We start from the raw sequence: 114,101 nt of genomic DNA on the forward strand, positions 1-114,101 counted from the left end.
GCTATGGACACCACGATCTCCTCACTGGAGTGTGTCAGGGTCTGCCCTGCCCTTCCCCAAAAATGCCAGCCTGGATCACACCAGGGCCACCACAGCCCTGCCACCCTCAACCCAGAGACTTGGGGGGCCCCAGGACAGGGGTGCCCCAAGAGCATCCCCACTGCTGGAGCCAGGCTGGGGCTGAACCACCATCCCGCAGGCAGCCTCAGCACAGCGGCAGCATCGCTTTTCCCACCGGAATAAACACTACTCATTCAGAAGAAACAATTTTATTATTTTTTTTCCCAAAGAAAAAAAGCAATATAAATATTAGAGTATAAAACTTGCGTGTAACACATCGACATTGGTCTATATGGGTATAAGAAGGATATAAGCATATATATAATATATAAGTATAATTCAATTAGACACATTGAAAGGGCAAACGTGTTTCATTTCACGGACACTCGGAGCACAGATCACATGGAAAGAAGATACAGAGAAAAGTGAAAATACTGGTGTCCACAAATTAGTTACCGAGATTAAAAATAACACATCACTAAATACACGACACTCGCTACGCTACCTCAGTTTGTAGATTAAAAAGAAATATAAAGACTACGATTCAGCTACAGCATTTCAGGGTTGGGGGGGGGGTCAGGTGGCAGCTGCAGGGGACAGGGTGGGACCCGCTCCCAGCGCAGCCAGCGCCGGAGGTGGCCAGGTCCGGATGAAACACGGCAGACGCTCCTGCTGCCCTGGGTTTGGGGAGGGGGCAGCAATGGGGTGACCACGCTGCAGCCTGATGGAGGGGGTTGTATCTGCTCGGGTGAGTTATGTGCTAGTGATTAAAAAGGGGAAAAAAAACAACACAACTCCCCGCCCGGGAAACCCGGCGCGGCCCCTTCCTGGCCCCTCTCCTCCCTCTGGTTACGCAAAACTCCCCTCTGCCTCCCTGGGGGACTCAGACCTGTTTGGACATGGGAAGCCGACCCAGTGCAAGGGTGATGGGCACATGGAGAAACTCTATTTCTCATCCTTCCATTCCTTTCCAGGGGGGTGGAAAGCCCAAAGCCAGTGACAGCATCACCTCCTCCACGATGGCCTGGCGTGGTCCCATGCGAGCCAAAAGCTCACTGGCTTTGCAGCATCGCCCAGCTCTCACCCCCAGCTCTCAGGTCCCTCCTCCGGTTCCGGTCCCCAGGCGCCACCAAACCAACTGTCACTTACTCGGTCACCAACTCTGAACCAAAGCCATGCACTGGCAGCTCTGCGGATCTCACCCCTTTGGGTGACACTCCAAATAACCCCCTTCTTTGGGGTCCACACCCCAAACAAGAAGCAGTGAGTCTCCCCATCCCACTTGACAGATCCCACCCCCCACCCCCCCAAACCCCAAGGCAGCCCCAGCACAGAGGCTGGGGCGTCTGCCGGCGTGTTCACACCACGTGGCGTGGGCATGCGAGGACTTCTCTGGGTCCATGGAGCTAACTGCGCTAGTGCAGGTGTGAGGTGAGGGACGTGCATGCAGACGCGGTGTGCAGAAACGTGAAGCATCGTCCCCCCATCCCCTTGGCGGGGACTGGGCCAGACAGCTGGCTGGCCGCAGGGGAGTGAGACTCTCTTAGCTTTAATTCCAGAAGAACATAGACTGTACATATAAATATTTACCGCAAGGAAAGGATGAGATGTGTCTGCTATTCGGAGACCCCTAGAACCGCTGGGGCAGCTGCTGCACACCTCGGCACGCTCCTCATTGAATTCCCTACCTCTCAGACATCAGGAGGGGTTTTTGTCTCATATTTCAGGCCATCAGTGGTTGCACTTAAAAAAAAAATGTTTAGGATGCAGCTTTGCCATATTCCCTTTGACTCATGCAATATAAACACTTACTTATTTTTTTTTTCTGGGTTACAGGTAAGCAGGAACTGAAGCACTCCCTACCAACTTCTCAGCAACAAACCCATCGCTATAATTAACTGGGGGTGAATTTTACTAATGGAAAGTTTAAGAACAAAGAACTGAAGCATGAACTCTAAGCTAGGAACTTCCTTTTCCCTTCCAAAAAATGATCAAAGGTCTGTAAATTAAAAGATCCGCATTAAAATTATTTACACTGGGCAAAGCCGAGCACAAGCCTCGTGCCTTCCTCAGACTATCTGGGAGCAAATCGGATTCAAAGACGTGGCAGAAGACCTTCCGCCCTTGCATATTCAAAGACCCGAGGGATCGTATAAAACATTAGCAAGTATTCACAGGGCACTTGTTTGCGTTCGGTTTCGCTTCCGGATTGGTTTTCATCATGAGATCTAACAGCAGCGAGACCCTGCTCCTAGCTCTGATGATGACGAGATACATTCGCAGTGTTTCCTACTTTTTGCGCCATTAAAAAAAAAAAAAATTCACATTCGTCCTCCGGCCCGGGATGTGGTTTGAGGGAATGCTGGAGCCGGCTGCCCTGTAGCTCTAAGGTCTCCTTCTTCTTCTCTACTTCTTCTCCTTCTTCCCGGATTTCTTCTTGTTGCCTCCCGAGGAGCTAGCACTTTTGGCATCGCGCTTGCCAGCGGCGTTGGTGAGGGTGGCGGTGCTGCCTGGGATGTAGACATTCTGCCGGTAATCGGGGACGTGCTGCAGGGTGAACTGGGGCCCATAGCGAGCGCTCAGCCCCATGGTGCCCGTCCCACCGCCCAGGGTCGAGTTGCCGTCAGTAGCTTCTGCGGGGGAGACCGGAGGGTGGGGGGGAAGAGAAGGGCGAGTTGTTAACGCTGGCCAGAGCCCATGCAAAGCCCCAGTCATCCCAAAAGGCTCCCACTGGGTGTCAAACCCAGACCTCAGTGTCAAACCCAGACCTCGGTGCCACCAACCTTCAATCCCACCCCTCATTACCCTTCAGCGCTATGGCTCTGCAGAGCTTCTATCTCACATCATCGCTAAAGGTTTGGGATTTGGGACTGCCCAGGGTAGGCCTGTCCCTCCCTGTCTGCCCGCCGCTGTCTGCTCTGCCCCCCTCCCCGGCTGCCTCCTTCACAGAAAAAAACATCCCCCCCTCCGAAAGCAGCCCGTTACAAACATATTGTACAGCCATGACCATTAGTAATGCATTAAGAGAAATCCGATTTTTTTTTTCCATTGCATTTAAAACCCTGCCCCCAGCATCTCTCCAGCCAAGTTTACTCAGGGAGCAGAGCACACGAGATGAGAAAGAAAATCCCTCCCCTGCAGTACCACAAAATGGCTCTAGGAAGCCGAGCACGAAGCAAATCAATGCTGAAGCGCATCCGATGGTCCAGATCTGGGAAGAGGGGGAGGGGAAAGCAAATTCATTCCTGCCATGCCGCAAAGCCCCAGCATGGAGACAGCAAGCGTGGAGGCGGGGAAGGGCGCCGGGCCCCCCTGGGATGCTGGGAACAGCTGGAAACAGGGGGGATGCAGAGGCAGAAGGAGAAATGAGTTCGGGGGGGCCGCAGCGCTGGGAATAAAGAAAAACAACGAGCAGAGATGGTGGGCTGGTCCCCTTGTGTTTCTCCTCTCTCCAGACCAGATCTGTGCACGCCTCCACGTTGCCTTTGCTTTCCCCTGCGCAGATGGAGGTGGCTAAGCCGGCCAGAAAACCAGACAAAAAGCCCGGCCACATCCCACCAGCCCCCTGAAATACCGCTGTGTACACATCCCCTGGCAGGGGTCGGAAGTATGAAGCAACTGCAGTTTGAGGAGTTACAGCTGCTCTGCCGGAGCAGGCAGAGGAAAAGGCATAGGGAGTCGGAAAACAGGCAGGATATTGTGCGCTGAGGACGGGGGACGTGCAGAGCGGTGCGCAAACACAGCGAAACACTGTAGGAAATGCCATTTTGCTTTCCGCTGTGGAAGCATTCACCGGGAGAACTTCTCTGCAGCCTCCATTAAATGGGTCCCAGAGCTGGCTCTGGGGACCTTGGTCTGCAGGAGATGTGCACATACAGTGACATTTATCGCTCATCCTCACTCGCCTCAGCCACAACTCATTCCATTAACAACCAACTCAACCCCACATCCCTTGGGGTGCTATGAATGGGGACTGGAGATGTGCTGCCAGGTCAGGCTGCGGCCAGGCACCGGCTGGCAGGTGGACCACGGCCTCTGGCAGCGGGGAAGATGTTTTTTTCTGAGCTCCTCCAGCTGGATACAGCCCGGTTGGGGGCTTGGGCACCTTCCTGCTGGGTGCTGCTTGCCCTGCTCCCCCCAGCCCGGACGACCCCAGCTGCACCAGGGCAGTGAGGAGGCTGCGGGCTCCCAGCAGCATCCAGGACAACCGGTTTCCCGTGAACTTGTTTGCAGTCACAACACAGCATAGCTTTCACAGGGGAGAAAAAAAGCCTCCCATGAAGTTCCCAGGCTGCCAGTTGGTCCAGGTTAAGAGCAAAGGGCTGTTTCTAGGTAACACTGACATTAAGGCTGAAAAGAAGAGAGAACAGGGACAACAGAGGTTTATAAATGGGCACCGAGCCGCTCCTGCCAAGCAGGGCCCTTCAGCTCTCGTTGCTGGAAAGGTTACGCTCAGCCTTTACCGGCTGCCAGCCATTATCCCAAAGGGGCTTGAGGAGGAAAACAAGAATTCGGGCTTGGGCAAAAATAACAGCTAGTGCCTCCATCGCCCCCATCAGAAGAAGGGAGGAGAGGCCGGCTGGAGGCAGCCCCGGAGCATGTGCTGCCGCAGCTGCCGGCGGGGCTTTCGGGAGAACCCAATATAGCGCATCGGCCCCCGCCCCTAGGCAGCAGGGTTGGGGAGAAGGGTCTCCTCGGGCTGCCTTTCTGTCTGCTCCCCCACCATCTCATGGCACCCGTAGAAATTCTCACCAGCAGCCAGAGTATTTTAAGGACAGGATGTCTGCCCTTTAGTGTCTGCTGTCCTGGAGCATCTGTGCTCCTTTGTCTGTCTTAGCAGCCGGCACTGCCTCTTCAGATAGCTCAAAGCACTGGATTTCGTGTTGTTCCCAGCTCCAAGGGAGGAAGATCCAGAGGAAGGAAGCCAGAGAAGGGAGACAGAAGTACTACAGTAGGGTCGCAGCCCTGAGCTGGGGGGGGAGGGAAACAGCTCCCCAGGTGCTCCAGTGGGTGAACCATTGGGCAAGCAATTGGATCGACAGAGTGACCGGATCAGCAGAGAGGCTTGGCGTGGCAGGACCAGCTCTGCCTCTTGCTGAAAGGAAGGTTATTAACCCCCAGGATGGGCCAGGGATGCAGGCAGGGCATTGCCAGCCCCTTCCAGATGCTTGCGGAGCAGAGCAGCATCAAAGGAGCTTCTGCCTCCTGGGCGATCTCTGCTCGGTGTGGAGTCGAGCACGGGCTTGATGAGGTACAAGTCAGCATCGACTGCTCTGTGTGGGAGCGGCTCGCAGCCGGAGGAGGGGGTGAGCAAAAGGCACAGTGCCATCACCTGTGTCACTGTGTCCCACCTTGCCACCCCCGGAGCTGAGGAAACATTACCCAAGGACGCCCAGCAGGAAGCTTAATGGGCAATTAGCACGGTCCCTAATCAAAGGGTGCTCCAACCTGCACTATCAGCTTAATGAATTAGAGCAGAAAAGGAGGAGAGGACAGAGAGCCAGGGAGGCATGAAAACACAGTGCTGGTGCAAAAAGCTTGTGCCCCATCCATCGGACCAGCATGGTCAAGAAAACGATGGAGTGCACGGAGTTGTGGCTGCAGCAGGGAAAGCCCTTACCTAGTGGGTGGATCTGATTTAAATTTACCCCCCTGGGCACCCAGTGAAGCCAAGAGAGAGGTTAGGACTGCTTGAGACTTGTGGATTGGGGAGATTTGCTGCAACAGGGCCTGGGGCTATGTGGAAGTCGGTGTTTAACCTGGAAGGGAACCTCTCAGATCCTGGGGGCTGCTGGAGAGGCAGTCAGAAAAACAGCTTTATCTGTGAGCAAGGAAACTGGATCTGGAGGCACCGGGTGATGATAACCACGTGCAAGCCTGGAGGCTATTTTTCCATGGTCGTTTTTCAGAGCAGAGACACATTTTTGCATTGTCTCTTTCCTTTGAGTGTAAACAACTCCCTTGCCCAAGACCTTCGTCCCCTTCCCTGGCCACGGCAGCTGCATCTCCAGGCTGCCTGGCGTCTGCAGAGCAGCAAAGTTCGGCTGTAGCAGCTTTCCAAGAAAGCAACACCAAAGCCATCCCTCCTCCCCCAGATTCCTTCTCTCCCAGCAGCTCAAAGGAAACATCCAAAGCATTTTGCATGGGATTTTATGGCTGTGCTGTGGCTTCTACTTTTAAATCAAGGGGGGAAAAGACTTGGAGGTGTTTATAAATAAAGGCTGTATGAAAACCAGCCTCTTCATCCAGAGCACCGCACAGAGTGATAATTGCACTGCTTTTATATAAAGCCATGGAGACCGTGGGTGCACGGGAACACCCTGCCCTGCCCACCTCTTCCACACTGCACAGCCATAACCAGAACAAACCAACCTAAAATGACCCCAAACCAAACCCCAGCAGCTACAACTGCGAAGAACCAGCAGCGGACGGTGGGACAAACCCACCCACATCTTGGCGAAGGGACCCGGGGCGAGCAGGAAGCTAGCATCTCAGGACACAAGGCTTTTTGGGGATACTGAGTCAGGCATTTACTGTGTTCCTGGCCCAGCCTATGGCCACGAGCAAATCTTCCAGGCTTCCTACCTCCTCGCCTTACAGCGAGTTGCAACACAGCAGACATTTCATTTCCTGTGACATTCTGGAACCAAGTAGCGTACAACAACACATCTCAAGACTGGCTCTTTCACACAACACAACCCCGTCCCAAGCCAGATAACACTCTGCCCAGTACATAGGTAACACAGTTTGGGTGGAAGAGGTGCTGCTGTCTACAGCATGCCTGATGCTGGTGGCTATCTGGTATCTCCTCTGTGTGAATCCTTCCCAACCCCTCTCCTCTCCCGGGTAACACATAGCAGTGCTTTTTCACCAGCATCTGTTGAGGAAGGACTTTTGAAGCCACCCCAGTTAATCCAGAGAGATCAACCCCACCAGTGTCTTGTCTAACAGCCCACATCTGAGATCTCCGCGCGAAAGCAAGTGCCGTGGTTTTCCCACATGCGATGGAGACCAACCGTTTGCTGAAGCCAGGATCATGGCTTGGAGCATCTCTGTGTCAAACTGGTTGTTCGGCCAGGCTCCACCTTCCTCTCCATTCTGGGAGCTATGGGAAAAGAAAAGAAACAGCAAGTTACTGCAGCTCAGTAAGGAATAGGCACATCAGCGAGAATCAGAAGCCAAGGCTGCGGGCTTGTCTGCTGGCAGAGAGGAGTTTGCAGGCTTTAAATCCTTCTATTAAATAACACCTGAGTCAAAATGCTGTCAGAGGTCTCCATCACTCTCCAGGCTTTTTGAAGAATGACCACCACTACCAAAAGCACTTGGGGGCTCAGTGGTGCTTCCAGCAACCCCTACCTAACTCCTGCTGACTTCAGAGACAGCCAGCACCTCCTCACCTCAAAATTCCTGTAGGTGCCTTCCCACCAGTATAATACCACAAAAAAAATGCTGGTCCTGAAGTTCCAGAGCTGCATGCACCCTTGTGTGACCAGGTCCTCTGTTCCTTTTGCAGGTCATGTGAGTGGATGTTCCTTTCAGGCTGTTTCAGGCTACAACTCTGGTCTGCAGCTTCATTCATGAGACCAAGGGGGAGAAAACCCTGCGGTGTGATGAGATTTGGGATCAGCATGAAGCCAGCTGCCTAGCGCCATGAAACTTGCTCTGAAGGGAGTCCAAGAGGAGCCACCTGCTCTGCAAAGCCGGCAGCAAACAGTCCTGGGGAGGCTGGAGCACCGGGAGAGGAGAGAAGGGAGGTGGGTGCCCACCTTGGCTCCCTGGGACTGGCTGACACACCAGAGATCCGCCTGGGAATCCTCTGGGGATGCTACCAGGCTTTGATTAAGGAGGGTTTTGTGACCAAGGTTACAATCAGCAGTCTGTGCACAGTCTAACAAGCCCTGCATTCACATTTGCCAGGTGCCAGCTGTGCTCAGCCACTGCTCACTGGTGGTGGCGTTTCCCCTCCGGAAAGGTCAGGGATCCTCTCCCAGAGCCTCCCTGGAGCCTCACTGCTTCCAGCAGACAGACCTAAACGTAAGAAAGATGCAGAGAAACTCTTCAGCAGGGCCTTTTGTAACAGGACAAGGGGTAATGGTTTTAAACTAGAAGCAGGTAGATTTAGGCTGGATATAAGGAATAAATTGTTTATACTGAGGGTGGAGCACTGGCCCAGGTTGCCCAGAGAGGTTTCCCCATCCCTGGAAACATTCCAGGCCAGGTTGAACAGGGCTCTGAGCAACCTGATCTGGTTGGAGATGTCCCTGTTCCTTGCAGGGGAGTTGGACTGGATGGACTTTAAAGGTCCCTTCCAACCCAAACCCTTCTGTGATTCTGATTCCTAGGTCCTCCTCTGCTCTGACCCTAAGTGACCACATCACTCAGATCACTGGTCTCCCCTCTCTCAGCCCAGCGCTCTGACCACCCCAGCTCTTGCTGCCCACTGGGATGCCAGGCTCTGGGGTCTCCTGCTGGCAGCTCCGTGCTTGAGCACTTGGCACCCCATGTGCTGCAAATGCCAGCGCAGGCACTGCCGGTGCCAACTCATTGCCACATGCTGGGTGGCAGATGGGCTCTTCACCACCATACCAAGCATCCCATTGCCCAAGTCTCCCTGTTGGTTGCGCCTCCTGCAGCCCTCACACACAGGACAGGCTCAATATGGCCATTTTGGAAATGGGATGGGCCCACAGGCACATCCTTGAAGGCTGTATTTGCCACAGTGACCTTGTAGTGTGGGTGGCTCCTGTGTCTAGGTCACCACCCCAGCTCCATCAAAGCTCTGCAAGGAGTGAAGCCCTGAATGCAAAGAGCTTTCTCCATCCTCCCTGTGCATATCCTGCACACAGGAAGAAAAACTGCAGGTACACAGGATGGATAAGAGCGCCCGTGAGCTCAGATCAGGCCCCACATGGCCCTGCTTGGCCACACAGCTTGGTATGGACCCAGCAAGGGGGTCTATGTGGGCAAACTCCCTCTGAAACACAAGCATGTGTGTACGGACACTCCCAGGTACTCTGCTGAAAATCTGGTCTTAAGCACCTTGCCCAAAGACAAGCAGAACCTGTGCCAGGACCACACAACCACCCTTCCCCTGGTGTGGTGGCACCATTTCAAGAAGGTTTGCCCACCTCGCAAACTGATTTCAGCGCTTGCATGACGGTAGTGCCGAGACCCCGCAGATGCGTGTACTGCTGCCCTGCGCTCACTGTTGGGCCAGCAAGCAGCACACAGGCAGTCCAGGCAGCGAGGACAAGGAGGGGACAGCCCTGGGGCTGCAGCGGCTTGTTAATGTCACAAGGCAAGCTGGGAATAGAGCCCCGGGCTAGATCCAATAAAGGACTTAGGAACCTAAACCCCATTGCAAACCACAACACATTCAGCCACTGCTGGCAGCTGAGGTTCCCAGGTTTTTCAGCGTTGCAGGAAAGCTACCCCGAAACACCCCTGTGCCTCCCATCTGCTGGCCCTGGCTGTAGGGGCTGTCCTGGCACACTGATGGGATCTGGGGATGGGAAAAGGGAAAGCACAAGGAAGTGCCAAATCCAGTTGTTTTGTTGGTTTTTTTTTTTAATTGTAATATTCCAGTGGTTTGAACTCTGTTTTGAAATCAGAGATCCAAGCTCAACTCCCTCTTTGGCGCGGCAGTGCTGGCATCACATTTTCCACCTCCTGAAAGACTCCTTCCTCCCCTTCCGCCTCTCCTTCGGGCAACGGGCTGCACTGGACAGAAGCTCCTTCTGCCTTTTGTCAAAGCCGTGCCTGCGTGCCCTAGGACAGCAGGAATGCATGGAAGGAAAGGCTCACCCTGTGGTCTGGGCATTCACCTGGGAGGTACCACCAAGGCCACCAACCTCGCTGAGCTGCCTAACCAGGTGGTTCTCACTCTCTACCCCAAAGACCCTTGGCCCCACGACCACCACTGGGCACCAGACTTGCTGGGTTGGAAAGGTGGGGAAGAAGGGTCATGGTTAGTCCCTGCAGCTTGGGAGAGGTTTGAGTGATACAGTCCAACTCCTCTGGCACACGGCACAAGAGAAGCGTACCAAGAGGCATGTGGATCTTGTTCAGGTTGTTTTGACCTCATGTTTTAGAGGTGTGTGCCCCCAGGGAAGGGTGACCCTGCATCACCAATGAGCAGAGACAGGTTCATCCCCAGAAGACAGGGAGATGGGCAGCATTTCAGAGCTTTTTCTTTTCTTCTGGTCTTAGAGAGGGAGTGAGTACATTTGTACTCACATGGCGGACTTTACTGGTCCCAGTTATACCCCAGTGTCGGGGTGCAGCCAAAGCCCTACATCCCCTTAATGCCCTGTGGATCACAAAAACACAGACTGATTCAGATGGAGAGGGACATGAAGCACCCAGCCCATTAAGGGTAGCAAGGTCTTTGGTTCGACACCTCACTCAAAACAGGGCCAAGCTTTCAACTGGATCCAATTTTATATCAGATGCTCAAGCAGCCACACTTTCAGTATGAGATTTTTTTTTTCCATCTCTGCTCTCCTCTTCCAGTGTTTGACCACCTTTGGGTGAAAAACATTTCCTAATATCTAATCCAAATTTATCTTGTTGCAACATGTGCCCACTGACGCTAATCCTTTCACTGTGCACCTCTGAAGATAATAATGAAACCCTTCTCCTAGCTCTCACGCCTCCAAGCTGAAGCAGCTCTCTCAGACTCTCCTCCTCTGCCATAGGCTCCAGACCCCTGATCATTTTGGTGGCTCCTACATGACCATGTCTTTGTTGCCCAAAAAATGGGCATAGTGCTCCAAGTGTGGTCCCATAAGTGCCGAATTGAGGGCAACCATCTCTTCAACGGTTTTAAACTAGAAGGAGGTAGATTCAGACTGGATGTAAGGAAAAAATTTTTTACACTGAGGGTGGTGGAGCACTGGCCCAGGTTGCCCAGAGAGGTGGTGGATGCCCCATCCCTGAAAACATTCCAGGCCAGGTTGGCCAGGGCTCTGAGCAACCTGATCTGGTTGGAGATGTCCCTGCTCCTTGCAGGGGGGTTGGACTGGGTGGGCTTTACAGGTACCTTCCCACCCAAACCATTCTATGATTCTATGATTGTCTTGACCTGCTGACTATGATCTTACCAGTAAAATTACTGGGTTGCCATCACAGCAAGAGTACACAGGTGACTCATGTTCAACCTGATGGCCCTCAGGTCCTTCTCTGCAAATCTACTGCACCAGTGTTCCAAATTTTGCACAAACAGCCCCAAAGCTGTGTGCCTGCTCCTCATGATGACACGCAGAAAAGCTATTTTAGAAATGCCTTAGACTTGCAAAAAACTGCTATTGAACTCACTTCTCTACGCAGGAAATTCAGCTGCCTCAATTATTTGCAGTACAATCAGCCAGAATTCAGAGGCACAGAAAAAAAACAAGTGCTGTAATCTAAAAATGCCCCAAAAATAACTTCACGCTTTGGAAAAAGCGCACAGCTGATGACCAGATCTGGCCGTCTTCCATGGCCATAGGATGGAGTTGTGAATCAGAGCGGTGAATCACTGACACAACTACGAGCAGCCTGCCCTGCCCTGCTCCCCCCTGCCCGGGGCGGGCAGACCGCAGAGGCCCCCCTTGCAGCACTGCTCCTCACTCAGCCACAGCCTTGGGTGCCTGGAACGGGAGGGCTGGTTCCTATGGAAATGACTCCGTGGACTCACTGGTTTTAATACAAATGCCGTTGACTCAATAGGTTTTCTTCCAAAAACCCATCCCCCATAGGATAGATTTTTTTTTTCTCTGTTCAATTCTACTCCACACTTCAAAGCTCAGAAAAGAGCTGGCTTTCATTTTCGGGAACGTTTCCAGCACAGCTAAGACTGGAGGGAAGGAAGCAAACCCACGTTGGAGACAAACCCAGGGATGCAGCATCTTGGGAGGTTCAGAGCACAACGGACACGGAGCATGGGATGGGGGGCCGTGCCAGCAGCAGCAGGTACAGCCAGTGCACAACCTGAAAACGCCTTCTTTAAACCTGGTTACACGAAAATCAGGGAATGCCAAAATGAAAGGCATCACGAGGCTGCCCCATCACCCAGGACTTCAACAAGCATCCACCCCAACAGCGCGGACTGGACCCGTGTGCTTTGCCGACCAGAGATTTTGTGGCAGCCCTGGCTGCCACGTCCCTTTTTAACTTCCTTTTCAAGCGCAGAATTATTCATTTCCTTGCCGGGTTGCTATGGAGCTCATCACTATGGCAGCCAAAGCCCTTGCAAACATTTATTTGCACAACTGCCGAGTGGATTCCTGAAAAATTGTTTTCCTCGCTCTGCAGCTGGAAACACGAGCTGTAGCACCGCCACGATAAACTGAAGAAGTTTATTCGTGCCAGAGTGGTGCTGTCAGTGCCCCAGGGGCTGGAGAGGACAGCCCAGCACCCCACGGATGAGACCCCAGGGGTGCCTGGCAGGGCTTTGGGCAATGCTTGGCCTGGGAATTTTCCCAGGACACCCTCAGCATCTTCCCTCCTCTCTCATTTGGGGCTTTCTGGTTCTCACCGCAGCGGCCCCCCAGCCAGCACCACTCCCACCCCACAGCCCTGGCTGCTTCCAGGCTTCCAGGCTGCATGGAGGAGGATGTGACTGGTGTTTGTTTCTCCTCCCAGCCTCTTCCCTGTTTGGTCCCCACCTCTGGCTGCTGCTCCCACTCTCCCATCACCTCCCCCAGCATCCTGTCTGGGGCAGCACTCTGCCCCCTCTGCCCCAACCAGCTCCCAGGGCCAGGGGGGTATCTTCAAGCCCACTTCCTCCAGCCCCATTCCCAGGCAGTCCCTGGTCCCCTCGGGCTGCTCCCCCCTGCCTAAACCACCCTGCACTGCTGTTTCTTCTCTCCCAGCTTCCTTCAAGCCCTCCTCACCTCCCCCCCTCCATCACCTCCCACACACAGCTCCAGCCTGAGGCAGCAGCAGAAGTAATATCTCAGCCTGCATGTTTCCAGGCTGGCAAAGTGACAAGGCAAGAGGGAACGGATTCGTCCCTGCTGGTGCTGAGCCTCCGCCGTGCTCAAGGCGTGCTGGGGACACGGCCCCACAGCTGGGGACGCAGCCCCAGGGAAAGCATCCCTCTGCCCCACTGCCCACGCCAGCCACGCACAGCCCACTACCCTCCCGCCTCCCCCAGCCTCCGAAACAAACGGAACCAGCTCCAAAATTGCCACAATTTCCTGCCTTCTCCCTTCCTTCACAGAGGATGCTGCTGTCCCTTCCCCCACGCTCCGCACATTCCCTGCCGCTTCTGTAAGGCAATTACGAGGGCTGGAGAGGGGCTGGGTGAGGCCCAGCATTACGATCATGACTTTGCAAAGATGGGATTGAAAATGTTAGCGGGCAAGCAGAGCGGAGAAGATTTGCAGCCTCCCAAAGCACCAGCGTGTCGTTACTTCCAGCCAGCGGAGCTGCCGGGATGCTGCTCTACCAGGTGGAGGCAAAACGAAAGGCCACGATGTCTCTAAAAGGGGGAGCAAGGGCAGTATCCCCCTTCCCAGGGACTCTTCCAGCTCTCCTGACTAAGATGGAGCTGAGACATTATTTTACCCGGCCCACGCTGCCGCCACCCGTGTCCCAAACATGCCGGGAAGGATATTTTGAGAAATTCTTTGGAAAGGTTATTGTGCCTATTTGTCGGATCCCCGCGCCTCTGAGCAGGCCATGGCATGCGCTCAGCTGCGCAGGAAGCAGATGGAGAGAGAAAAATTAAACCAATACGCATAGCACCTGCTAAATTACCTAAAATAGCATTTCTATACATAATGCTGTGATGACGAAACTCCTGATATTCTGGGGGGTTACCAGAATGAGAAACATGTCCCATCGCTAGGATATTTCCCTTTCTCCATAAAATACTCCCCAGCTTTTGTCCCTGCCGGATCCGGATGGCTGTGACAAATGTAGACAAAGGGATTATTGGCCCAGGATGGTCAATAAGGGAAGGAAACATTCAGCTGAAGAGGGCTATGTGATCTAGTAAGAAGCCCAAATACTGAATCTGCTGAGATTTGGGTTGTTGATAGACGAAAGGGTGAACCCTGCAAGCAGCAGTGCTCAGAGGTGTTGTGCACAGCATGAAGGACCAGGTCAGTGGTCTCCTATCTGTGGAATGGGAGGTAGGGTGGGACCAGGACACATCACTAAAAAACCTTCAGCTTCCAGTCCCAGGATCAGCTCAGCTCCACAGGAAGAGGGGGAAGGAGAGCAGTCACCCAGGGACAAACCCTGCACCCAGCATCAAAACAGCTCCTGTCTGTCCCAGCATCCCAAATCCATTCCAAAAATCACATCATGGGGCTGTAGCTCACGCAAAGCCAGACTCCGAGCAGCTTCATGATGCCTTAAAGCAGCATTTTCTCTGCAGTGTTTGGCAGGAAATTACAGTCATAAAATCATGGAATCATTTAGGTTGGAAAAGACCTTTAAGATTATCAAGTCCAACCATAAACCTTACACTTCCAGATCCACCACTGAACTGTGTCCCTAAGTGCCACATCTACACGTTCTTTGAGCACCTCCAAGGATGGTGACTCCACCACTTCCCTGGGCAGCCTCTTCCAATGCCTGACCACTCCTTCACTAAATAAATTTTTCCTCATATCCAATCTAAACCTCCCCTGACACAATTTGAGGCCATTTCCCCTAATCCTATTGCTAGTTACTTGGGAGAAGAGACCAACACACACCTCGCTACAACCTCCTTGCAGGTATTTGGAGAGAGTGGTGAGGTGTCCCCTCAGCCTCCTCTTCTCCAGACTGAACAATCCCAGGTCCCTCAGTCACTCCTCATCAGACTTGTTCTCCAGACCCTTCACCAGCTTCGTCGTTGTTCTTCGGACACGCTCCAGCACCTCAAAGCCATGAGCCTCTTCAACCTTCCCTGTTTCAAGACCCACCAGGGCAACACCACACCTGGCAGATGCAACCCTCTGGCCCTTGCTACACTTCTGTAGTTCCCTCTGAGGTGTGTGCTGAGCAAAAGACACACAAACGGGCTGGGGGCTGGCATGGGCTGCATCATCGGGCATGAACAACCACCTCAAATACCCCCCAAAAAGGCAACTTCTCTCCCAGGCTCCCCAGGACCTAGTACAACCTGATGATCTGAGCTCTACAGCCCCAGAGGCTTTGGCAGGGGGAAAACTCTCCCTCCAGAGCAGAGCCCCTTTACTAGCACAACCCCTCCTTTCACTCAGGGGCCCACATCCCACGTTAAAGCACAGTGGCTCTCAATCTTAGGAGAGCGCTGTGTCACTTAAATTACGGCTGTTCCTGCAAAGTGATGACCTGAAAGGGATTTCCAGAGGGTGCTGTGATTTTTCAGGCTGCTGGGCTCCCCTCTCACCTTCCTGAGGCCCCAGGGTGGCAGCTGAGAGCAGCTCCACACTCCGCATCCTGCAGGAACCATGGAAGAATCACGCAATACTCCAGCATCTGAACAGGTAGATGAATGCAAACCAGCCAGAAGAAGCAGTAATTTTAGCCCAAAGACTGTTGCATCTCTTTTGATTCACCTGCAAAACACGTGGAACCTCACCTGGCAAAGCGAATACCACTGCGGCTTAAACCTTTCAGTGCATTTGGGATGGAAACCTGAGGACTGAAATTATTTCCTAAACTTCCCAGGGTAGCAGTTATTTCTCCTTCTCCTCTTGCCCCTCTCAATGAGAAGCTGAGGGTGGGAAACCTGTGCAGCCCAGAAGCGCCAGCAGTCACTCCCAAGGCTCCTGGCCTCCCCTGAGCCATGGTGACACCAGCTGTGGCGCACATCCCATTAGCTGCACACTCTCCAGGTGACACTGTGCTGATGACTGTCTCCTTTTCCCTTTTTCAGCCTGTTTCCCCCACATTGCCCATCTACTTGTTCAATGACTCCCAGCTTCTGGAAGATGTTGAGTGGTTTCAACAAGATCCAGTAGTCAGGTGGAAGTTTCTGATATGCTACTCTTCTACTACTTGGATGAAAATCAACAGAAAAAGACACTGGTTGGTGTCTCCTGCTAGGGAAAGGCTCAGTTACCAGCCATGCTTTGCCCAGTAGTTGGCCTGTCACAGCCCATCATCACACAAGTGGTTGGAAATCACAGAAGCTGCTTGTTCTGCTGCTGGTACGGAGCTGGGCACAGCCTGGGATGCTGTGTGGGATGACAGTGGTGCTGGGAAGGGGCTCAGAGAAAGCAGGAGGCCGGAGATGCAGCAGGGAACAGAGAAGAGGGGCATAGGGAGACGCTCACTGTGTGGTGCACAGGAGGGCTGCAAGAGCAGATATTGTGGTGGGAAACACAAGGGACCTGGACAGGCTGGAGGAGTGGGCCCACGTGGACCTCATGAAGTTCAACAAGGCCAAGTGCAAGGTCCTGCACGTGGGTCAATGCAATCCTCAGTTTAAATACAGGCTGGGCAGAGAATGGATTGAGAGCAGCCCTGTGGAGAAGGACTTGGGGATAGCGGTGGGTGAAAAATGGAACATGAGCTGAAAATGTGCACTTGCTGCCCAGAAAGCCAATCGTGACCTGGGCTGTGTCACATTCAGTGTGGCCACTACATCAAGGGAGGGGATTCTCCCCCTCAGCTCTACTCTTATGAGACCAGACCCCTGTGTCCAGCTCTGGGGTCCCCAGCACAAGACAGACATGGACCTGTTGGAGCGAGTCCAGAGGAGGCCATGAAAATGCTCCAAGAGCTGAACAGCTCTGCTATGGAGAGAGGCTGAGAGAATTGAGGTCATTCAGTCTGGAGAAGAGAAGGCTCAGGGGAGATCTTATTGTAGCCTTTCAATATATACAGAGGGCTTATAAGAAAGATGGAGATGAACTTTCTACCAGGGCCTGTTGTGACAGGACAAGGGGCAAGGGTTTTTGACTGAAAGAGGGTAGATTTAGTCTGGTTCTTAGAAATGTTTTAGGATGAGGGTGGTGGGACATTGGGAAAGGTTGCCCAGGGAAGTTGTGGGTGCCCCATCCCTGGAAGTGTTAAAGGTCAGGTTGGATGGGGCTTTGAGCAACCTCATCTGGTGAAGGATGTCCCTGCCCATGGGAGGAGTGTGAGACTGCATGGTCTTTGAAGGTGCCTCAAAACCAAACTGTCCTGTAAATCTGCAGTTCTATGAGAAGATGCCAGAAGAGCCATGGTGGGGCACAAGAGGGATGGAAGAGTCACAGACACAGGGACCCAGCTCTGCAACCCAGTGGTAGCACTGGAGGGGAGGGAGAGGGCTGCTGCAGGTTGCAGCTTGGCCAGCGCTTCTGCCCATCATGTGCCTGTTTTCACACATTTTTCAATTAAAGAGTAAACGGAAGGTAAATCTTTCAGCATTTACCAGTACATCCCCAACTCATGCACCTATGCTAAAGCCTGCATCTGTGTCCAGTTGTCTTTCTGCTGTGTATCCACACCCGTACTGCCTAAGCCCACAAATGCCCACATCTCCCTCTGTCTCTGTCCTCCAGCCCCAGCAGCTGCAGGTGCTGGGATGTCCCACCCAGACACGCACATAAGGAGTTCCCTTGGCCAGACCATGTCCTGGTATCCTGGGGTGCTTCTGTCATGCAGGACCTCCTGACCACTTCAGACACACACCAGAAGCCCCTCGAGCTGCAGCCGCCCTTCAGCAGTACCAGCATGCTCTGAGCCCCAAGAACACTCCTAAGAGCTTTATGGATTACTCTTGGGACATCTTTTTTCCTCTCCTTATCCCTCACCACATACAGGCAGGCTGCCATTAGTCCTGCAAGCCCAGCTCTTGGAGCTCTTGCATGAAATCAAATCAGAGAATGAAAAACCCTCCTTTCCTTCATGGCTCTTCTGTGGGCACTGCTGCTCTATCTCCACTGTCAGCCCCAAACCCCATCTGCTGCACTCTCCTTTCTCCCTCTGCACAGGTTGGGGAGGAAGATGGCCGGGATTCCTCCACCGCTCCCCACCTCCTTGTGAGTCCCCCATCACGGTCTCTGGGGTGCTTCCCACCCGGGTTCTCCTCTCAGGCTGCCCACACAGCCTGAGATTGTCCCCACTCCTCCCACGAGCACCCCATGACATACTGGCATCTCCCAGCCCAGGATGGTCTCACCCTCCCGTGCCCACATGTGAGCAACACAGAGCCCTCCCCACTCCTCCAGGACGGCAATTCTGATGTGAGCCCAGGGTTTTCCTGAATAAACCATCACACAGAAATCAAATCAAAGAGCTGCTGGGGTCAGACAAATACCACAAACATGAAGGGCACAAGCCCGGTCTCTGTTCCTTCAGCAACTAGTGAAAAAACAACAAGATGGGTCCCTCATACCAGTCCCAGTCTCTGCGTTCTCTCCCCAGATACCACCCCCCCAGGGAAACCCCACGCTGACGATCCCACAGGTCTGTCCTGCAATGCTGCCGGACTGTATGTCTGCTTCACTTTGGACAATTCATCACTGTAATCTCCACTACAGCCACTGATCTGATTTGTCTGGGAACAGCATCTGCTGCTCCATATCGTTCTGTATTCATTTACATTTGCCCAGAGACAGCACGGGTGATTTTTTTTTTTTTTAAGAAAGCAAAATACAAACATCATTACATGAATTAATCTCTCCTCCTGTTTCTCCCAAACAAGATTAATGGAGAATTGCTCTACTCAGCTCTGACTCCCTGACACATTTTCAGAGGATATTGTCTGAGCTCTTATTTCCCGAGCATGTGCAGCAGAGCTCTCCTGTGTTTCAGAACAAAGAACAAATTCTCTTTGTCCCGTAACAGTGCTCTGAACACAGCGATGCATGAGATGGAGAGATGGTCCCTGCCTTATTGAGCTTACCCTGAGTTTCCAGGTGCTCGGAGATATGTGGGATTTGTTTCAGGGGGGCAGGGCGATGCTGAGAAAAGACAGGATCCTTCCTTCTCCACCTCCCATGAAGACAGCAAGGGAGAAATCCCAGCATGGGTTTAAGCCTGCTTTCTGGCTTAGGGTCAATGCCAGACTCCCTCTGGGATCCATTCAAACCGCTAGCCCAAGCTGCCCTGTCTTTATTGCTATTTAATTTGGGCTAGACAAAAGCAGTTAGGAGCACACATCTTTTTTTTTTTTCCTTTCAGCTAAGAGATGATGTGTGCTCTCCAAGTGCCAAGCAGAGCCCTGCAGTTCAGACAGTTCACGGTGCCAGAGAGGTTTGCATGTCAGCAGGAGACACGGTTGTAGGCGAGCTAAATCGGAGAGCGAGCACGGCTCAGGCAGCCGCCCTTGTGCCCTCCTTAATACCTGCACTACCAACCAGTGCCTGGGGAATTCACACACCAGACATTGCAACGCTGGGAAGAGCATGACGGGGAGCGGACTGCTCTCCGCTCTCACACCAGAGCTGGGCACTGAGCATATGACAGCGCTTTCTATTTCCATCCTTCCGGATTGGAACACAGGTTTAGAATAAAAACATCTCCCTTCATTTAATTTAAACCAGGATTTTTAAAAAACAGAAGAAAAAAAAATCAGCAATGCAAATGTGGAATATGCACACAGGCAGGTTGGGAAAACCAGCAGGAATTAAAAAACACGGAGTTATTTCAGTACCAGCCTGTGTTTGGGCTGGTACTCTCCAGATGCAGGGGCCAGCCTGGGCACCCAATGCTATGGGCACCTATGCCCCAACCAGTTCTGACACAAGCCACCAGTGGCTGTTTCGGGGACTACTGTGGGCACCCGGGTCACAGACCATCAGGGACAACGTCACAGCTCCAGAACCAGCATGTTGTTCAAGCTCCCTGTGAACAGAGTTTGAGGCTGCCCTTCTTCCTGCCCTCTCTCTCCCCACCCCATGTGCCGCTGCTCCAGCTTCGGCATGGGGAAGGGACTGGAGCTTGTGAAGAGCCCAAGGGCTGGGGTGAGGGCCGCTAGCCATGACCTGAGAAAAAGGTCCCTGTCACTGAGTTTAAGTAGATCTGCACTGCATCAGGGCTGCGCCTTGAAGAGCTCCAGTGTGATGCTGGAAGCGGGAGAAGTAGAGCTTGCCCTGATGTGGCTCATTTACTCACTTCTCACAGCAAAACTATTACTGCTGCTGCGGCACACTTCTGTATTAACAGGGCTTCCCAGTTAATTGTCATTTGAACTAGAGCGTAAATGGCGAGAAAGATTTTTCTTGATTAAAATGTTGTCAGTGATGGGGAATTCAACAGAGCCGTGAGAAAACTGCTCCAGCGATAGCCTTGTTTTAAAGTCCATAGTCGGTTTCTAGTGCTCTGTACACTTTACATCAAACCCTCACTCTGTTTTGCCATTGTCAGCTTGAAGAGCCTAGTAACAAAGTTTAACTGCTGCAACAAGTTAGCTATAGCAGTCTCCTAATTTTCTGCCAAGCTAAATTATCCAGCCAGACCCAGGGAAAGACTCAGACACAACCAGCTGCTGCAGATGTTTAACTACAAGATCCAGCACCAAAATCTAGGACCCGATGCTCCCTCCGGCACCATTTAAACCTTCACGGGAGCTGCCTGAGCAGCCACCAGGAATGACAACGCACAGAGGCATGAGCTCCTCTCTCTTCCGCGGAGATACGGTGCCTGACCCAGCCAGCCAAGGAAACGCAGCATCCGAATTCACTCCTCGTTGCTCCAAGGGTGTAATTTGTGAGTACGCCCCAAGAGATATAATCTTTTCACACATAATTTATCCTGGAGCCTGTCTCCTCATACAGAATAATGTCTGGTTGGGGTATTCACAGAGGAAGGTGGACTCACAGTTTAACTCCTTCCTTACCCTGATGGTACTGAAGGAAGTTCACCCTCTGAAGAAGATCCCTGCCTATGAACCAGGAAGAAAGACAGTAGAGGCGAAGGGCACCTGCTCAACATTTTCTTGTCAACACCTTCTCACCATGTACCAAGGAAAGCAAACTTTGCTGGGCCAGAGGCAAGAGGGCACCCAGTCAAGAGAGGGGTACTCATTTGGGAGGCAGGTCTCTGCTCTGCTGCCAGGACTTGTCTTTTCGGCATCACACATAAACTGGGAAAAATTCAGCCATGGTTTTGAAACAAAGACCAGGCTTTAGGAGATCTCCTTCCTCTGAGTCCCCTGATCCATTAGGTTTAATTTCTTCTTCCTTAGCCTTCCCCTGGCCAGTGGTCCAGCTCCAGTGAGGAGCGTGCAGAGGGCTCCTCACCTGGATGAACCAATGAACCACCCTGTGTTGGTGATGGCATCTCCCAAGGAAGGCAAGAAAGACTCCAAACTCCCCAACAAATAGAGCTGGACCTCGTGCTCCCAACCCTGATTCAGCCTGACTGGCCCACAGGAGAAAGCACATACAGTGGGATTGCACGAGCAACCTGCTCCTGCTGATGCTAAGTGTGACGGGGACACACTTCTCAGGCCTTTGGCGGCCTGAGGCTCATCTACTCCTGGCTTCCAAGGGGGCTTACACAGTGGTTTGACATGAGGTGCTCAAGCCAGAGGAGTCAATACGCTTCAGCAGCAGAGAGCTCGAGGCTCCATGGCTGGTAAAGGGACTCACGTAATGATTTCCAGGGGCCTTCACGAAGGGAGGAATCCTGATTTTGGACTTAGAATCTGCCTAAATCCAGTCTAAATGCTCAAAATCTGCTCTGGATAACAACGCCTCACAACTTCACCTGAAATCCCCTCTGGTTCCTGACTACCCTCCTGGAGCTGTAGACACCAAAACCAGACACACCATTGCAAACAACAGCTGTCACATCACCATCAAACAGAGCTGACACAGAAACGGCCCGATTTCTGACTCTCTGGCTGGACAATTCCACCAATAACAGGGAACACCCGCCCACAGAGCTGCCGGTCGAGGACTTCCCAGCACTGACACAGCACACAAAGGACAGAAACCTTCACCAGACACATACATGGAGAAAGATGCACTTACCCACTCGTTCCAGGTCTCTGGGTCTGAGAGAAGCGCCAGTCTGTGTTAGGCTGAACTTGCTGCAGAGAAAATAGAAGAGTTTTAATACCTCCATTCTCGCATTTGAAAATGAAAGCGAATTGATCCTGGATTATTTCAGTCTGGAATATCAACGTGCTCTTTCCAAGTAAAGCAAATCAATTAGGACAAAAAGAAAGCTCCCCCTCCCCTTTTCTTGAGCATTTCTGAACCAGCATGAATGGTAAAAAGCATGGCAAAAACTATTCAGTGAATAATCTTCTGAAGCAGCTCAGGAAACCAGGCTGTGAAAGAAATTAAGCATGAAATAAACTGATAAGGGCATCAATTCAGCAGGAGCAATGGTAGCAAAGTAATGGGCTTGGAGGAGTGGGGAGGGGGAGTGGCAGAGTTAATTGATACTGAGAAAGATCCTTTTAATGCCAAAGGGTAAAATGATAACAGACTTTCCTAATCTGTCCTTCTTCTGCCCTTAAAAAGGCCTACCTGAGATCTTGACTTCACACATTGTATTTGAATGAGTTTGCCTAAATCCTGTGGCCCTGGGGCATTACAATATTTTTCTGTCCACCGAGAAAAGAATGAACTTCCGACAGCAGAAGAAAAAGAGCATTATTTGTTTAGGAGACACAACAAACGTGGGACACAGCAGCACACTTCGTAAACTTCATTAGTAAGCCCCCATATTGCTTTCTGCCCGTGTTATTTTACCCTCAGACAATAGACATTTTGTAAATAAGGAAGGACACGAAGCAGGCTCGCATATTCCTGTCTGAATCATGCCTTTGTGAAGAGCACTAAATAGCTGAACTGTTTTCTGTCTGGAAGACACATACTTCTGAAAACTGTAATCGTCTTAATTAACTCCAGAATGAGAACACACTACCTGGAAAGGACAACACTTCTCTCCGTTACCTTAGAAATCAACAGTTCGCAGTCCACACAGTGGAACAGCAATTTTATGGGATTATTCTGCTTGTACATGCAATTACTAAGGAAAAGTGAAGATGGCTACAGCTGACCTACATTTTTCTTTAGTAGATGTGATTTCACTAATTTCTCCACAGCTTTGATGATTCTCATGAAAGAATACATTAGAATAAATTACTTCCCTAAAATAGAGACCCCGCTGCTACCCATGCTGCATGCAAATTAAGCCATTTAAATACTTGCCCTCCAGATTTCAGACACACACTTTTGCACACACTGACACACAATCCTGCACTAGATAAGCCCTTCCCAATCTATTTTTTAAATTCCTGCTGTAATTACCACTTTCAAATTTAGGGTAGGTATTTACGACACAAAATTACTTTACTTTTTATATCCTAAAGTTATAAAAGCTATGGCTAAACACAGTCACCTACATCTATATTTAGACATCTGAACACAAGTGGCTGAAGTTTTCAAAGCATGCCGCTGCCTAGGTCTCTGCAAGCCCAAGGGCACGTAAGGTCACCAAGATCTTTGCGAAAAATGTCACCACATTCAGTGCTGAATAATGAACTCAGCCCCTTGCTCAAAATGACCAAGCTGGAAAATGATCCCTTGCCGGGACACGATAACACTTAACAACACTTGAGAGTTAAGAAATAAGACATTTCTACAATGCACCTCTAAAACACACCGACAAACTTTGCTTTCCGATAACCTCCGCCCACATCATGGTTCGTATGCCATGCTGAATAAAGGGGTTAAGCAGGATCAAGAAGTTAAACACCCAAAACCATGTTCCTGACCGTGCTAAGAATCACTTTAAAAAGAGTACAAACGGGGCCAAGGGAAAACTCTCCACTTCTATGAACAGTGTCTTTGATTTTACAGTGACTCCCAGCCCCTTCCCCCACCCCCATCAAGCTGAGCCAAAGCTTTCACCTGCCACCTCCCAGGAGGTGACAGTGGCACACGTTGCCTGAAGCCACCTTCTTAGGTGGAAGGACAGCCAGAGAACAGCCACCTAGCCTAGATATTACGGACCGTCGCGCTTAGTAGACAGGACAGTAAGAAACACCCATCTCTTACCCCATCGCAGGGACTCGCTAAGGTGCTGGCCGCCTGCTCATAGGCAGCCACGGTCTCCGCAGTGCTAGAATGGCTGAAAGGTTTTACAAAGAGGAAATCGCTCTGGTCAGACATGGGCGAGAAACAAGAGGTGTAGTTCTGTGCCTGGGAGGTCAAGCCCGCTCCTCCCACGTCCAGGTACTTGATGAAGCCATCTGGCTTCATCTGCCCGTGGAAATGGGAGGCAGGCTTGCGGCCAGTCCCTCGGCAGCAACCCGTGAGGGTCCATCTGGCAGCGCCAGCTTTGAGACACCGGGCAGCCACCACAGCAAACATCACGCAGGACACGAGGGAAATGGACACTAGGGAGATGATGAGGTAAAGAGTTAGGTTGGTATCGTTGGGAGAAGCTTTAGGGAGGTCCAAGGACTTGGCAAAGTCCTGCACACTGTTTTCCTCTGGAGAAATGACTATTACCACCGAGGCCGAGAGGGACGGTGTCCCATTGTCCCTCACTTCAACCACCAGCCTGTGGGGATCGCCCGACTCCCTGAGAGCCTGTGCAACCCTTATCTCTCCAGAGCGGCGTTCCACTTGGAAAGGCAAAGCCTCAGTGGTCTCCTGCAGCTGGTAGGACAGCCAGGCATTATGGCCACTATCAGCATCAACGGCTACAATTTTGGTGACCAGATAGCCAGGTTCTACCAAGGTTGGGATAGTTTGGTGGAAGGCAGAGCCCTTGGGGACGGATGGGTAGACAATAGTGGGGGCATTGTCATTCTCATCCAGGACAAACACATGGACCACAGCAGTACTACTCAGTGCAGGAGACCCAGCATCCTTCACCTCCACAGGCACCTGGAACACCTTATCCTGCTCGTAGTCCAGAGCCCTCACAGTGTAGATGGTGCCATTGTCCTGGTCTATTCGGAAGTAGGTTGAGATGGGTACATCCTGCAGCCCGTTGTCCAGGATGGAGTAAGACAGCTTGGCGTTGTTACCCTCATCGGGATCAGATGCTGACACTGAAAAAACAGAAGTTCCAGGAAGGGAGTTTTCCTGAACATGAGCTGTATCGAAAGGGCTGGAGAAATTTGGTGCATTATCATTCACATCAGCAATTTGGAGGTAAAAGGTTTTTTGCGTGGCCCTCTGCGGAGACCCCAAATCCACAGCCCTCACTGTGATGTTGTATCCACTGACCTTTTCCCGATCAAGTGGACCATTTGTGACCAGCGAGAAATGCTCTTTAAAAGACGACACCAGTTTAAACGGGAGCTCTTTCGCTATCTGCAGACGGACGTGCCCATTGTCACCAGAATCACTGTCCTTCACGCCAATGAGGGCAATCACAGTGCCCGGGGTTGCGTCCTCCTGTACTGGGCTGGAGAGAGAGGTCAGTACGATCTCTGGGCTGTTATCATTGATATCAATTAATTCCACTCGCAGGTGACAGTGTCCTTCCATGGCTGGGGATCCTTTGTCCCTGGCTCGAACCGCAATCTCATAAGCGCTGGATTCCTCATAATCCAGTGGGCCTTTGGTTTTGATCTCCCCTGTCCGGGGATCCAAGGAGAACAGCTTGGTGAATTTACCAGGTGCGTTGTTGCTAGTTTTGAAAGAATATTCCACGTCCCCGTTGGGACCTTCATCCAGGTCGGTGACATTCAGCTTGGTGACCAGAGTGCCCACTGGCACGTTCTCCTCCAGATGGACCTTGGATACAGGTGGGTCACAGACAGGAGGGTTGTCATTTGCATCCAAGACATGGATGGTAACCTTGGCAGTGCCAGATTTCACTGGATTCCCTCCATCCAGGGCTGTCAGCGTCAGGTGATGAACAGCCACTTTCTCTCTATCCAGTGCTTTTTCAAGTACAATCTCAGGCATTTTAAGGCCATCTCCTCTCGTGTTGATATTCAGGGCAAAATGCTCACTGGGGCTGAGCTCGTAGGTGGAGATGGAGTTGGAGCCCATATCCGGGTCTTCTGCTACCTCCAAGGGTAGTCGAGTCCCAGGGTTGGCTACCTCCGTGATCTCCAAGACCACCTCCGGCTTGGGGAACTGGGGCGCGTTGTCATTCACGTCGAGGACCTCCACCTCGACACGGTGAAGCTGGAGGGGGTTCTCCATGACGAGCTGGAGGTGCAGGGAGCACGTGGGGCTCTGCCCGCACAGTGCCTCGCGGTCCAGCCTGCTATCCAGGAGCAGCACACCCGCTGCCAGGTCCACCTGGAAGTGCCGCTGCCCGCCCTCGCTCACCAAGCGCAGGCTGCGGGAGGCCAAGTTCCGCACCTCCACCCCGAGGTCCTTGGCCAGGTCGCCCACGGAGGAGCCCGGCTCCCGGTCCTCGGGCACGGAGTAGCGGAGCTGGGCGCTGCTGGGAGCCGGCAGGCAGGAGAGGGCCGCGAGCAGCAGCGGGAGCGGCCATGCCAAACTCCGTCCCCCGAGCATCCCGTGCCGGGTTCAGCCAGCGGAGCGGCGGCGGCTCCGCGCAGCCTCCCCCTCGCCTCCCCGTCGCCGCCGCACCGGAACCCCCGCGCCCCGGGGTTGCGGGGTGGGGGGCCGAGAGGGCTGCGCAGGGAGGAAGCGGCCGCCGAAGCCGCCGGAGCTGGACAGGGAGGGATGAAGGGGGAGGGTGCGGGGGAGGGGGGAACGGTCACAAACCGGCCGGCTGAGCCGCTCCTCGGCACGCAAAGGCACACAAAGTCGGCGAGCGGAGGGGATGGAGCGAGTGACAGTTTTACGTCTCTCCACAGCCCCCTCCTCCTCCTCCTCCTCCTTTTTCTCTCCCTCCTCCTCCTCCTCCACCGCCTTCCCCAAAATACGCACGGCGTAGCCCCCCCCCACTCCCCCCGCCGCCGCTCCGCCTCCGCAGCGCCGGGAGGGCGCCGGGGAATCCCGGCAACGGGAACCCCCCGCTCCGCCTTGTCCGGCTGCTGGCAGCGGAGACCGGCGGGCACCCCCTCCACCCCCCCGCAAAGCCGGCGGGGGACCGGCCGCATCCCGAAGCCGGTTGGGTAACCGAGCCCCGAGGACGCCGGGGCTGCGATGAGGCTGGGGGTGGGGGGGTGACAGTCCCGGGCTCACCTCGAAGCGCAGGGTGGGATCCGAGGGGTTTGCACCAGCTGGAGCTGCGGAGGGTTTCACAAACATGAACTCGCTGATGTCCGAAACCGGCGAAAAGCAGGAGCGGTAACGCGGAGCAGGGGGAGCCGTGGCCGTCACCTGGACGCCCATGACCGTATCCCCTTGCTTAGGCTCGTAGTGCAAATGCCCAAAAATGTGGCTGGGAGGGGGCTGAAGCGTGTTCACGCTCTTCACGCAGCTGTCCCGCTTGGCAGGTGCTGAGCCCTGCCGCAAGCACCGCACACCCAGCGCTGCCAGTCCCACCAGCGAGACGGTGGAGATGAGCGCCAGGGACACGATCAGGTAAAGTGTAATCGTGGGTAAGCCCCCACCATCGCTGGCCCGAGCCTCGGAGCCCTGCAAAGCCTCTGGGCCCTTCTCCTCCACCAGCACCACCAGTGTGACGGCTGTGGAGAGCGGGGGGTCCCCGGCATCCCGGACCACTACCAGCAGTTCATGCGCAGAGGCATCTGTCTCCTGCAGGGCCCGTGTGATCCGGATCTCCCCAGAACGCAGGGCCACGCTGAAAAGCCTCGGGTCTGTGGCTTCCACAAGGTGGTAGGAGAGCCAAGCATTGCGCCCCGAATCCGCATCTATTGCCACCACCTTGGTGATGAGAGCAAGAGGGGCAGTGGAGGGGGAGATTCGGAACTGGGTAGCAGAGTCCTCCCCGGCCCTGGGGAAATGCACCCGTGGGGCATTGTCGTTCTGGTCCACTACAAAAACGTGAACCAGTGTCCGGTTCCTCAGGGCCGGGGAGCCACCATCAGAGACCTCCACGTGGAACTGGAGATAGGTGGTTTGCTCATAGTCAAAGGGGAGTTTGGCAGAGACCTGCCCGCTTGTGGGATGTATGGAGAGGTAGCGAGCCGGATCCAGGCCTGGATCTGTCCCACCAGCTCGCAGGATGGAGTAGGAGAGGCGGGAGTTCTGCTCCGAGTCAGGGTCAGCAGCAGAGACAGTAACCAGCACGCTGCCCACCGGGTTGTTTTCTGCCACCAGCACTTCATAGGATGCTTGCTCGAATTGGGGTGCGTTGTCATTGACATCTGCCAGGGCAACTGGCAAGATGGTGTGGCGGGAGAGCGCGGGACTGCCCAGGTCCGAGGCTGAGATGGTGACATTATAGTAGGCAACCTGCTCCCGGTCCAAATGGGTGCTGGTTAGCAGCGAGTACTGGTGCTCATAGTCCTTACGCAGCTGGAAGGGGAGATCTGGAGACACGTGACACTGGACCTTGCCCTGCTCACCAGAGTCCCTGTCTCGGACGTGTATCACGGCCACCACTGTGCCCGGGGGCGCGTCCTCACTCAGGGAGCTGGAGAAGGAGGTAAGAATGACCTCGGGGGCGTTGTCATTCACATCAGTGATTTCCACCACCACGCTGCAGTGCTCCTCCATTGTGGGCGACCCCATGTCCTTGGCCTCCACTTCAATCTCATACACCGTTGCCTCCTCGAAGTCCAGGTTGCCCTGGACACGGATCTCCCCAGTTTGCTCATCGATGGCAAAGATCTGGCGTAGGGCAGCTGAGTTATGGCTGCTGAGAGAGTAGCGAATGTCTCCGTTTGGCCCTTCATCCACATCAGTGGCATTTAACTTCACCACGAGGGTGCCCAGTGGCGAGTTCTCCACCAAGCGGGCTCCGTACGATGGTCGGTCAAAGACCGGGTGGTTGTCGTTAGCATCCAGGACCTGAATAGTGATGCGTGTCTTGCTGGACTTGGGGGGAGAGCCCCCATCTTCAGCAGTCAGGACCAGGTGGTGGAAAGCTCTGAGCTCCCGGTCCAGGGCCTTCTCCAGCACCAGCTCAGGGAACTTCCCACCATCTGTGCGCGCCTTCACATTGAGGTTGAAGTTCTCATTGGCACTCAGATGATAGGTCTGCAAGGTGTTAGTGCCCACGTCGGGGTCCTGGGCAGGCTGGATGGGAAAGCGGGCACCCAGGGACGCCAGCTCGTAGATGCGCAAGGAAACCTCATCACTGGGGAAGTCTGGAGGGTTGTCATTGATATCCAGGATCTCCACCTCGATGCGGTAAAACTCCACTGGGTTTTCAATGGCAAGTTTCAGGTGGAGGAAGCAGCGGGGGTTCTGCCCGCAGAGCTGCTCCCGGTCTATCCGCTCACTGACCATTATAACGCCGGTATTGACATTAACTGAGAAGTACTGGGAATCCGAGTCGGACAGTACCTGCAGGTTAGCTGCCGCCAGCTTCGCCACATCGGTGCCCAGGTCCTTCGCGATATTGCCCACGAAGGTGCCCCGGGTGAGCTCCTCCGGGATGCTGTACCGGAGCTGAGCAGAGGAGCTGTGCAAGAACAAACAGAAGGAGAAGACGGGCGGCAGCCCCAGGGCCCGGCCCGCCTTCCCTGCCCTCGGCATCCTTGCCGGGTGGGCGGCCGGGGAGCGATGCCCTCCGCGCTGCGGGGCCGCGCTCAGCGCTCGCCGCTCCCATTCATTGTTTGGGGCGGACGCGGTTCGACGGGGGGCGGAGGGGGTTTGGGGAGGGGAGGGGGCGCGCCGGGGCTCCGCGCAACCTCCTCGCCATTGGTTCCCCAATGCCGCGCCGCTCCGCCAATCGCCGCCCTCCTTTCTCAGGACAGCAACACCGGCGCCAATCGCGAGGCGCCGGCGGTTGCCGCGCGGCCGCGAACCTGCGGCGGCGGCGGCGGCGGGGGAGCGAGGGCGGTCCCGCGACGGGGGTCGGGGGGGGAAAGGCCAGGCGGCCCCGCACTGGCACCGCCGCCCCTTGCCCCTAGGCTCTCACCTGGCCGGGGTCCCGCAGCGTACCGGTAGCGGAGAGGAAAGCCCCGGTTTCCCTGGGTAGGGTCGCGGGGGGCGGGCAGGGCCGCAGGAAGGTGAAGTCACTCCGGTCGGAGCCGGGGGAGAAGCAGGTGCCGTAGCACTGGGACTGGGAGTCGGTGGGTCGCAGGGTGACCTCCATGTACTTCAGGGTGCCGTCGGAGCTGAGCTGCAGTTTGGGGCTGGAGTGCTTGAAGAAGTCCCGGGAAGGAGACTCGCTGAGCCAGCAGCAGCAGCAGGCCGAGGCGGCGGCAGGGCCTCTGCGCCGGAGGCACCGGGCGGCCAGGAGGGTGACGGTAGCGAGTGCCACGGTGCTGACGGCTGCCAGCGCGATGATCAGGTAGAGGGTCAGGTCCGGCTTCTCCTTGGCACCAGCCAGGAAATCCCGAGGCCTGCTGCTCTCCTCCAGGGCTGCCTCCTCCAGGGCCACCGTGATGGTGACAGTGGTGGAGAGCGGTGGGTCACCATTGTCCATCACCTGGACAATGAGCTGCTGCACTGCCACGTCGGTGTCCCAGAGGGCACGCGCCGTCCGCACCTCCCCAGAGTACAGCGACACTTGGAACAAGGAGGAGTCGGTGGACTGTGGCAGCAGTTGGTATGAGAGCCAGGCATTGTGCCCGGCATCCGCATCCACTGCTGTCACCTTGGTGACCAGGTAGCCTGGGGGGGCAGACAGTGGGACCCGCTGGGGTGCTGGGACGTCGCTGTCACTGGCAGGGTGCAGGATGGTGGGGGGGTGGTCATTCTGGTCCAGCACAAAAATGTAGACGGTAACATTGGCATGGAGAGGGGGCGATCCCGAGTCCCGCACGGCAACAGAGACCGGCAGAACTTGCAACAGCTCGAAGTCAAAGGTGCGCTGAGCGTAGAGGTTGCCATTATCGGGGTTGATGTGGACAAAGGAAGAGGTGGGAGCACCCTGCACTTGACTGCTCTCTATGGAGTAAACAAGACGGGAATTATCCCCATCGTCGGGGTCTGTGGCAGAAACAGTGCACAGCAGGGAGCCGGGTGGGTTGTTCTCCATGAGGAAGGCATCATAGGAGGGCTGCAAGAAGCGTGGGGAGTTGTCATTCACATCAGATATGTTGAGGAGCAGCGTGAGCGTTGTGGTGAGGGCAGGAGACCCATTGTCCTGGGCGATCAGCTTCACGACATATTGTGAGGTGGACTCTCTGTCCAGGCTGTCCCGGGTGACCAGGGAGAAGTGGTTCTGAAGGGACTTGATGATGAAAGGCACACCAGGGGAGATCTCCAAGCTTACATGTCCATTGGCTCCTGAGTCTCGGTCCCGTACATTGAAGAGCCCCACAACAGTCTCTGGTGGGGTGTCTTCTGGCACTGGGTTCAGCAGGGAGGTGAGCAGCACTTCCGGGGGGTTGTCGTTGGCATCTTCCACTTCCACCTGTAGCACACAGTGGCCTTCCATCTCAGGGACCCCACCGTCATGGGCTCGCACGTAGATCTCATAGAAAGGTGATTCCTCAAAGTCCAGGGCCCCACTCACCCGGACCTCGCCGCTGCGGGGATCCAAGGTAAAGAGCCTTCGGACCAAGTCAGAGGTGTGAACTCCGAAGGAGTACTGCGTCTCCCCATTGGGGCCCTCATCAGGGTCAGACGCATTGAGCCGGAGGAGCAGGGCCCCCACGGGCGTGTTTTCCGGGACCTGCACCTTGTATGTGGCACGGTCAAAGGTGGGCGCGTTGTCATTGACATCCAGGACCAGGATCGTTATCTGCGCCGTGCCTGAGCGGGCTGGGCTTCCCCCGTCCATGGCCGTCAGCACCAGCTGCAGTTCTGGCTGCTCTTCCCGGTCCAGGGCACGCTCCAGCACCAGCTCTGGGAAGAGTTTGCCATCCTGCTGCTGCTTGACGTCCAGGGAGAAGTGGGAGTTGGGGCTCAGCTGGTAGGAGCCCACGGCATTGGTGCCCACATCAGGGTCCTGCGCGCTCTCCAGGGGGAAGCGCGCAGCCACTGTGGCAGACTCAGCGATGCGCAGGGTGCGGTGAGCAGTGGGGAAGCTCGGGGAGTTGTCGTTCAGGTCCAGGATCTCCACTTCCAGGCGGAAGAGCTGCAGGGGGTTCTCTGTCACCACCTGCACCGACAGCACGCAGCTGGCAGCCGCTCCGCACAGACGCTCCCGGTCCAGCTGCTGGCTCACCACCAGCACTCCACTGTCCAGGTGCACCGCGAAGTGGCGCAGGCTCTCCTCTGAGCCTAAGCGCAGCCTGCGACCCGGCAGCTCCTCCACCTTCAAGCCCAGGTCTCGGGCCACGTTCCCCACCACGGTTCCCACCTCTGACTCCTCAACCACCGAGTAGCGGATCTGCCCGGAGACCCAGCCCCAGCCGCAGAGCGAAAACAAACTCAGTACTTGCCATTTCCAGGCGGGTCGCTGGAGGCTGATGGTCTCCATGTCCATGCGTGTCTGGTCCAGGACACAGCAGGCGCTGGGGAGCTGCGAAAAAATCCCTGGGTCTCTCTTCCACGGCTTGGAAAACAGCTCCTGGGCTCCGGCAGGCTGCAGCTCCGGCTGTCAGCCTCCGAGCAGAGGGGGTGGACTGGGGGAGGGGAACTGAATCACAGCCCCAGCGCGGAGGTGGAAGGGGGGGGGGGAGCAGATTTCCCCCCCCACCCCGCTTCAGATCAGCGCCCAATTGGCCGAGAGCTCCGTCCCCTCTCGGCCAGCAGTGGCTCTCCCCAAAGGTGCAGGAAGAGAGGGGCCCAAGCCGGCATCAGCGGGGCTGCCACCCCCGGCCTCCCCTCCACCAGCCTGAGTCACTTGCTCCGACAGCTCGCTTCCCGTTTGCAGGGAAACTGCACGTCCTGGCAGCCTGGAAGCTAGGTACAAGCCCTCCCTGTGCGCTTCCCCTTCCACAATGATGGCTTCACATCGCGCCCACAGACAAAGGGCAGCTGTCACGAACGCGGGCCAAAGGACTTTTCATGCCTGATGAAAAGGTGCTTGTTAGAGCCCCGAGGTGCCAGGGGCTCTTCTCCCACCCCTTTTCTCCCCCCTCAGCTAATGCTTTTGCTGCTGCCTGGACCCCAGGATTGCCTCTGTAAGTGAGGCATCACTGCCACCAGTACTACCATTAGCCAGGAGAGCTTGCACGGAGACAGGGATGCCCACCCCTGCCCAGCACCTCATGAATGTCAGAGACAGAAGGTTGGAAGGCAAAAATGGGTGATCCATTCAAAGCTGGAATGCCAGTTGCTCCCCATGCACACCCGGCTGGACGCCCTGTCCCCACCCTGAGACAAGGACGGGGTCAACCTTCACAGTACCCGAGTTGCTGCAAATACACGGAGCCAGACAACAAACTCACTATACCACCACCAGATCACAACAACAGGTTGGGAGGTCAGACTGGGAAGGAGGCCTGAACCTCCCACCTGGTAGACACACATACTGAAATTCTACAGCAGACACAGCTTTGCAATTGAGCAGAGGGCAAAAGCAGGGGTCTCAGCCTCCCCACAGGGACGCAGAGCAGTCATTTCCCCCCCTCCCTGTTGCAGAGGATGGTGGTGAGCTGGAGGGTGTTAGCTCGGTTTGCATCCCTACACAAGCTTTGCACAGTCATGCCCTGAAGTCCTGTCCTTGGTGCACTCGAGGCCACCGTGACCCCCCCCCCCACCTTAGGTGCACGCAGACTCTACAGGGCTGGGGTCCACAGTGGTGTGGAAGCCACCTCCTGCTGGGGACCCTACCTGTCTCCACCTCCTAGGCACCAAGGGGACCTGGGGGAATAGGCAAGAGAGGCTGGGGGCACCAGTGCCTGGCGGAGCGGATGGTGACAGGGACACCGCCCTTCTGGGCGAGGACAGAATCGGTGGAGGTGCTGCCATAGAAGGGCCTCCCACCCCTTTGCAGCACGCCCCTGCCCGTTCCAAGAGCCATGGAGCTGAACCATCCTGCTGCCAGTCAGAGAGAGACAGAGCAAGGCACGTCACAATTGGTGCAGAACACAGCCCGGGTCCCACCTGCTCCGGGGGAGGGGAGAAGGCATTCTTAAAGGGCTAACCCAGGAAAATGCCGGGCAAGTGTATTCCACAGCATCCAGAGACCCATACCTTCTTGGGCATACTCATTCCCGGAGGGCTTCAGACGGTGCCACCAGCGGGAAGCTATCACAGTAACCTTGACTCTGGGATGTGCCGTGCCTCATCCCAGGCAGGGGCCCAGACAGCACAGCTGATGACAGACATTGCTGCTGGCAACATGGGGTGCTGCACCCCCAGGAATGGGTTTGGTGCTCCAGCAGTACCTCAGCAGAAGCCCTCTGTGAAGCCTACATGATCTGCGAGAATCCACAGAGTGTTCTGAGGTGGCTCGGTCACCAAGGGGCTGGAGCAAGGGATGCACTTCACATGGGGGATCCTGCTGTTGCTGGGGGCTGCCCAAAGCCCAGGATGAGGATGGTGGCAAGGCAGGAAGGGTACAGGGCATCTAGGATGAAGAACAAGATGCCCCTGTTTCAGAGGGCCAAAGCTCACCCTGTGGAAAAGCTCTGACCCAGATGACCCAGGGAGCGGAGAGATCACTGGAGATCCTGCAGGGTAGGATCCCTTACAGTAGGACACACCACTTGCTACACATGGGGCTAGTATTATCCCCACTGCATCAGTCTGGGGTCTGGCTGTTACCCTGCAGAGCAACGAGGTATCAAAGCCTTTGCAGGCTTGACACAGTCCATGGCATTGGGCTGGATCTTCTGTCACCACTAAGACTGAAAATCCAAGGCCCAGTGCCAGCCCAGCTGGTTTCTCACTGTCAGTGCCTTTCCAGTGTAGTAGTGGGGAGTAGGAGAGAGCCATGGCTAGGGCTCGGGCTTACTGCCTGCCTGTTTTCACCTCCTCCCATCCCCACTCTCAAACCACTTACTGCCCCCACCCCCAGAGGCATCTTGCCAGGGACCTTTGGTAGACGGGACATCATTGTCCCCAGATGTAGCACAACCCACACAATGCAGGGAAACACTTGCTCCTGCAGCTGCTGCAGCCATTCCCACCTGCCACGGATCAGCAGTGATGAGTCTCAGCAGCGACGCAAGAGGAAAAAAAAAAAAAGGCATAAAATAATTCTGGGAGGTTTCTGCCTCTGCCTATGATTCGGCCACAGTGAGCAGGCGGCACACGTAGCCCCACACCCATGCACAGCTTCCGCTGCACCTCACTTCCTTCTGCTCCAAGGAGCCAGCCGCTCCTACTCACAGACTCCCGGGAAGGGACACATTGCTGGCACCAGGTGCCTTGGAAACCCGTCAGATTCCGCACCCCCCCACTCTGCCCTGCTGGATCTGCTACCCGGCCTCTGAGAATCGAAGCGTTCCTGTAATTGAAAGCTCTCAAATTAAGCTGCACAATTCCCACCAGGGAAGAAGCACAGAAGCTGGCTGCTGCGCGCAAATGCCTTCCTGGCTACAGCTTTTTCAGTCAGGACATTAGACATCACCCGGAGACAGCATACTACAAATGGTGCAGGGCTTGTCATAGGGTTGCTAAAGCAACACCTGAGTGGAGGACTCCCCATCCTGCATAGAGCCACAGTCCAGCTCAGTGGAGCACTGCAAGCATCTGGGGTAGCCTGCAATCCCACCCCACCCCCACCCTGAAGCGAACATCCACGGGAACAAAACTGAAACCATCAGGAGTCAAACAAGAAGTGTGACACAGACAGGAGGGACTGCTCTGTAGCCACAGCCTGTCAAATGGAGAACCAGCATCGTCCTTCAGCTTTGCATGCTACGCTGTGGGAAGTGATGCCCCGATTTGCCACTGGCAGCTGGTGGCTCCCAGCCCCATTTGCACCACCAACCCCCAGCCCACACCAGGCACAACGCAGAGCAGCTACATTCCCCTCCCAGTCCCTGATGCTGCAAGCACTCCCTTCGGCTCTCATTTTGCAAAGGGAAGGAAATACCATTAGCAGCAAACTTTCTGCCAAGGATTTGCAAGTGGTTGCAAGCTGACCTCAGCCTCCACCAGTTACTCACCCACAGTATACCCAAACCTGGATCGCAAAGACATCTGTTCTCTAACCTGAGCAAACTGACTCACGTGATCCTGCTCACTACAGTGCAAATATTGTTGACACTCAGGACGGCTCATTTGACTCCAAAGAAGACCTCTTCAGTTATAGCTAACCACTCTTTAGAGGCACGGCACAACTGGATATTCCTGCCAACCCCAATCTGCTACCATACGCGCGTGGCACAAATGAACCATGGCACTGCCCAGCACTGGGACATGCCAAGGAAGGAGCTACATTACCTCGGCAGATGTGGGGAGCCGGCTGGCGGTGCCCACGATTTGGTGGTACAGACCTGGCTCACCATTTCTCATGGTGTTCTGGCGGCTCCCAAGGGGGCTGGAAGTGAAGGGCTTTTTACTCAGGAGATCACTCTGGCGAGAGTCCGTGGTGAGATAGACCTGGTGGTAGAAGTTGGGTGGCGTGAAGCCACCCCGCACAGCATCAATGTGGTGGAAGGGCCCTGGTGTCCTGTACAGGGTGCTCCTGGAGCTGTTGAACAGCTCCTTTGACTGCCTCCACTTGTAGCACTTGAAGATGCCCACTGACAACATGGTGATGAAGAAAGCTGCTGACACCAAAATTACAGCCAGGATGAGATAGAAAGTCACATGCCTCTTGGGATCATTGGCAGGTGCCAAGTCAGTGAGGTCAGTGAGCACCTCCTTGACAATCTCAGCCACAGAGATGGAGACAGTGGCACTGGCAGACAGCATAGGCTCTCCATGGTCTTTCAGAAGGATGACTAAAGTGTGCTGGGGAGCATCATCCTCCCGGAGCTGGCGGGCCGTGAAGATCTCCCCACTGTGCAGCCCAACTGAGAAGAGGCTGGGATCAGTGGCCTGCAACAGGGTATAGGAGATCCAGGCATTATACCCTGCATCCATGTCCACCGCCACCACCTTGGTGACCATGTGCCCGGCAGGAGTGCCTGGTGCCACCACATCGGTGTATGTGGCGGTGGTGTTGGGGTGAGGGTAGAGCACGGTTGGGGCATTGTCATTGAGGTCAGTGACAAATACACTGACTGAGACATTAGTGGCCAGAGGCGGAGAGCCGCCATCCTGGACCTGCACCATCATGCTGAACTCCACCTGGTCCTCGTGATCCAGGGAGGTGAGCAAGTAGAGGGTGCCATTTTCCCGGTTGATGGAGAAGAGGTGGCCTACAGTGGAGTCACTTCGCAAGAGAGTATAGGAGAGATGGGCATTGCGCCCAAGGTCTGGGTCTGTGGCACTGACATTAAGGATGGGGATGCCGGGCATGTTGTTCTCCAGAACGTAAACATCATAGGAGTCCTGGGAGGACTTGGGCGCATTATCGTTGACATCTGACACCTGCACCAGGATCTGTTTTACCGCAGACAAGGGTGGTGAGCCTGAGTCCCTGGCTGTGATAGTGATGTTATACTCCGATGCCTTTTCCCGGTCCAGAGCTGCTTTTGTTTTCAACGTGTAGTAATTTTTGAGGGAGGAGCTGAGCATGAACGGGATCCCAGGGGAAATGAAGCAGTTCACCAGACCATTGTCATGGGAGTCCAAGTCCGTTACACTCAGCAGAGCTACGACCGTCCCTGGGGCTGCATCTTCAGGCACCGGGCTGTACACAGAAGTCACTGTCACCTCTGGAGCATTGTCATTCATATCCATGACTTCCACCAGCACTTTGCAATGAGCCACGCCAGGAACGGCACCCTTGTCTTTAGCCTGTAAGTAAATCTCGTACAGCTTTGTTTCCTCATAGTCCAGCTGTCCCTTGACCCTCAACTCCCCTGTGGCTGAGTCCAGAGCAAAGAGTTCTCGTACCTTGGCGGGTGTGTGGCTGCTGAAGGAATAGACGATGTCTCCGTTGGGCCCATCATCCAGGTCGTACGCACTGATCCTGGCCACCAGGGTACCACTGGGTGTGTTCTCCCTCACGCTGGCCTTGTACGTGGACTGGTTGAAGACCGGGGCATTATCGTTGGCGTCCACAACGTCAATGTGGATCTGCACGTGGGCCGACCGGGGCGGGCTGCCTCCATCCAACGCAGTCAAGACCAAGTGCAGCTCCCGTTGCTCCTCCCTGTCCAGCTCCTTCTCCAGCACCAGCTCCGCGTACTTGCTGCCATCCACCCTCGTCTGCACGTCGAGGGCAAAGTGCGGGTTGGCGCTGAGCTGGTAGGTCTGCAAAGAGTTAACCCCCACATCGGGATCTTGCGCGCTCTCTAGCGGGAAGCGCGCCCCGGCAGCCACCGACTCGCTGATTTCCAACCTCGCCTGGCTGCTGGGAAAAACCGGGTCGTTGTCATTGATGTCCTGGATCTCCACAGCGCCGCTGTACAGCTCCAGCGGGTTTTCCACCACGATCTCAAAGCTGAGGGAGCAGGGAGAGAGCGCGCCGCAGAGCTCCTCCCGGTCTATCCGCTCGCTCACCAGCAGCGCGCCGCTCCTCAGATCCACCCCGAAGTATTTCTTGTTGCCGCCGGACACCACCCGAAGCCGGCGCCCCGGCAGCCGCCCGAGATCCAGCGCCAGGTCGGCTACCACGTTCCCCACTGGGGAGCCTCTCCGCGCCTCCTCGGGAATCGCATAGCGAATGGCGGCGGAAACCCAGTCGGAAACGCCGAACAAAAGCAAGAGGCTCAATACCTGCCCCGTCGTCACCCCGCGGCTCCTTACAGCAACGCCGTTCATCGCACAGGACGGCCTCCCCCCACTCCTCCCCGCCCCGGCTAGAAATCCTCAACTCGCCCCGTCATGCCGCTGCCAGCGGCGGCCGGCGGGGAGATGGGCATCGCTTTGCGGGTTCCTCCGTGAACTCACTCTCAGGCTTCTCTCTGTGCTCCTCATCCCGGCTCCAAGCGGGGCCGGGCCGCCAGATCCATCCCCCCACCGCCCCCCACCCCGCCACATCCGCTCCTATCACTGGCCGACAGCGGCACACAGAGTCCCGGTCAATAACTGCACGGAGCGCAGGGCAGCCGGAGCCCCGCCGCGGGGCAGCCGCCCGCCAAGCACCGCTCCGGTCCGAAGGGGCTCAAGGCGGGTGATCCTGAAGGGAGAGCACAGCCCGGAGAGAAACCCAGCTCATCGGGACAACCGGAGCGACACCAAAACGGAGGGGAAGGGGGATGTTCCCCGGGAAAACCTCCTTGGAAAGAGGCAGCGGGAGAAAGAAAGGGGAGGTGGACCGGGCGGGAGGAGGGGTGGGGAGAGTCAGCCGGGGCAGGCAGGGCGCCGGGGAGAGGTAGCCTTGGCGAGAGAAGCCAGCTCCGAGTGTCCCTCGGGACCTTCAGGATGCTGGTCCTCCCACCCAAGTGCTTGGTCAGGTTCTTCCTGACATCCTGCGGCGTCGCGCCTCTGTGTGCCACCAAAGCAGTGTCGCCGGCAAAACGACACGGATTTCGTGCTGCTGAGTTATGAGCAGCTCCTCCGGCCGCAACGCTCAGTCACTCCCCTCGGAGTAGCTCCCACGAGCATCGCCCCTCCTGCTCCCCACCGCCATCACTCTCCCAGCAGACATCTTCCCAGACAAATCGTCGAAACCTCGGTTTAATATGCCCTCCTACTCCCACCGCTTCCCAGCTTGCTCCCCGGTACCTGTTTCCACCAGTCAGACGCAGGAAAATCACTGTCTGCGACGTGCTTCTTCACCGGGGGCTGGAGCGTTCTCGTTCCCGTGCAGCAACAGCCCGGTAGGTCACGGCACCGCGTAGATCACGGCACGGGCAGTGCCTGGGCTGCCTGCCTGCTTTTGGAGCTGTGGCTGTCAACAACAACTGGTGATACCTCGGTTTTCCGACGTTTCGAGCGCCCAGAAGGATAAAACTACCGGAATTTCGGCTTCCGTGGTCCGTCACCCACACAACTGCTCAGTTTTCACAGTGCAATGGGAAGAGGCCAAGGGAGCTTGAGAAGGGAGCGTCAGGAGCCCTGTCAAAACCCGTCTGTAGCCAAAAAAAACAGCGTCTGGGTGTCTTTCCTACAAGAGACCTACAAGGAAGAGAAGGCGTTGTCTGGGAAATGGAAATCGGCGCCCATGAGTTCATTCGCTTATCGCACGGCTCGGACAAGTTGCGGCTGGTTATCTGTTACCCCGCTGCTTGTCGTGGCTGAGCATGTTGTTGAAGGGCTGCAAATCACCCACACCAACGTGGGAGACACGAGACCCATCAAAGCGACAGGGACCTCACCCCACACTGTCCTGTGAACTGCCGCGAGCAATGGGGATCCAGCCAGAGACGCAGTATTTCTGTGCTGATATGAAGAATCACCAATATCAAACGGGTTGGGATAGTCTTTCCTCTCTACATGCTCGGCTATTTCCTTTCCTACCGAATAATCATTGCCGAAAAAGAAACCATATCTGTGATTCTTAACGTTCTTATCAGCAGTCCACAGAATGTGATAAAAGTTTAGGCTTCACACCGGAAAGATCCAACGTTAGTCACATGTTTGTATTTTAATAGAAATTAATTCTGGAGCAATTTAAAAACTGAGAAGGAAAACAACATGCTTTACCCGCCGCAGCTGTATCCCTCGGGTAAATACCAACAGTTACACCTCCCTGTCCATTTTGGAGCACTTCTGTAACAGACCGTGTCTGCAGGCTCCCAGCGCTGTGAGCAGATTTATTTTCTCACAGACTCTTACACAAGCAAATCTCAATTACCTTTCTTTCCTACTTATAATCTAAAAAGAAGAAAATCCACAGCTGCCTTCGAGATAAATCTTGAATCAGTCTTCAGCCACTTATTTTCTCTGAAATAAGCTCTGAATCTTTTTTTCTGGCCACTGCCCATTTCATGTCGTTCCTAAACTGTTTACTGAGCGATTTCTCTAACGTGCATATCACAGTTCTTAAGAAGTTTCTCTTCATATGAGTGCACATACGACCCGTATTCAGAGTACCTTGTCTGCTTAATCTCAGCAATAGTAGATGGTCAAGCAGCAGAGAGCTGAGTACAGCGGAGAGATCTCGGGAAAGGCACGGAAGACTGAACATTTCCATCTGCCATATTTCGACTGATCTGGAGACGTTACATCTCTTTCACTTTGATGGGAAGCCCAAATACTGATGGCGAAGCCTTGGAGCTCCTGAAAGCACCATTTGGAGGGAGAGGAGTGGAAATCTGCGATAGCTGAGGGGAAAGACACCTCTCCCCTGCACCAAGAATTCCTTCGGGGACGGGTTCAAGCCAAACCCCAGTCAGAGCCGCTCACTCTGGAGCTATTCACGGCTCCAGAGCAGCCTTTGGCAGCAACGGGCCAAATGCACTCTGCTCGGCTCCGGGCTCGGAGCTACAGTGAGGCACCAGCCCCGGCTCGCCAGATGGAGGGCAAATGTTAAGTCACGAGTGTACACAACATCTTCCTTTTGCGGAGTTCAGATTATGAAAAGGATCGAGATGGAAGGGAAAACAGAGGACTACAGAGTTGCTGCTCTCACTGAGTGAACAGGCTGGGGTGTGTCGTACATCTTTATCACAGGAAAGCGTTCAAGTCTGTCTGAGATAATAATTTAAGCAGTCACTAGATAAAGACGAACGGGTTGTCTCAGCTTCAGAATCCCCGACCCTTTTGTTACCCCTCCATCCCGTTTCCACACCACCACCCCGGCTCGGTGAAACTCGCAGCTGGAGCAGGACAAACAGACAGCAGTACTGACAATATAGCGTAGCTCCTCGGTCCTCAAGGGGCACAACCAACAATTCGCGGGTGAGGCTGGGCGGCTCAAAAGGAAGAGTCAAGATTACACACACCCCCCACACACAACACCACGCCTACAGACACACCCGAGCTACTGAGCAGTGCGCCGGGAGCCCATGTGGAGCTCTGGCAGCTGCCCACCTATCCCTGTTGGCAAAATAGGGGAAGAAAATTCACACAAGTCTGCAGAGAGGGACCCCGGGACAGAAGCTCACCTGTGTCGAGCTCCCTGGGCTAGGAGGGTCCCTCCCGGCGTGAGTGCCTGAGCCTGATTCTTCGGTCAGGAGACGGTCAGACAGCGCTGCCGCCCCTGGTCTCAGAAATGTGAAGTCCTTCTGGCCCGACTCGGAGGCTAAACACACCTCGTAGGAGTAGGGCAAAGGCAGCGTGCTGCTGCAGTAGTTGTACGGTGCTTTTGAGCCCAGGCTGGAATAGAGTTCCTTCTCAGAAGTCACAAAAATGGGAGGGCTCCTCGGTCGTCGGCATTTAAAGAACAATACCACAATGACTGTCAAAACGAATAACGAGGACACGATGGCGAGCGCTAGTACAAGAATGAGGTTTAAATCAGACGTCAGCTCGGACACAGCGTCTCTGTCGCTCAGCTCCGGCAGCGCCTCCTGCAAGCTCTCGGCCAGCACCACGTGCAGCGTGGCCGTGGCCGACAGCGCCGGCTGCCCGTGGTCCTTCACCACGGCCACCAGCCGCTGCTTCGCCGCGTCCCTCTCCGACACGGCCCGCGCCGTGCGCACCTCGCCGCTGTGCAGCCCGACGCGGAACAGCGCCGGCTCCGGCGCCTGCACCAGCTCGTACGACAGCCACGCGTTGCGCCCCGCGTCCGCGTCCACCGCCACCACCTTGGCCACCAGGTACCCGGGCTCCGCCGACCGCGGCACCACCTCGAACGGGGCCGGGGCTGCTGCCGACCCCGCGGTGTCCGCCGCCGCGCCTGCCGCCGGCCACAGCACCCGCGGCGCGTTGTCGTTGCGGTCCAGCACGAAGATGCGCACCGTCGCCGTCGAGCTCCGCGCCGGCGAGCCGCCGTCCTGCGCCCGCACGGCCACCGCGAACTCGCGGCACTGCTCGTAGTCGAACGAGCGCTGCGCGTACACCGCGCCGCTCTGCGCCTCCACTGACACGTACGGCGGCGCGCCCGCGCTGCCGCCCGCCAGCCAGTAGCTCACGCGCCCGTTGGCGCCCGCGTCCGCGTCCCGCGCGTGCACGTGCAGCACCGCCGCGCCCGCCGCGTTGTTCTCCGCCACGTAAGCGCTGTAGGCGGCCTCCTCGAACACCGGCGCGTTGTCGTTCACGTCCGACACCTCCAGCACCAGCGCCGTGCGGCTAGACAGCGACGGGATGCCCCGGTCCCTGGCCACCACCGTCACCCGCTGCTCGGCCGCCTGCTCCCGGTCCAGCGCACTCGCCGTCACCACCTTGTACGAGCCGCCCGACGACGCCACCATCGATAGTGCCGCCTCGCCCGACAGCTCGCACGACACCTCACCGTTCTCCCCGGAGTCCGGGTCGCTCACCCTCAGCAGGGCCACCACCGTGCCGACCGGCGCGTCCTCGGGCACCGGGCTCGACACCGACAGCACCCTGATTTCGGGTGCGTTGTCGTTCACGTCCAGCACCTCCACCTCCACCTTGCAGTGCGCCACCAGACCGCCCCCGTCCCTCGCCTCCACCAGCAGCGTGTAGCCTCGCGTGTCCTCGAAGTCCAGCGCCTCCAGCAGCGAGATGGTCCCGCTCTCCGCGTCCACCACGAACTTCTCAAGCACCTTGGCCGCGGTTTCCCCGAACCCGTAGGTGATGCGGGCGTTGCTGCCGGCGTCGGCGTCGGAGGCGGAGACGTTCAGCACCGTCGAGCCCGGCGGCGCGTCCTCGCGCAGGCTCGCGCGGTACCGCTCCTGCGCGAACACGGGTGGGTTGTCGTTGGCGTCGGTGACGTTGATGCAGAGCTGGGCGGTGCCGCTGCGGGCCGGTTCCCCGCCGTCCACCGCCGTCAGCACCAGCCGAAAGGAACTCTGCTTCTCCCGGTCCAGCGCCCGACGCAGCACCAGCTCCGCGACCTTGCTGCCGTCCTGGCTCTCCTTCACCTCTACCGCGAAGTGCCCGTTGGCCTCCAGATCGTAGCCCTGTAGAGAGTTACTGCCCACGTCCGCGTCTTCCGCCATGCCCAAGAAAAAGCGGGCGCCAGGAGAAGTCAACTCGTTGATCTCCAACTGGAAATGGTCTCGCAAGAACTGCGGTGCGTTGTCGTTGACGTCCTGGATGGCCACCTCGACGTGGAAAACGTTCAGAGGGTTCTGCACAAGCGCCTCCAAGATGACGGAGCAGGACGCTGCCTCGCCGCACATCTCCTCCCGGTCCAGCCTCTCGCTCACGTACAGGTTCCCGCTCTCCCCGCTCACGCCGAAGTATTGCTTCTCGCCGCTGAGCCGCAGCTTGCGCGCCGGCAGCTCCGCCGGGCTCAGCCCCAGGTCCCGCGCCAGCGGCCCCACCAGCGAGCCTCTGCCCAGCTCCTCGGGGATGGCGTAGCGGATGCGCTCCGCCGCCGCCCGGCAGCACAAGCCCAGCAGCAACGCGGCCAGCAGCACTCGCCGCCGCCTCTGCCTGCCCGCCATGCTCGGCAGCGCTCGCCGCGCTCCTCCCTTCCAGCCGCTCTCCGCAGAGAGCGCAGGGGCCGCCGGAGGGCAGCGAGCTCGGCGCGGGATCGGACGCCGCTGCTCTTCTCGCCGCTGCTGCCCGCGCCGCTGCCGCTCTGGCTGGCGCCGTGCGAGCGAGGAGCCTGCGGGGGCAGGACGCTGCAGCGGCTCCGGCTCCGGCTGCGGCTCCAGCGCCGCTCCGCGTCAGCCAACAGCGACACCCGGAGTCGCCGCGACGCCATCGCAGCCGCCTGATGGCCGGGCTGGCGGAGCCCGGGCCGTGGCCGCTGGGAAGGGACTGCTCCGGCTTCGGGGCTCCGTTTTTGCGGGAATCGGGCACCGCAGAAGGAATCGCTTCCTGCCACTTCAAAGGCCAACCGTGTGGCTCCGCTCAGCAGCGAGTAGGAAGAGACCTGCTGGAGAACGTGCTGCCGAGCAGCGGAGAAGCCCGCAGACCTCGTTCAGCACAGCGCAGCTCAGAACAGGTAGGTAACCAGCAGGGCAGCGGGTGGCTGGCGTATTCCAACAGCTCCTAGTGCTGCTGCGGGATTTCTTTGCTCTGATGTTTGGTTTCGGTTGAATGAGATCCAAGAAGCAGCAGCTACACAGTACTTCTGAGGAGAAACAGCTACACGGTACTTCCGAGGAGAAGGTCTTGGAGAAGCACCACTGCTGCCGTTTGCTTTCAGGAGATGCTTGTTTATATCCATGTCGTCTGCAAAGCAGATGAGAAGTGCCCATAGGACAGGAATGATCGCTCGGAACCCCACTTTGGCAGAAGAGACCACAAGGCTGGTGCGTGAACAAGGTCCTGTGTGGACAACAACGTCATTTTAAGAAAATAATTCCCAGTGCAGTATGACTCTGGATGTGCTCAGAGGCTGGTAATGAGCAAAGGAGAAAACAACCTCTCTAACCAGTAATGTCATTAAGAATGCATGCTACTCTGCTCCTCAGACGACGTTTGCATCGATTTTAAGCGTTTCTCGTTGAAAGAACAAGTGCTGCTACACGAGGGATAACGATAGAGAACGAGCTGTAAGTCGACACACAAGGCACAAAGGAATAACCCTTTTCACCAAGAGTAGCTCGACATTTCTTGAAGTGCCATGCCATCTGTAAGGCACCCCAGCAGAAACCACTGCAATACTCTCCACTTTCTAGCACTTCACCCACACTTTAAAGGCTTAAGAAGCTTGTGGAGTCTATAAGCACAGTCTGGGAACAGCCAGTTCTTCAGGTCCACTTCACCTTTGGAAGAGCACAGCAGTGGATCACCATGTATGCTCACAGATTTTAGAATTTAACACGTAGCAACGAGTACTTTTGCTCCTCTTCCACCCTCTTTCTCAATCTGGAGCTTGGAACTTCCTAACAGAGCAATTTCCCAGAAACAATAAGGAATTTACAGGAATGCCTGCGAGTGTGTGTGTAGTAATCCCATCCTTTAAGTAAAACTGCTCACTGGCTGGTAAGGAGCACAGAAAAAGAAGACAACCGTTGTAACAGATACTGCTCCTAAGAATACATAGTATTGTGTTCCTCACACATGGCTTTAAAGTATAATAAATAACAAACAAAATCAGATCAAGTGCTGCTACACGCGTGAGCAGGTAATTATGAGAAATAAGCAATAAGATCAGAGAAAAAGTACAAAGTATTTGAAGTTATACACGGGGCTATTAACATTTCATTTCAAGACAATCTCATCCTACTCAAGTACAATTGCTGTCAGAAAGATAGCTGATCTGCTAATAACGCAAACTGCCATTTGCTGAAACATTTGTTCTCCCTTCAGAAGAGCTAATAGTGCCAGGAAAAATGGTATTTATGTACGTCGGGGGACAAATAGATCTCTACTTTTAAGGACTATTGGACAAATGGACGCTCAGGTTTCGAACAAAAGAAAAAAATAAAAAAAAGAAGGAATGAGAAACCTGCAGAAGTTGAGGCACCATAGCTTAACAGTTCAGATGATGTCAACTGTACGAGGTACACGGTAGGTACTTTTATCTAGTTGATAAAAGGTATGCGGGAGGATCACACAGAAGTTTATAGAAGCAAAGATCACACAGACCTTTCTCCAAGGGATTTCCTTGGATAATAAGACAAGGAAAACGCACAGGACCACAACTATGGCACCCATATAACAACTTGGAGAAAGTCAATATTGGCACCTGCTTTTAGACGTTTCAAACAATACCACTGCGAAGTCTTCCACCTGCCCTGTCTCTGTGCACACAGAATGCTTCAAGCGTGCTCCAACGCAACATGGAAGGTAAATTCGCAGGCAGACATCATTGTTTCCCACACAACCTCTCCTCCGGAAGAACAAGGATCACAACACGGATCCACGCTTGGAGACTTCTCTGCTCATCACACTCATTTGAAGAAATGTAAAATGTTCTAAAGGCCATAAGCGATATGCAGCTCAGTTAAAGACTCAGTCGGCAGTATCAGCTCTAAGACATCATCACTCTTCTGCAGCACACGGACTATTTGGACGGTACATGACTCTGCAACCCTTAATGCCATGTTTACATTTACCCCCAATATCTACCATTCACAGAAAAAGCTGTATCCTGCATGACAGTGCACAAATTGAGTTTCTTCCTCACACATGCTTCAAATAACATGCCCCACACCCAGAAATTCCTGACAAAAATATCCTCCCATCTCCTACATTCACACCCATTTTACTACTCACGCAACATGAGTAGTTACTTCCTATCAGCCAGAGCCATTAATAACTCTCCTCAAACACTTCACACATTGCATCGTTGCCATTGATCTTCATCATTTGCGTGTAGACTCCACCCAAAGAAAAGATGCATAGGCAGCTGCTTCTTTACCACGGAGAGCGTATCACTTCTTACCACGTGTATTTGGCAATCAAGAGCACTTATCGTAGGAACATTTTAACATTGCAAAGCCTAACATTTCTTCCAGTAATATTTTAGCTAGGATAACGAGCAAGGCAAGACTGTAAAAAGTGGGGGAGCGGGGGGAGGGAAGGAAGGAACATAGTATACTCTTCAAGATTCAAGATGCAAGATGATGACAGACTAGATACATAATTCAGGTATTTAGGAGTAATTAATACCCTGCTAGGTCCTCCTAGGGCTCCCCTTTTGGCACACCATTATAACAACCTGTGAAGAGACACAGGAAGAACCTCAGAGGACTCTCAATAAAGACAAAGTAATGTGTTTCGAGCCAAACTTCTGTGGGAAGCTGAAACTCATATTACATCAAACCAAAGCTGGGCACTGAAGAAGGAAAGGAACAAACCATATATCTGCTCTAATTCAACAGCTCCTCGCACACAGCTCCCACAGTTCTTATCTCACACACTTCACAACTTGCATGGTGTTCCTTGACCCGGATGATCTGTAAGAACATCTTCTCAGAAGACCAGTTCCCTGCACCACTTCCCTGTAACATGTGCCACGATCATGCCGTGAGTGTATGGCAGGAGGACAGGTGCGTTTTGAGTTTTGAGGGTACAGAAATAACACACACATACATCCACCTCTTCTACTACATTAGCAGATTTACATCTACTTCCTGTGCCAGAGAAAAAAACACCACGCACCCTCACTTCTCCTGCCTTCCACACCAGGTAGAAGGCTGATGATACCTCCAGAAAAAGCCCTGTATGAGCAATACACACCAACACACAGAGTGTCTCTACAGGAAGCTATGCTCTGCCTCACCTGCATGCACGGAGGAAATGTTAGAATAAGAGAAGAAATTCAGACTGCCAAGACAGGAAAGCCAAGAAAACGCCTGTGAAAGTCAAACCAATGGAACTTAAGTGATCTTGAACATATTATCAGAGGCAACGGCCACCTTCAGGTGATTACAGCGAGAAAGGCGAGAAGTTCACACATGCAAAATGAAAGGCATCAAAACCTACTCTTTTTGACTTATAGTAGACATATAATTCAGGTATTGACCAGGTACACAGGTGCACAAGGATGGCAGCATGCAGAAATACAAAGACATTTCATTGCTCACCACCTCATCATGGAGAAAAAGAAAAGCTGAGAAGGGCAGAGTTCTACATGAGGGAATTAACGTTCCATTTCAAGACAATCTCATCCTATTAAAGTACAATTGCTGTCGGTAAGACATCTGATCCTGCTAATAACGCAAACTTCTGTTTGCTATTAATGCAACACATCCAGAAGAGCTACTAGTGGCATGGATAATGGAATTACATGTTAGGGAACAAAGCAGGACACGACCTGGCATGAGATAAGAACAGAAAGCCTCACTCAAACGAGCTTCCAGCCTGCTGTAGACTCACATCTTCTGCTTCCCACACCAACTGTAACGCTGAGCAAAAACAACACGTTCACCTCCCCGAACTCAGAGCCACCAGCGCACCACGCGTTGTGAAAGCAGCCTTGCCTCCTTGTAACCAAGCTTCCGCAAGCAGGACACAGCGCGGGGAAAGTGGAGGGAAGCAGCGCAGGGACGCGTGGGAGAGAAAGCCCGGCCAGAGGAACTCACCGGCGGAGGGGCGGGGTCGGCGCGGCGGGCGGCCGCAGGGTCCTCCCCGAGCAGCGGCGCGGGCTCGTCGGGCGGCGGGCGGGCCGGGAGCGTGTCGCAGCAGCTGTCGCCCGGCGAGCGGAGCTGGCTCTTGCGCGAGCCGGCGGTGAGCGACACCTCGTGCGAGTAGGAGTGCAGGAAGGCGCGGACGCCGTCGATGCCCACGAAGTGCGAGGCCGGGACGCCGCGCAAGGCGCCGCTGCCCGCCGCCAGCAGCTGCTCGCGGCGCCAGCGCCGCAGGCGCAGCGCCAGCAGCAGCAGCAGGAAGGCGAGGAAGAGGCAGGACACGGCCGCCACGGCCACCACCAGCCAGCGCGTCAGGCTGCCGGCCGGCTCGCCCGGCGCCGCCGCCGCCGCGCTGCCCAGCTCCGACAGCAGCTCGGCCACGCTCTCGGCCAGCACCACCGTCAGCGTGGCCGTGGCCGACAGCGCCGGCCGCCCGTGGTCCTTCACCACCACCACCAGGCTCTGCCGCGCCGCGTCGCGGGCCAGCGGGAAGCGCGCCGTGCGCACCTCGCCGCTGTGCAGCCCGACGCGGAACAGCCCCGGCTCCGTCGCCTTGGCCAGCTCGTACGACAGCCACGCGTTCTGCCCCGCGTCCGCGTCCACCGCCACCACCTTGGCCACCAGCGCCCCGGGCTCCGCCGACCGCGGCGCCAGCTCCACGCCCGCCCCCGGCGCCGCCGGCGGGTACAGCACCTGCGGCGCGTTGTCGTTCTCGTCCACGATCGACACCCGCACCGACACGTTGCTGCTCAGCGCCGGCGCGCCGCCGTCCTCCGCCCGCACCCACAGCCACACCTCGCGCACCTCCTCGTAGTCGAACGACCGCAGCGCGTACAGCGCGCCCGTCTCCGCCTGCACCGACACGTACGACGACAGCGGCGCGCCCCGCACACGCCCCTCCGACAAGCGGTACCGCACGCGCGCGTTCTGCCCCGAGTCCGCGTCCGCCGCGCGCACCGTCAGCACCAGCGCGCCCGCCGCGTTGTTCTCCGACAGCCGGGCGCTGTAGCTCGCCTCCGCGAACACCGGCGCGTTGTCGTTCACGTCCAGCACCCGCAGCCACAGCACCGCGCTGCTCCACAGCGCCGGCGACCCGCCGTCCGCCGCCCGCACCGTCACGTTGTACTCCGACACCTCCTCCCGGTCCAGCTCCCGCGCCGTCAACACGCGGTAGTAGTCCTCAAACGACTTCTCCAGGCGGAACGGCAGGCTCCCGACGATGTTGCACCGCACCTCAGCGTTAGCCCCCGAGTCGCGGTCCTGCACGTGCAGCAGGGCCACCACGGTCCCCGACGGGGCGTCCTCCGAGATCTCGCTCAGCGACGACCGCACTGAAATCACGGGCGCGTTGTCATTGACATCTGTCACGGTGACTACGACTTTCGTCCTGTCGAGCAGGCCACCGCCGTCTTCTGCCTGCACTTCCAGTTCGTACGAGTGGCCTTCCTCGAAGTCCAGGCTCCGCACCAGCGTGATCGCCCCCGTCTCAGCGTCCAGTTGGAAAATCTGCGAGGCTTTCTCTGAGATTTTCTTCATCGAGTATTTAACTTGACCGTTCATCCCTTCGTCGTCGTCCGTGGCCGTCACAGTGACGAGGTTCGAGCCCACGGGCACGTCCTCCGGCACACGCACACTGTACTCCGCCTGGCTGAACACGGGCGCGTTGTCGTTCGCGTCCAGCACCACCACGCGGATCCGCGCCGTGCCCGTACGCGCCGGCTCGCCGCCGTCGTTCGCCCTCAACACCAGCTCGTGAAACGCCGCTGCCTCCCGGTCCAGAGCCTTCGCCAGCACCAGTTCGGGACGCTGAGCCCCGGCGGGGCCCGCCTGCACGGCCAGCGAGAAGTGCTTGTCGCCGCTCAGCTCGTAGCTCCGCAGGGAATTCGGGCCTGAGTCTGGGTCGTCAGCCTCGGCTAGCGGAAACCGCAACCCCGGGGCTGTCGTCTCGCTTATTCTCAGTTGCGATTCTGCCTCTTGGAAGCTGGGGGCGTTGTCGTTAACGTCCGTGATTTCCACTTCGATTTTATAAACCTTCATTTCCCCCTCCACGATCACCTCACAGCGCAGCACGCATTGCTGCACGCTCTCGCACAGCTGCTCTCTGTCTATCCGCTCCGCCGTCACCAAATGTCCCGTCTTCCCGTGCAGAGAGAAATACTGCGTCCTGCCTTCGGAGACAACTTGAACGCCGCGGTCGCGGAGCGCCGGCAGCTGCAGCCCCAGGTCCTTGGCCACGTCGCCCACGAACGAGCCCTTGGGCAGCTCCTCGGGAACCGAGTAGCGCAGCTGCCCCCACGCCGCCTCCCACGCCGCCACCAGCACGCACCACAGCACGGCTCGCTCCCGCCGGCTCCAGCGCTTCCCCACCGAGCACATCGCCGCCGCGGCCTGCCGGCCCCGCACCCCCGTCGCCGCTGCCGCCGGTCCCTGAGCCTCGCCGCGCCACGGCTCCTTACCGCTCGCACACCACCCGCCCGCCGACACACACAGCGAGCGACCGAGACAGCCGGCCCGCAGCGGGCGGGGCTGCCTCCTCCGCTCCGGCCTTCCTCTCGCTCCTCCTCGGTCAACAGCGGCGCCCGCAGCCTCCTCCCGGCACTGCAGGCACCGAGCGCTGCCCAGCAGCAAATGCCCGCCACGAAATGTTCCTGTCGGAGCTTTCAATAAGGAATCACAAACAGAATGAAGTAAAAGCCATTGCAATCTTTTCACGTCAGACGTACCAAGGCTTTCCACCTTCCCAGCATTCCTTCCATGCAACGCTCTGACGTTTGTCCCAGCGTCACTTGTTCTTTAACAGGGAAGTAGTACACTGAGAAATATATCCCCCAAAGGGTAGTGTCTATAGGTCCATGCTAAGATAGCAGAATTACCTTTATTCTTTTGTTTCTGATTCACAGAACTTCCTTCTTCTGCATTTCCTTACTTGAGGGGCTCACAATGGGAAAGTTCAAAGCCACATCGAGTCTTTCATAGAACCAAAGAATGATTTGGTTTGGAAGGGACCTTTGAAGACCAGCCAGTCCAACCCCTCTACCACGGGCAGGGACATCTTTCAGTAGAACAAGTTGCTCAAACTCCTGTCCAACGTGACCTTGAGCACTTCCAATCATGGTGCATTTACAGCTTCTCTGGGCAAACTGTTCCATTCTCTCACCACCCTTATTGTGAAACATTTTTTCCATATGTCCAATGCAAACCTACCCTCTTTCACCTTCAAATCATTGCCCCTTCTCCTGTCACATTAAGTCCTCGTAAAAGGTCTCCCTCCATCTTTCTCATAAACCTCCTTTATCTATTCAAAAGCTGCAATAGGTTCTCTGCAGAGCCTTCTCCAGGCTGAAAAATTTCAACTCAGCCTTTCTCCACAACACTTTTTGTACTACTATTGTGGGCTCCAGCGCTGCATGCAGTACTCCGGACGGAGTCTAACAAAAGTTTTGTAGATGGGGGAGAATCACCTCCCTTGACCTTCTGCCCATGCTGCTTGTGATGTAGCCCAGGACATGATTGTCTTTCTGGCCTGCAAGCACACATTGCCAGCTCATGTCCCATATCTCACTCACCTCTACCCACAAGTCCTTCATCCCACAGTCCGCATTGATATTGAGGCTTGCTCCAACCCAGCTGCAGGACCTTGCACTTGGCCTTGTGGTTCACACAGGCCCACATCTTATGCTTGTCAATGTTACTCTCAAAGACATCCCTTCATCTACTGAATCAATGGCACCACTCAGCTGGTATCATCTGCAAACTTGCTGAGGGTGTGCTCAATTCCCCTCTCTCTCTTGTTGATGAAGATACTAAACAGTATTGGTTCCAGAATGGACACTTGAGGTATAGTATAAGTTAATGGTTTCCTGGTGGACATTGAGCCACACAGCAAGGGTCTTATCAAGCTAACAGCCAAACCATCTGCCAAACCCATCTCTCTCCAAATAATTTTCCAGCATGGACTGGGAAACACTCTGCACATGTTCTCCCACTGACTCCTAGTCACTTCATGGAATCCTTGGTGGAGCTGTGTTGCCACTTCGCATTTTCAGAACAGCACTAGAGATGAGTTTGCTTCATTACACTCCAGACAAGGGTGCTTCTGGAAGCACACATAGGTCTAGGAAAGCCTTCCTCTTTACAGCTTTAAACATCCAAGGTGTGCATGGGAACTGCCTTGCACTCCAAAAATTGGAACAGATGAAACCTTCCCCATTTGATCAGACACTCTGAGGTCGAGCTGTAGCTCATGACAACAAGCAAAGCAAGAGTTAGAAACACACAGAGATTAACAGATCAGATGGAAAAACATTTCTTAGGGCAACCTTATTAAGTAGAAGCAACTGAAATTGCATGGTATTCCATTAGGCTCACGGTTGTGTTCACTATGACAAGCAAGGAAATGCCCGCCTGTTCTTCTATAACCTCACAAACAGAGCTCACCCATTTCTCTGCAACTGTATGCAACTTGCAGATTTGCTTCTGACCTTCTCATAAGTGGCAAAAACATACAATCCAAGGATAATGCACTACGATCACACCAAGAAGGGAGGTACATTATTCTGCTCACCATCATTCTCAGAAGAAAGAGAAGGATTCTAAACCACATGAAATAGAAACAGCCAACCTAAAAGAGGAGTGGTCATTCAACAACGGTCATCAAACTAATGGCTTAGGGAGAATCTCCTCCCTTCTTTTATAACTTGCACTGTTCCACAGAGATGTGACTTCTACCCAGGCCACATTTACACCTATTCCCCATGAACAATAACAGAAAACAAAGATACCCTCACATCTCCTGACTTTCACACCCACTGTAGCATGAGCAAGAAGCATGAACACACAAGACATTGCTAAATGAAGCTATGCTGAGAATTTAATGTAAACCTATATACTGAGTAGACTATATAAAGGAAAAAGCAAACATAAATCAGACAAGCAAGGCAAGGAAACATTAGAAGAGAAAGTGGTATCAGAGAAACTCACTGGGAAGATGGCTCAGTCTTCACTGCAGGTGTGGAAATCCATCCCTTAAAGCACCCGCAAGTCCTGGAGGTCTCACATTGCAAGTGCAGCCCTAAAGCCTTACTCTGGAGTACACAGAAGGGGGCTTGATTTCAGGAAATAGTCATCAGCATTTGGCATTTTTTTCTAATACATCACCTACTCATCTCCCACAAATATCAAGCCGTAAGTTTAAATGACTTATCACGGGCGTCTTTCTCAAAGTAAGTCTTCTGAGAAATTACAACAGATGCTCTTTTAGCTTCTGCTTCATTTTCCTCACACATACAATTCTGTCTTAGGCAATTCAAGTAGTATTTGCTGCAAAACAACACTCAGGAAGAAGAGGAGGGCCATCTCCTGCCTCTTCCTCACCTTCCTCCAAAATTGAACCAGATCTGATCTTCCCCATTTGGCCAGACACCCTCAGGTCTAGCTGTAGTTCATGATAGCCAACAAGGCAAGAATTAGACACATACAGACATGAAAAGATCTGTTGTATTAACATTTCTTACACCAAACTTAGTGTTTCGTGTATAGGTTTAGCCCCACCCAGCAGCTAAAACACAACACAGTCAGTCACTCACGTCCCCCCCTTCACCACATTGCCCCTGCATGGGATGGGGAGGAGAATCAAGAAAGAAAGGCAAAAGTCTTAAGTTGAAATAAAAACAGTTGAAGAGAACAACAGAGGAAGATAAAACAGAGGTAGAAAACAAAACCAATAACAGAATATATGGAAGCATGTAACTTACAGTACAATTGCTCACAGTGGAGCCTCATGCCCATCTCCCTCCCAAGAAGTTAAGCCTGAGCCTCAGCACCGTTCCCTCTTTAGGCACTGAGCATGAGGCCACCTGGGATGGAATAGCCCTTGGGCAAAGTTGAGTAAACTATCGCAGCTCTTGGCTAATTAGCCAACTATCCCAGCTGTGTCCACAGCCACAAGTGCCACCAGCTCCATCTCCTCTCCCAGCTCAGCCAAAAATTAACTCTATCCTAGCCACAACTAGGATACTTACTGAGCAGAAGCAACTCACGTTTTATGCACAGTACTGCAACTGTGTGACTTCTGGAGCAATTATGACAAGCAAGTACACGAATATCTCTTCTTCTACTGCTCAGCCCCCAACACATCTCCTCCAAGTCTTCTCTCCAACCTTAAACAAGTTGCAGGTTTGCTTCTGACCCTCTTAATTGGCAAAAATATATAATGAGATGATGATGCACTATGATCGCACCAGGAAGGGTGGTAGATTAGCCTGCCCACCACCATTCTCGGAAGAAACAGAGGACTTTAAATAACACACATGTGCAATCACTGAGGTAAAACAGAAGCGGTCATCAAACTAATGAATTAGGTGGAATGTCCTCCTCTCTTTAATCAGACGCACTCTTCCATAGAGATAAGACTTTTACTCCAGTCATGCTTTCATCTAGTCACCCTACCAAAAACAGAACACAAGTCTACAAGCAAGTTACTTTCTTCCTTCTGCCATTCCTTCATCGACACACAGTTCCACTCTTCCCATCCACACCACACAAGGAAACCCAGGAGAACGAGGATGGAGGTTCAGAAAGGCCCAGAGCTCTCCTTCTGTACAGTTAGGGTATGCATTCACCCTTAAAAACACACACCATTTTCGACAGCACAGGTTTTCCAGACAATTTTTTTTTTTGCCTGTCAACATCCAGTATTTGCAGAGCTCAAGAGGTTCACAAACGCTGAACCATTTTGTCCAGTACAAATTGTATGGCAAGAACCTCTCCAGTGAGTCTACACAAGTGACAGCTGATGACGCTGCCACCAACCCTGCTTTCAGTCTTTAGGACACTGGAACACTTCACATTGGTTGTACTACAGCTACGCAGGAGGCAGAAGCACTGCAGTGAACCTAGCCAGAATCATTCACTTGGCTCCCCACAAACTGCAGGGAAAATGGCTTTGCAAGTGCAGCAAGAGGAAGAACAGGTACATCTGCCTATTTCATACCCCACAGCAGCAAAAAGGAGAATGACAGCAGCACTATGACAGAACTGTTTTGCTGCAAATTCTTCTGGTGCGCCTGTTTTCCCCACATCTGTCTATTCTCAACAGTATTTTTAAATCAGATGAGAGGAATGGACTTGCTTTAAAATGCTGATTCATCTAAAGATACAGCTAATATGGGAAAAGGACTTGAAGTCCTTAAGTAGGGACTCTAAGTTGAAGGACTTTAACCTGTGAATTCCCTTTTAAATACAACACGTGGATTTAGGGTGTAAAATATCGATGCTTATAAGTAAAGTACTGATCTAATTCTTGTAGCTTTGTCTTGTTAGGATACCTTTTCAACAAAATACTCTAGGACAGCAGGAATAGAGAAGTTCAACTGCACACCCTAAGCTATGCGGACCATTTGTGAATGTGTAAATGAACTTAATTCAAGTATCTATTTGCCGTCATTCTGTGTATCTCATTGTAGGTTCAGGTATGTTCTCTGGACGGGTGTAGCCTCCCCTGGTAAAACAGGTAGGCACAACAACAGTTGCCACAAGTGGCTGAGAGACCAAATTGCTCGCTTTAGAATTTCCTGAGAAATTTTTCTTGAGATCTCATTCTGCACCATCACCTTTGTATGAGAGAGACCAGGAAAGATAATAAAACAGGGACCTACCACCCCAAAAAAGACATGAGAAATAACTGCACAAAGAACTTGAAAATATCATGCCTGGCTAAAATTTATCCATCCCATTAATGATGCCATTTCCACAGCAGCCTTCTTCCAAAAGATTAGAGGGCACTTGGCAGAAGAGGAGAACAATCACTAGGGAGGAACAATCTGTAACCTCTCAACTCATGGAGAAAACAAACACCTTTCCTTTGGGAAACCAACAGGTTTGCATCCAGCTAGCAACCACGTTCAAGTACACCAGTTTGGGGGAAAAAAAAAAAAGTTATGAGGAAGGAAAAAATCTCTAACAATAAGCCTCCACCACACTTTCTGTCGTGCACAATCATTAATTTGCCACGTCACCATTACTAACTCACACAATACCCTTTCTTCACCGAGACGCCGATCAGCATTTCCCCTCCACAAAGGTTAAACCGTCCCACTACTGCTACCATTTCTGCCATTTCTGCAAGAGCAATCCCCCAAAAGATAGGCAACACTCTTCTGTCACTAGGGACGAAGAATCTGTCACCTTTCCATTCATGGAGCCACATTCACCTTTCATTTGGGAGTCCCATATCGAAAAGGCATTAACCATTGGGTTTGTGTCCACCTATCAACCAGGGGCAAGTACATTAGTTTGAGAAAAAGCGATCAGGAAGAAAAAAATCTCCAACACCATGTGACAATCCCGAGCCTGTCACACACAAACACTGGGTCTCATTCTACACAGTAAGGAGTCACTGTTAGTAACTCGTAAGGTTTTAGACAGCATAAGAGTCGTCGGCAAAAACCTTCTGCTGAACCTGAACCTATAACTACCCGACAATGAAGAAGTGCGGTGGCTAAGTGCCTGCACTGAATGTGGAAGGGACTTGAAGTGTGAGCCGAAGGGATTTTCACTGATCACTCATTCCTTCACGGAGACACGCACCAGCACTCCACATCCACATCCCCCCCCCCCCCCCGCCAGGAAAACCCACGGCAAAGAGGACGGGGTTCCAGAAAGGCTCAAGACAAGCAACGAGAACGCCCGGGCTGACAGACCTGCGGTGCGTCGGGGTCCGCGGGCGGCTCTCCCGCGCCGATGCTGCTGCTCGAGCTCCGCTTCCCGCAGGGCTCCCCGCTGAGCAGCTCCTCCGCGGCCAGGCTGGGCAGCGGCGACGGCAGCCAAGCGGCCTCGGCGACAGCGCGGCCCGGCGCCACGGCCAGGTTGTAGCAGTAGGGCAAGGTGCCCTCGCAGAAGTCGGCCGGGAAGGCGGCGCCGGCCACGGAGAAGCGCTGCGCGCCCAGGCAGCGCAGGACGGCGGGCGGCCCGGCCCCGCGCACCCGCGCCAGCACGGCCAGCGCCACGCTGAGCAGGAACAGGGCGGAGAGGAGCGCCAGCGCCAGCACCAGGTAGAACTGCAGCTCCGCCGGCGAGTCGGCGCCCGCCGCCCGCTCGCTCAGCTCCGGCAGCGCCTCCTGCAAGCTCTCGGCCAGCACCACGTGCAGCGTGGCCGTGGCCGACAGCGCCGGCTGCCCGTGGTCCTTCACCACGGCCACCAGCCGCTGCTTCGCCGCGTCCCTCTCCGACACGGCCCGCGCCGTGCGCACCTCGCCGCTGTGCAGCCCGACGCGGAACAGCGCCGGCTCCGGCGCCTGCACCAGCTCGTACGACAGCCACGCGTTGCGCCCCGCGTCCGCGTCCACCGCCACCACCTTGGCCACCAGGTACCCGGGCTCCGCCGACCGCGGCACCACCTCGAACGGGGCCGGGGCTGCTGCCGACCCCGCGGTGTCCGCCGCCGCGCCTGCCGCCGGCCACAGCACCCGCGGCGCGTTGTCGTTGCGGTCCAGCACGAAGATGCGCACCGTCGCCGTCGAGCTCCGCGCCGGCGAGCCGCCGTCCTGCGCCCGCACGGCCACCGCGAACTCGCGGCACTGCTCGTAGTCGAACGAGCGCTGCGCGTACACCGCGCCGCTCTGCGCCTCCACTGACACGTACGGCGGCGCGCCCGCGCTGCCGCCCGCCAGCCAGTAGCTCACGCGCCCGTTGGCGCCCGCGTCCGCGTCCCGCGCGTGCACGTGCAGCACCGCCGCGCCCGCCGCGTTGTTCTCCGCCACGTAAGCGCTGTAGGCGGCCTCCTCGAACACCGGCGCGTTGTCGTTCACGTCCGACACCTCCAGCACCAGCGCCGTGCGGCTAGACAGCGACGGGATGCCCCGGTCCCTGGCCACCACCGTCACCCGCTGCTCGGCCGCCTGCTCCCGGTCCAGCGCGCTCGCCGTCACCAACTTGTACGAGCCGCCCGACGACGCCACCATCGACAGCGCCGCCTCGCCCGACAGCTCGCACGACACCTCACCGTTCTCCCCGGAGTCCGGGTCGCTCACCCTCAGCAGGGCCACCACCGTGCCGACCGGCGCGTCCTCGGGCACCGGGCTCGACACCGACAGCACCCTGATTTCAGGTGCGTTGTCGTTCACGTCCAGCACCTCCACCTCCACCTTGCAGTGCGCCACCAGACCGCCCCCGTCCCTCGCCTCCACCAGCAGCGTGTAGCCTCGCGTGTCCTCGAAGTCCAGCGCCTCCAGCAGCGAGATGGTCCCGCTCTCCGCGTCCACCACGAACTTCTCAAGCACCGTGGCCGCCGTTTTCCCGAACCCGTAGGTGATGCGGGCGTTGCTGCCGGCGTCGGCGTCGGAGGCGGAGACGTTCAGCACCGTCGAGCCCGGCGGTGCGTCCTCGCGCAGGCTCGCGAGGTACCGCTCCTGCGCGAACACGGGTGGGTTGTCGTTGGCGTCGGTGACGTTGATGCAGAGCTGCGCGGTGCCGCTGCGGGCCGGTTCCCCGCCGTCCACCGCCGTCAGCACCAGCCGAAAGGAACTCTGCTTCTCCCGGTCCAGCGCCCGACGTAGCACCAGCTCCGCGACCTTGCTGCCGTCCTGGCTCTCCTTCACCTCTACCGCGAAGTGCCCGTTGGCCTCCAGATCGTAGCCCTGTAGAGAGTTACTGCCCACGTCCGCGTCTTCCGCCATGCCCAAGAAAAAGCGGGCGCCAGGAGAAGTCAACTCGTTGATCTCCAACTGGAAACTGTCCTGCAGAAAACGTGGTCCATTGTCGTTGACGTCTTGGATGGCCACTTCGACGTGGAAAACATTCAGCGGGTTCTGAACCAACACCTCCAAGATGACGGAGCAGGACGTTGCCTTGCCGCACATCTCCTCCCGGTCCAGCCTCTCGCTCACGTACAGGTTCCCGCTCTCCCCGCTCACGCCGAAGTATTGCTTCTCGCCGCTGAGCCGCAGCTTGCGCGCCGGCAGCTCCGCCGGGCTCAGCCCCAGGTCCCGCGCCAGCGGCCCCACCAGCGAGCCTCTGCCCAGCTCCTCGGGGATGGCGTAGCGGATGCGCTCCGCCGCCGCCCGGCAGCACAAGCCCAGCAGCAACGCGGCCAGCAGCACTCGCCGCCGCCTCTGCCTGCCCGCCATGCTCGGCAGCGCTCGCCGCGCTCCTCCCTTCCAGCCGCTCTCCGCAGAGAGCGCAGGAGCCGCCGGAGGGCAGCGAGCTCGGCGCCCGCTCGGACGCCGCTGCTCTTCTCGCCGCTGCTGCCCGCGCCGCTGCCGCTCTGGCTGGCGCCGTGCGAGCGAGGAGCCTGCGGGGGCAGGACGCTGCAGCGGCTCCGGCTCCGGCTGCGGCTCCAGCGCCGCTCCGCGTTGGCCAACAGCGACACCCGGAGTCGCCGCGACGCCATCGCAGCCGCCTGATGGCCGGGCTGGCGGAGCCCGGGCCGTGGCCGCTGGGAAGGGACTGCTCCGGCCTCGGGGCTCCGTTTTTGCGGGAATCGGGCACCGCAGAAGGAATCGCTTCCTGCCACTTCAAAGGCCAACCGTGTGGCTCCGCTCAGCAGCGAGTAGGAAGAGACCTGCTGGAGAACGTGCTGCCGAGCAGCGGAGAAGCCCGCAGACCTCGTTCAGCACAGCGCAGCTCAGAACAGGTAGGTAACCAGCAGGGCAGCGGGTGGCTGGCGTATTCCAACAGCTCCTAGTGCTGCTGCGGGATTTCTTTGCTCTGATGTTTGGTTTCGGTTGAATGAGATCCAAGAAACAGCAGCTACACAGTACTTCTGAGGAGAAACAGCTACACGGTACTTCCGAGGAGAAGGTCTTGGAGAAGCACCACTGCTGCCGTTTGCTTTCAGGAGATGCTTGTTTATATCCATGTCGTCTGCAAAGCAGATGAGAAGTGCCCATAGGACAGGAATGATCGCTCGGAACCCCACTTTGGCAGAAGAGACCACAAGGCTGGTGCGTGAACAAGGTCCTGTGTGGACAACAACGTCATTTTAAGAAAATAATTCCCAGTGCAGTATGACTCTGGATGTGCTCAGAGGCTGGTAATGAGCAAAGGAGAAAACAACCTCTCTAACCAGTAATGTCATTAAGAATGCATGCTACTCTGCTCCTCAGACGACGTTTGCATCGATTTTAAGCGTTTCTCGTTGAAAGAACAAGTGCTGCTACACGAGGGATAACGATAGAGAACGAGCTGTAAGTCGACACACAAGGCACAAAGGAATAACCCTTTTCACCAAGAGCAGCTCGACATTTCTTGAAGTGCCATGCCATCTGTAAGGCACCCCAGCAGAAACCACTGCAATACTCTCCACTTTCTAGCACTTCACCCACACTTTAAAGGCTTAAGAAGCTTGTGGAGTCTATAAGCACAGTCTGGGAACAGCCAGTTCTTCAGGTCCACTTCACCTTTGGAAGAGCACAGCAGTGGATCACCATGTATGCTCACAGATTTTAGAATTTAACACGTAGCAACGAGTACTTTTGCTCCTCTTCCACCCTCTTTCTCAATCTGGAGCTTGGAACTTCCTAACAGAGCAATTTCCCAGAAGCAATAAGGAATTTACAGGAATGCCTGCGAGTGTGTGTGTAGTAATCCCATCCTTTAAGTAAAACTGCTCACTGGCTGGTAAGGAGCACAGAAAAAGAAGACAACCGTTGTAACAGATACTGCTCCTAAGAATACATAGTATTGTGTTCCTCACACATGGCTTTAAAGTATAATAAATAACAAACAAAATCAGATCAAGTGCTGCTACACGCGTGAGCAGGTAATTATGAGAAATAAGCAATAAGATCAGAGAAAAAGTACAAAGTATTTGAAGTTATACACGGGGCTATTAACATTTCATTTCAAGACAATCTCATCCTACTCAAGTACAATTGCTGTCAGAAAGATAGCTGATCTGCTAATAACGCAAACTGCCATTTGCTGAAACATTTGTTCTCCCTTCAGAAGAGCTAATAGTGCCAGGAAAAATGGTATTTATGTACGTCGGGGGACAAATAGATCTCTACTTTTAAGGACTATTGGACAAATGGACGCTCAGGTTTCGAACAAAAGAAAAAAATAAAAAAAAAGAAGGAAGGAGAAACCTGCAGAAGTTAAGGCACCATAGCTTAACAGTTCAGATGATGTCAACTGTACGAGGTACACGGTAGGTACTTTTATCTAGTTGATAAAAGGTATGCGGGAGGATCACACAGAAGTTTATAGAAGCAAAGATCACACAGACCTTTCTCCAAGGGATTTCCTTGGATAATAAGACAAGGAAAACGCACAGGACCACAACTATGGCACCCATATAACAACTTGGAGAAAGTCAATATTGGCACCTGCTTTTAGACGTTTCAAACAATACCACTGCGAAGTCTTCCACCTGCCCTGTCTCTGTGCACACAGAATGCTTCAAGCGTGCTCCAACGCAACATGGAAGGTAAATTCGCAGGCAGACATCATTGTTTCCCACACAACCTCTCCTCCGGAAGAACAAGGATCACAACACGGATCCACGCTTGGAGACTTCTCTGCTCATCACACTCATTTGAAGAAATGTAAAATGTTCTAAAGGCCATAAGCGATATGCAGCTCAGTTAAAGACTCAGTCGGCAGTATCAGCTCTAAGACATCATCACTCTTCTGCAGCACACGGACTATTTGGACGGTACATGACTCTGCAACCCTTAATGCCATGTTTACATTTACCCCCAATATCTACCATTCACAGAAAAAACTGTATCCTGCATGACAGTGCACAAATTGAGTTTCTTCCTCACACATGCTTCAAATAACATGCCCCACACCCAGAAATTCCTGACAAAAATATCCTCCCATCTCCTACATTCACACCCATTTTACTACTCACGCAACATGAGTAGTTACTTCCTATCAGCCAGAGCCATTAATAACTCTCCTCAAACACTTCACACATTGCATCGTTGCCATTGATCTTCATCATTTGCGTGTAGACTCCACCCAAAGAAAAGATACATAGGCAGCTGCTTCTTTACCACGGAGAGCGTATCACTTCTTACCACGTGTATTTGGCAATCAAGAGCACTTATCGTAGGAACATTTTAACATTGCAAAGCCTAACATTTCTTCCAGTAATATTTTAGCTAGGATAACGAGCAAGGCAAGACTGTAAAAAGTGGGGGAGCGGGGGGAGGGAAGGAAGGAACATAGTATACTCTTCAAGATTCAAGATGCAAGATGATGACAGACTAGATACATAATTCAGGTATTTAGGAGTAATTAATACCCTGCTAGGTCCTCCTAGGGCTCCCCTTTTGGCACACTATTATAACAACCTGTGAAGAGACACAGGAAGAACCTCAGAGGACTCTCAATAAAGACAAAGTAATGTGTTTCGAGCCAAACTTCTGTGGGAAGCTGAAACTCATATTACATCAAACCAAAGCTGGGCACTGAAGAAGGAAAGGAGCAAACCATCTCTCTTCTCTAATTCAACAGCTCCTCGCACACAGCTCCCACAGTTCTTATCTCACACACTTCACAGCTTGCATGGTGTTCCTTGACCCGGATGATCTGTAAGAACATCTTCTCAGAAGACCAGTTCCCTGCACCACTTCCCTGTAACATGTGCCACGATCATGCCGTGAGTGTATGGCAGGAGGACAGGTGCGTTTTGAGTTTTGAGGGTACAGAAATAACACACACATACATCCACCTCTTCTACTACATTAGCAGATTTACATCTACTTCCTGTGCCAGAGAAAAAAAACACCACGCACCCTCACTTCTCCTGCCTTCCACACCAGGTAGAAGGCTGATGATACCTCCAGAAAAAGCCCTGTATGAGCAATACACACCAACACACAGAGTGTCTCTACAGGAAGCTATGCTCTGCCTCACCTGCATGCACGGAGGAAATGTTAGAATAAGAGAAGAAATTCAGACTGCCAAGACAGGAAAGCCAAGAAAACGCCTGTGAAAGTCAAACCAATGGAACTTAAGTGATCTTGAACATATTATCAGAGGCAACGGCCACCTTCAGGTGATTACAGCGAGAAAGGCGAGAAGTTCACACATGCAAAATGAAAGGCATCAAAACCTACTCTTTTTGACTTATAGTAGACATATAATTCAGGTATTGACCAGGTACACAGGTGCACAAGGATGGCAGCATGCAGAAATACAAAGACATTTCATTGCTCACCACCTCATCATGGAGAAAAAGAAAAGCTGAGAAGGGCAGAGTTCTACATGAGGGAATTAACGTTCCATTTCAAGACAATCTCATCCTATTAAAGTACAATTGCTGTCGGTAAGACATCTGATCCTGCTAATAACGCAAACTTCTGTTTGCTACTAATGCAACACATCCAGAAGAGCTACTAGTGGCATGGATAATGGAATTACATGTTAGGGAACAAAGCAGGACACGACCTGGCATGAGATAAGAACAGAAAGCCTCACTCAAACGAGCTTCCAGCCTGCTGTAGACTCACATCTTCTGCTTCCCACACCAACTGTAACGCTGAGCAAAACCAACACGTTCACCTCCCCGAACTCAGAGCCACCAGCGCACCACGCGTTGTGAAAGCAGCCTTGCCTCCTTGTAACCAAGCTTCCGCAAGCAGGACACAGCGCGGGGAAAGTGGAGGGAAGCAGCGCAGGGACGCGTGGGAGAGAAAGCCCGGCCAGAGGAACTCACCGCTGGAGGGGCGGGGTCGGCGCGGCAGGCGGCCGCAGGGTCCTCCCCGAGCAGCGGCGCGGGCTCGTCGGGCGGCGGGCGGGCCGGGAGCGTGTCGCAGCAGCTGTCGCCCGGCGAGCGGAGCTGGCTCTTGCGCGAGCCGGCGGTGAGCGACACCTCGTGCGAGTAGGAGTGCAGGAAGGCGCGGACGCCGTCGATGCCCACGAAGTGCGAGGCCGGGACGCCGCGCAAGGCGCCGCTGCCCGCCGCCAGCAGCTGCTCGCGGCGCCAGCGCCAGCGCCGCAGGCGCAGCGCCAGCAGCAGCAGCAGGAAGGCGAGGAAGAGGCAGGACACGGCCGCCACGGCCACCACCAGCCAGCGCGTCAGGCTGCCGGCCGGCTCGCCCGGCGCCGCCGCCGCCGCGCTGCCCAGCTCCGACAGCAGCTCGGCCACGCTCTCGGCCAGCACCACCGTCAGCGTGGCCGTGGCCGACAGCGCCGGCCGCCCGTGGTCCTTCACCACCACCACCAGGCTCTGCCGCGCCGCGTCGCGGGCCAGCGGGAAGCGCGCCGTGCGCACCTCGCCGCTGTGCAGCCCGACGCGGAACAGCCCCGGCTCCGTCGCCTTGGCCAGCTCGTACGACAGCCACGCGTTCTGCCCCGCGTCCGCGTCCACCGCCACCACCTTGGCCACCAGCGCCCCGGGCTCCGCCGACCGCGGCGCCAGCTCCACGCCCGCCCCCGGCGCCGCCGGCGGGTACAGCACCTGCGGCGCGTTGTCGTTCTCGTCCACGATCGACACCCGCACCGACACGTTGCTGCTCAGCGCCGGCGCGCCGCCGTCCTCCGCCCGCACCCACAGCCACACCTCGCGCACCTCCTCGTAGTCGAACGACCGCAGCGCGTACAGCGCGCCCGTCTCCGCCTGCACCGACACGTACGACGACAGCGGCGCGCCCCGCACACGCCCCTCCGACAAGCGGTACCGCACGCGCGCGTTCTGCCCCGAGTCCGCGTCCGCCGCGCGCACCGTCAGCACCAGCGCGCCCGCCGCGTTGTTCTCCGACAGCCGGGCGCTGTAGCTCGCCTCCGCGAACACCGGCGCGTTGTCGTTCACGTCCAGCACCCGCAGCCACAGCACCGCGCTGCTCCACAGCGCCGGCGACCCGCCGTCCGCCGCCCGCACCGTCACGTTGTACTCCGACACCTCCTCCCGGTCCAGCTCCCGCGCCGTCAACACGCGGTAGTAGTCCTCAAACGACTTCTCCAGGCGGAACGGCAGGCTCCCGACGATGTTGCACCGCACCTCAGCGTTAGCCCCCGAGTCGCGGTCCTGCACGTGCAGCAGGGCCACCACGGTCCCCGACGGGGCGTCCTCCGAGATCTCGCTCAGCGACGACCGCACTGAAATCACGGGCGCGTTGTCATTGACATCTGTCACGGTGACTACGACTTTCGTCCTGTCGAGCAGGCCACCGCCGTCTTCTGCCTGCACTTCCAGTTCGTACGAGTGGCCTTCCTCGAAGTCCAGGCTCCGCACCAGCGTGATCGCCCCCGTCTCAGCGTCCAGTTGGAAAATCTGCGAGGCTTTATCTGAGATTGTCTTCATCGAGTACTTAACTTGACCGTTCATCCCTTCGTCGGCATCTGTGGCCGTGACAGTGACAAGGGTCGAGCCCACGGGCGCGTCCTCCGGCACACGCACACTGTACTCCGCCTGGCTGAACACGGGCGCGTTGTCGTTCGCGTCCAGTACCACCACGCGGATCCGCGCCGTGCCCGTACGCGCCGGATCGCCGCCGTCGCTCGCCCTCAGCACCAGCTCGTGAAACGCCGCTGCCTCCCGGTCCAGAGCCTTCGCCAGCACCAGCTCGGGACGCTGAGCCCCGGCGGGGCCCGCTTGCACGGCCAGCGAGAAGTGCTCGTCGCCGCTCAGCTCGTAGCTCCGCAGGGAATTCGGGCCCGAGTCCGGGTCGCGAGCCCTGGCCAGAGGAAATCGCGATCCCGAGGCTGTGGTCTCGCTTATTCTCAGTTGCGATTCTGCCTCTTGGAAGCTGGGGGCGTTGTCGTTAACGTCCGTGATTTCCACTTCGATTTTATAAACCTTCATTTCCCCCTCCACGATCACCTCACAGCGCAGCACGCACTTCTCCACCAGCCGGCACAGCTGCTCTCTGTCTATCCGCTCTGCCGTCACCAAATGTCCCATCTTCCCGTGCAGAGAGAAATACTGCGTCCTACCTTCGGAGACAACTCGAACGCCGTGGTCGCGGAGCGCCGGCAGCTGCAGCCCCAGGTCCTTGGCCACGTCGCCCACGAACGAGCCCTTGGGCAGCTCCTCGGGAACCGAGTAGCGCAGCTGCCCGCACGCCGCCTCCCACGCCGCCACCAGCACGCACCACAGCACGGCTCGCTCCCGCCGGCTCCAGCGCTTCCCCGCCGCGCACATCGCTGCCGACAGCTCCCCGCCGCCGCTGCCGCCGGTCCCTCCGCCTCGCCGCAACACGGATCCGCAACGCGGGGACGGTCACTCACCGCCCGCCCACCGACACACACAGCGAGAGACCGAGACAGTCGGCCCGCAGCGGGCGGGGCTGCCTCCTGCGCTCCGGCCTTCCTCTCGCTCCTCCTCGGTCAACAGCGGCACCCGCAGCCTCCTCCCGGCACTGCAGGCACCGAGCGCTGCCCGGCAGCAAGTGCCCACCAGGAAATGCTCCTGCCGCAGCTATCAATAAGTAATCACTAACAGAAGGAAGGAAAAGTTATTGCAAGCTTTTCATGTCAGATCTGCCAAAGCTTTCCAGCTTCCCAGCATTCCTTCCTTTTCCTCATGCATTGTTCTCACGTTTGTCGTACTGTCAATTTTTTTTTTCAGAGAGAAGAACGATTACACTGAATAATCTGTCCCCCAAAGGGTAATGTGTATAGCTCCATGCTAAGATAGCAGAAAGATCTGTATTCTTTTGCTTCCAATTCACAGAACTTCCTTCTTCTGCATCTCCTTATATGTGGGGCTCACAATGGAAAAGTGCAAAGCCAGGTCAAGACCTTCGTAGAAGCAAAGAATGGTTTACGTTGGAAAGGACCTTTGAAGACCAGCCAGTCCAACCTCTCTACCATGAGCAGGGACATCCTCCAGTAGATCAAGTTGCTCAAAGACCTGACCTTGAGAACTTCCAGTGATGAGGATCCACATCTTCACAGAGAACTTGCTTAAGTTTCCCTCATTCCCCCGTCTATGTCACAGATATTCTTGAGAAATATTACATACTACTAATTCAAATACAATACCCCTGAGGGACACCACGTTACTAGTTTCCACTTGTACATTGACCAATTGACTATAACGCTTTGGACATCTGCTCCTCAGAGTTCCTCAACTACCTAACAGCCCATCTGTCAAACCTATATCTCTCCAGTTGAGCTCCCAGCTTGGCTTGAGGAACACCCTGTACATATTCTCCCACTGACACCTAGTTTGGTCACAGAATCCTTGGCTGAGCTGAGTTGCCACTTTGCACTTCCAGGATGGCACTACAGATGAGCTTGCTTCATTACACTCCAGACAAGGGTGCTTCTGGAAGCACACGTAGGTCTAGGAAAGCCTTTCTCTTTACAGCTGTAAACATCAAAGGTGTGCATGGGAACTGCCCTGCACTCAGACAATTGAAACAGATTGGACCTTCCCCATTTGATTAGACACCCTGAAGTTGAGCAACAAGCGCATACCATTAAGAAGGCAAGAGTGAGAAACTTACAGAAATTAAATTGGGTGCAGTAACATTTCTTAGGGCAACCTTATAGAGCAGAAGCAACTCTAATTGCATGGTACTCCATTAGGCTCACAGTTGTGTTCACAATGACAAGCAAGGAAATGACCATCTCTTCTCCTATAGCCTCACAACCAGAGCTCCCTGTCTTCTCTACAACACAACCTGCAGGCTTCCTCTTAATCTTCTCCTAACTGACCAAAATATATAATCCAAGGATAATGCACAAGGATCACACCAAGAAGAGAAGTACATTATTCTCCTCACCACGATTCTCAGAAGAGAGGAATTCTAAACCACATGAAAGAGAAACAGCCAACATAAACGTGCAGCGATCATCCAGCAGAGAATGGGTCATCAAATTAATAGCTTAGGGAGAATCTCATCTCTTCTTTTATCACTCACGCTGTTCCACAGAGATGCGACTTCTATTAAGGTCATGTTGACACCTATTCCCCACTGACAATAACAGAAAACAAAGATACCTTCACATCTCCTAATGTTCACACCTTCTGTACCATGAGCAAGAGGCATGAACCCATGACACATTGCTAAATGAAGCTATGCTGAGTATTTCAAGCAAACCTACATAATGAGTATACCAAGTAAATAAAAAAAACAAAATGTAAATCAGACAAGCAAGGCAAGGAAGTATTAGAAGAGAAAGTGGTGTCAGAGAAACTCAGCAGGAAGATCACTGCAGGCATGGAAATTCATCCCTAAGAGCACCTGCAAATCTTGAAGGAGAAACTCACCAGGAAGATAGCTCAGTCTTAAACTGCAGCTGTGGAAATTCATCCCTAAAAGCACCTGCACCTGCAAGTCACATTGAAAGTGCAGCCCCACAGTCCTACTCTGGACTACATAGAAGGGAGTTTCATTTTAAGAAAGATTCATCAGCTCTCAGCAGTTTTTCTAAAAGGCAAGAATTAGAAACATACAGATCCATTGGAATAACATTTCTTACACCAAACTTACTGGCGTGGTTTAGCCCCACTCAGCAGCTAAAACACGGCACAGTTGCTCTCTCACTCCCCCTCCTTCACCACACTTCCTCTTCATGGGATGGGGAGGGGAATCAGGAAAGAAAGGCAGAACTCCTGGGTTGAGATAAAAACAGTTGAAGAGAACAACAGAGGAAGAAAAACAGAGGTAGAAAACAAAAGCAATAACAGAATATACGGAAGAATGTAACTTACAGTAAAATAGCTCACAGGGGAGCCTCATGCCCAGCTCCCTCCCAAGAAGCAAAATCTGACCCTCAGCACCAACCCCACTTTACACACTGAGCATGAGGTTGCATGGGATGGAATAGCTCTTGGGCTAATTTGGGTAAACTATCCCAGCTCCTAGCTAACTAGGAAAATATCCCAGCTGTGTCCTCAGACATGGGTGCCATCAGCTCCACCTCCTCTCCCAGTTCAGCCAAAAATTAATTCTCTCCTAGCCACAACCAGGACACTTACTGAGCAAAAGCAAGTTTTATGCACAGTACCGTAACTATGTGACTTACAGGGCGACTATGATATGAAGAGAAATGAGCATCTCTTCTTCTACTAATCACTCTCCCACACATCTCCTCCCAGTCTTCTCTCCAGCCTTCAACAAGTTGCTGGATTGCTTCTGACCCTCTTAATGGGCAAAAATATATCATGAGATGATGATGCACTACAATCACACCAAGAAGGGAGGTACATTTGTCTGCTCACCACTGTCCTAAGAAGAAAAAAGATTCTAAATAACATGAATGCACAATCTCCGAAGTAAAACAGGAGCGGTCATCCAAAAGAGACCATTCTGCATCCTTCAAGGTATTGATGGAAACTGCTTACCCAGACTGATAATTTTCACAGATCTCTGCTTTTAAAGGACTATAATCTGAACGGATGTGCGGGTTTAAAACATGAAAAGAAACAAGGAAGGAATGGGAAACCATCCTGGTTTTGGCAGGAATGGAGTTAATTTTCCTCTCAGTAGCCAGTGTGTTTTGGATTTTGGATGTGAAGAATGTTGATAAACACCCTGATGATATGAGTTGTTGTTAATGAGACCAAGGACACTGTCCGACTTTCCAAGTCTCACTAATGTGCAGATGCAGGAAGCTGGGAGAAAGACGGAATAATTGGCCCAAAATATCCCAAGAGAGTATTCCACTCAATAAATGGCTGGGAGTGGGGGGTATATGTCTTCCTGGCATCCATCCCTCTCTCTCACTCACTGGCCCTCTACCTTTTGCTCCTTTGCTTGCTGCTCAGTTTCGTTTCCATGATCACTGCTCGGGAGGGGCTGTTATCGGTCATTGGGACATTGGGTGGTGGGAAAACACACAGTGTTCATGTAATATATTTTAATTTCTTTATATTCTGTTATTATTGTTGTTTTCCTTTGCTATTTTTGTAAACTGTGTTCATCTCAACCCATGAGTTTTCCTTTCTTCCCAATTCGCTCCCCCATCCCAGCAGGGAGGGGGAGGGATGAACAAGAAACTGTGTGGTGACTTGGGCTAAACCACAACAGAAACCTACAGAAATGAAAGCGCCATAGTTTAGCATTTCAGTTTATGTCAACTGTAGGAGGTACACGAGAGCCGTACCTAGCTGGTTACAAGCAGATAGGAGGACCACTCTGGACTTTGCACAAAAGACCATAGCCACAGTTCTCCAAGGAATTTATTTGGAAAATAAGAAAAGGAAAACACACAGGACCACAACTATGGCACCCATATAACAACTAGGAGAAACTGAATATTGGCACCTACCTTTTAGACTTTCCAAACCATAGCACAGCGAAGCCTTCCACCTGCCCTGTCTCTGTGCAGACAGAATGATTCAGCGTGCTCCAACACCATGCAACGGGGAAGTTAGGTTTTCAGACAGACATCATTGAAATAAATGTTTCCCACACAACTTCTCCTTGGGGAGAACAACGATCAAAACATGGATGCATGCTTAGAGACTTCTCTGCTCATCACGCTCATTTGAAGAAACACAAAATGTTCTAAAAGGCCATAAGCGATATGCAGCTCAGTTAAAGACTCAGTCAGCAGTATCAGCTCAAAGACATCATCATTCTTCTTCAGCACATGGACAATTTGGATGGTACATGACTCTGCAATTGTTAATGCAATATTTATGTCTACACTCACTAACTCCCATTCACAGGAAAAGCTGTGTCCAGTATGACAGTGCATAAATTGAGTACCTTCCTTGCATGTACTTCAAATAACAGGCCCCAAACACAGAATTTCTGAACAAAAACACCCTCCCATCCCCTACATTCATATCAATTTTAATACTCACAAAACATCAGCAGTTACTTCCTATAAGCAAGATCCATTAATAACATCTGTAAAGTAAGTCAAGGCTGAGAAAACATCAATAAAAACAGGATAAAACTATATCTCATAGTCTTATAAAGACATATGGCTGGCAAAATGACCTTTCACAAAGTAATTACTAGAAATAGTAAACCTGAAGCATGGTTGCACTTCCATGCCTATAATTTGCACACAAATTTATCAGATGAATGTCATCCCTTTTCTGGCTGCAGGAAAAGGGAGCTTTGCGTAAATGGGAGAGGTCTTGACACAAGGCGTGACCCACTGACCTACCAGATCCAAGCATCTCCCACCCAGTCGTAGCAAACAACCACATCTGTTCCTCTTTCAAGGCCAGTCCCTCCCTGATCCTGCAACAACGTCACACCAAGTGTGTCTAACAAGCAAGAGCATTTCTGCCCCTGATATTTTCAGGCATGTTATCAGACACATAGAGGCTCACCTTTACCTCATCATGACAAGCAAGACAAAAACTTAACTACCATTCACAAGGAACAGCCTGCAATAGGAAAGCAAACTCATGAACCCACATCTTGGCTAGTTGGACTCCAAGCAAAGTGATATCCAATAATTAGACACATGGGAACCTGGGAACAGACAAAACACATAGCATGTGTCCACCACTACCTCCTCACACACAGCATCTTCAACACTCCCCTCAAAAACTTCACAGACTGCATTGTTGCCATTGATCTTCATCATTTGAATGTAGACTCCACCCAAGGAAAAGATGCATAGGCAGCTTGTCCTATAGGATGAAGAGTATATGACTGCTTACCACTTCTATTGGGCAAGCAAGAGCATTACTTTCAGTAACATTTTAACTAAGAAAACAAGAAAGTCAACAATGTAAAACACGCAAAAAAAAGAAAGGAACATGACATACTCTTCAAGATTATGGCAGAGTAGACACATAATTAAGGTATTTAGTAGGTAACGACTACACTATTGGCTCCTCCCAAAGCTCCCCTTCTGGCACTTTTCATAAGTACATAATTCAGCTGTCAATTAAGCACATCACAACAACCTGTAAACACATAGGAAGAACATCACAAGGATCCCAATAAAGAGACAATAATGTGCTTTAGGCCAAACTTTTGTGGGAAGGTGAAACTCATATTGCATGAAACTACAGCTGGGCACCAAACAGGGAAAGGAGCAAACCATATCTCTTCTCTAATTCAACAGCTCCTCACACAGAGCTCCCACAGTTCTAATCTCACACCCTTCACAACTTGCATGGTGTTCTTTGACTGGCATAATTTGCAAGGTCTTCTCAAAAGACAACCTCCCCATTAAAACTTCAGCAAATGCCCTCCATGAGCAATAGGCACCAACACACAAGATCTCTGCACAGAAAGCTATGCCCCACCTTACCTGTATGCACAGAGGAAAGGTAACAGAAAAAGAAGAAATTCAGACTCCCAAGACAGGAAAGACAAGAAAACGCCTATGAAGGTTTTTCTCTATATATCTGTAAACATTGAAGGCATGTATGGGGCAGTCAGACCAATTGAACTTAAGTGATCTTGAACACATTATCAAAGGCAAAGGCAAATCTTCAGATCATTACAGTGAGAAAGGCAAGAAGTTCACACATGCAAAATGGAAAGCATCACAACATACTCTTTTAGATTATGGCACTTAAATAGGTACATAATTCAGGTATTCAGCAGGTACAGTTTGCTCCTCCTAAAGCTCGCATTATGTCATTTCTCCTAAAGTACATGGATAAGCTGTTGGTTAAGAATTGACGGCAACCTGCAAAGACAGAGGAAGAACATCGCAGGGCTGCCAGCACAGCTAGAGTCACACAGCCTCTGCCAAACTCCCTGGGGAAGACAAAACTCATATTGCTTGATACTACAGATGGACAGTGAACAGGCAAAGGAGATACCATATCTCTTGTGTCCTTCAACAGCCCTTCAAGCACAAGAAGCTCAACAGACCCTCACGCACAGTCTCCTCTCCAGCCCTTCACAACTTGCACAGTGTTCTTTGACCCTCATGATTCTCAAGCAGATATCGTCAAAGGGCCAGTTGCCGAGGCCATTGCTCTACAACATCCACCACTATTACACCGCGGTCTTCCCATCAATATCTTTACCGCTCTCTACTAAGAGGGAAAAGACATTTGTCTGCTCACTGGTCTTCTTGGAAGAAACATCAAGGGTCTAAAAGGAAAAGAAGAGCAGTCCTCCGGAAGAGACTGGGTCAGTAAACATCTGCTTAGGTGGAATACCCTCCTGATATCTCTCCCTGCACCAGGAATCGCTCCCCTCCCATCCTTGTATGGTGTTTGCCATAGAATACATTTTGTAGGCAAGACACATCCACCTCCATTTTCAATAAGTCAATGTTAAAACACTGGGAAACTGCAAAAAATGTCTCCTGATAGCTCCAGTAGCCCTTCACACACAGACACTCACAGACTTTCTCAAATAATCAGAAATATTCTTTCATATTCATTACAGACACACAGGCATCAACAAGGGACCAGTTCTTGCACAGACCGCTCCTCCACCAGGCGCACAAAGATGGCAGCATGGAGGAATACAAAGACATTTCGTTGGTCAATCATGGAGAAAGAGGAAGGCTGAGAAGAGAAGAAACGATGAGCAGTTACATATGAAAGCATTAAGGTTCCATTTAAAGACAAACTCATCCTGCTCATGTACAACTGCTGTCGGAAAGACATCTGATCCTGCTAATAATGTAAACTTCCACTTCCTAATACTGCAATACATCCGTTTAGAACAGGTAATTCTGACAGGGAAAATGAAATTACACGGATCAGGGAATAAAATGAGAATCATCATAGAATCACATGGTTGGATGGGACCTATAAGATCATCTAGTCCAACCGTCGAAACGACCTGGTGTGTGACAAAACCAGAAAACCTTACTCGACCAAACTTCCAGCCAACTGCAGACCCTCACCTCCTGCTTCTCACACCAACTGTAACGCTGAGTAACAATGCCGCGTTCACCTCCCCGAATTGAGAGCCACTACAACACCACGTGTCATGAACAAAGCCTTACCTCCTTGCCACAGCGCGGGGCAAGGGGAGGGGAGAAGCGTAGGGACGCGTGGGAGAGAAAGCCCGGCCAGGGGAACTCACCGGCGGAGGGGCGGGGTCGGCGCGGCGGGCGGCCGCAGGGTCCTCCCCGAGCAGCGGCGCGGGCTCGTCGGGCGGCGGGCGGGCCGGGAGCGTGTCGCAGCAGCTGTCGCCCGGCGAGCGGAGCTGGCTCTTGCGCGAGCCGGCGGTGAGCGACACCTCGTGCGAGTAGGAGTGCAGGAAGGCGCGGACGCCGTCGATGCCCACGAAGTGCGAGGCCGGGACGCCGCGCAAGGCGCCGCTGCCCGCCGCCAGCAGCTGCTCGCGGCGCCAGCGCCAGCGCCGCAGGCGCAGCGCCAGCAGCAGCAGCAGGAAGGCGAGGAAGAGGCAGGACACGGCCGCCACGGCCACCACCAGCCAGCGCGTCAGGCTGCCGGCCGGCTCGCCCGGCGCCGCCGCCGCCGCGCTGCCCAGCTCCGACAGCAGCTCGGCCACGCTCTCGGCCAGCACCACCGTCAGCGTGGCCGTGGCCGACAGCGCCGGCCGCCCGTGGTCCTTCACCACCACCACCAGGCTCTGCCGCGCCGCGTCGCGGGCCAGCGGGAAGCGCGCCGTGCGCACCTCGCCGCTGTGCAGCCCGACGCGGAACAGCCCCGGCTCCGTCGCCTTGGCCAGCTCGTACGACAGCCACGCGTTCTGCCCCGCGTCCGCGTCCACCGCCACCACCTTGGCCACCAGCGCCCCGGGCTCCGCCGACCGCGGCGCCAGCTCCACGCCCGCCCCCGGCGCCGCCGGCGGGTACAGCACCTGCGGCGCGTTGTCGTTCTCGTCCACGATCGACACCCGCACCGACACGTTGCTGCTCAGCGCCGGCGCGCCGCCGTCCTCCGCCCGCACCCACAGCCACACCTCGCGCACCTCCTCGTAGTCGAACGACCGCAGCGCGTACAGCGCGCCCGTCTCCGCCTGCACCGACACGTACGACGACAGCGGCGCGCCCCGCACACGCCCCTCCGACAAGCGGTACCGCACGCGCGCGTTCTGCCCCGAGTCCGCGTCCGCCGCGCGCACCGTCAGCACCAGCGCGCCCGCCGCGTTGTTCTCCGACAGCCGGGCGCTGTAGCTCGCCTCCGCGAACACCGGCGCGTTGTCGTTCACGTCCAGCACCCGCAGCCACAGCACCGCGCTGCTCCACAGCGCCGGCGACCCGCCGTCCGCCGCCCGCACCGTCACGTTGTACTCCGACATCTCCTCCCGGTCCAGCTCCCGCGCCGTCAACACGCGGTAGTAGTCCTCAAACGACTTCTCCAGGCGGAACGGCAGGCTCCCGACGATGCGGCACCGCACCTCGCCATTGGCCCCCGAATCGCGGTCCTGCACGTGCAGCAGGGCCACCACAGTCCCCGACGGAGCGTCCTCTGAGATCTCGCTCAGCAAAGACGACACTGTCAGTTCAGGCGCGTTATCGTTCACGTCTGTTACAGTGATTGCTACTGTCGCAGTGTCGAAAAGCTCTCCTCGGTCATGTGCCTGCACCTCCAGTTCGTAGGAGTCGCCTTCCTCGAAGTCCAGGCTCCGCATCAGGGTGATCGCTCCCGTCTCCGCGTCCAGCTGGAAAATCTTCGAGGCTTTATCTGAGATTGTCTTCATCGAGTACTTAACTTGACCGTTCATCCCCTCGTCGGCGTCGGTGGCCGTCACGGTGACGAGGGCCGAGCCCACGGGCGCGTCCTCCGGCACACGCACACTGTACTCCGCCTGGCTGAACACGGGCGCGTTGTCGTTCGCGTCCAGTACCACCACGCGGATCCGCGCCGTGCCCGTACGCGCCGGATCGCCGCCGTCGCTCGCCCTCAGCACCAGCTCGTGAAACGCCGCTGCCTCCCGGTCCAGAGCCTTCGCCAGCACCAGCTCGGGACGCTGAGCCCCGGCGGGGCCCGCCTGCACGGCCAGCGAGAAGTGCTCGTCGCCGCTCAGCTCGTAGCTCCACAGGGAATTCGGGCCCGAGTCCGGGTCGCGAGCCCTGGCCAGAGGAAATCGCGACCCTGGGGCTGTCGTCTCGCTCATTCTTAGCTCCGTTTCTTCCTCTCGGAAGCTGGGGGCGTTGTCGTTAACGTCCGTGATTTCCACTTCGATTTTATGAACCTTCATTTCCCCCTCCACGATCACCTCACAGTGCAGCACGCATTGCTGCACACTCTCGCACAGCTGCTCTCTGTCTATCCGCTCCGCCGTCACCAAATGTCCCGTCTTCCCGTGCAGAGAGAAATACTGCGTCCTACCTCTCTCCAAGATGCGGACGCCGTGGTCGCGGAGCGCCGGCAGCTGCAGCCCCAGGTCCTTGGCCACGTCGCCCACGAACGAGCCCTTGGGCAGCTCCTCGGGAACCGAGTAGCGCAGCTGCCCCCACGCCGCCTCCCACGCCGCCACCAGCACGCACCACAGCACGGCTCGCTCCCGCCGGTTCCAGCGCTTCACCGCCGCGCACATCGCCGCCGCGGCCCCACCGACAGCTCCCCGCCGCCGTTGCCGCCGTACACTCCCCCTCGCCGCACCACGGCTGTGCAACTCGGGGACGCTCGCACACCGCCCGCCCGCCGACACACACAGCGAGAGACCGACACAGCCGGCCCGCAGCGGGCGGGGCTGCCTCCAGCGCTCCGGCCTTCCTCTCGCTCCTCCTCGGTCAACAGCGGCACCCGCAGCCTCCTCCCGGCACTGCAGGCACCGAGCGCTGCCCGGCAGCAAATGCCCGCCAGAAAATGCTCCTCTCGGAGCTATGAATAAGTAATCAGAAACAGAAGGAAGCTAAAGCCATCGCAGTCTTTTCACGTCAGAGGTACCAAGGCTTTACAGCTTCCCAGCATTTCTTCCTTTTGCTCATGGAAGGCTCTGATGTTTCTTCGACCGTCAATTCCTCTTTAACAGAGAAGACCGAGTATGCTGAGAAATATATTCCCCGAGGTTAATGTGTATAGGTCCATGCTAAGACTAAAAAAGTACCTTTATTCTTTTGCTTCTAATTCGCAGAACTTCCTTCTTCTACATCCCCTTACTTGAGGGACTCACAATGGAAAAATGCAAGGCCTTCAGAGAACCAAAGAATGGTTTTTGTTGGAAAACACCTTTGAAGACGAGCCAGTCCAACCCCTCCACCACAGGCAGGGACATTGTTTGGTAGATCAAGTTGCTCAAAGACCTGTCTAACTTGACCTTGAGCACTTCCACTGATGAAGCATCCACAATTTCTCTGAGCAACATGTTCCATTGTCTCACCAGCCTTATCATAAAACATTTTTTCTTTACCTCTAATCCAAACCTACCCTCTTTCACTTTCAAATCATTGCCCCTTCTCCTGTCACTTCAAATCCTGGTAAGAAGTCTTTCTCCATATTTGTTATACAACATATTTATCTATTCAAAAGCCACAATAAGGTTTCTGCAGAGCCTTCTCTTCTCCAGGCTGAAGAATTTCAACTCTTTCAGACTTACTTCACAGCACTTTTTGTTCTAATTTTGTAGGCCTCCTCTATTGCTGCTCTTACAGGTACATGTCTTCCATGTACTGGGAGCTCCAGAGCTGCATGCAGTACTCCAGTCTCACAAAAGTTTAGACCTGTTGGCCATGCCAGCCAGGATACAACTGGCTGTCTGGCCTGGAAGCACATATTGCTGGCTCTTGTCCCATTTCTCACTCACCTCTATCCCCAAGTGCTTCATTCCACAGTCCACATTGACATGGAAGATTGCTCCAACCCCGGTACAGGATCTTCCACTTGGCATTGTGGTTCTCACGGGCTTACTTCTCAAGTGTGCCAATGTGCCTCTCGATGACATCCCCTCCCTCTACTCAATCAACAGCACCAGTCAGCTGGTATCATCTGCAAACTTGATGAGTCTGCACTCAATCCTGCTCTCTCTGTCATTGATGAAAATATTCAACAGTACTGGTCCTATTATGGACCCTTGAGGTATACTACATGTTACTAGTTTCAAGGTGGACATTGAGCCATCCAGCCAGGTCCTCATCCATCTAACCGCCCATCTGTCTAACCATTCTCTCTCCAGTTGAGTTTCCAACATGATTTAGGGAACACTTTGCACACACTTTCCCTCTGACACCTAGTTGCTTCATGGAATCCTTGGTGGAGCTATGTTGCCACTCTGCACTTTCAGAATGGCACTACAGATGAGTTTGCTTCATTATGCTCCAGACAAGGGTGCCTCCCGGAGCACACGTAGGTCTAGGAAAGCCTTCCTCTTTACAGCTGTAAACATCAAAGGTGTGCATGGGATCTACCCTGCACTCAGACATTTGGAACACATTAGACCTTCCCCACTTGATGAGACACGCTGAGGTCGAGCTGTAGCTTGTGGCAACAAGCAAGGCAAGAGATAGAAACATACAGAAATTAACAAAATCGAGTGTAATAACATTTCTTAGGGCAACCTTATAGAGCAGAAGCAACAGAAATTGCATGGTACTCCATTAAGCTCACAGTTGTGTTCACTATGACAAGCAAAGAAATGACCATATCTTCTTCTACAGCCTCAGAACCAGAGCTCCTCATCTTCTCTACAACTCCACACAACTTGCAGGCTTCCTTCTGACCTTCTTAAAACTGACCAAAACATATCATCCATAGAAAATGCACTAGGATCACACCAAGAACGGAGGTACATTATTCTCCTCACCATCATTCTTAGAAGAAAGAGAAGGATTCTAAACCACATGAAATAGAAACAGCCAGACTAAAAGAGGAGCAATCATCCAACAGACAATGGGTCATAAAATTAATGGCTTAGGGAGAATCTCCTCCCTTCGTTTATCACTTGCACTTTTCGACAGAGATGTGACTTCTACCCAGGCCACATTTACACCTATTCCCCATGAACAATAACAGAAAACAAAGATACCCTCACATCCCCTGACTTTCACAGGCACTGTAGTGTGAGCAAGAAGCACAAGCACATGACACCTTGCTAAATGAAGCTAAGCTGAGAATTTCATCTAAACCTACATACTGAGTAGACCACGTAAAGGAAAAACCAAAACATAAATCAGACAAGCAAGGCAAGGAAGTATTAGAAGAGAAAGTGGTGTCAGAGAAACCGAGCAGGAAGATCACTTCAGGCATGGAAATTCATCCCTAAGAGCACCTGCAAACCTTGGAGGTTTCACATTGCAAGTGCAATGCCCAGTTCTTGCCCAGACGGTTCCTCCACCAGGTGCACAAAGAAGGCAGCATGGAGGAATACAAAGACATTTCGTTGGTCACTACCTCACCATGAAGAAACCGAAAGGCTGAGAAGTAGAAATGACGAGCAGCTGAGTTATACTTGAGGGCATTAATACTCCATTTCAAGACAAACCCATCGTGCTCAAGAACCACTGCTAGCCGAAAGACATATGATCCTGCAAATAACGAAAGCTTCCTTTTCCTAGTAATACAACCATTCAGAAGAGGTAAGAGTGACATCAAGAACAGAATTACACATGTCGGGGAAAAAAATCAGAAGACAGCGCAAGACAAAAACAAAAAGTCCTGCTATCACGAACTTCCAGTCAACTGCAGACACACATCCTCTTTTTCCCACACCAACTGTAACGCTGAGTAACAACCCCACGTTCACCTCTCCGGACCGAGACCCACTACAACACCACGTGTCACGAACGAAACCTTGCCATCTTGTAAGCAAGCCTTCCCATGCAGGACACAGGAAGGGAAGCAGCGCAGGGACGCGTGGGAGAGAAAGCCCGGCCAGAGGAACTCACCGGCGGAGGGGCGGGGTCGGCGCGGCGGGCGGCCGCAGGGTCCTCCCCGAGCAGCGGCGCGGGCTCGTCGGGCGGCGGGCGGGCCGGGAGCGTGTCGCAGCAGCTGTCGCCCGGCGAGCGGAGCTGGCTCTTGCGCGAGCCGGCGGTGAGCGACACCTCGTGCGAGTAGGAGTGCAGGAAGGCGCGGACGCCGTCGATGCCCACGAAGTGCGAGGCCGGGACGCCGCGCAAGGCGCCGCTGCCCGCCGCCAGCAGCTGCTCGCGGCGCCAGCGCCAGCGCCGCAGGCGCAGCGCCAGCAGCAGCAGCAGGAAGGCGAGGAAGAGGCAGGACACGGCCGCCACGGCCACCACCAGCCAGCGCGTCAGGCTGCCGGCCGGCTCGCCCGGCGCCGCCGCCGCCGCGCTGCCCAGCTCCGACAGCAGCTCGGCCACGCTCTCGGCCAGCACCACCGTCAGCGTGGCCGTGGCCGACAGCGCCGGCCGCCCGTGGTCCTTCACCACCACCACCAGGCTCTGCCGCGCCGCGTCGCGGGCCAGCGGGAAGCGCGCCGTGCGCACCTCGCCGCTGTGCAGCCCGACGCGGAACAGCCCCGGCTCCGTCGCCTTGGCCAGCTCGTACGACAGCCACGCGTTCTGCCCCGCGTCCGCGTCCACCGCCACCACCTTGGCCACCAGCGCCCCGGGCTCCGCCGACCGCGGCGCCAGCTCCACGCCCGCCCCCGGCGCCGCCGGCGGGTACAGCACCTGCGGCGCGTTGTCGTTCTCGTCCACGATCGACACTCGCACCGACACGTTGCTGCTCAGCGCCGGCGCGCCGCCGTCCTCCGCCCGCACCCACAGCCACACCTCGCGCACCTCCTCGTAGTCGAACGACCGCAGCGCGTACAGCGCGCCCGTCTCCGCCTGCACCGACACGTACGACGACAGCGGCGCGCCCCGCACACGCCCCTCCGACAAGCGGTACCGCACGCGCGCGTTCTGCCCCGAGTCCGCGTCCGCCGCGCGCACCGTCAGCACCAGCGCGCCCGCCGCGTTGTTCTCCGACAGCCGGGCGCTGTAGCTCGCCTCCGCGAACACCGGCGCGTTGTCGTTCACGTCCAGCACCCGCAGCCACAGCACCGCGCTGCTCCACAGCGCCGGCGACCCGCCGTCCGCCGCCCGCACCGTCACGTTGTACTCCGACACCTCCTCCCGGTCCAGCTCCCGCGCCGTCAACACGCGGTAGTAGCTGCCCCGCGAGCTCTGCAGCCGGAATGGGAGCCCGTCGTCCAGGGAGCACCGCACCTCGCCATTGGCCCCCGAGTCGCGGTCCTGCACGTGCAGCACGGCCACCACCGTCCCCGACGGGGTGTCCTCTGAGATCTCGCTCAGCAAAGACGACACTGTCAGTTCAGGCGCGTTGTCGTTCACGTCTGTCACAGTGATTGCTACTTTCGCAGTGTCGAAAAGCTCTCCTCGGTCATGTGCCTGCACCTCCAGTTCGTACGAGTGGCCTTCCTCGAAGTCCAGGCACCGCATCAGGGTGATCGCTCCCGTCTCCGCGTCCAGTTGGAAAATCTTCGAGGCTTTCTCTAAGTCTGCCTTCATCGAGTACTTGACATGACCGTTGATCCCCTCGTCGGCGTCAGTGGCAGTCACGGTGACGAGGGCCGAGCCCACGGGCACGTCCTCCGGCACACGCACACTGTACTCCGCCTGGCTGAACACGGGCGCGTTGTCGTTCGCGTCCAGTACCACCACGCGGATCCGCGCCGTGCCCGTACGCGCCGGATCGCCGCCGTCGCTCCCCCTCAGCACCAGCTCGTGAAACGCCGCTGCCTCCCGGTCCAGAGCCTTCGCCAGCACCAGCTCGGGACGCTGAGCCCCGGCGGGGCCCGCCTGCACGGCCAGCGAGAAGTGCTCGTCTCCGCTCAGCTCGTAACTCCGCAGGGAATTCGGGCCCGAGTCCGGGTCGCGAGCCCTTGCCACGGGAAATCGTGACCCAGGGGCTGTCGTCTCACTCATTCTCAGCTCCGTTTCTGCCTCTCGGAAGGTGGGGGCGTTGTCGTTAATGTCCCTGATTTCCACTTCGATTTCGTGGATTTCCATGTCCCCCTCCACGATCACCTCACAGCGCAGCACGCATTGCTGCACACTCTCGCACAGCTGCTCTCTGTCTATCCGCTCCGCCGTCACCAAATGTCCCGTCTTCCCGTGCAGAGAGAAATACTGCGTCCTACCTCTCTCCAAGATGCGGACGCCGTGGTCGCGGAGCGCCGGCAGCTGCAGCCCCAGGTCCTTGGCCACGTCGCCCACGAACGAGCCCTTGGGCAGCTCCTCGGGAACCGAGTAGCGCAGCTGCCCCCACGCCGCCTCCCACGCCGCCACCAGCACGCACCACAGCACGGCTCGCTCCCGCCGGCCCCACAGCCTCGCTGCCGCACACATCGCTGCCACAGCCCCACCGGTCCCGGCGTCAGCTCCCCACCGCCGTTGCCGCCGGACCCTCCGCCTCGCCGCAACACGGATCCGCAACGCGAGGACGGTCACTCACCGCCCGCCCGCCGACACACACAGCGAGAGACCGAGACAGTCGGCCCGCAGCGGGCGGGGCTGCCTCCTGCGCTCCGGCCTTCCTCTCGCTCCTCCTCGGTCAACAGCGGCGCCCGCAGCCTCCTCCCGGCACTGCAGGCACCGAGAGCTGTCCGGTAGGAAATGCCCACCAGGAAATGCTCCCGTTGGAGCATATACGTAATCACAAAGAAGCAAAAGCCATTGCAATCTTTTCATATCAGACCTACCAAAGCTTTCCAGCTTCTCGGCATTCCTTCCTTTGGCTCATGCAACGCTCTGATGTTTGTGCCCCTGTCAATTCTTCTTTTACAGAGAAGAACAATTACACGGACAAATACATCCCCCCGAAGGGTAATGTGTACAGCTGTATGCTAAGATAGGAGAATGACCTTTATTCTTTTGCTTCTGATTCACAGAACTTCCTTCTTCTGCGTATCCTTACTTGAGCACTCACAACAGAGAAGTGCAAAGCCATGTCATGTCTTTAATAGAATTAAAAGCCATTTGGGTTTGGAAGGGACTTTTGAAGACCAGCCAGTCCAACCGCTCCACCACAGGCAGGGACATCCTCAGCAGATCAAAGACCTGTCCAATGTGACCCTGAGCACTTCCAATGATGGTGCATCCACAACATCTCTGGGCAACCTGTTCCATTGTCTCACCACCCTTATCGTAAAACATTTCTTCCTTACCTCCAATCCAAACCTACTCTCTTTCACTTTCAAATCGTTGCCTCTTCTCCTGCCACTTCAAGTCCTGGTAAAAAGTCCTTCTCTGTGTTTATTATACACCCCGTATATCTATTCAAAAGCCACAATAAGGTTTCTGCACAGCCTTCTCTTCCGCTGGCAGAAGAATTTCAATTCCCTTAGCCTTTCTTCACAGCCCTTTCACAGTTTTGTAGCTCTCCTCTGGTGCTGCTCTCACAGGGCCATGTCTTTCACGTACTGCAGGCTCTAGAGCTGCATGCATATTCCAGGCAGAGTCTCACAGAAGTTTAGTAAAGGGGGAGAACCACCTGCCTTGATGTGCTGCTTGTGATGCTGCCCTGGACACAATCTGCTTTCAGGGCTGCAAGCACACAGAGCTAGCTCATGTCCCATTTTTCACTCACCTCTATCCCCAAATCCTTGTCTGCAAGGCTGCTCTCAATCCATTCATCCTTCAGTCAGTATTGATATTGATGATTGTCCCAACCCAGGTGCAGGTTGTTCCACTTGGCCTTGTGGTTCTCACAGGCCCACTTCTCACGCCTGTCAAAGTCCCTCTCAATGACATCCTTTCCCTCTATTCGATCAACAGCACGACTCATTTGTTATAATCTTCAAACTTGATGAGGGTGCACTCAATCCCACTCTTTACATCACTGATGAAGAAACTGAACAGTACTAGTCCCAGTATGGACCCTTGAGGTATACTATACATTACTGGTTTCCAGGTGGACATTGATCCACTGATGCTTGGTGCTTGGTACTTGGCCATCCAGTCAGGTCATCATCCATGTAACAGCCATAACATCTATCAAAACCATCTCTCTCCAACTGAGTTTCCAACATGGTTTCAGGGACACCGTGCTCACATTCTCCCACTGACCCATAGTCTCTTCATGGAATCTTTGGTTGGGCTTGGTTGCCACTCTGCACTTTCAGGATGGCACTACAGCTGGGCTTTCTTCATTAGGCTCCAGACAAGGGTGCCTCTGAGAGCAGACGTAGGTCTAGGAAAGCCTTCCTCTTTGCAGCTGTAAACATCAAAAGTGTGCATGGAACTGCCCTGTACTCCAACAATTGGAACAGATTGGACCATTTGATCAGACACCCTGAGATCGAGCAACAAGCTCATGACAACAAGCAAGGCAAGAGTTAGAAACACACAGAGACAACAAATCAGATGGAAAAACATACCTTAGAGCAAACTTATTGAGCAGAATCAACAGCTCGGGTGCACTAACATTTCTTAGGGCAACCTCATTGAGCAGAAGAAATGCAAATTGCATGGTACTCCATTAGGCACACAGTTGTGTTCACTATGACAAGCAAGGAACTGATCATCTGTTCTTCTATAGCCTCACAACCAGAGCTCCTTGTCTCCTCTCCAACTCTATACAACTTGCAGGTTTGCTTCTGACCTTCTCATAACTGGTAAAAACGTATCACCCAGGGATAATGCACTACATCCACAACGAGAAGGGAGGTACATTGTTCTGCTCACCACCATTCTCAGAAGAAAGAAAAAAAAAATCTAAATTCATCCCCGAGAGCACCTGCACATTATGGAGGTCTCACAGTGTAGCCCTAAAGTTTTACTCTGGACTATGTAGAAGGGCATTTCATATTAAGAAAGAGTGATCAGCTCTCAGCTCTCGCCTACCCATCTCCCACAAATATCCAGCTGTAAGTTCAAATGTCTCAGCAGGTGGCTCTTTCTCAAGCTAAGCCTTCTGAGAAGTTACAGCAGATGCTCTTTTAACTTCTGCCTCATTTTCCTCACACATACAATTCTCTCTTAAGTGGTTTAAGTAGCATTGGCTGCAAAATAACACTTAGGCAGAGGCAGGCTCTCTCCTGCTTCTTCCTCACCTTCTTCCAAAATTGGAACAGATATGAACTTCACAATTTGACCAGACACACTCAGGTCTAGCTGAAGCTCATGACAACTAAAAAGGAAAGAATTAGAAACATACAGAAATGAATGGATCAGCTGGAATGAAGTTTCTTACACTAAACTTGATGTTGTGGTATAGACCCACTCAGCAGCTAAAACACCACACTGTCGCTCAGTCACTTCCACTCCTTTACCACAGTTGCACCCCGTGGGATGGGGGGGGGGGGGGGAGAGAGAATTGAGAAAGAATGGCAGAACTCCTGGGTTGAGATAGAAACAGTCCAAGAAATGTAAAACAAAAGCAATAACAGAACATATGGAAGCATCTAATGTACAGTCAAATCGCTCACAGTGGAGCCTGATGCTCAGCTCCCTCCCAAGCAGCAAAACTTGACTCTGAGCACCATCTCCACTTTATGCACTGAACATGGGGTCACATGGGATGGAAGAGGCCTTGGGCTGGTTTGGGTAAACTATCCTGGCTCTTGGCTAATTAGCAAATCATCCCAGCTGTGTCTCCAGCCACAGGTTCCACCAGCTCCACCTTCTCCCCCAGCTCTGGTGAAAACTAACTCTGTCCTAGCCCACAAACAGGACACTTGTTGAGCAGAAGCAACTCAACTTTTATGCATGGTACTGCAACTGTGTGAATTACAGGGAAACTACAACAACTAGGGAAATGAGCAGCTCTTCTTCCACTGCTTACCAACCAACACATCTCCTCCAAGTCTTCTCTCCAACCATGAATGAGTAGCAGATTAGCTTCTGATCCTCTTAATTGGCAAAAGTATATAATGATGATGCAAGACAATCACACCAAGAAGGGAGGAACATTTGTCTGCTCACCACCATTCTCAGAAAAAAAAAACCAAGATTCTAAATAGCACGAATGAGCAATCGGCAAACTAAAACCAAAACAGAATGTGTCATCAAACCAGTAACTCAGGTGCAATCTCCTCCCCTCTTTCATTACACTCACTCTTCTATGGAGATGCAACTTGTACTCTGGTCATGCTTTCAGCTACTCACACTACCAAAAACAGAAGACAAGTGTACCCTCACATCTCCTGCCTTCCATACCAGCTGCGGCATGAGCAAGAGCCACTAACACACAATGCTACTTTGAATGAGGTTTCACACAGCAAGTAGAAGCCATTCCACCCATACACCATCCTTCTAGGTACACACTTCTGCTCAAATACTTTCTTCTCAGACGACTACCATTGCCTTTCTGGACAGCAAATCCAGGATCACACCATGAATGGCACAGACCTATGCACCAGCCATGAGATCAAACCATAGGCCAAGATAAAAACACACTGACCCACCTACTTTCCTGGTTGGAAGCCAGGCTCTCACTCTCCTTGCTCTGCATACACAGCTTTTACTTGAACCATGGCCTATACCAAATATTTAGGCCATGGATCAGCCACAGACAGAAGAGCATTTCACTCTGCAACATTCTGGGGAAACAGAAGTAGATCAATGTCTTTGTCTTGGCAGCTGTATCCTTCTAGGCATGGATGGAAACTGCTCCCCCAGACTGATAATTTTCACAGATCTCTACTTTTAAAGGACTATCAGCCAAATGGAGGGCCAGCTTTAGAGCATGACAAGAAAGAAGGAAGGAATGGGAAACCTGCAGAAGTGAAGGCATCACAGCTTAACAGTTCAGATAATGTCAACTGTAGGACGTACAGGAGAGGGGTACCTAGCTGGTTACAAGTACATGCGAGGATCACCCTGGAATGTGCAAAAAAGACCATAGCCACAGTTCTCCAAATAATTTATTTGGACAACAAGAAAATGCACAGGAACACAACTATGGCACCCACATAACAACTTGGAGAAAGTCAATATTGGCACCTACTTTCTAGACATGTTTCAAACCATACCACAGTGAAATCTTCATCCAGTCTTATCTCTGTGCACACAGAACGCTCAAATATCATGCAAGGGGAAGCTATGTTTTCAAACAGACATCATTGAAATGAATGTTTCCCACACAACTTCTCTTCGAAGAGAAGAAGGGTCACAACATGGACGTATGCTTAGAGACTTCTCTGCTCATCACGCTCATTTGAAGAAACACAAAATGTTCTAAAGGCCATAAGCGATATGCAGCTCAGTTAAAGACTCAGTCAGCAGTATCAGCTCAAATCTTTCTTCTTCAGCACATGGACAATTTGGATGGTACGTGACTCTGGAACAGTTAATGCAATGTTTACATCTACACCCAATATCTACCATCCACAAGAAAAGCTGTATTCTACATAACAGTGCACAAATTGAGTAGCTTCCTCACACGTGCTTCAAATAACAAGCCCCACACTCAGAAATTCCTGACAAAAATACCCTCCCATTCCCTACATTCATACCAATTTCATACTCACAAAATATCAGCAGTTACTTCCTATGAGCAAGGGCCATTAATAACTCCTCACAGATTGCATCGTTGCCATTGATTTTCATCATTTGTATGTAGATCCTACCCAAAGAAAAGATGCACGAACAGCTTCTCCTTTACCATAAGGTCTATCAATTCTTACCACAAAGGCTACCAATTCTTAGCAAGTGTATTTTGCAAGCAAGAGCATTTCTTCTAGGAACATTTTAACATAGAAACAATTAACACTTCTTCCGGTAATATTTTAACTAGGAAAATGAGGAAGGCAAGAGTGTAAAACACGCAAAAAAGGAACATAATATACTCTTCTGGCAGAGTAGATACATAATTAAGATATTTAGGTGTATGGTGAATACACCATTGTCTCCTCTCAAAGCTCCCATTGTGGTATTTCTCACAATTAGTTAATTCAGCTGTAACTGTAGGAGATACACGAGAGCGGTTGTAAGTACATGGGAGGATGACACTGGAGTTTGCACAAAAGACCATAGCCACAGTTCCCCAAGGAATTTCTTTGGACAATAACAAAAGGAAAATGCACAGGACCACAACTACAGACCCATATAACCACTAGGAGAAACTAAATATTTGCACCTACCTTTAAGATGTTTCAAACCATACCACAGCACAGTCTTCTGCGAGCCCTGTCTCTGTGCACACAGAATGCTTCAGCATGCTCCGACATCAAGCAACAGGGAAGCTAAGTTTTCAGACACACAGAAATGTTTCTCACACAACTTCTCCTCAGGGACAACAAGGATCATACAACATGGATGCATGCTTAGAGACTTCTCTGCTCATCACACTCATTTGAAGGAGTGTAAAATGTTCTAAAAAGTGTAAGGGATTAAGTGATATACAGCTCAGCTAAAGACTCCATCAGTAGCATAAGCTCAAAGATACCATCATTCTTCTTCAGTACACATGGTGCAAGACTCTGCAACCATTAATGCAATGTTTATGTCTACGCTCAACATCTAACATCCACGGGATTCACTGTATCCAACACAACAGTGCATAAATTGAGTAGCTTCTTCGCACATGCTTCAGATAACATAATTAAGGTATTTAGACGGTACTTAATACATAATTTGCTCATTCCAAGCCCCCATTCCAACCTCCCCCCCCCCCCCCCCCCCATAAGTACATAATTCACCTGTCAATTAAGACCATTACAACAACCTGGAAACATATAGGAGGAACCTCAGAGGACTCCTGATAAAGTGACAATAATGAGTTTTAGGCAAAATTTTGTTTAAAGATTAAGCTTTTATTGCATGAAACCACAGCTGGGCACTGAAGAGGGAAAGGAACAAACCATCTCTCTTCTCTAATTCAACAGCTCCTCACACAAAGCTCCCACAGTTCTCATCTCACACAATTCACAACTTGCATGGTGTTCCTTGACCTGCATGATCTGCATGAACATCTTCTCAAAAGACCAGTTCCCCACACCACTTCCCTGTAACATGTACCACAGTCAGGTCATGGATGTATGGCAGGAGGGGAGGCGCATTTTCTGAGAGGTTTGAAAGCACAGAAATGACACACATGTAGATGCACCTCTTCTACTACATTTACAGCTGGTTTAAATCTACTTCTCCTACCAGAGAAAGGACAGAACACCAAAGCACCCTCACTTCTCCTGCCTTCCACATCGCGTAGAAGGCTGATGAAACCTCCATCAAACCTCCACTTCTACCCAGTGTGGAAGGCAGGAGAAGTGAGGGTGCTTTGGTGTTCTGTCCTTTCTCTGGTAGGGGAACCATCTGTCAATGTAGTAGATGAGGTACATCTATTTGTACATCAAAGCACCCTCCAGCAAATGCCCTACATTAGTAATAGGCACCAACACACAGAGTCTCTGTACAGGAAGCTATGCCTTGCCTTACCTGCATACAGAAGAAAGGTAACAGGAAAAGAAGAAATTCAGACTCCAATAAAAGAATGCGAGGAGAAGCATACCGCACATTGTGAACCTCCTTGTAAGCAAGGCTTCTCCCCCTTGAAAGCTTAAAATTCTCCTTGTAAGCAAGCTTCCCCACGCAGGAGAATTCCCATTAACACCTTTGATGTTTACAGCTGTAAAGACAAATGCTTTTCTAGACCTGTGTGTGATCCCAGAGGCACACTTGTCTGGAGTGTAATGAAGCAAACCCATCTGTAGTGACATCCTGACATGCACTGAGATGCATCTGAGAATGCAGAGTAGCACTCAGCTACAGGGCCACCACTATCGCTGACGGTGCATCCTCTGAGATCTTGCTCAGCGACTATGACACTGTCAGTTCAGGCACATTGTCATTCACATCTGTCACCACTACGATCACACCAAGAAGGGAGGTACATTGTTCTGATCACCACCATTCTCAGAAGAGAGGAATTCTAAACCACATGAAATAGAAACAGACAACCTAAAAAAGGAGTGGTCGTTCAACACAGGTCATCAAACTAATGGCTTAGGGAGAGTCTCTGCCTCTGTTTTATCACTTGCACTGTTCTGAAGAGATGTGACTTCTACCCAGGTCACATTTATACCTATTCCCCACAACAATAACAACAACAACAAAAAAGATACCCTCACATCTCCTGACTTTCACACCCACTGTAGCATGAGCAAGAAGCATGAACACACTATGTATTGCTAAATGAAGCTATGCTGAAAATTTGATGTAAACCTACATACTGAGTAGACTACATAAAGGAAAAAGCAGACATAAATCAGACAAGCAAGGCAAGGAAACATTAGAAGAGAAAGTGTCAGAGAGAGTCACTGGAAAGATGGCTCAGTCTTCACTGCAGGTGTGGAAATTCATCCCTGCGACCACCTGCAAGTCCTGGAGGTCTCACATTGCAAGTGCAGCCCTAAAGTCTTACTCTGGAGTACACAGAAGGGGGCTTGATTTCAGGAAATAGTCATCAGCATTCGGCATTTTTTCTAATACATCACCTACTCATCTCCCACAAATATCAAGCCGTAAGTTTTACTACTCACCCTTCAATGTGTCTCCTCCAAGTCTTCTCTCCAACCTTAAACAAGTTGAAGGTTTACTTCTGACCCTCTTAACTGGCAAAAATATATCATGAGATGACAATGCACTGTGACCGCACCAACAAGGGAGGTATGTTTGTCTGCTCAGCACTATCCTCAGAAGAAAGAGGACTCTAAATAACATGGATGTGCAATCATTGAGGTAAAACAGAATTAGTCATCAAACTAATGAATTAGGTGGAATGTCCTCGTCTCTTTAATCAGACGCACTCTTCCATAAAGATGAGAATTGTACTCTGGTTGTGCTCTCATCTATTTGCCCTACCAAAACCAGAACACAACTCTACAAGCAAGTTACTTTCTTCCTTCTGCCATTCCTTCATGGACACACAGTTCCACTCTTCCCATCCACACCACACAAGGAAGCCCAGGAGAAAGTGGATGGAGGTTCAGAAAGGCCCACAGCTTTCCTTCTGTACAGTTAGGATATGCATTCACCCTTAAAAACACACACCATTTTCGACAGCACAGGTTTTGCAAACATTTTTTTTTGCCTGTCAACATCCAGCATTTGCAGAGCTCATTACACTCAAGAGGTTCACAAATCCTGAACCATTTTGTCCAGCACAAGTTGTATGGCAAGAACCTCTCCACGGAGCCTACACGAGTGACAGCTGATGATGCAGGAAGTGCCAGTTCAAATTTGCCAAAATAAAAAAAAGCGGCAGTACAACACTATTTCACTTGCCCATGTAAACATAGAACGGCACTAATGGTCCAAGCAGACAAAGGAAGACCAATTGCCCACTACCCCCAGCATGAGGTCAGGAAAGGTCTCTGCATGAGATTAGGCAAGAAAGCGTTCCTGAGAACACCGTACAGGAGGCTCCCCTACTGCTCCAACATCACTCTTTGCCACCCACCCTGCTTTCAGGCTCTAGGTCACTGGATCACTTTGCACTGCTTGTACTACAGCTACCCAGGAGGCAGGAAGAACTGCAGTGAGCCTGACGTGCGGAAATAGACTCTATAACTCGGAAGTTATAAAGTAGGTATGTTTAATGCGCGCAGATGCACGGGGGATCGCTCCACCACAAACGTGCATGCCCGAGGTAGCAACTCACCCTAAATTTATACAAGCAAGTGTTACATATTCATAAAGTTTCACAATACGCCTATACATATGCATGACCTATCCCCGCCTACTCTCGCTTCATATGTTAATTAGCTTATCAGTCCCTTGCGCTTGCGCAAGTCCTTCCAAAAATTGTGGGCAGGGGTCTTCAGTGGTCTTCTGGGTCTTTTGCCTGGATTGTGATGATCCTGCAAGCTTGCACTGTTCTTATCGGCTTGGGTTGATTCATGTCCTTGTTAAGCATCTGTTTACATGACGAGTGCCATCCTGTTTTCCTTTAGCAAGGAGATTTACGTGACGAGTGTCATCCTGCTTTGGAAATCCTTGTTTCTTTTAATCATTCGCTCGAGATAGTGTGAGACTGTTTCTTACTCTCCCACACATCAGTCATAAGCCCCCCTATCAGGAGAAGGGAAACAAACTTCCTCCCACTAGCTGTTTCTTTAAGCCCCATGGTCAGCGCCTATGTGTCTGTATTTTATTCTTTAACTATATGGTTGGGTTAACTCATTCCTCCCCTTATCTCAAGCCTGGCCAGAACCATCTGCTTGGCTCCCTGCAAACTGAAGGGAAAACGGCTTTGCAAGTGCAGCAGGAAGAACAGGTACGTCTGCGTATTTTGTACCCCACACCAGCAAAAATGAGAATGACAGCAGCACTATGACAGAACTGTTTTGCTGCAAATTCTTCTGGTGCACCTCTTTTCCGCACATGTGTCTATTCCCAACTGTATTTTTAAACCGGATGAGAGGAACTGACTGGCTTTGAAATCCTGATTCGTCTAAAGAAAAGAAGGCTTTTGAATGCAAAACGTGAAGCTTTTTTTCTTTTTCTTGAGATCTCATTCTACACTACCACCTCTATATGAGAGAGATTAGGAAAGACAATAATAGACGGACCTACCACCCAAAAGAGACATAAGAAATAACTGCACAAAGAAGTTTATCATGCCTGGATAAAATTTATCCATCCCATTAATTATGCCATTTCCACAGCAGCCTTCTTCCAAAAGATGAGAGGGCACTTGGCAGAAGAGGAGAACAATCACTAGGGAGGAACAATCTGTAGCTTCTCTGTTCATGGAGAAAACAAACACCTTTCCTTTGGAAAACCAACAGGTTTGCATCCAGCTAGCAACCACGTTCAAATACATCAGCTTGGGAAAAAAATTATGAGGAAGGAAAAAAATCTCTAAAAATAAGCCTCCACCACACTTTCTGTCATGCACAATCATTAATTTACCATGTCACCATTACTAACCCATGCAATACCATGTTCCTTTCTTCACAGAGACACTGATCAGCACTTTCCATCCACAAAGGTTAAACCCGCTCCAATACTGCTACCATTTCTGCAAGAGCAAACCCCCAAAAGATGGGCAACATTCTTCTGTCACTAGGGACGAAGAATCTGTCACCTTTCCACTAATTGAGCCACATTCACCTTTCCTTTGGGAGTCCAATATCAAAAAGGCATTAACCATTGGGTTTGTGTCCACCTATCAACCAGGGGCAAGTACGTCAGTTTGAGAAAAAGCGATCAGGAAGAAAAAAATCTCCAACACCATGTGACAATCCCGAGCCTGTCACACACAATCATTGGGTCTCATTCTACACAGTAAGGAGTCACCGTTAATAACTTATACTGTTTTAGACAGTATAAGAGTTGTCGACAAAACCCCCGTGCTGAACCTGAACCTATTACCAACCAAGAACCAAGACGTGCGGTGGCTCAGTGCCTGCACTGAATGAGGAAGGGACTTGGAGTGTGAGCCGAAGGGACTCTAACTGATCCCTAATTCCTTCGCGGAGACAAGCACCAGCACTCCACATCCACACCCCCCCCCAAGGAAAACCCACGGCAAAGAGGACGGGGGTGCAGAAAGGCTCAACACAAGCAACGAGAACGCGCGGGCTGACAGACCTGCGGTGCGTCGGGGTCCGCGGGCGGCTCTCCCGCGCCGATGCTGCTGCTCGAGCTCCGCTTCCCGCCGGGCTCCCCGCCGAGCAGCTCCTCCGCGGCCAGGCTGGGCAGCGGCGGCGGCAGCCAAGCGGCCTCGGCGACGGCGGGGCCCGGCGCCACGGCCAGGTTGTAGCAGTAGGGCAAGGTGCCCTCGCAGAAGTCGGCCGGGAAGGCGGCGCCGGCCACGGAGAAGCGCTGCGCGCCCAGGCAGCGCAGGACGGCGGGCGGCCCGGCCCCGCGCACCCGCGCCAGCACGGCCAGCGCCACGCTGAGCAGGAACAGGGCGGAGAGGAGCGCCAGCGCCAGCACCAGGTAGAACTGCAGCTCCGCCGGCGAGTCGGCGCCCGCCGCCCGCTCGCTCAGCTCCGGCAGCGCCTCCTGCAAGCTCTCGGCCAGCACCACGTGCAGCGTGGCAGTGGCCGACAGCGCCGGCTGCCCGTGGTCCTTCACCACGGCCACCAGCCGCTGCTTCGCCGCGTCCCTCTCCGACACGGCCCGCGCCGTGCGCACCTCGCCGCTGTGCAGCCCGACGCGGAACAGCGCCGGCTCCGGCGCCTGCACCAGCTCGTACGACAGCCACGCGTTGCGCCCCGCGTCCGCGTCCACCGCCACCACCTTGGCCACCAGGTACCCGGGCTCCGCCGACCGCGGCACCACCTCGAACGGGGCCGGGGCTGCTGCCGACCCCGCCTCTCCTGAGACCGCCCCCGCGGCCGCCGCTGGCCACAGCACCCGCGGCGCGTTGTCGTTGCGGTCCAGCACGAAGACGCGCACCGTCGCCGTCGAGCTCCGCGCCGGCGAGCCGCCGTCCTGCGCCCGCACCGCCACCGCGAACTCGCGGCACTGCTCGTAGTCGAACGAGCGCTGCGCGTACACCGCGCCGCTCTGCGCCTCCACCGACACGTACGGCGCCGCGCCCGCACTGCCGCCCGCCAGCCAGTAGCTCACGCGCCCGTTGGCACCGGCGTCCGCGTCCCGCGCGCGCACGTGCAGCACCGCCGTTCCCGCCGCGTTGTTCTCCGCCACGTAGGCGCTGTAGGCGGCCTCCTCGAACACCGGCGCGTTGTCGTTCACGTCCGACACCTCCAGCACGAGCGCCGTGCGGCTAGACAGCGACGGGCTGCCCCGGTCCCTGGCCACCACCGTCACCCGCTGCTCGGCCGCCTGCTCCCGGTCCAGCGCGCTCGCCGTCACCACCTTGTACGAGCCGCCCGACGACGCCACCATCGACAGCGCCGCCTCGCCCGACAGCTCGCACGACACCTCACCGTTCTCCCCGGAGTCCGGGTCGCCCACACTCAGCAGGGCCACCACCGTGCCGACCGGCGCGTCCTCGGGCACCGGGCTCGACACCGACAGCACCCTGATTTCAGGTGCGTTGTCGTTCACGTCCAGCACCTCCACCTCCACCTTGCAGTGCGCCACCAGACCGCCCCCGTCCCTCGCCTCCACCAGCAGCGTGTAGCCTCGCGTGTCTTCGAAGTCCAGCGCCTCCAGCAGCGCGATCGTCCCGCTCTCCGCGTCCACCACGAACTTCTCAAGCACCTTGGCCGCCGTTTTCCCGAACCCGTAGGTGATGCGGGCGTTGCTGCCGGCGTCGGCGTCGGAGGCGGAGACGTTCAGCACCGTCGAGCCCGGCGGTGCGTCCTCGCGCAGGTTCGCGCGGTACCGCTCCTGCGCGAACACGGGTGGGTTGTCGTTGGCGTCGGTGACGTTGATGCAGAGCTGCGCGGTGCCGCTGCGGGGCGGTTCCCCGCCGTCCACCGCCGTCAGCACCAGCCGAAAGGAGCTCTGCTTCTCCCGGTCCAGCGCCCGACGTAGCACCAGCTCCGCTACCTTGCTGCCGTCCTGGCTCTCCTTCACCTCCACCGCGAAGTGCCCGTTGGCCTCCAGCTCGTAGCCCTGTAGAGAGTTACTGCCCACGTCCGCGTCTTCCGCCATGCCCAAGAAAAAGCGGGCGCCGGGAGAAGTCAACTCGTTGATCTCCACCTGGAAATTCTCCTGCAGAAAACGCGGCGCGTTGTCATTGACATCTTGGATGGCCACCTCGACGTGGAAAACGTTCAGAGGGTTCTGCACCAGCACCTGTAGGCTAACGGAGCAGGACGCTGCCTCGCCGCACATCTCCTCCCGGTCCAGCCTCTCGCTCACGTACAGGTTCCCGCTCTCCCCGCTCACGCCGAAGTATTGCTTCTCGCCGCTGAGCCGCAGCTTGCGCGCCGGCAGCTCCGCCGGGCTCAGCCCCAGGTCCCGCGCCAGCGGCCCCACCAGCGAGCCTCTGCCCAGCTCCTCGGGGATGGCGTAGCGGATCCGCTCCGCCGCCGCCTGGCAGCACAAGCCCAGCAGCAACGCGGCCAGCAGCACTCGCCCGGCTGCTCGCCTCCGCCTCTGCCTCTGCATGCCGGCCATGCTCGGCAGCGCTTGCCGCAATCCTCCTTCCTGCCGCTGCCCTCCTCCCTTCCAGCCGCTCTCCGCAGAGAGCGCAGGGGCCGCCGGAGGGCAGCGATCTCGCCACCGCTCGGACGCCGCTGCTCTTCTCGCCGCTGCTCTTCTCGCCGCTGCCGCTCTGGCAGGCGCCGTGCGAGCGAGGAGCCTGCGGGGGCAGGACGCTGCGGCGGCTCCGTCTCCGGCTGCGGCTCCAGGGCCGCTCCGCGTCGGCCAACAGCGGCACCCGGAGGCGCCGAGACGCCACTGCAGCCGCCTGATGGCCGGGCTGGCGGAGCCCGGGCCGTGGCCGCCGGGAAGGGACTGCTCCGGCCTCGGGGCTCCGTTTTTGCGGGAATCGGGCACCGCAGAAGGAATCGCTTCCTGCCGCTCTAAAGGCCAACCGTGTGGCTCCGCTCAGCAGCGCGAAGGAAGAGACCGGCTGGGGAACGTGCTGCCGAGCAGCGGGAGGAGTGCGCAGATCTCGTTCAGCACAGCGCAGCTCAGAACAGGTAGGTAACCAGCAGGGCAGCGGGTGGCTGGCGTATTCCAACAGCTCCTGCTGCTGCTGCACGATTTATTTGCTCGGCTGTTTGGTTTCGGTTCTACGAGCTCCAAGAAGCAACAGCTACACAATACTTCCGAGGAGAAGCAGCTACACGGTACTTCCGAGGAGAAGGTCTTCGTGAGTAGAAGCACCACTGCTGCCGTTTGCTTTCAGGAGATGCTTGTTTATATCCATGTCATCTCCAAAGCCTGGGAATGGTCTTCCGGTTGAGGAAGAAGTACCTCCATTGTGGAAAACACACAGCATTCTGGTACATAAACTTGCCACTGCTGTCACTATTGGCTGAGGAGCAAACTGTGTGAGGAACTTGCACACAGGAGACAAGAACAAGACCAAAGCAGGAACAGGCGGCTCTACGTTCTTTTCCAATAATGGCTTACATTCATACTACATAATGACTGTTGAGTAAAAAAGATATGTAACAAGAGAAGAGTGATAATTCAGTGAGCCAAAGATGGACTTGAGAAAGAAAAAACACCACAACTAACATGCCGTTCATGATAAAAATATTTTTGTATGTGTATCTTTTAAGTAAAACTGGTCACTAGCAGGTAAGGGGCACAGAAAAAGAAGACATCCGTTGTAACAGATACCGCTCCTAAGAATACATAGTACTCTGTTGCTCACACACGGCTTTCAAGGGTAATAAATAACAAACAATATCAAATCGAGTGCTACTACATGCATGAGCAGGTAATAATGAGAAACAAGCAATAAGATCGTAGAAAAAGTACAAAGCAGTAATTAACACATCACAGAAATTTATACAAGGGGCTATTAACAGCTCATTTAAAGACAATCTCATCCTACTCAAGTACAATTGCTGTCGGAAAGAAATCTGATCCTGCTAGTAACACAAGCTTCCATTTGTTAATAAGGCAAAATAATGCTGTTGTCCCTTCAGAAGACCTAATAGTGCCAGGAAAAATGGTATTTATGTACGTCGGGAGACAAAATGAGAAATGAATGGGAAACCTGCAGAAGTGAAGGCATCATAGCTTAGCAGTTCAGATTATGTCAACTATAGGAGGTACACAGTAGGTACTTTTTTTCTAGTTGATAAAAGGTATGCGGGAGGATCACACAGAATTTTACAGCAAAGATCACAAAGACTTTTGTCCAAAGAATTTCTTTGCATAAGAAGACAAGGAAAATGCACACGACCGCAACTATGGCACCTATATAAGAACTTGGAAAAACTGAACACTGGCATCTACCTTTTAGACATTTCAAACCATACCACAATGACTCGTTGCACCTCCCCCGTCTCTGTGCAGATAGAATGCTTGGAGCGTGCTCCAACAGCATGCAAGCGGGAAACTATGTATTCACATAGACAGAATTTTTTCCCGCACAACTTCTCTTCAGAGAGAAGGATAACATAGATGGATGCTCAGAGATTTCTCTGCTCATCACACTCACTTGAAATGTAAAATGTTCTAAAGGCCATAAGCGATATGCAGCTCAGTTAAAGACTCAGTCAGCAGTATCAGCTCAAACACACCGTCACTTTTTTGTAGCACATGGATAATTTGGATGGTAGGTGACTCTGCAACCATTAATTTAATGTTTACATCTTCACTCAGTATCTACCATTCACAGGAAAAGCTGTCCTACATGACAGTGCACAAATTGAGTTGCTTCCTCACACATGCTTCAAATAACAAGCCCCACACCCAGAAATTCCTGACGAAAACACCCTCCCATGTCTACATTCACATCAATTTAATACTGACAAAACATCAGTAGTTATTTCCTATGAGCAAGAGCCATTAATAACTCTCCAGTAACATTTTTAACTAGAATAACGAGCAAGGCAAGACTGTGAAACACGCAAAAAAAAAAAAAAAAAAAAAGAAAAAAAAGAAAGGAACGGAGGATACTCTTCTAGATTATGGCACAGTCGATACATAATTGAGATATTTAGTAGGTAATTAATACACTGCTGGCTCCTCCCAAAGCTCCCCTTCTGACACTTCTCCTAAGTACATAATTCAGCTGTCAATTAAGACCATCACAACAACCCGTAAAGAAACACAGGAAGAACCGCAGAGTACTGACAATAAAAATAAAATTATGTGGTTTAGGCCAAACATCTGTGGGAATGTGAAACTCATATTGCATGAAACCACAACTGGACACTGAACACTGGACACTCCTCTAATTCAACAGCTCCTCACATAGAGCTCCCATCGTTCTCATCTCACACAATTCACAACTTGCATGGTGATCCTTGACCTGCATGATCTGCATGAACATCTTCTCAAAAGACCAGTTCCCCACACCACTTCCCTGTAACATGTACCACGAGGCGGCCATGAATGTATGGCAGGAGGGGAGGCGCATTTTCTGAGAGGTTTGAAAGCACAGAAATGACACACACAAATAGAAGTACCTCGTCTACCACATTGACAGGTGGTTCCCTTACCATAGAAAGGGCAGAACACCAAAGCACCCTCACTTCTCCTGCCTTCCACACCAGCTAGAAGGCTGATGAAACCTCCAGCAAATGCCCTACATGAGCAATAGGCACCAACACAGAGGATCTCTGTACCGGAAGCTATATCCCGCTTCATCTGCATGCATGGAGGAAAGGGAATGGGAAAAGAAGAAATTCAGACTCCCAAGATAGGAAAGCCAAGAAAAGGTCTATCAAAGTCTTTCTCTTTAGATCTGTAAACATGAAAGGCATGTAAGCGACAGTCAGACCAATGGAAAAGAAGTGATCTTGAACACATTATCAGAGGCAACGTCCCACCTTCACACCATTACAGTGAGCAAGGCAAGAAGTCCACACAGGCAGAACGGAAGGCATCACAACATACTTCTTTAGATTTTGGCATTTAGAGTAAGTATATCATTCACGTATTTTGCAAGTACACAGGTTGCTTCTCTGAAAGCTTGCATTATGTAATTTCTCCTAAGTACAAAATTAAGATGTTGGTTAAGAACTGATGGCAACCTTCAAAGACAGATGACCTCCCAGGGCTCACAGTACAGCTGGAGTCACACATCCTCTGCTAAATTCCTTGGTGAAGACAAAACTCAAGTTGCTTGATAGCACAGATCGACACTGAACAGAGTAAGGAGATACCGTATCTCAAGTATCCTTCAACAGCCCCTCACACACAGCTGCCATGACTCTACTCTCCAACCCTTCACAGCTTGCATGGTGTGGCCCTCATGATTATCAAGCACCTGTCATCAAAGGGCCAGTTGCCCATGACACTGTTGTACAACATCCACCACTAACAGACCATGGACTTCTCATTAATATCTTTTCTTCTCTCTACTAAGAGGGAAGAGACATTTTTCTGCTCACTGGTCTTCTGGGAAGAAGCATCAAGGGTCCAAAAGGAAAAGGAGACCGGTCCTCTAAGCGACACTGGGTCAGTGAACATATGTGTAGGTGGAATATCCTCCTCCTGATATCTCTCCCTGCACCTTGAATCTCTCCCCATCCGTTCGTGTATGGGTCTTGCCACAGCATGTATTTTGTAGCCAAGACATATTCAAAGAACCAGTTCTTACTCATACCATTCCTCCACGAGGAGCAAAAAAAGAAAAAACAACAAACATGGCAGCATGCAGGAATACAAAGACATTTCGTTGGTCACCACATCATCATGGAGAAACAGGAAGGCTGAGAAGAGTAGAAATGACGAGCAGCTGAGGGCATAAGGCATTAACGTTTCATTTCAAGAAAATCTCATCCTACTCAAGTACAATTGCTGTCACAAAGACATCTGATCCTGCTAATAACGCAAACTTCCTTTTGCTAGTAATGCAATACAACCGTTCAGAAGAGGTCACAGTGACAGGGAAAACGGAATTACACATGTTAGGGGACAAAACAGGAAACGACCTTGAGCGAGATGAGAACAGAGAACAGAAAGTCCTGCTCAAACGAACTTCCAGCCAACTGCAGGCTGAAAAAAGATCCTCTTCTTCCCACACCAACTGTAACGGTGAGCAACAATCCCGCGTTCACGTCCCAGGACCGAGAGCCACTAGCGCACTATGCATTGTGAACGAAGCCTTGCCTACTTGTAACCAAGCCTCTCCATGCAGGACGCAGCGCGGGGCAAGGGGAGGGGAGAAGCGTAGGGACGCGGGGGAGAGAAAGCCCGGCCAGAGGAACTCACCGGCGGAGGGGCGGGGTCGGCGCGGCGGGCGGCCGCAGGGTCCTCCCCGAGCAGCGGCGCGGGCTCGTCGGGCGGCGGGCGGGCCGGGAGCGTGTCGCAGCAGCTGTCGCCCGGCGAGCGGAGCTGGCTCTTGTGCGAGCCGGCGGTGAGCGACACCTCGTGCGAGTAGGAGTGCAGGAAGGCGCGGACGCCGTCGATGCCCACGAAGTGCGAGGCCGGGACGCCGCGCAAGGCGCCGCTGCCCGCCGCCAGCAGCTGCTCGCGGCGCCAGCGCCAGCGCCGCAGGCGCAGCGCCAGCAGCAGCAGCAGGAAGGCGAGGAAGAGGCAGGACACGGCCGCCACGGCCACCACCAGCCAGCGCGTCAGGCTGCCGGCCGGCTCGCCCGGCGCCGCCGCCGCCGCGCTGCCCAGCTCCGACAGCAGCTCGGCCACGCTCTCGGCCAGCACCACCGTCAGCGTGGCCGTGGCCGACAGCGCCGGCCGCCCGTGGTCCTTCACCACCACCACCAGGCTCTGCCGCGCCGCGTCGCGGGCCAGCGGGAAGCGCGCCGTGCGCACCTCGCCGCTGTGCAGCCCGACGCGGAACAGCCCCGGCTCCGTCGCCTTGGCCAGCTCGTACGACAGCCACGCGTTCTGCCCCGCGTCCGCGTCCACCGCCACCACCTTGGCCACCAGCGCCCCGGGCTCCGCCGACCGCGGCGCCAGCTCCACGCCCGCCCCCGGCGCCGCCGGCGGGTACAGCACCTGCGGCGCGTTGTCGTTCTCGTCCACGATCGACACCCGCACCGACACGTTGCTGCTCAGCGCCGGCGCGCCGCCGTCCTCCGCCCGCACCCACAGCCACACCTCGCGCACCTCCTCGTAGTCGAACGACCGCAGCGCGTACAGCGCGCCCGTCTCCGCCTGCACCGACACGTACGACGACAGCGGCGCGCCCCGCACACGCCCCTCCGACAAGCGGTACCGCACGCGCGCGTTCTGCCCCGAGTCCGCGTCCGCCGCGCGCACCGTCAGCACCAGCGCGCCCGCCGCGTTGTTCTCCGACAGCCGGGCGCTGTAGCTCGCCTCCGCGAACACCGGCGCGTTGTCGTTCACGTCCAGCACCCGCAGCCACAGCACCGCGCTGCTCCACAGCGCCGGCGACCCGCCGTCCGCCGCCCGCACCGTCACGTTGTACTCCGACACCTCCTCCCGGTCCAGCTCCCGCGCCGTCAACACGCGGTAGTAGCTGCCCCGCGAGCTCTGCAGCCGGAAAGGGAGACCCCCGTCCAGCGAGCACCGCACCTCGCCATTGGCCCCCGAGTCCCGGTCCTGCACGTGCAACAGGGCCACCACCGTCCCCGATGGGGCGTCCTCCGAGATCTCGCTCAGTGCCGACTGTACCGATATTTCGGGCACGTTGTCGTTCACGTCTGTCACTGTGATAGTGACTTTGGCCCTGTCGAAGAGGCCACCATCATCTTCTGCCTGCACCTCCAGTTCGTACAAGTCGCCTTCCTCGAAATCCAGGCTCCGCACCAGCGTGATCGCTCCCGTCTCAGCGTCCAGCTGGAAAATCTTCGAGGCTTTATCTGAGATTGTCTTCATCGAGTACTTCACATGACCGTTCATCCCCTCGTCGGCGTCGGTGGCCGTCACGGTGACGAGGGCCGAGCCCACGGGCACGTCCTCCGGCACACGCACTGTGTACTCCGCCTGGCTGAACACGGGCGCGTTGTCGTTCGCGTCCAGCACCACCACGCGGATCCGCGCCGTGCCCGTACGTGCCGGATCGTCGCCGTCACTCGCCCTCAGCACCAGCTCGTGAAACGCTGCCTCTTCGCGGTCCAGAGCCTTGGCCAGCACCAGCTCGGGACGCTGAGCCCCGGCGGGGCCCGCCTGCACGGCCAGCGAGAAGTGCTCGTCGCCGCTCAGCTCGTAGCCCCGCAGGGAATTCGGGCCTGAGTCCGGGTCGCGAGCCTCGGCCAGGAGAAACCGCGACCCCGGGGCTGTGGTCTCACTCATTTTCAGTTCTTTTTCTGCCTCTCGGAAGCTGGGGGCGTTGTCGTTAATGTCCCTGATTTCCACTTCGATTTCGTGGATTTCCATGTCCCCCTCCACGATCACCTCACAGCGCAGCACGCATTGCTGCACGCTCTCGCACAGCTGCTCTCTGTCTATCCGCTCCGCCGTCACCAAATGTCCCGTCTTCCCGTGCAGAGAGAAATACTGCGTCCTACCTCTCTCCAAGATGCGGACGCCGTGGTCGCGGAGCGCCGGCAGCTGCAGCCCCAGGTCCTTGGCCACGTCGCCCACGAACGAGCCCTTGGGCAGCTCCTCGGGAACCGAGTAGCGCAGCTGCCCCCACGCCGCCTCCCACGCCGCCACCAGCACGCACCACAGCACGGCTCGCTCCCGCCGGCTCCAGCGCCCCCCTGCCGAGCACATCGCCGCCGTGGCCGCGCCGGCAGATCCCCGTCGCCGTTGCGCTGGACCCTCCGCCTCGCCGCAACACGGCTCCGCAATGCTGGGACCCTCGCACACCGCCCGCCCGCCGACACACACAGCGAGAGACCGACACAGCCGGCCCGCAGCGGGCGGGGCTGCCTCCAGCGCTCCGGCCTTCCTCTCGCTCCTCCTCGGTCAACAGCGGCGCCCGCAGCCTCCTCCCGGCACTGCAGGCACCGAGCGCTGCCCGGCAGCAAATGCCCGCCAGAAAATGCTCCTGTCGGAGCTTTCAGTAAGTAATCACAAACAGAAAGAAGGAAAAGTCATTGCAATCTTTTCATGTCAGACCCACCAATGCTTTCCAGCTTCTCGGCATTCCTTTCTTTTGCTCATCCAATGTTCTCACATTTGTCCCATCGCCAATTCTTTCAGGGAGAATAACGATTACATTGAGAAATAGATCCCCCAAAAGGTATTCTGTATAGCTCCATGCTACGACAGTAGAAAGACCTTTATTCTTTTTTTTTTCTGATCCATAGAACTTCTTTATTTTGTGTCTCCATACTGGAGCGGCTCACAATGGAATAGCGCAAAGCCACATCATGACCTTTTTAGAAGCAAAGAATGGTTTGGATTGGAAGGAACCTTTGAAGAGCAGCCCGTGCAACTCTTCTACCACCGGTAGGGACATCCTTCAGCAGACCAATGATGCACTTCCAATGATGGAGCATCCACAACTTCTCTGGGCAACCTGTTCCATTATCTCACTACTTTTATCATAAAACATTTCTTCTTTACCTCTAATCCAAACCTACCCTCTTTCACTTTCAAATCGTTGCCCCTTCTGTCACTACAAGTAAAAAAACGCCCTTCTTATAAACTCTCTTAATCTATTCAAAAACAACAAGGTCTATAGAATATTCTCTTCTACAGGCAAAAAAATTTCAGCTCAGACTTTCTTCATAGCCCTTTCACAGTTTTGTAGCCCTCATCTGGTCTTTCATGTAGTGGGGGCTCCAGAGCTGCATGCAGTACTCCAGAGTCTCACAAAAGTTTAGTAGAAGGGGAAAATCACCTCCCTTGACCTGTTGTCTGTGCTGCTTGTGATGCAGCCCAGGTCACAGTGGGCTTTCTGGGCTGCAAGCATACATTTCTGGCTCATGTTCCATTTTTCATTCACCTCTACCACCAAGTCCTTCTCTGAGAGGGGGCTCTCAATCCTTTCATCCCACACTCCATATCGATACTGAGGCTTGTCCCAATCCAGGTGCAGGACCTTGCACTTGGCCTTGTGGTTCTCACAGGCCCACTTCTCAAGCCTGTCAATGTCCCCCTGGATGACATCTGTCAAACTTATCTCTCCCCAGCTGAGTTTCCAGCATGGATTGGTGGACAGCTTGCACACATTCTCCCACTGACCCCCTAGTCTCTTCATCGAATCCTTCACTTGGCTGGGTTGCCACTGCACTTTTCAGGACAGCAACAGAGATAGGTTTGCTTCATTATGCTCCAGACAAGGGTGCATCTGAGAGCACATGTAGGTCTAGGAAAGCCTTCCTCTTTACAGCTGTAAACATCCAAGGTGTGCATGGGAACTGCCCTGCACTCAGACAATTGGAACAAATGGCACCTTCCCCATTTAATCAGACACTCTGAGATCGAGCTCATGACAACAAGCAAGGCAAGAGTCAGAAACATACAGAAATTAACAAATCGGGTGCAATAACATTTCTTAAGCCAATCTTACAGGGTAGAAGCAACTCTAATTGCATGGTACTCCATTAGGCTCACAGTTGTGCTCACTATGACAAGCAAGGAAATTACCATCTCTTCTTCTATAGGCTCACAACCAGAGCTCGCATCTTCTCTCCAGCTCTACATACCTTGTAGGCTTCCTTCTGAACTTCTTGAAACTGACCAAAACTTATCATCCGAAGAAAATGCACTAGGATCACACCACGAATGAAGGTACATTATTCTCCTCACCATGATTCTCTGAAGAAAGAGAAGGATTCTAAACCACATGAAATAGAAACATTCAACCTAAAAGAGGAGTGACCTTCCAAGAGAGAACAGGTCGTCAAACTGATAGCTTTTGAGAGGATCTCCTCCCCTCTTTTATCACTCACACTGTAGCACAGAGATGTGACTTCTACCCAGGTAGAAGGGAGTATCGTTTTAGGAAACAGTCTTCACCTCTCAGTAATTTTTCCGATATGTCGCCTACTCATCTCCCACAAATATCAAGCCATAAGTTTAAAAGGCATATCATGGGCCTTTTTCTCAAGCTAAGTCTTCTGAGGAATTACAATAGATGCTCTTTTAGATACTTTGTCATTTTCCTCACACATAAAGTAATGTCTTAGGTGGTTGAAGTAGTATTTGCTGCAAAACAACACTCGCCATCCTCCAAAACTGGAACAAACATGAACTTCCCAACTTCATCAGACACCCTCAGGCTTAGCTGTAGGTCATGACAACAAAGAAGGCTAGAATTAGAAACATAGAGAAAAGAATGGGTCAGCTGGAATAACATTTCTTACACCAAACTTAGGGTCGTGTTATAGCCCCATTAATCATCTCAAACACCACAGAGTTGCTCACTCACTTTCACTCCTTCATCACAATTCCCCTCCATGGGATGGGGAGAATTAGGAAGGAATGGCAAAACTCCTTGGTTGCTTTTAAAACAGTTGAAGAGATCGAAAACAAAACCAATAACAATATACTGAAGCACGTGACTTACACTACAATAGCTCACAGTGGAGTCTGATTCCCAGCTCCCTCTCAAGCAGCCAAACCTGCCCCTCAGCACCACTCCCACTTTGAACACTGAGCATGAGGTCACAATGATGATGCACTGTGATCGCATCTTGCAAGAATGAAGTACGTTCGTCTGGTCACCACCATTCTCAGAAGAAACAGGATTCTAAATAACACAAAAATGTGCAACTGCAGCAGTCATTAACTAATGAATTAGGTGCAATGTCCTCCTCTCTTTAATCACAAGCAGTCTTCCATAGATATGCAACTTATGCTTTCATCTACTCACCCTACCAAAAACAGAACACAAGTCTACAAGCAAGTTATCTTCTTTCTTCTGCCATTCCTTCATGGACACACAGTTCCACACTTCCCATACACACCACAAGAGGAAACCCAGGAGAAAGAGGATGGAGGTTCAGAAAGGCCCAGGGCTCTCCTTTTGTACAGTAAGGATATATGGATATGTGTTCACCCTTACTAACACACACCATTTTCCACAGCATAGGTTTTGCAGACTTTTTTTTTTTTTTTGCCTTGTCAACATCCAGTATTTGCAGAGCTCATTACACTCGAGAGGTTCACGAATCCTGAACCATTTTGTCCAGTACAAGTTGTATGGCAAGAACCTCTCCACGGAGCCTAGACGAGTGATGCAGGAAGTGTCAGTTCTCACTCGCCAAAAAAAAAAAAGTGGCAGTACAAGACTATTTGATTTGCCCATGGAAACATAGAACGGCACTAATGGTCCAAGCAGACAAAGGAAGACCAATTGCCCACTACCCCCAGCATGAGGTCAGGAAAGGTCTCAGTATGAGGTTAGGCAAGAAGGCATTCCTGAGAACACCATACAGGAGGAGGCTCCCCTACTGCTTCAACATCATTCTCTGCCACCCACCCTGCTTTCAGGCTCTAGGTCACTGGATCACTTTGCACTGGTTGTACTACAGCTACCCAGGAGGCAGGAAGAACTGCAGTGAACCTGACCAGAGCCATCTGCTTGGCTCCCCACAAACTGCAGGGAAAATGGCTTTGCGAGTGCAGCAAGAGGAAGAACAGGTACATCTGCCTATTTCATACCCCACAACACCAGAAAGGAGAATGACAGCAGCACTATGACAGAACTGTTTTGCTGCAAATTCTTCTGGTGGGCCTGTTTTCCACACATGTGTCTATTCTCAACTGTATTTTAAACCAGACAAGAGGAATTGACTGGCTTTAAAATGCTGATTCATCTGAAGATACAGCTAATACGGGAAAAGGACTTGAAGTCCTTAAGTAGGGACTCTAAGTTGAAGGACTTTAACCTGTGATTTCCCTTTTAAATACAGCACGTGGATTTACGGTGTAAAATATCGATGCTTATAAGTAAAGTATTGATCTAATTCTTGTAGCTTTGTCTTTTTAGGATGCCTTTTCAACAAAATACTCTAGGACAGCAGGAGTAGAGAAGTTCAATTACACACCCTAAGCTATGCGGACTATTTGTGAATGTGTAAATTAACTTAATTCAAGTACCTAATTGCCGTCATTCTGTGTATCTCATTGTAGGTTCAGGTATGTTCTCTGGATGGGTATAGCCTCCCCTGGTAAAGCAGGTAGGCACAACAATGCTTGCCACAAGTGGCTGAGAGACCAAATTGGTTGGTTCAGAATTTCCTGTCAAGGCCATCAACCAGGTCCAAGCACGTCTCTTTGGGAAAAGGGGACAGGAAAAGAAGACACGCAAAGCGTGAAGCTTTTTTTTTCTTGAGATCTCATTCTACACTATCACCTCTGTATGAGAGAGACCAGGAACGATAATAAAACAGAGACCTACCACCCAAAAAAAGGACATGAGAAATAACTTATCCATCCCATTAATTATTTCCACAGCAGCCTTCTTCCAAAAGATGAGAGGGCACTTGCAGAAGAGTAGAACAATCACTGGGGAGGAACAATCTGTAGCTTCTCCATTCATGGAGAAAACAAACACCTTTCATTTGGGAAACCAACAGGTTTGCATCCAGCTAGCAACCAGGTTCAAATACATTGGTTTGGGAAAAAAATTAGAAGAAATTAGAAGAAGCATGGAGAATATTCAGCAACAGAGAAGAAAGTTACAGGCGAGACCAGAAGAAAATGCTGGCAGTGGTGAGGGAAAACGAAAATCGGAAAATTAAGATTAAACCAATGTGTGGGCCGGTGTCCCTGGGTAAGAACCAATGTGCGATATGTAAAAAGACCGGACACTGGAAGAACGAATGCCCCGAGCGCCACAGGAACGCTAGATGGCGCAATAGCCAAAGGCAAATGATAGCCCATGTAAATGAAGAGAGTTGACTAGCCGATCCCCTAATAAAATTGAAGCTGGGGGAAGGCCAAAAGGAAATTGAATTTTTAATAGACACGGGGGCGACTTAGTGCTGAATCAAGCTTTAATGCCTTTGGAAAATGAGTACATTACTGTAAAAGGTGCAACCGGCCATGCTGAAAAGGCTTACTTTTGTAAACCCTTAAAATGTAAATTGGGGAAACAAGTGGGGATCCACAAATTTTTGTATATGACAAACTATCCAATGGCCCTCCTTGGTAGAGACTTGTTAGAACAATTAGAAGCAATGATTAAATTTAAGCAAGGGGAAGTTACTCTGGAGGTAAACGATCACCAATACGTTCAAATTATGAGCCTGTCCCTGGTTAGTACCCCTATAACGGGAAAGATAAATGCAAGAGTTATTGATCAAGTATATCCTGGAGTCTGGGCAACCGACATACCAGGTTGAGCAAGGAACGCACCACCTGTAACGGTGAAACTAAAAGAAGGGCAAAATGCGGTAAGGATCAAACAGTACCCACTGAAAAGGGAAGATAGGGAAGGAATTTACCCCATCATAGAACGGTTCCTAGAATTAAAACTACTAAGAGAATGTGAGTCAGAATTCAATACACCTATCCTTCCAGTTAAGAAGCCTGATGGATCCTATAGAATAGTTCAGGACTTGAGAGCCATCAAGAGAATCACAGAAGACCTATACCCTGTGGTGGCTAACCCTTATACCTTACTAACTACGTTGAACCCTGATGTAGCTTGGTTTACAGTCCTAGATTTAAAGGATGCCTTCTTTTGCCTTCCCCTTCATGAAGCCAGCCAGAAAATTTTTGCCTTCGAATGGGAAAATCCCAAAAGTGGTCGAAAGGCCCAGCTCATATGGACGGTTTTGCCACAGGGGTTCAAAAATAGCCCCACCAGTTTTGGAAATCAGTTAGCAAAGGACCTGGAATCATGGGAACCACCATCAGAAGAAGGGAAAGTGTTGCAATACATGGACGACTTTCTTATCGCAACCACAACCGAGGAATCCTGTATCATCTGGACCGTGAGTCTATTAAATTTTCTGGGATTACAGGGGTATCGGATTTCCAAGAAAAAGGCACAGGTGGTGCCACAACAGGTCATGTACCTAGGGTACAAGATCAGTGCCGGACAACGGGTCCTAGGACAAGCCTGAAAGGAGGCCATATGTCAACCCCCCCGACCACGAACTACAAAGGAGCTATGGACATTCTTAGGAATGACGGGGTAGTGCCGGCTTTGGATATGTGACTATGGACTACATGTCAAGCCACTATATTCCCTGATAGCAGCTAACCAAAAGGATCTCCAGTGGAATGCTGAGTCAGATCGAGCCTTCCGTCAGCTAAAGAAAGCCCTGATGTCGGCACCAGCATTGGGACTTCCTGATGTGAGTAAGCCATTTTTTCTATTCTCCCACGAGAAGCAGGGAATGGCACTGGGAATATTGGCACAGGACTTGGGGCCATACAGACGGGCAGTAGCATATTTCTCCAAACAATTGGATGCAGCTGCAAAGGGGTGGCCCAGTTGCTTGAGAGCAGTAGCAGCCATCATTCTAAATATTCAAGAAGCCCGAAAGTTCACCCTGGGCCAGAAAATGATGGTCCTAGTTTCTCATGCTGTATCTGCGGTCCTTGAGACAAAAGGAGGGCATTGGCTCTCCCCACAAAGGTTTCTGAAATATCAAGCTATAATGATTGAGCAGGATGATGTTGAAATCGTAACTACAAACATCATCAACCCGGCCTCATTCCTCGAGGGGAACAACAGGGAGCTGGTGAGTCACGACTGTTTGGAAACAATTGAGGCCACATACTCCAGCAGGACAGACCTTAAAGATGCCCCAATCGATGGAGCTGAACTTTGGTTCACTGACGGAAGCAGCTACATGCTGAATGGTAAGCGATATTCTGGGTATGCTGTTACCACCTCTGAAAGGGTGATAGAGTCTGGGCCGCTACCAGCTGACGTCTCAGCCCAAAAGGCTGAAATTATAGCCCTCACTCAAGCCCTGGAGATGGTGAAGGGAAGAGCTATAAACATTTGGACAGACTCTAAATACGCCTTTGGGGTAGTACATGCCCATGGAGCAATATGGAAGGAAAGAGGACTGTTAAATTCTCACCGAAAAACCATCAAACATGCAGAAGAAATCTTAAAATTACTGAATGCAGTCCAGCTTCCTGAGAGAGTGGCAATTATGCATATTAAGGCACACCAGAAAGTGAGCAATGAATTGGAAAGAGGAAATGAGCTGGCAGATAGGGAAGCAAAACAAGCAGCCAGAAAAACAACCAAGGTGGAGGGTGCGCTAATACCCGATCGACAGATATCTCTAGAAAGCAAACCAGAATACACAAAGGAGGATCGCAAGCTCATTAAGGATCTAGAGGGATCATATAATGAGAAGGGGTGGGCTATAACTTCGCATGGGAGGGTGGTAATTCCTTCCTACATGATATGGTCAGTAGTCCGAGAGGAACATAGAAAAAGGCATTGGGGAGCAGAGGCCCTATATGTAGGCAGCTAGGGTCTGCACCTAGGTCTACACCTATATACGGATCTTATCAGAAATATAACAGCAAAAAACCTATACACTACTGTCAGGCAGGTAACCCAACAATGTGATCTCTGCCTCCAGACTAATCCCAAAGTGGTAAAAGGGCCAAAACTCGGAGAGATCGGGAAAGGGAACAGTCAGTTTGAAGCCCGACCTAATGCAGATTTAAAGACGGTGATTATATATGCAGGAAAGGGATGCGCATGCTTAAGAACAAAGTGTGGCACAATAATCATAGATGAAAAAGTAGAAGAGACGGTACAATATTCGAATTATTGTGTCTGTAATTTCACTACTATCACAGGATGTGATTTTAGCTACTCTGCCCCAATAATTACTCATCAACTTTTACGATCCGATCTTACCCTATCACAGGTGATATTTCCTGTCCCCATAGGACTAAATATAAGTAGTATAGAAGAATTGTTGAAACATGAGGATTTACAACGCGTACTGGAGGAAATTAAGGAAAAGGGGCAGGAAACCCTTCATACGGTCCATCATGATATGGAAGGGATCAGGAAAGTTTTAAAGGAAGTGGAACAAGACGGGAATCATCACTGGTGGGATACTCTCTTTGGCTGACCGCCTTCTGCAACAGGAATCCTTAATACTATGATACACCCTGTCGTGATCCTACTAATCAGTGTAGGAATTTCACTGATACTAACCATTATGCTGTATCTATGGGTTTGGAGAATGTTTAAGAGGATGATGCTTATGTATGATGCCTTATATCATTCAGGGAAATTGTATAAGTAAAAGAATTTACTTAGTGTAGTGAAAAGGGGGAGTTGAGATAAGGGAACGAATGAGTTAACCCAACCATATAGTTAAAGAATAAAATATAGACACATAAGCGCTGACCATGGGGCTTAAAGAAACAGCTAGTGGGGAAGTTTATTTCCCTTCTCTTGATAAGGGGGCTTATGACTGATGTGTGGGAGAGTAAGAAACAGTCTCACACTATCTCGAGAGAATGATTAAAAGAAACAAGGATTTCGAAAACAGGATGGCACTCGTCACGTAAACCTCCTTGTTAAAGGAAAACAGATGGTTAACAAGGACATGAATCAACCCAAGCCGATAAGAACACTGCAAGCTTGCAGGATCATCACAATCCAGGCAAAAGGTGAAAAGTACACTGCGAGGAAGACCTACAGCCTTCCTCCCAAAAGACCACCAAAGACCCCTGCCCACAATTTCGGTAGAATTTCCGCAAGCGCGACGGACTGATAAGCTAATTAGCATGCGAAGCGGCAGTAGGCGGGCTTAGGTAATGAATATGTACAGGCGTCAGTTAAATATTCATCATTTTATTGTATAAAAGTGGGATGGGTTGCTACCCCGGGCATGCACGTTTGTGGTGGAGAGATCCCCCGTGCATCTCCGCGCAATAAACATACCTACTTTATAACTTCAGAGTTACAGAGTCTATTTCCCTAATTCCTTCGCGGAGACATACACCAGCACTCCCCATCCACACCCCCCCAAGGAAAACCCACGGCAAAGAGGACGGGGGTGCAGAAAGGCTCGAGAAAAACCGCGAGACCGTGCAGGCTGACAAACCTGTGGTGCGTCGGGGTCCACGGGCGGCTCTCCTGCGCCGATGCTGCTGCTCGAGCTCCGCTTCCCGCAGGACTCCCCGCCGAGCAGCTCCTCCGCGGGCAGGCTGGGCAGCGGCGACGGCAGCCAAGAGGCCTCGGCGACGGCGCGGCCCGGCGCCACGGCCAGGTTGTAGCAGTAGGGCAAGGTGCCCTCGCAGAAGTCGGCCGGGAAGGCGGCGCCGGCCACGGAGAAGCGCTGCGCGCCCAGGCAGCGCAGGACGGCGGGCGGCCCGGCCCCGCGCACCCGCGCCAGCACGGCCAGCGCCACGCTGAGCAGGAACAGGGCGGAGAGGAGCGCCAGCGCCAGCACCAGGTAGAACTGCAGCTCCGCCGGCGAGTCGGCGCCCGCCGCCCGCTCGCTCAGCTCCGGCAGCGCCTCCTGCAAGCTCTCGGCCAGCACCACGTGCAGCGTGGCCGTGGCCGACAGCGCCGGCTGCCCGTGGTCCTTCACCACGGCCACCAGCCGCTGCTTCGCCGCGTCCCTCTCCGACACGGCCCGCGCCGTGCGCACCTCGCCGCTGTGCAGCCCGACGCGGAACAGCGCCGGCTCCGGCGCCTGCACCAGCTCGTACGACAGCCACGCGTTGCGCCCCGCGTCCGCGTCCACCGCCACCACCTTGGCCACCAGGTACCCGGGCTCCGCCGACCGCGGCACCACCTCGAACGGGGCCGGGGCTGCTGCCGACCCCGCCTCTCCTGAGACCGCCCCCGCGGCCGCCGCTGGCCACAGCACCCGCGGCGCGTTGTCGTTGCGGTCCAGCACGAAGACGCGCACCGTCGCCGTCGAGCTCCGCGCCGGCGAGCCGCCGTCCTGCGCCCGCACCGCCACCGCGAACTCGCGGCACTGCTCGTAGTCGAACGAGCGCTGCGCGTACACCGCGCCGCTCTGCGCCTCCACCGACACGTACGGTACCGCGCCCGCGCTGCCGCCCGCCAGCCAGTAGCTCACGCGCCCGTTGGCACCGGCGTCCGCGTCCCGCGCGTGCACGTGCAGCACCGCCGTTCCCGCCGCGTTGTTCTCCGCCACGTAAGCGCTGTAGGCGGCCTCCTCGAACACCGGCGCGTTGTCGTTCACGTCCGACACCTCCAGCACGAGCGCCGTGCGGCTAGACAGCGACGGGCTGCCCCGGTCCCTGGCCACCACCGTCACCCGCTGCTCGGCCGCCTGCTCCCGGTCCAGCGCGCTCGCCGTCACCACCTTGTACGAGC

At 53.6% G+C, this 114,101-nt stretch overlaps 1 protein-coding gene and 6 pseudogenes across 8 annotated transcripts; all 7 read right to left on the minus strand.

The window, feature by feature from the left end:
• Window positions 1–253: 253 nt before the first annotated feature.
• On the minus strand, window positions 254–60,313 carry LOC104480979 (protocadherin gamma-A4-like). Of its 8 annotated transcripts, none has more exons than XM_086758626.1 (4): window positions 57,523–60,313; window positions 21,933–21,991; window positions 7,077–7,165; window positions 254–2,693 (listed from the first exon to the last, which is right to left on the minus strand). In XM_086758626.1, exons 1-4 carry the CDS (start codon window positions 59,944–59,946, stop codon window positions 2,467–2,469), a joined length of 2,799 nt encoding a protein of 932 aa, XP_086614752.1. In that variant the 5' UTR covers window positions 59,947–60,313; the 3' UTR covers window positions 254–2,466. The 8 variants fall into 8 exon arrangements, with proteins under 8 accessions (XP_086614752.1, XP_086614754.1, XP_086614758.1 ...); XM_086758628.1 differs by lacking the exon at window positions 57,523–60,313 and adding an exon at window positions 49,781–51,455; XM_086758632.1 differs by lacking the exon at window positions 57,523–60,313 and adding an exon at window positions 43,145–44,338.
• A 2,958-nt stretch (window positions 60,314–63,271) lies between these two features.
• LOC147598935 (protocadherin gamma-A10 pseudogene) lies at window positions 63,272–67,047 on the minus strand (annotated as a pseudogene).
• A 7,010-nt stretch (window positions 67,048–74,057) lies between these two features.
• LOC147598936 (protocadherin gamma-A10 pseudogene) lies at window positions 74,058–77,209 on the minus strand (annotated as a pseudogene).
• A 2,082-nt stretch (window positions 77,210–79,291) lies between these two features.
• Window positions 79,292–82,835, minus strand: LOC147598937 (protocadherin gamma-A5 pseudogene; annotated as a pseudogene).
• An 11,150-nt stretch (window positions 82,836–93,985) lies between these two features.
• LOC147598938 (protocadherin gamma-B5 pseudogene) lies at window positions 93,986–96,637 on the minus strand (annotated as a pseudogene).
• Window positions 96,638–101,095: 4,458 nt separating this feature from the next.
• Window positions 101,096–103,652, minus strand: LOC147598939 (protocadherin gamma-A5 pseudogene; annotated as a pseudogene).
• An 8,599-nt stretch (window positions 103,653–112,251) lies between these two features.
• LOC147598940 (protocadherin gamma-B5 pseudogene) overlaps window positions 112,252–114,101 on the minus strand; it is a 3,202-nt pseudogene continuing 1,352 nt past the window's right edge.

The sequence above is a fragment of the Chlamydotis macqueenii genome, chromosome 14 (genome assembly GCF_036417535.1).
Source record: "Chlamydotis macqueenii isolate bChlMac1 chromosome 14, bChlMac1.mat, whole genome shotgun sequence".
Classification (NCBI taxonomy): Eukaryota; Metazoa; Chordata; class Aves; order Otidiformes; family Otididae; genus Chlamydotis; species Chlamydotis macqueenii.

What these genes read in the sequence shown, in the direction of transcription:
- LOC104480979 (XM_086758626.1), bottom strand. Translation starts at nt 59,946, where the DNA reads ATGGCGGGCAGGCAGAGGCGGCGGCGAGTGCTGCTGGCCGCGTTGCTG. An exon ending in CGGACCCCGACGCACCGCAG is followed by an intron (nt 21,992 to 57,522) that starts GTCTGTCAGCCC and finishes TTTTCTCTGCAG; the next exon opens with CAAGTTCAGCCTAACACAGA. An exon ending in CAGAGACCTGGAACGAGTGG is followed by an intron (nt 7,166 to 21,932) that starts GTAAGTGCATCT and finishes CTTTTCCCATAG; the next exon opens with CTCCCAGAATGGAGAGGAAG.